At 41.0% G+C, this 126,821-nt stretch overlaps 7 protein-coding genes across 11 annotated transcripts in view; 3 read left to right on the top strand and 4 right to left on the bottom strand.

The window, feature by feature from the left end:
• The window catches only part of braf (B-Raf proto-oncogene, serine/threonine kinase), a 14,000-nt gene extending 10,013 nt beyond the window's left edge, over positions 1-3,987 (bottom strand). Inside the window, exon 1 of one of the 2 annotated variants that reach the window (XM_028432825.1) lies at positions 3,713-3,987. In XM_028432825.1, the coding sequence (XP_028288626.1) occupies positions 3,713-3,868 (156 nt within the window). In that variant the 5' untranslated portion in view covers positions 3,869-3,987. The remainder of the gene's footprint in view (positions 1-3,712) is intronic. The other variant, XM_028432833.1, reaches the window with a different exon arrangement.
• Positions 3,988-5,427: 1,440 nt separating this feature from the next.
• On the bottom strand, positions 5,428-7,909 carry mrps33 (mitochondrial ribosomal protein S33). Its single transcript, XM_028399454.1, has 3 exons — positions 7,590-7,909; positions 6,357-6,573; positions 5,428-5,761 (listed from the first exon to the last, which is right to left on the bottom strand). The coding sequence occupies exons 2-3, from the start codon at positions 6,569-6,571 to the stop codon at positions 5,656-5,658; spliced, it is 321 nt and encodes a 106-aa protein (XP_028255255.1). The 5' UTR covers positions 6,572-6,573; positions 7,590-7,909; the 3' UTR covers positions 5,428-5,655.
• Positions 7,910-13,617: 5,708 nt separating this feature from the next.
• On the top strand, positions 13,618-86,342 carry tmem178bb (transmembrane protein 178Bb). Its single transcript, XM_028400710.1, has 5 exons — positions 13,618-13,695; positions 13,963-14,653; positions 56,403-56,516; positions 82,119-82,256; positions 83,700-86,342. The coding sequence occupies exons 2-5, from the start codon at positions 14,275-14,277 to the stop codon at positions 83,948-83,950; spliced, it is 882 nt and encodes a 293-aa protein (XP_028256511.1). The 5' UTR covers positions 13,618-13,695; positions 13,963-14,274; the 3' UTR covers positions 83,951-86,342.
• Positions 86,343-92,042: 5,700 nt separating this feature from the next.
• Positions 92,043-104,406, bottom strand: cnot4b (CCR4-NOT transcription complex, subunit 4b). Of its 2 annotated transcripts, none has more exons than XM_028399226.1 (13): positions 104,203-104,406; positions 102,387-102,577; positions 102,003-102,200; positions 101,526-101,612; positions 101,343-101,444; positions 101,139-101,264; positions 100,798-100,922; positions 100,360-100,551; positions 100,115-100,172; positions 99,419-99,674; positions 98,836-99,261; positions 94,911-95,141; positions 92,043-94,641 (listed from the first exon to the last, which is right to left on the bottom strand). In XM_028399226.1, the coding sequence occupies exons 2-13, from the start codon at positions 102,558-102,560 to the stop codon at positions 94,364-94,366; spliced, it is 2,253 nt and encodes a 750-aa protein (XP_028255027.1). In that variant the 5' UTR covers positions 102,561-102,577; positions 104,203-104,406; the 3' UTR covers positions 92,043-94,363. The 2 variants fall into 2 exon arrangements, with proteins under 2 accessions (XP_028255027.1, XP_028255026.1); XM_028399225.1 differs by having other exon boundaries at positions 102,387-102,574.
• A 1,871-nt stretch (positions 104,407-106,277) lies between these two features.
• Positions 106,278-110,102, bottom strand: LOC114447634 (toll-like receptor 1). 2 transcript variants are annotated; one of them, XM_028424025.1, is made up of 2 exons: positions 110,039-110,102; positions 106,278-109,401 (listed from the first exon to the last, which is right to left on the bottom strand). In XM_028424025.1, exons 1-2 carry the CDS (start codon positions 110,050-110,052, stop codon positions 106,926-106,928), a joined length of 2,490 nt encoding a protein of 829 aa, XP_028279826.1. In that variant the 5' UTR covers positions 110,053-110,102; the 3' UTR covers positions 106,278-106,925. The 2 variants fall into 2 exon arrangements, with proteins under 2 accessions (XP_028279826.1, XP_028279833.1); XM_028424032.1 differs by lacking the exon at positions 110,039-110,102 and adding an exon at positions 109,870-110,002.
• A 3,438-nt stretch (positions 110,103-113,540) lies between these two features.
• Positions 113,541-124,219, top strand: mkrn1 (makorin, ring finger protein, 1). Of its 2 annotated transcripts, none has more exons than XM_028424049.1 (8): positions 113,541-113,673; positions 114,298-114,429; positions 119,909-120,090; positions 120,285-120,508; positions 120,717-120,931; positions 122,044-122,154; positions 122,857-123,001; positions 123,413-124,219. In XM_028424049.1, the coding sequence occupies exons 1-8, from the start codon at positions 113,600-113,602 to the stop codon at positions 123,623-123,625; spliced, it is 1,296 nt and encodes a 431-aa protein (XP_028279850.1). In that variant the 5' UTR covers positions 113,541-113,599; the 3' UTR covers positions 123,626-124,219. The 2 variants fall into 2 exon arrangements, with proteins under 2 accessions (XP_028279850.1, XP_028279844.1); XM_028424043.1 differs by having other exon boundaries at positions 123,410-124,219.
• Positions 124,220-126,303: 2,084 nt separating this feature from the next.
• tmem121b (transmembrane protein 121B) overlaps positions 126,304-126,821 on the top strand; it is a 1,179-nt gene continuing 661 nt past the window's right edge. The window contains exon 1 of the mRNA XM_028400691.1: positions 126,304-126,821. This exon is cut by the window's right edge and continues 661 nt beyond it. Coding sequence (XP_028256492.1) covers positions 126,304-126,821 — 518 coding nt within the window.

The raw sequence follows: 126,821 nt of genomic DNA, 5'->3' as shown, positions 1-126,821 counted from the left end.
AGGTTTATCCATGCTTTATTATCGCTACAAATACAGGAAACCATAAACTCTATATAAATACTATATATTTAATATATAGGGTCCTAATTTTGCCGTGCTGGCCAAATTCTTTCCTACAAAGGCTAGTATTATTTTTATATTCTTCCAAAATATTCTAAGTGCTTTAAATTTACTTCATACCGTGTGTGTGTGTGTGTGTGTGTTTGTGTGAAATCTCTTCTGTAAATGTTTACTTACTTACATCATGTATGTTGTATGTTTCAAGTCATACTAGAATTAATGCATGATATTTATGCTCATATTTACATGGTTTTAGGCTCTAATACTAACTTTCTGGAAGTAAAATATTCTGACATCAATATAGCAGATATTCTTTATATACAGTGACAGAAACATGATGCTTGTCAGGGAAATGATGCTGTTATTGTAACATGTTGATGAACACTCTTGGCCATCCTCCAAGCAGCTTCATCAGTTCTAACTGTTTGGTTAGGAAACAGGCTTTTATGTGTTATCTGCCAGTTGCTAGAACAGCAGACATGGCTGACAGTACTGTAAACTCTGGGAGCACTTAAACCTAACATGTTACCTAAATTACATCAAGCATCTTTTTCTACATTCTGTTTTCTACAAAAAAAACCTGACATTTCAAATGTGCTGTATGTGTTTTATATGCTCCAGATTACTACTAACCCGGCATGAACTTACTATAGAGCAAGACAGCTCAAATAGGGCTGGGCGATATAACGAATACACACGATATATCGCGGCTCGTCCCCTGTGGGATATAGAAAATGACTATATCGTCAATACTCGAGTATACAGTACATTTAATTTTCACGCAGCTGCGTTTAGTCGCGGCATCGAACCATATGTTTTCCCTCACTCTCTCTCATCTCCCCTCACAGAGAGATAGAACAAGCGCACCTACTTATGTACATCACACACCTGACAGCATGTAGCAGCAGAGAGCTCAGGTAGTGGTAGCTGCAAAACTGTGTGTTTAAGCTGATAAAACTAGCAGACAGCATGCGGTTTTCATACTGTAGTTTAATGTTAATCATCGATGGATGGACTTATGTTAGCAGGCAGCAGCTAGCTAGCTAGCTAACACCGGCATCATGATTGAAGGACATTATAAAAAACTTGTGTGTTGTTTAAAGAACTTGTATTAACGATAAGAGCTCTCACTCCTTCCATTTTTCATGCTACTACATACACACAAACACGCAGTGATGCGGGTGATCAGAAGAGAGTGAGACATCGTTGTTATTAAAGATCTTTGCAGTGCCACGAGGATGATAGAAAGTTTGAAAGGCCACTAGCTTCTGGCTCTGATGCCGCAAAACTGAACAACTTCCAAACTGCCTTTTTTTAGGGGTGAGCTCTTCTCTGCTGGCCATGTTGTTGGATACAGGTGAACTACGGGAGCACGGCGGGGTGTGTCTGCGGTGGAAGTTAAAATCAATGTTCATCAAAACAAGTCAATAGAGCAAACTCAAATGAATCCATAAAATCGGTTTATCACCCAGCCCTAGTTTAAAAATCAGCATATATTAATGCAGTATGAACAATACTGTTTTAATGTAGACATATAGATCATGCTGGCATTATTACATGCATCAAACTGTTAATTTAAGGCTAAGGCAAAATATTGAGATATATATTGTGTAACTGGAGATGGCCTAAAAATATCGGGATATTAGTAAAAGGCCATATCGCCCAGCCCTAAGCTCAAATATCAACTCAGTCTGGTTTTGACTTAACTTCCCTAACACGTTCTATACATGCAAGACTGCAGCTTCAACGCCAAAGAGAACACACCAGGGAGCACACACAGTCACATCACAACACAGTACTCAAACTCTTATTCTTATAGCACCACCAGACAAGCTAGTGATGCTACAAACGCCATCCTGCTGTTTCTTCATTTTAGAAGACACATACAAAAAGAAACTTTAGGTGATGAAGGGTTAAAGTGTCATCTCATTGTGAAATCCCATCCTGTCATCTTCCTTTTGTATGTTTTTGACTGTTTGCTATGTTAGCCTAGTAACTAGCCAGCTGTTGTTGGTCAATTTGTATAATGTATTTTAAAAGAAAAACAAAACAAAAGATGTTCATATCAGCTACCTAAATGCCAGTACAATTACAGTTTGCTGAGCATGAGCACACAGTAAAATCAGTGTCTGACATTAAAAAAAAAAACCTCGACACTGCTGACATATCTGCCCCTTTTTCACACTGACAGATATGATGGGAGCACAGTGAGATTCGGTTGGCGTCCATTTTACTTTAAAAGACAAGCAAATAACCAATGACATGCCGATTGTATAGTATGTAACAATTATCACCCCCCCCCCCCCCCCCAAAAAAAATATAAAGAATCTAATGTTCTTGTTAGCTCTAAAAGAAACTGTGGCAGCGCTACTCAAATGTCACTGGAAATAGCTGTGTTGCTGCTAGCAATGGCATTTCATTTTAATATTGTGGAAACCGGGCCCCCCATTCAATCAAACAGAGGAGGACATAGGCCTTGCAAGTGATTAACACGACAAGATGTATGTCATGTTATATTGTATATAACTTTTTTAAAATCTCCTAGTCTCCTGTGAGCTTCCCGACTAGCTGGTAGTGAAATACTAAAGCAGTGAATTTGCCATGTAAACATTTTAAGCAAATGAGCTCTTGTTGCTCACTCGCACTCTTAGATTACTATTTCTACAAAATACAAATAGGGGGCACAGATGTTTGAGAAGTACAGAGCATAGAGTGACATGCAACATATGCACTACTGGTAAATGCTTATTATTTGTTGTAACATTACAAAGTTTAACAAACATAAATAGTCCCCAGGCTGCTGTTATGGTCCAGCAGTGAGGGCCCTGACCTGCAGACTGGAGGCTAAGCTACATGATCACAGTGCAGTAAACTGACGAGGACACTTGCCTGGCCGATGCGTCCTTCTGTGTGTGTGTGTGTGTGTGTGTGTGTGTGTGTGTGTGTGCGTGTGTGTGTGTGTGTGTGTGTACGTGGAGGTTGCTTGTACTATTAATAAAAGTAGCCTATGTGGCTAAATTAAACCTCCAAAATCGTAAGCACGACTTCCGCTAGCCTCCACCTCCATCACCACCACCACCACCACCACTACCATCATCATCATCATCATTATCATCATCCTGCCTCCCCCTTTGAGGTGAAGAGCCTGAGCTGATTGGTGAAAATGAAACTTTGGACATACTACAATTCACCACAATGCATAAGAAAGGGCTGTAATTGCGTGTCTTTGTTGGGTCAACAGCAGTGTGTGTGTGTGTGTGTGTGTGTCTGTCTGTCTGCTGTTGTCGCACCAGGGCTGCAGCTGCAATGAGCCTGGAAAACGAAGCCAAGAACGAGTGGAATAAAGCAGGCCCGAAATAAACACAGGCTCCGCTGAATAAAAACCTTTCCCTCCTGCTCGCACTCCTGTCGCATTTTACTGCTGAGCAGCAGCCGAGGGCTAAGAGCAGTCCGCACGAAAAGGAATCGTCAACATTTAGTGCATCGTCTTGTCCCCCCCCCCCCACCCCCCTGCACTGCACCCCCCACACCCCCACCCCCACGATTCGTGTTACAGCCGGTGTTTCCTGAACATTTACATCCAATTACCTCCGCTCGGAGCCTGTGTCCCCTGCCCACCTTAGACCTGCTAACCGCCGCCGTAAGCGCTTACCTCCTCATCCTGCGGACCTCCGGGGATCCCCGGCGAGCAGGAGGAGTCCAGCCCGGCCCCGAGTTCTTCCAGGCCCCGCTCCCTGCCCGGCTCCCGCTCCGTGGTGTCTCCGTTAAAGACGGGCGGTGGGGACTCGGCGCTGCTCAACGCCGCCATTTTAAACTGCAAGAAACTGAGTGGAAAATAATAGAGAGAAATGCAGGCTGTTGCTCAGGACAGGAGGGGGAGACAGAGCTGCAGGACGGCACGACGGAGTTCACAAACCTCTGGACCGGATGGTGGCTCACATTTACTACTCATCACCTGCCACTAAATTACTGTTACGGTCAAACTCCCAAAGAAGCGAAGCCGTTTTTTGGACTTTGTAAAAAGGGTTTTGCGACTCACAAATAGCCGTAAATTGTGACTAGCTTGAAACGTCACGTTTGGCTCTGTATGGTGTTCAAGAGCTCACCAAAAAACAAGACCCAAAACAGTCGTAAAGAGGGAAGACCACGCCCCTCACTAAAGCCCCAAATTATGTATATTATTCATACCATGGCCAAATGAGTTAAATAGAATTTTTCCTCAGATTGTTAAAATTATTCGAATTATTATTTGATTAAAATCTATATGTGTTTACATTTGTAAATATATGTACTGGGAGCTATGGTTAAAATGATAGACAGTTTAAAAGTGTCTTAAAAAGACAGTTAAAAAGATTAAAATAATGTAAATAAATGTCAATCAAAATATATTGTTTGCTAAATGTTACATTAGTTAAATATATATATATATATATATATATATGTATATATATATATATATATATATATATATATATATATATATATATACATATATATGTATATACATACATTCTGTCTACTGTATTTTGCATCAAAGAATAAAATGCAAAATTTTGTGAACGTGTTAAACACCTAATAACCTGTTGACTTACATTTTTTTTTAAAGAGAGAAAAAAAGAACCACAAATGCTAAAATGCACCTGCTTTTCTAGGCTTTAGGACTCAAATCTGTTACACTCTGAATTTTCCTGCAGTTCACCTAGAGGGCGGTAATGAGACACTCCTGGTAAAAATATTTATTTTAGTTACCAAATATACAGTACAACTTGTGAGAAGATTTAAAGCCCAGATTAATCTTAATCCAAATGGAGAATGTATGGCTGAACTTGAAAAGAGCTGTACACAAATGATCTCCTGATTTCATACCAAAAATGTTGTTGACCATAATTTCATGTATAAAAGCAACATAAGAGTGAAACATCTGAGGGGTGAACATGTTTAAATGTAACCCCTAACCCTTCATCACCAGCAAAGCAATTGAAGGACTGTAAAGGACTGTAGTGTTGTAGTTTTTCCAAAAATCAAGCTGTATGACATCTTAAGAGGCATGCATTCCTGAGTGAAACTAGTCATTTCACTCGACTCACTTCACTCGCTTTCTCTTCAACACTTTCTGCTATTCAGAACTTAACTGGGGGAAATTCATAGCTCTATCCTTGCAGGTGTATTATTTTTTTTGTAGTGACTGAATTAGAAGATCTGACTGACGTGTGTGATTTTTGGAGGCCTCTGGTGGTCTGGATGTGGACCACTACTAGTCTGTCATCAGGGTATCAGAGTATCATAAAAGTAGGGAGCCACAGGTTTCCACAGATGAGACACGAAGTTCGAAACATACCGTATACTGTGCATAAAAAGGCCATTGAATATGAATAAGAATTTAGTTTTTATTTCAAAAACATGAAAGATTTCTATACATACTTTTTTCCTGCCATTTAATCCACAGCTATGTTTAAATCATGAATCCCAGTTGACATTAGCTATGACAAAAAAGCATGTGGTCTTATTGATTGTAATTTTATGGCTGTGACTCAACAAACAAACAAAACAACAACAATCATGTGTATGAGGTTAGAGGAGGAGGAAAGCGGCACTTCATTTTTTCTTGGTCGCCCTCTTCCCCTCTCCTTTCTTTGGCGTCCCTTTCCCTCGTAGTTTCCTGAGGCGACGCATCTCCTCCTTGAAGTCTTCATGTTCATCTCTGGAAAAGACAAAAAAATTAATAATTACAATAATCCTAACAGCAGATTAAAGATGGCAATCCTACATTTGACAATCAAATTTGCGATTACTCTGTGTTTATCTTCTTATAAATTATTTTGGTTGTTGGCAGTACTCTCATTGCAATTATATTTTACAGCTCTAACCCTTAAAAACTTGCCAGCAAGTTTGGAATGTATGCTTTTATCAGCTGCTGGAAGAAACCTGTAAAAAGACCTGCCAAAGGTTTGAGTACATTAAGTGTGATTACATTGATTGATTACAGTACAGTACAGTACAGTCATAAAATCTAACCTAACCTGTGTTAGCATCAAACCACTTTAGCATGTATCACACTCATCAGCACTATAAGGCCATGATTCAGTAACATGTCATGTAACAAGTATATTGTGAGTATTTGCAGGTCTAGAAGTAAAAAAAAGAATAATTTGTAGAGGCTGCACAAATGTGGAACTCCCATTTTTTTATCTTATGTAAGATAAGTTCTACAATTTTGTTTTTATTGGAGGAGTCTCAATGTGAGTGAGTGACTGTCGAACAAAAAACAAAACATCATCATAGAGTTGTTTCTGTACCTGAACAATCCCATAAACCTAAGCTTCTGGGTCAGGGTGTAGTAAATCTTGTGCTGTGGGTACCATTCATACACCTCCTTCCTCTTGGCCATAGGGGGCTCCTTGAATAGCTGGACCACCTTCATGGATTTGGAATCAGTCGGATGCACGACTTGCCCAAAAATCTGCGAGCTCAGTCTGGCCATGCGCAAAGCGTAGTTTGACAGACCGGCCATGGCTGGTGAGCAGAAGAGACATAAGACTTAATTAAATGTGGCAGGAGTACTCATAGTGTATTATAGAAAGCTAATTACTCAATAAATACATTAAAAAGCGGTACTGGCACTGTGAAAGCTTCAAGGAGCAGTTCAAAACCATATTGGCAACCATATTGCTGCATACATGCATGTATTTCATCAATCCTAAATATGCGATTGATGGGTAAATAATTATAAAATAATGTATTTTTATATTAGAAAATGAGCACAATATGTTATGTTTATGCTAAACACACATTCTTAAATTACTAACAGTCTGTAAACTGTATTCCAAATTACAGTGAACAGACTGGACTGGTCCCCAAACACAGATGCCCGTGCTAGTGCTATCTTCTATGCGGGGGTGTGCTGGGGAGGCAGCGTCAGGAAGAGGGACGCCGCGAAGGCGGACTAAACTGGTGAGGAAGGCCAGACCAGTAGCTGGTGCTGCAAGCAGCAGCAAGATATTGTCCATCCTGGACAATGTCCACCACCCTCTGCACCAGACCATCATCAGGCAGAGGAGCTCCCTCAGACAGACTGTTGACCCTGGCCTGCTCCACACACAGACTGAGGAAATCATTTGTCCCTAAGGCTCTACAGCTCTGCAACTCCTCCTGGGGAAAGGACCTGAGCCATGTGGTAAATCACTTACATAATCTTCTTGATATGCTGTATATTGTATATACTGTATATTGTATATACAGCACTTACTGTATATATACTGTATATTTGCACATCTTAAATTCCTCTGTACATTGCACTTACCTCGTACCTGTTTGTAGTGTATTGTAGTGTATATATTGCATATAGTATTTATCGTACCAGCATCCTGCCTGCACAGCAAACTATTTATTCAACTGCCTCATATGTATTATTCCTAAAACAGTTTTGTGTGATTTGATGTCTTTTGTCATGTCTGACCCATCCTCCTCGTCCTCCTTAAAAAGCCAGACGAACATGAGAAACAACTGCAGTGATAACATGATAACCTTACCTGAGTCTGAAACCTGCGAGGTAAACTGTCGTTTGGTGAACCCTCTGCCACGCTAATAATCCTCCACGAATGTGGCTTAATAATAATTACAGTCCAATAAGTTATAATCACGTTTTAGCAAACGTTAACCTTCATAACACACCACTACTGCTACTACTACTACCATAAGCTGCGCATGTCACATTTTCCATAAATCTGATTGGTTGGTTGTATTTACTTCCTGTGTCATGACAGGGTTGTTTTTTACCCTCACGGTATGTGTTTAATATACGTAGTTAGATAAAAGTATACATAGGTCCTAATTAAACTGCGTGTATGCAAACGCATGTAGACAATTTTAGTCCATCTAAGGCAATGTTGTGTTCAGTCGCTGACCGGAAGTCCGTCACTCTTAAAAGTTCCGTCGGTTCGAAAAAATTTACATTGTGTTCCGCTGCGAGGGGGCTCATCTTCACTACAAGTACAGGTAAGTGGCACCGTAGAAACGATACGACAGTAAGAACAGTTTTATAGTATGTTTATTTTATTTATTTTTAGTATTTTTATATGAGCCTCTGTTTTGAGTGCAGCAGGTGCATTAAATGTCCACATTATTCCAAACTAACAAAGAATCTTGATACATCTAGAGGAGAAAATCAAGAATCTGACAGGAGGAACACTTTCCACTAGCCGTGCTTCACCCACAAGTCCACAGTCAGGAATGGCTGCCACCAGGAATGTAATATAATGCATTCCTATGTAATAACATAATACAGTGACAATGGGGACCACTTTCTGGAAGTTCAAAAGGAATGTATGTACTCAGTATTTTTTTTTAAAACATAAATTTTTGTAAGTTTAGTACTTTGGCACCTGTAATGTTTCTCATGGGTGCTGCTGTTTTTTATTTCACAACTTGACATCTTAGAAAGCTGATGGTTTTTGTGAAAAGAGGAGCCACCGAAGAAGAACAGGATAGAATTCTGTTGTAAAAGAAGCTGTGCTTAAGGTGTGCAGCCTGGACCCATTTTCACTTCACCCTGAAAAAATGGTCTGTGATGAGAGCAGCGATGCCATGGTAACCATCTTTTAAAAGACCTGAAACTATTTCTCCATTTCCCCTTGAAAATGAAAATATTACGATAAAACTCTAAAGAGAACAAACTGTGCCGGCAGTGTAGCAGTTTTGTTTGAAGCAGATGAAGTGAGGAACAGGTGTAAACAAATAGTGAGACTTATGGTGTTATTTTTATATATATGACACATTTTCTGTGTTAAATGTAATGTATGAGTTGCCATAATATAAGGGGAGGGGTTATATAAAAAAATATCAGCAAAATTACTGACAGATAGAGCAATTAAAACTTTTGATTCTTTCATTTATATAATTAATTTTTTCCCGCTATAAAGTTGGACATCTTATCATCTGAACCAAATTTACAAAATGATTTACACAGCAGAAGCACATAACAATTAACAATAATTGTATTGACTCACCCAATAGAAAACCCAAGGTAAAACCCAACAGGAACACTTGAAATTTAATATAACAGATTATTTTGAAAAGTATTGAGCTACAACAAGACATACAGAGAATCGAATGTATATATGACCATTATGAACTGCAATTGGATGCACTTGTAGTAATATTTTTATTTTAATTAGCTTCTTTACTTTTACATTACATTGCTTTTGTACAAACTCATTTACATATCTGAATATAATTGCTAATTTTCTATATATTTGTTCATTTGATTAAAGTGTTGTTAGCTGATCCACTGTATAATGAGACATTTTTAGAACTCTTATGAAGGGTTCCTATCATTACTAAACTAAAATATGATCTGAGTCTTCAGAAATCTGAGTCTTTGAGTCAATTTAAAAAAAAAGCCTTAACTTGGTGCTGGGTTATTTGTACAGTGTCCTTCAATGGTTTGACTGTATTGTTCTAACAATAACCCACTTCCTCATAGCAGACACCAAACCAAACCAAACCATTTCACCAGAAAACAATCCTATGATCCAGCTGCCACATAGCTGCCCATTTTTAACTATAAAAGCTGGAACTCATTATCTGTTGGATGATGTGAATAACTGCATTTTGGTGATAATGGTTACTCATCAGAGCAGCAGTCCATTTGTACTGTTTCATTACCATTTACTAACACAAGAGGGCGCCAGATATGAAGCAACAGAAGGCTACCGACACAGCAAAATGTCAGAGCTTTGCTGGAAACTGGAAATAAATTCAGACTCTGATGTTTTATTATCACTTCCAACATGTATTCCAGGTTCCAACAGTATCAGCTTTTCCATATCTGCTGAAGTGGTGGGTCTTATAGTCAGTGATGGTCTGAAACCTCGGCAAGACTGAGGTGAGTCTGTGTCTGAGTCCAAATCACCCCCGCCCCTCCCTGTCTGAATAATGCTGTCTGAATATGTAATACAAATCATTAAACCAGTGCACTTAATGTATCCCACAATGCATCATAAAAAGCAGTCAATGGTCACTACATCAGTGATATGTATCATCATGCGTCTGTTTAGTTGGCTTAGCTTCTTTCTTCGTATGTGTTGCACTCTTATTTTTATCAAAAATAAAAGGGTCTTTGTTTTTGTCTGGTTTTATGTATCTTACTGTATTTTGAAAGTCTTGGTTAGAATATGTATAATAAATAGTCTGTGGATGGTCCATTTGCTTTTTGCTGATGTTATCATCAACCACTGACATACACTCCATCACATTAACACTAGTGCTATGTAGACAGCTGTTATGAAGACAGACAGCTCTCCCACAGTGTTGGTGTTTCACTCTCATTAGCTGTATAGGCAGAAAGTGGTGGAAGTGGAAACCACCAAATAATTTTGACACCACATAGCTTTAGCTTGCTGGCTAATGAGGCCACCATGTCCATTCTGTGTAGTGTTAGCCCCTCTTGCTGTGATCAGAAATCTCCACAGGCTGCCTCGTCTCCGTGTGCTGTCACACACCACGTCCAATGCATCCTCACTGCTGTTGGGTTGGGCTGTGGATTTCCTAAGGCCTATTGTAGCCACTTGATCCACTTTGAGATGGTAGTGGAGAGGTCCAGGTGGAGCGGGTTTCTCATTAGAATGTATGGTATAATACATACATTACATTTAAATACATTTTCAAGGTGATCCAATGCCACGTAGAGCAATGGCCTTGTTTCTCCCCTATATGCAAAACGATAAGCTTCTCTGCCAGTAAAGTGTCTGGGTTGGAGTTAACAGTAGAGCTGCACTTGTTGCCTAGTATCCTAGTGGTTCTTGATTCTCAAATTATAGGCCCATTTGCATCTTTAATGCCTCTTTTCAGCTCTTGCAGTAATGTACTTCCTTATGTCCTTAAAAGAGGCCAAGATGTGGGAGGGGCACAGTTTTATAGACATGCATAATGGTAGAATACACATGACCAAATGTGTTGTTTCCTCTGCATGGGACAATACACATGTTCAGTAATTTTGATCGTACAATCTTTAAACACAATATGGACTTCATCAGGATATGCATTCTGATGTTTGTTTACAATTTTGTGCATGTGGTCAAGGGAGTGGTGGTTTGTATGACTGCTTCTACCGGTCAAGTAAGTGGGCTTGCTTGGCATCAATACTGTTGCTTCTTCTCCCCATGCTGCTACACTGATGCATATGTTCTGAGCTGCTGCTCTCATGTATAATGCAATCTCTGCTCCTTTCTTATCAATAGGAGGTCTCTTCGGAAATACACACAATACAAGGATGTGATTCATACACTATACGAATCACATCCTTTAGCATGATGTACCATGTATCGCTCCTCTGAAAAAGCTTAATCAGATACCCCCCAGAGGCCAGAATCCTGCATGGGTCCAGATTTGTCAGTTATTACAGCTATATTGGCTCATTAGACCATAACAGCTACACCCAATATAAACAAAGTGTTAATCCAGCCCAGCAAATTAGATGTAACAATAAATATCTACTGTCTACTGTTTTTATCTTAGTTTAGTTTTGTACAAAGTCATGTGAAGGGAACTCGCAAAGTAAGAATTTCATTGCTCAGTGTAACTGTAAAGTGCTGTGCATTTGACAATAAACTTCTTGAATCTTGGAATATCACTGCAGATTAATTTTAATGTCTTTTATACCTATACATTCACATCTGTCAGACACCTTAGGCACCTGACCCAGTTCAAGCTCACAAGACCTGTAGTGCCCAGTGCATCTGTCAGCATGTGTGACCATGTGAATTCTTTGTCACTTCCCATCAAACAGCAGTTTGATGGGAAGTGACAAAAGAAAGGACTAGATGTCATGGTGTGTGCCAGATGTGGTGTTTATGTTTCCTGTCTCTTCTCCCTTCCATAGTTTTCCTGTCTGGTGCCCTCTCTCTCATTGCTCCGACTGGGTCCCTGGACGCGGTGGTATACCTGCACACTGATGTCACACAGCAGCTCACACATGTCTTGTTGGACGTCATTGGTGAGTAACTTGCCGAGCTTCCAGAGAGGCTCAGAAGAGCTCCAGTCAGGCGTTTTGCAAAGGGTGAGAATGCAGCTTCAACAGTCATTATTTTGTGCACACCGGCTCTGATTATCATTGGTGCACTCTAAAAGTGACAGTGTGTTGCTTCTCCTGCTGTGACCCAAGAGCCTTCACAGAATCAGGTTAATTGAATCATCCTCATTTGAATCTTTTTGTTCTGGAAGAGGGATTAACCTGTTTTACATTTGTCACTCTTCTTAGTCCATTTCCCTCTTGACTGGAAGTTTTATAAGTAATCTCTGACAAAGAAAGGGGAAAACTTATTTGAACCTATGATGAACAAAGAAATTATCAGTCTATAATTTCAATGGTAGGTTTATTAGGACAGTGAGAGACAGAACAATAACAGACAAATGTAGAAAATGCATTTAAAAACGTTAATTAATTAATTCTCATTTTCATGAATGAAATAAGTATTTGATCTCTTCTCAAAACGTGCTTTAGTACTTGGTGGTAAAACCTTTGTTTCAGTCACAGAGGTCAGACGTTTCTTGTAGTTGGCCACAAGGTTTGCACACATCTCAGGGGGATTTTGTCCCACTCCTCTTTTCAGATCCTCTCCAAGTCATTAATGTTTCTTGGCTGATCAGAATCAGAATCAGAAATACTTTATTGATCCCAGGGGGAAATTGCTTTCATTCCAGTTGCTCCTGTGTATACTCAAAAAAAGACAGTTTAGAAATATAAATAAAGTAAAGTAGTAAGCGTAAAATAAAAATAAAACCTAATAAATTCTAAACATTAATAAACATTGAAGTCAAATCCTGGCAAGTGAAGACTGAAGTCATTCAGTCTGCTGCCCCAGCACACAACAGCAAACAAAATGGCACTGGCAACCACAGACTCATAAAAAATCCTCAGCATAGTAATGTTGATGATGTTTGGCAACTGGAACCTTCAGCTTCTTCCCCAGATTTTCTATGGTCAGGTCTGGAGACTGACTAGGCCACTCCAAGACCTTAATATGCTTCTTCTTGATCAATCCTTTGTTGCCTTGGCCATGTGTTTTGGATTATTGCCATGCTGGAATATCCACCCACCACCCATTTTCAATGCCCTGGCTGAAGTAAGGAGGTTCTCACCCAAGATTTGACGGTACATGGCACCGCACCGTCCTTCCTTTGATGTGGTGCAGTTGTCCTGACCCCTTGGCATAAAAACACCCTCAAAGCATGATGTCTCCACCTCCATGTTTGATGGTGGGGACGGTGTTCTTAGAGTCATAGGCATGTTTTCATTCTTCTTCTCTTGCTTTCCTGCTGCTGCTACAGCCACTGACTAAGCATGTCCAGGATTTATTTACAATTCTGAACCACATGACAGTATGGCACACAATGGGTTATTATAAATAGTTGCTGTGCCAGTATAGTAACAGAGTGGTAGGCTAGTTGTTCGATCAAATATCATGTAACCCGCGAGCTGCTCCAGACAGCCTACTGTTGATTGGTCCACGGACAGGCCTGCTCCGTAGCAGCTGCCGTCATACCCTTCAGACGTGCTGAGGATGCTGACTCTGCTGGCTCATCCCTCCACACTGTCCTCCTGCTGATGGGCTGCTGCGGTCCGTGTGGAAGCGCCAGGTGAGACAGTCATGTTAATGTTCCCTAAATATAGCCTAAGAGTTCATTAGACTCACTTAATTGCTAATTATTTTTATTTATGTCATTATTATTGTTGTAAATGAGGCTAGATGCAGAATTTCCTTTTTCCCATCCTTTTTTGTACAAGAGGATTATGCTGTGATTGTGTTTTGTGTGTGTGTAAAATGTGTCCATCTGACTGACTGAGTGTGAGGATCTGGATGATGTGCTGATGTGTTTTGTGCATGTTGGTGTCGCCCCGCTCAGACAGATGGATGCTGTGGATCGGAGTTGAGATAAGCGTCCTCTCTTGTCTCCGCCGAGCTGCTGCAGCGCCGCACACGCAGGAAAGACGTGGGTAGCGGAAAATACCGGAATACAGGAATATATCAACATTTGTCAGTGTCATCTGTTGGGCACAACAGAGGTCTGTCATCTGTTTTTGCATTAAACCTGTCGACAACCTCCATAATGGTCCTGATGCTCCTTTCAAGAGGTGATGCGAGCTGAACTAGCGGGGAAGCCGCAGAGGAGCCGTCCGTCTGTCGAGGTGCTGATGCGGCTGTGACAGAAGCGAGCATGGCTGCCGGGAAGTTATTGCTCTACGCTGGGCTCTCTCTTTCTCTCTGCGCCCTGGGCATGTTGGCCGTGGCGATGTGCTCTGACCACTGGTACGAGACTGATGCCAGGAGGTACAAGGAGCGGTGCCGTAGCTTTTCCAGCCGCCGTAAGGACCCGGGATTCATCTACATCCCCAACAACAGCCTGCCGCTGCGGGCCAGCCGGAGCAGCCTACCCCGTTGGGAGGAGAAGCTGTTGGCCCGGAACCGGCGGCAGCTGTTCGCCATGAGCGCCGCGGATGAATGCAGCAGGCAGTATAACTCAACCAATATGGGGCTGTGGAGGAAATGCCATCGGCTGGGCTTCGATCAGGAAATCGAAGATCTTATCCGGAAAGGTAAGGATGAAATCAAATAAACAACCGAGGCGCTGTGACATTAATTAGAATCACTCAGTAATGATTGTTCATTTGACCAAAGGGCGAACAAGGGCATCGAGCCCTTTTTTGGAGGGGGGAAGCAAATGTTGGTCCAAAAGCACGCAGCTATAGCGTGTATGAGTGGGCATGAACGAACAAACGGCCTGTGGGCTGCAGACCGCTTGTTGTCATGCTATTTTACAGAAGAGGGACGCATGTTAATGATGACGCCGAGCAGCAGTGCGTGCCTGCTTTTCACTGTGTGCTCAGGTCTGACTGGAACTCTAGTAATGACATAATCATTTCAGCTCAGCCACTCATCAGGAGGCAGGAAGAGACATGTAGACATGTGCAGGGCTGCAGTGTTGTATATGATGTATACATACAGTACATAGATCATGGAATCATTTAGATATTGATCAGGATATTATTATTATATTGATTGATTGAAATACACCCTTGACTGAATCTGTTTTAGCATAGGCTACTAGAAATATGTACATCCTTATTGATAATACATATTATACAGCACAAATTTTGTTGTCAAATCACATAATTTTGTAAATGCTGTGACATTGCATCCTGGTTTTGGTTTGTTTGGATGCCATGTTTGTATTTCAGTCAATCTCACCAAGGTTCGTATGAAGGTAGACTTAAGAGAGTTGTTTTGGTCTGCTTGTTTGATATGCACCACAGTTCACATTGCAGCTTTCTCAATTATTTAAATGAACTACAGTAACCGTGCAATCACACCACAGTCGGTTTTAAATAAAGGCGAATCTACTATGTGTGAATACACAAGTAAACACCAAAAGCACATGAGGATGCTTTCAAAAATAGTACAGCAGCAGACAGTTAAAGATGAAGGTGTGCAGGTAGGTTATCATCTTGAAGATGATGATGATGATGTCTTTATGTAGACTTCAGAGTTGATGGACTGGCTAAAGTTTGAATTAGGTTTTTCGGCCAGGTGGCTCATTAATGCCACAACACTCTTTAGTATATGATGCTAACTGTAAAAGCTAAAGAAAAAAGAACATCTAACAATTGGCTTAAAGTGTGTGCTGAAGACCAATATTTCAGCAGACTGATATATCTACTGTCACCGAGGTTCACTTCCCCTCTGAGCTGCTTCATATTTGACACAATCAAATAAATAAAAATAATACAAATTTAAAAAAGAATCATATAGTGCTTAATTTCACACGCCTTTAATCATTTTACCAGCACTTACATTCAGCTCTCAGATCAGAAATCACTGAATACAATATGCTACAACGATGTAGATATTAGAGTCATTCATGCATTATCATTTATGAGATGTGGCGGGTTGTTCATGTGAATGTAAAACCTTTCAAATCAGCACCAATGATTTCCAATGTGTGAAGACAGGAAGGAGGAGATTTCTGATGGAGGGTTTGAGTATAAGCTGGAACAGGACAGAGTGTGTGTGTGTGTTTGCTCTGTGTGTGTGTGGGTCTGCAGCTGTGCCTGCCTTTGAGGATGCCTCAATGGCCTTGATGGCCTACCATCTGCAGTAATGGGCAGTCCACAGTCAGTGTGCTCAGTGATCAGATGAATGCCTCCATACACAGCCCTGATCATTCCAGCTCTCAGCTTCCATCGGTGAGGAAAAGTACAGCGTGCTCTGTCATGTGGTGCATCTGACAATAAATACGTGTTGATGGGTCAATTACAGCGCAGCTTTTTTTTTTATCTGTGTGTGTGTGTGTTATCCACATGCACAGCGATGTAGGCCGTTACCATTCGGTGTGTGAATTAAACTGTGACATCCAGCAGGTGATGGCCACACCTGAAAATGTCACTTTAGACAGGACATAGTCAAGATGGGGGGCGTTTTTTGTCCAGGAAGCCGCCCAAACTATAAAGCAACAACACTCAAGTTTTTTTTGTTTCGTTTCCTCAGTTCTGCTGCTGTTGTGATGCATCAGGCCCATGTGCAGGACTAGTTAACAGCCCATTTTTAGGGTTTGAATGGGGGTGAAACCTGCTGGGTAGAGATAAGTGCACGGAGCTGTAGACAGGTGAGAGCTGATGCCTCAGCCCTCCTCTTTAGAGAGTTTTACCAATTTCACATCTTTGACTCCTCTTTCAAACCATCTGTCCTCTCTGTCTAGAGTGTGGACATTCTTGTCCTCAAAGGAGTGTCTTTAAGGTGTAGATGAACCTCTGAATCCAGTCTGATGTGGTGTCTCTTCTGTGCTGCTTGCTCTGTCATTCCCTGGGAGTTTTGTCCTTAGGATGAACCAGTTTTCTGTCTCAGATTGGAGCTGGGTTTAAAGTGTCTCTGTCCATTTGAAGTCCTGTGAGTTGTCAGCTGATTGTACATTTACTGCTACTGTTTCTCTACTGCTGCTACTACCCAACCCTAACACTTAATGCCACATTTTCCAACTGCTGCTACTTCCTTATAATTATAAATTGTCATCTAAATGTTTGGTCAGAGACTGATGACCTGTCCAGGGTGTACCCCACCTCTCACCTGTAGCTGGGATAGGCTCCAGCTTCCTGTGACCCTGCACTGCAGGACAAAGCATCTTCAGATGATGGATGGATGGATGGATGTTTGGTCAGAGTTTGCCCAGCATTTTCATGACCCTTGCTCACAATATAAGGACTGTCTTAGCAGTTAAATAGCACCACTCATTCACTGTACATTTACTATAGCTGGCATTGCAATATTAGTCTCTGAGATCAAACCACAGGCACACTCAATCCAAGGCGACCTAATCCTGCAGATACTGTGTAACATAAAACAAGTAGATAATCCAGGGTTTATTACTGTAGTTGTTTGGGGTCTTGTGCATCCACCCACTCCTCTAAGTAGGTCATAGCAACACTTAATTGTTGGTGTCCATTCACCATAGCTTGTGTTTATTAATCCAAAACAGTTGGCATATGTCAGCTTGCTTTCTGACGGCACAATATGTGACCTCTCGCTGTAGAAGCAGATCACTCTCTCGCTCTCTCTCTCTCGCTCTCTCATTCTGTCTGTCACAAGGAAAACTTCCTGGAGAGAGAAGGGAACTGATAAAACAGCAGCAGGCAGACATCAGTCTACAAAGTCAGTCTGAGACTAAAGGCTGAGAAGACTCAGGAAAAACCAATGATGCTTTGGGAGAGAAGGATTACATCCAGAGGGGGGCTGGGGGTGAGATCTCCTCATCTTGCACCATCTGTTGTCACTGTGTTAGCGGAAAAGACCTTTCAGGTCCTGATCAAGACATTCGCATTCTCCATCCGAGCAGAAAGAGCAGGGAGAGGCCTAGGATTGGATTACCTCGCTCCCCAGGGGCCCAGCATCACATGGAGGGCTAAATTAGACACTACAGGAGGCTAAAGGTGCCTCACAGGTTCCCTGCCAATGAGCCTGCTGGCTAAGCTACTCATCTAATACAAACATGGAAGTGGTGGACTGTGGGGTGGGGTGGGGGGTGTTAGCTTTCACTGCTAGTTTGACTTGCTGTTAGATAAATAAGGAAACACAGGGACTCATCATTTGTCTTGTCCTATGCTATGCGATGCTTTGCTATAGGATAGGATAATGGGTTATTACCTGCTGTCAAACACATCACAGCAGCTGCTCTATCAACATTGCGTGAGGCTTCCATGTGTTGTGTCTGTGTTGTATTTGGTATTTGAATTCATACATCATCGGCATGCAATGAATCTTCCAGTTTCATCATTTATTATCAGGTAAAAGAACAATGTATTGGCTGCAGTTTGAATGTAGGACAGTCTACAAATGGTGTAGACACTGCTGTTGAGTACTTCAGGGAGGGCCATTGTCACTTAACCAGACAGGCTTTGTTACACAGAACCACACAGAAGGGCTGCAAAGAAACAATTGGAAGTGTAGGTGCTTTAAAAAAACATTTATTTTTTTTAAGATTGTACGTAATTGGGTGAAGCACCACAGTGGAAACACTAAACTGCTAAGTACACATGAACACTAACTAGCTGGAAACATGTTGGTTTTTCTGCTTAAGCAGAGGCTGTAGAAATAGAAGTACTATCTATCTATCTATCCTTTCTAGCCTTTGTCAGTGTTGATAGACTTATTACCTATACAGCGGGCAGCCACTAGGGGGCGACTGCCATATTTAGGCTTCATATTTGTGAGGCTGTCAAGCTGTTGCAGGGGAGGCTGCTATATTTTAGCACACCTAAGTCAGTGGGTGACAGCGACATCAAAGAGAACATGAAGACTGGATCATCCGTGACACGTTCACGATCAGACCAGGTGGAGAGAGATACGTTCTCAAAAAATGAACTTTACAAAAACACATGAGAGGAATCCACTGTCTTTGGAGGCATCAGCCTGACAATAGATAAAACATGCATGTGAAACAACAAAAGAAGTGTTAAATAAGACCCACCAGTTTATTGTCAAGGCCCCAGCCTGAAAATGACATGCCCAAAATAAATAGTTAATAAATAGTATATCTCAGCAACCACAAGGTGTATTTGAATAATATTGGCATCATAATAAAGGGAACACCTCTGCTCAGATGCGTAAGTATTAGTTTAAATGCCTCTGGCTCTGTGTTAATTAAGATGGCACACAAACATAAATAACAAACATAAATATAGCAAAACAAACGTGTCAATTGTGAAGGTCTCAGCTTTTCATATGATTTTTTACATGGTTAGTGCAATGTGTTATTGTTGGGTAGCTGCAAAAGCCCTAATTTTCTACTGCACGATTGCCAATTGGTGGTCCGTGGTTCTAGAAGGTGTATATTTTTGTAGAAGATGTAGATTTTTAGCATAATACAGAGTTTATTTTTTAAATCCATCCACTGCATGCTACTTACTATAGTCAGTTTAAATCAGTATCCTCCCAGGGTGCTGGTTAGTCTGCACCATCTGTGTTTTGACAGGAAACACAGAGTTTGTAGAGTGGCAGGATGGATTTGCATGAATTGAGTGAAGTCACAAATCTCTGCTGCACAAGGTAAACTGTCACCATGGTAGCCAAAAAAAGGTTGTTGAAGGTTTGTGTTTGATAGATAGATAGAACTAACATTAGTATGCTTTGTGTTAATCTAAAACAGCTGTCATCTTAATACAGTGTCCCTCCTTTACAGAATGGAGGCTGTATCCATTATTAGGCTGATGTCTAGAAATCAGGTTATTTGTGTGAGATGCAGTTTGTTGTGGCCACAGTAAGCAGACACAGGGGTTCTCTCGTCTTCCTGGAAACAGTTAAATTATTCAGACACACGTGGCAGCACTCTGTGCTCATTAGTGCCCCTGCAGTCTGAAGCTCAGCCCAAGAAACAGTCTGCCGCTGCAGCCATTAAACCTGGAGACTAATGACACAGCCGCAATCCTGAGGGTTCAGTGATGTCATCCAGCTAAGTATTAGAAGGGATTTCAGAATGCACAAGGGCGAGGCAGAGCTATATGTTTGAATGCACTCATTCTTAACGAACTGCTGTGTAGTAGTTCTTCCTATGTGTCAGTCAGTTATTATATTTCTATGTCATCTATCATAATTCATCAGGCATCAAGATAAAGTTTTGCTTCAGAGAAACCAGCTCTCTGCCAAATGGTGTTTTTATGGTGTAAACACAAAGGGAGGCAAAGGCACCACAACACAAGTAGAATAGCATAACATGCACAAATCAAGCTTTAATATGTATTTTGCATCTTTTAAACTGTCAGAGTAGTGTGATAAGTCTGGTGTATTTTTTTTCCATAAATGTGTACCTGCAAGTTCTTGACATTATTTCTGTTGCCACTGATATATATATATATATATATATATATATATATATATATATATATATATATTAATCAATCGACTTATATGATTACTTCCTGGTCAGTGTTGCATATAAATAAATGAATAAATAAATAAATAAATAAATAAATACACAATAGTACGAGATGTAATATCCCTATCCCTATGTGTGTATATGTGTGTGTGCTTGTGTGTATGTATGTATATATATGCATATAAATAGGTATATATGTATGTACTACTACATGTGTGTGTGTTTATGCAGGTGATAAGAGAAGCTAACACTCACTGTGTACCTGCTTAGACTTCACATTAGACTTCACATTCCAGAACCAGAGAGCAGCTCTGCTCCGCTTACTCATCCTCATCGTCAGCCTGACTCCTGTAACCACAGGCAGAGTAGATGGTGAGAGATGAGAAGGAGGAGGAAGAAGAAGAAGCATGATGTGGTTTGTTTCCCCACAGCCATGCAGCCAACATCAGTGTTTGATGACCTCATGCTCTCTCCCACAGAACAGCCACGGACACACACACACACAGAGCTCACTACAGAGCATGTACAGCCTCAGGACAGCCACCATTTATAGCTAATGCATATGGACACTTACACACAACACAAATAATGCCTACTTATATGAACATACCATACACATCACACATAACAAAAGAGTGTGATTTATCTAACATGAATAATAAATGATGCACTTCTCTGATACTGTGTCTGCATACAGATGCATTTTAACATTGGAGTCTATGGGGATTGACTCGCTCTTGGAGCCTGCCCCTAGTGGCTGTTGCTGTGAACTGTAACTCTCGGAGGTTGCGGCTTGGTCAAAACCCAGTGTTGTGCTCGAATGTGTGGCCATTTTTAGTGACAGGTGGAAGCTACATCTCAGCTCTGCTCACGCTCCTCCCTTACCCTTTGTTGTCCTGGGTTACCTTTTAGTTAGGTGGACTCGCCAGGTGTCGCCAAGATGGCGACAACTGCAGCAACATTCACACTGAGCTTCAGAACTGCTCTTCAAAAATGGGTGGAGGGTTATCCATCTTCATTTACAATTTAGACAGTATCCAAGCAACATAACATACCTAACATTAAAACGTCAGTGTACTCAACTCAGTTTTTTTAGAATATGAAATATTGACCAGTTTGATAAGTGAAAATGTCAGAACGAAGTTCAGCTACTCTATGATGACATGAGGAACTTAAAGCTGCAGCCATTTTGTCTGCAGGCAGTTCTTTTTCTTTAAAATATTCATTTCCTGCCTTCCCTTTGACTTGATTGACCCAAGGAGTTTTTCTCCTGCCCTAGGACCAATAATTTAGTGTGTATGACAAGTATAAATCATGCAGATAGTTTTATTGCAAAAAGGACACTGTAAGAATATATATAGATGTAATTTGCTTGATGTGTGTTGGACTCAGACAGAAATGCCATGTGAGCTGTGGGTGGTGGCACACAGCATGTTCTCAGCTTTAGTGATAAAGTATGTTTAACCCACACTGCCTGCAGTGTCGGAAGACCGTGACATCTCCATGGAGACAAGGTGTCGTGTACATGTGATTGGCAGCCGTAGAGTTTTCCGGGAGATGAGTGGGCAAGAGCAGAAGGCACGTAACATGACATGACACCTTAAGGAACTAAAATACAGACTGCACACTCTCTCTGTCCCATCACCTTGACGTCATGTTATAACGTTTAAAGCTCTCCTAATGTGATGACAATATTGTGGTCACAATTACGGTGTGTAAAAACAAGAGAGAGAACAGCTTTAGTTCTAAGATGTTGGTGGGTTCTTCACATGAACCTCTTGCTTCAGGTGCTTCCACAACTTTTCAGTTGAAATAAGGTCAGAACTTTGACTCTGCCATTCCAAAATGTTAACTTCTCCTTTAACCATTCTTGGGGTTGTTGTTGTCTACTATGTGACCCACTTCCTCTCGAGATTTTAGCTCATGGACAGATGTCCTGACATTTTGCTTTTAGCATTCACTGGTATAACTCAGTGTAGCAGTTCCGTGCTACTGGGCTCTTCTTGGGACAGAACAGGCAGGACTCAGGAGTGAGAGTTTAACTGGTCGGCTTTATTTCCCATCACCAACACAAACAGCATACCCACCGGGCAGTTTCAGCAGCATGAGCAAAAAGTCTGCTATGGAAAACTCTGTACTGCCAGCCGAGCCCTTCTGCTCCTATCTCTCTCTGTTGTCCTCCCTTTCTCTTCTTTCCAGCAGCCTACTACTGCGGACAAAGAGGGCAGAGAGTAATCAGCAAACACCTGCAGCAGATCAAACCCTCTCTCCCCTGGTCTGCCTCAAGTGACACACCCACTCTCTCTGTCCTGCTACAGAGCTTCCACAAGCCACTAGGCCACACTCAGTATTTATTCTTCCATCAATAATGAATGCCAAGCTGTGCACACTCTAATGCAGCAAAAACAGCTCCAAACCATGATACCACCACTACCGTGTTTATACTAGAATGCATCATCATACCCTCTCTGAACATAAGGCTTCATGTTTTAAACAAATAGGCTACTCTCATCTGCCCTTCTGGCTTGTTCACATGATCTTTAGCAAACTGCAGAGGCCTTTGGCTGCTTAAAGTTTACCCTCGGTTCCTCATCGTTGTCAGTTGACAGCTCCTGGGTAGCATAATAATGGTTTTGAATATCCTCCATCGTTACATGTGTCTTTTTGAGAATGTGTGGAGGTAAACGTCCTTCCAGCATGAACAACATATTTTTGAGGTCTTGAAAACCCCCTTTGATCACGCCACGAATCCCATGACATACCTGCACAAACACATGTTTTGAAGAACAAACATTGATATATCACTGTTGTTTAAGTAAAACAGGGCACTCAATGTAACCTTCCATTGATTGAAAACACAGATGGACTCTAATTAAATACTGCTCCTAGGTGTAATGTAATATTTTAATATTGGATATATTTTTTTTTCAAATAAGTAAATGACAAAGTTAAATATATTTTTTTCATTTTAGGTTGTATTTATATGCATAATTATATAAAATATTTGGGACCACTATTTTTAATGATATCATACAGATTTATTGGTTTCGATTAAGTGAATACTTAGTTTTCACCACAGCAGAAGTACCAAGAGGGAGTTATCCAAAAACACAAAATCAAAGTCAATACCCAAGTAATCACTAGTAATTTAAGGCTGGAACTCTCGGACAAAAGACACAAGACGATGGGCAGGGAGCACATGGAGACACAGACACTGAATACACGAGGGCAGGGGATTCAATGAGACACAGGTGACACACATTATCAGCTAGGAGGGGAAGGCGAGACACCTAAATTGAGAGGAGAGTCAGGAACTACCAAAATACCAAAACAGGAACTGAAATTAACAAAATAAAAGCACCAGCCAGAGTACCAGACAAACTGTGATGTGTCTCCCAAAAACATATGGGGGTGATCAGCAGGAGACTCTTCTTAAGGACTAAAGAATGGCCAGTTTTGCATTTGTAAAGTGGATTCATGGAGGACTGTGGAAGCAGCATTGAGGATCTTGTGCCATGCTGTCTCACACCTGATGCTAAAATGTGGAGGAATTTTATATGAAGATTACCTAAGCAATAGTGCACATGTTATCTAGTTACAGTATTTTCAAACTCTTCTACTCATCTTTATCTGATCTGACACCCACTCTGTCTCGTGTCTGGTGTAAAGACGCCCTAATACATTGACATTGACTGCAGTGCAACTGACTCAAAAGGTTGCAAGAACAACACAAATCCTGCACGGTTATACAAACAAAATGATAGTGTGTTTCATACAGGAGGCAGCTTGCTCTAAAGCGCTGCTGACACATCCTCACATCTGTAAGTGTTTACAGTGAAAATCATGTTTGATTTCACATCGGTGGACATTTCCATCCTCTAGAAGGCAACTCTCTCTCTCTCTCTTTCTCCTGCGGCGCCTCTCCAGCCTCATCATCTTCCTCTGGTCCATTTAATCAATGGCTTATCAAGTCAAGAGAGTGCTGTGGGCCTGTAGGAAGAGCGCGCATCAATCAGGTCCTTATTCTGCTGCCTGTTTGGAGAGAGAGCAGATGAAAGGAGCTCTGTGGCCACAGCTGCCTCCCTCACAAGAAAAGGCCTTTTTTACTGCTCAGGCCTGCTGGACAATACAAGAATTATGTCCTATAAAGGGGCCATTATTGTGCAAGTAGAGCATCCAGGCTGGGTGTTAAGTGAAAGGCGGTAGTTATCTTAGCTTTGTGCTCCCTCTTTGCTCATAACATTGTCTCACATTAACCACAGACTGCTAATTTGCTACCACTGACTAATGCAGGAGAGGGACTGAATGAGAGCATCATCATTATCTGCCCCCCCCCCCCCCCCCCAAAAAAAAAAACAAAAAAACTACCAAGCTCATCCTCTGGTTTGAGTTGTCATGGCAACATGCTCTGACTGTTTGACAGATGTTATTCAGGCAGATTGAGCTGGCGGATAAGCTGAGACGAGGCCAGAGGAGATCAGGACGGGTGTTTCTCTGAATGTCAGTAGGTTAGACAACAAAGCTTCCTACGTTAGGTGATGACAGACATTGAAACAGAGACTTGCATTTCCACGGTGACAACATCACTGATGTCTTGCTGTAATCGCTGTGTGAAACGATTATTGGTTCTGACCTGATTAATAAATGATCTGCTGCTTTCATCTTTTCAGTATAGAGTACAACTACAGATCCAGCAAACAACACAATCTTACCTGTTGTGGGCCTCATGCCATGGGTACCATTTTTTTTGCATTTTCAGCGAGCCTTTCAGTATCAGAGATGGTCAAAACTTCAAAGCCCTTGCATTTAAGTTTCCCTTTTAAACTGTATTCAGGGATATAGCCTAACATTTTAGTTTGGGGCTCTTAAACACAGTGCTGTCAGTAATATGGTAATGGTTGCTGCTGCAATTACATTATTTTAGCTTTCTGATCATATTGACTATTTGCCTTAGGAAACGTAGTGGTTGCAGCGTGAACTACAAGTTCTGACACTTCAAGTCTGAACCCCAGAGGTTGCCGCTTGGTCTCCATGCAATGCAGTCAAAGTTGGGCCACAAAACATGTGCAAGTTTGAAAAATATCTTGCCGTAGAAGTTGGTCTTGAACAGATTTACCAGAGATCATCATTCTGAGCGATTTTTAGAAGGATGTGTCCTTTCACTGAACTGAGGAGATGAGTGTGAGTTGAAGGCGTTAATGAACAACAGGCCCCCTGTTATTCTATTAGCATGCAGGAAATGATGTGCCATCATCACCATGAAAAGGTTGTTAGAGAGGTTCATTTGGAGAATCTCAGTTTGCCATAGGAGAATAATAGGTGTAACAAATCCTGTTAAAAGAGCTTGTCCACAATGTTACAGTAATACTCCTCTAAAAGGATAACGTGGGGTCTATATAGGAGGGAGGTGAAAAAGTTTTTAAAATATCTGTGCTACAGGGCCCAGAGAAAACAGAATAAAGTGTGGTAGAACTTCAACACCCACAATGCGCCCATTTCCTTGTTAGCTAGTTGCTACTATCCAACCACAGATACAGTATATCAGCTTCATATTCTTAGCATACAGCCTCTATCGTGCATCATTGCTCTTATCATAATCAAGGAGCCAGTGATGCACAGAGACATCAGGGATTTATTCATACAGAAATACCTCTGCTCTCTGTGGTCCTGTTTAAACCTGCATAAGGCTTCACCTCATTCTGCTTAACAGCTCGTCTACTCGCATAATCATCAAGCCCTCAGTAGCTGTCGAGTCTCTTTCATCTGCTTTTACCTATCTAATTTGCGCTGAGTTCATAATTACAACAAGCAGGATGGTGGAAGATGAACGGAGGCTGCGATGATATTCAGGCTGGCAGAGGATGTCATGTGACTGCAGGGTGATGACCTAAGGTGCCACGCTTTTAAAGTGTTCATCAGTTTAAACTAAAAATAATAACTAAAATCATTTTATAATATATATTTTATGATGATTGATTAATTGATTGATTTTTTATTTCTTTGCCATGACATATATAAGAATTGAAGTATTTATATACAGTATTATTAGTGCAACATTAGTTTTTCATGTTGGCCTCCCCTCAAACGAGAGCTGTCTAGATGATTTGCAGTTGATCATGGGTGCCTGTCAAAGTGGACTGACACAACAGCTAATTCCCTGCATGCTTGCAGCGACAATCCTTCCGTCGGTAGAAGACAAAGAGGGAATTTCACACTGTAAGGGCTTTGAGTTTTGAAGATACTGATTTGATTTGACGGATAAAGTCTCATGTGTTGAGTTCTAACACCTCCTCCAAATATGAACAGTCAAGACTTATGCCAGGCTGACCAGGACTTGCTGAAGTAAGGGAAGGGGTTTATGTCCCTATAATTCTTCCCATTATTAATAATATTACATGGTTAGTTTCATGATTAAATAACCCAGAAGTAGCTCACCTGGACAGACTGCAGTTGTTTTTAATATTACATATGCTTACATGTGCTTTCTGTTACAATAAGCCAATATGTCAGCCAAGATCTGTTCTCGATGGGAGTAAAGGGCAAAAAAAAAGTACCAGGTGAACACACCTTAATATCCAGTCTGCATATAGAGTCATTATGGTCCTGCTGTGAGGATGCACAGGCAGGAAGCACAAACACTGTGACATGCTCACCTAGAACAGGCACACATAACAACACACAGCAGGTCTTGATTCACACACACATCCTGTGAGATGTATTTAATTAAAGGCCCTGACATGTGGCTGAGGCACAGCAGGCCACTAGAATTGCTTTGACATTTGAATGACATCCATTTCTCTCTAAATAATTGGCCAAGGGTGTTGAGCTTTAGAAAGCTGCCTCTCCTCACCGGGAATCTCCTCAGCAGATACAGTACTGACAGTTAAAACTCTTCTGGGGGTAGATAGTAAACGCCATTCTTCCCCCAGCTCTGCTTTGTTTCTCTTATCTTTTCCACGTTCTTATATAATTTAATTCTGCAAAGCTTTTCTCCATTTTTATCACTCCATACAGCATGTATGAAGTCACAGGCTTATGGTGTATCATTTTTTAAGCACTGCAACCTGAGGTTTTTATAAAGAGTCCCTAACATACAAACAACACATTAAAGTGATAAAGAAGAATTAAGACATAGCCCAGCTCCATCAACACCCAGTTCACATAATAACCTTTTGGTTACATGCTGCTCCTGGCTAAAGGGATTGGTGAAAATAAAATCTGCATATTTGATGATGTAACCTATATATATATATATATATATATATATATATATATATATATATATATATATATATATATATATATATGTGCATATTTGATGATGTAACCTATATATATATATATATATATAGGTTACATCATCAAATATGCAGATATGCAGATATATATATATATATATGCAGCTCTCTCTCTCTCTATATATATATATATATATATATAGAGAGAGAGAGAGAGAGATATACATATATACATATATATGTATATATATATATATACATACGAGTCTTCTAGAAAACTTTACAAGTCCAGACGCCTTGCTTCAACCTTCTCTACGTATGATGACCTGGATGACTGAGAATCGTCATCAACTTGTGGATTTTTGCTGTTTCATCTTGGATGGTGGCTCTGATGCTCACCAGCCCCCAGCCCCCTTCCTTCCTCTTAGTGTACAGCCTCAGGATGCTGGACTTGGGGTGAAGTCCTCCATGCATTGAAGAGCTTCCTTATCTTCACATCAGTGGCTTCCCTGGCCTCTTTTGGCCAGTTTATTATGCCAGCGGGGTATCTGATTGGTTGTGGCTGCTTTCCTTGCGGCTTCTTCGTGGTTCCCATTTGCCTGTAGGATTCAGGAGCTTCCATGTTGTGCAGAGGCAGGTTATTGGCCAGTAGTTGTTAGATGTGACTGCTCCCTTTTGGGGGTCCTTCAGGATCATGACTGTCCTGCCTTCAGTTATCCACTCTGGGTGAGTCCCATCTACTAGCAACTGGTTCATTTGAGCTGCCAGGTGCTCATGGAGGTCAGTTTGCTTCTTCAGCCAGTAGGTGTGGATCATGTCAGGTCCCCGGTGCTTTCCAGTTCTTCATGTTTGAAACCCTCTCTCAGATATCTGCTGTTGTGATGGTTACTGGTTCCTGTTTAGGGAGGTTGTGGTAGTCTGCTTCCATGTCTGCCAGCCACTGGGCATTGGTGTTATGTGATGCCTCTCTCTCCCATATATTCTTCCAGTATTGTTCAGTCTCCAGCCTTGGTGGTTCCACTGTCATGTTTCCCATTGAGAGTACACTTTGGCGTGCTTCTATCTCTCTGGGGTATGTCTTCAAGCATGTGGCCAGAGCTGAGAGTCGTTGTTTAGCAGTTTCCAGGGCTTCTTTTATGGACAGTCTGCTGTATTTCTTACCTGATTTCATCCCCCTTCTCTGTAGTTCTGATAGTTTGCTAACTTCTCTCCGAGTTGCCCTTATTCAGTGATGGTCACAGTAGGAATTGTTTGTAGTGCTGCATTCACATCCTCTAGTAGACTTTTAGAGAGTACTCCCTTAGTCTTGGTAACCGGCTGCGGAGGTTCCAGGTGTCCATCTTGCCCATGGTCTTCTCTCCCAGGCCAGCTGTTCTTGTGTTGAGCAGGTGGGGGCTTACTATTGGGGCTTGGTAACCAATCTCGGGTAAGGATGATGTTGTTTCCCCCCAGACCTTGTGTCCTGGCTCCCCCTTGCCATAGCATTTGTGTTGTATTTCATCAATCTCTAGTTGTGATAGCAGTTGTCGTTTGCAGATGTTGGAACACTGAGCCACTAGATGTTTTGGCTGTAGTGTAGATGGTGGGTTTCAAAGTTTCTATAGGTCCCACATCCGCTTCATGTAACCCCTAATGCTGGGGTTACTTATGTAATAGCATTCCAACAGTTCCCTGTTGTCATCTCTCATCCAAGAGTGTCTTGTTCTTGTTCCAGTAGCCCATTTTTCATCAGGTTGCCCTGGTCCCCTAAAACCTTGTTGACCCGGTTTTCAAAAGGACCATTGTTAGACTGATCAGGACCTGGTTGCAGCTTTAGATAAGGGTTAAATAGTTCTAAAGCTGGATCCATACTCCACGAGAACAGAGAACTTGCTCCTCACTCCTCGCTGCCGACGTTATGCCCACAAAATGACATCATTTTTCATTGGAGAGCCTGTTCTGCAGCGCTCTCGGACACATGGCCCGGGGAGACGGGATATATTATTGCAGACACTCATCCACACATTCACAGAATTAAATCCACACAGACCAGAGGTCTGCTACAGTCAGCTACACTGATCTTCTATCTATTGTCATGCTATGCACCCTCTTCCCTGAACATTATCAGCTCGTTAGGCCAGGTAACCACGACTGTGCTCACAATTTGCCATACAATTGCATTGTCAACCTTTTGTGTGTGACGTATGCTACGTGGAAGGGCCGTATGAGGAGTTCTGCACACACACTTCTCGCGGAGTATTGTACCTCAGTGCCGAAACAAGTTTTTTTCTTTACTCTTACCACCCGTGGAGCGAGGAGCAAGTTCTCTGTTCTCGTGGAGTATGGATCGGCTTTAGTCTGTATTTCAGTCATTTTTTTACAGAGTTGGAAAATTAGCTAAGTTAAGTTAATGACTCATGGATTCCGCTGACAGCATGCCCATGTTTTATACCCTTTATGATGTAGTGACTTGTAGCACAAACAGTGTGCTCAGTAGCCAAAACGTGCATGCATCTATGGCTGCTTTTGTTGCATGTCACACTGTATTTCTGCTTCATATCTCCACTCTGTCTGCAAAATGAATCCATCCAGAAGTCTGTATATGGCACGGACATGATTTAAAGCAAGAGACATGGAGATGAAAAAAAAGTCATTATTATAAGTAGCATCAAGGCAGCAGCATAGCTCTACATTGGTACTAGTCAACACATTCTCATCAACATCAAAATTTACATCACTCACATATGACACATGATTACATTTTTAAAAGACAAAAATATGTCTGCCTGCTCTGCTGTGGAGTTAATATTTAGTTATTTAGAAGTCTAGTGGTTTTGCTGGCACCATTCCACGAGGGTGAGGGTTCCAGTAGAGATAAATATAGACTGGGAAGAGGAGGAATTCAAGATGGCCAATCCAAAAAAAAAAAAAACACCAGCTGCAGAGTGATTCATGGTAGATATCAGTGTTATATTTACATGTATGGATGATTCAAAATAAGACTGGTCAAGAGGCTGCATGGTCCTGCTAGCTATAAATACCATATGTGCAGCAAACAACTGCTGCTGATGTACTCTCGAGATCCTAAAGTAAAAGACGCCCACCTGGTGTGGTATATATAGTGTCTATAGAGCAGAGCAGGTAAAAAAAATCAGTTATGTCACAAAATGTAGTAACACTTCAATGCTCTTAAAACAGCTGGCATCAGAAAATATGGAAGCACAACCTGTAGGCCTAGCAGCAGCTCTACTGAATTGTTACCTAAAGTCATACCACTGGCCACTTTTCCACCTCTATCTGTGTGGCTTTTATATAGACTATATTGTCAAAAGTATTCACTCATCTATCCAAATAATACAATTATTTACAGACCTCCAAACTTCATGTGGCCTTCAGATTAGCTCAAGAACAGTGAACGTTTTTTGTCACTTATGATGTTAAACATCTGAACACCTTGCTCATTGGTTTTCTGCTGTCACAGCCTCCACTCCTGAGGGATTTGCTACTTTAGCTGCAGGAGTGTTAGTGAGTTCCAAGTGCTGATATTGAATGATAAGACCTGGATCAAAGTTAGAATGCTACAAAGGTACTGGGTGGTGTTACACTCAATGCTTCTTGCTAGTTCAGGGAGCTGAAATGCTTGTTTATGTGGCGTATTGAAAAAGAAAGTGACAAATGCAAAATGCTATTGGACCCTTTTTCAAATGTTGTATGCTTTAAGATTAAGAGTATAATTACTGCCATCTAGACTGTGTGTCTTTGAGAGCTGATAACACTGGCAGGCAAAAAGGAATTCAAGCCTTAGTAAATATACAGAACATTAAATAAAATGACTTAAGAATTGGTATTGTGTTTAGCTTCAGCTTCTGCCTCCCCTTCATCTGCCCCTTCGTCTCTGTAAACTCAGCTCCTTATGGAGCTTCTTTATTGTCAGAATACATTAAGAAAGCCATATCATCAAGGTGCTGAGGAAATTTGGCCATCTCGCCTCAACTGCTCTGCCTTTTATAATCTTTTTATCGCTGCAGATAGCTGCCTGTGGCTGGGAGCAATGCAGTCAGGTGTGTAGGGTGAGATAAAGGAAGAAGCAGAGATTGGTACCCGCACTTTTTTTAAGATATGAATATCAAACATCAACGTGATCCTAGCAAAAAAAAAAAACAGCTAGGGGAATAACAGGGATCAGTGCAATTGTTACATTTAAACAGATGCATACAATTAACAAAATTAGCTTTAACTGTGATGCCATTGTTCTCATTCAAGCTTTTAAACTTTTTAAAAAAAAATTTTTAAACATCTTACTTTCAAACCTTTTTACATCCTGAATTTACACTCAACAAGGTCAGCTGACACACACACACACATATATGTGTGTGTGTGTATATACAGAAAATTTGGTGATGCATTTATTGAATCACTTTATAATATGTCTTGTAGTTGGTTGTTGTGCTCTTGTCTCAGAGCTGCTTCAGAACAGCCATGTAGCTTAATGATAAAAGGAATTGCATCCAGTGCAAACCTCCAGTCTTCTGATAAATGCAGTAAAAAACACAAACTGTACTTTTCCACAAGCATGCATACATACCTAAATAGAAAGGTTAAGGTCAGGCTGGCTGTTTTTCCGAACCATCCAAGCACCCAAGGAGTAATAGTCTTTTCTCAGAGGAAGGAGAAGGCCACCATTACTCGTGTTGGGCTTGATAGAAAATCAACAAGAGGTCAAATGAACTGCTGGAGGTCCTGACTTAGTGCTTTCAAAAGCTATTTGCCTGATGAGATTTCTTTTTAAGAGCACATTCTCTGCTGCACTGATAAACGCAGCCCACATTAACAGTTTGATAGCCGATATTTTCCATCAGTCCACCGGTGCTGCAGGAGCTGTTTCCACCTTTAACCAGTGAGGTGGCACACACTCACACACACACTCACTGAACATATGCGTGTTGGTGCGTCGAAGTGTTCTACAGTGTAAAAGTGTTCAAGAGTCTGTGGGAATTTAACTGGTGCCAAGTGGTGTCAGTGTCAGTGTGTGTCAGGGTGACTCATGGGTTCTTATTGCAAACACCTATCTGCCCTGCAGCTTTCAGGGGCCGTTTCCTCTCTGCGCTCCCATCTTTCACTGCTGTGACAACAACATGAGACAGATGGGAACACACAGTGACCTCCCTGCAATGCTGTGTAGTACAGGCACGCATGTCACCGAATCAATGGAAGATCTGGAGCTGCAGCTTATCGCAGCTGTGACGGAACACAGGTGCAGACTGGGATGATGTGAGTGAAACAAACATGTTACCACATCCGACATCCGTTTTGTTTGCGAATACACACATCACAGCTGATATTTTCAAAGATAAAGAATTAAAGTTGAATTGGTTATCAGTAACAAATCAACAGGTAGCTCTTATTTTTTAACTCATTGTGTAACGTTTACGTGCCACGGTGCTTCACAGTGCTGCAGGGCTTGGACGGTGGTAACATTAACGCAGATGGCTCTGAAGCTGCACAACACCGGTTCAACACTTCGACACAATTCACCCCGAGACTAAGCATGCTTATGTATACAACGTGGTGTTGTCTGTGTTGTATGAGTGAAATTCTCTGCCTTCTTACTGGCGGCACTTGCGGCAGCGCCACCCATTAGTTCTCTTGTCCAGTCCTCTTGTGCCATCTCTGCTATCGATTTTTTTTGTGGTTTCTGTCTACATTGTGGCGTTTTTAAAATTCACTGCAGCTGTGTGCACACAGCGGCCCGATGCACATACACACACGCAAACACATGCAGACACATGTGCGCACAAACAGGTGAACCCACTCCCACCAGCAGGTAGAGAGTGTGTGTTGTTTGGCTCTTTGTTGCTCATGACATGCTAGTTGGTTTGACTGAACTTCATTGACTCATAATAATAATATTAATATCAACATTAATATCATAATCATCATCATCATTAGTTTGGTTGCCCAGCAACCAAACTCTTGTTATTATTATTATTATTATTATTATTATTATTATTATTATTATGAGTAGTGGTAGGCCTATTACCATAGCTTATCTGAGCATACTCAATGCCAAACCAACTAGCATGTCATGAGCAACAGATAATAATAATAATAATAATAATAATAATGTTGATGATTAGGGGCCTTTCCAGTGTTTAATGTTCTTTAGAAATTAAAGTTTATTGATCTTTGAAAGGGTGTACTTGCATTATATGTCGTTATCATTATATTAGTGGAACATGGTCTCAAAACGACATTATCGCTTATCGCAGTAATTTCTCTTGGCAATTAATCGCCCAGCAAAACTTGTTATCGTGACAGGCCTGTTCTCATCATAAATGTCTGGTGGCTGATGTTTGGCAACTGGAACCTTCAGCTGCCTCCACAGATTTTCTATGAGATTAAGGTCTGGAGACTGACTAGGCCACTCCAAGACCTTAATATGCATCTTCTTGATCAATCCTTTGTTGCCTTGGCCGTGTGTTTTGGATCATTGTCATGCTGGAATACCCACCCACCACCCATTGTCAATGCCCTGGCTGAGAGAGGAAGGTTCTCACCCAAAATTTGACGATGCATGGCCCCATCCATCCTCCCTATGATGTGGTGCAGTTGTCCTGTCCCCTTGGCAGAAAAACACCCCCAAAGCATATTGTCTCCACTTGTAGCCCATTCCAGCCTTGTGTAGGTCCACAGTCTTCTCCCTGACACCCTTGGAAAGCTCTTTGGTCTTGGCCATGGTGAAGAGTATAAAATCTGGAATGATTGATAGCTTCTGTGGACAGGTGTCTTTTATACAGGTAAGGAGGTGAGAGGGCTCCCAGTGTCAGCTCCTTACCTGTACCTGGGAGCAGAAATCTGGCTAATTAAAAGGAGACCAAATTTTTATTTCTTTCATGAAAATGAGAGTTAATCATTACAGTTTCCAAGAGTTTAAATCGAGGCAACTGGACTCAAGGATTGTTTTTGAAGACGTTTCGCCACTCCCCCAAGTGGCTTCTTCAGTTCTGCTACTATTCTGGTTGGGAATCTGAGTTTTATGTGTTTAGGACCTCTGTGGGTGGATCTTGCAGAAACTCACATGACTAAGATCCCTATAGCTGGTTAATGGTCAGTTAATGACCAGAAACTGTGTCCGGGCCATGTGCAGGACTAGTTGACAGCCCATCATTAGAGTTTGAATGGGAGTGAAGTCTGCTGGGAAGGGATGAAAGGACAGAGTTGTAAACAGGTGATGCCTCAGCCTGCTGAGTCTTGTCCTTAGGAGGTGGCTCTCCTGTGCTGTGCCATCCTTCTGTGTAGTGGTTGTTTGGTTTCACCAATATAGAGATCAGAGCATTCCTCACTGCACTGAACTGCATAGTTTACGTTGCTCTGTCCCTGGGAGTTTTGTCCTTGGGGTGGACCAGTTTTTGTCTCATTGTAGAGCTGGGTTTAAAGTGTAAGGGGATCTGTTGTGCATTGAAAATCCTTCTGAGTTTCTCAGAAACTCCTGATATATATGGGGTAACAATGTTTTTTCGGCATGACTGGTCCTCTTCTGGTTGGGCTGTCTGCTGTTTTTTTCCTTTTGCCAGCTTTAACCAGGGCCCAGTTTGGGTAGCCACAAGTTCTGAGCACTGTGTTTACTTGTTTTTGCTTCTTAGTTCTACCTTCTGTCTTTGTGGGTATTGTTTGTGCCCGGTGTTGTAGGGTCCTGATGACCCCCAGCTTATGCTCCAGTGGGTGGTGTGAGTCAAAGAGTAGATATTGGTCTGTGTGGGTTGGTTTCCTGTAGACCTCAATGTTTAGGCCCCTGTCTGCTTCAGTGTGAACAAGGCAGTCAAGAAACGCCAGACTGTTGTCTCTGACATCCTCCCGAGTGAATTGGCTGTTTTTGTCCACTGCATTTATGTGTTTGGTGAAGTGCTCCACTTCACTAGTTTGGATCTTCACCCATGTGTCATCCACATATCTGAACCAGTGGGATGGAGCTGTTCCTGGGAAGGAAGCTAGAGCACTAGCCTCCACCACTTCTATGTAAAGGTTGGCCACAATTGGGGATACAGGAGACCCCATGGCACAGCCATGTTTTTTTCTGTAGAATTCTCCATTGTACTTGAAATATGTGGTGTTTAAGCAGATGTCCAGTAGATGATCACATATGTGGTCTGGTGTTAAGAGGGTTCTGTCTGCAAGTGTGTTGTCCCAGGCTAGCTGTTCTCTCACCAGTTCCCTTGCATCTGTAGTGGGGGTGCATGTGAAAAGCGAAGTTACATCATAAGAGACCATGGTGTCGTCTCTGTCCATTTTGATCTGTTAAATTTTATCTGCAAAGTCCTGTGAGTTGTGTACATGGTGTGGCGTGTTGCCAACCAAAGGAGACAGGATTGCTGCAAGATGTTTGGCCACATTATATGTAAATAAATTAGTGCCGCTTACAATGGGTCTAAGAGGAACCCCCTACAGTTTTCAAGTCATTACAATTGTCAAGTCATTGGTGTCTTACAGATAATCCATCATTGTTGTGCAACCCTGGCCAATCTTGGTTTGGACACGTCAGAAAGGTTAAAGCTGACAGGATGCACATTGGAAGCAGTGTAAAAGGCCATGTATCCTCTCAGTTATTCACCTTCTGACAGGTCTTTATTGAGTGAATGGAAATCTTTAAAACTCCGACTCAAAAGGATTTGGTCAACTGGGAAAAACACCTACCGAACCTCTCATTGGATTTTTGTGTTTTTAGTAAAGCTCACTTTCTGTTGCTTTTTGCTACCTTTTTTTTCTTGCGTTTGCATTTGGGTTCTTTCTTTTGAACTTATATCATAAACAGTGGAAGAGAGACGCATGATTTAGGCTAGTGTTATAGAATTAGTTTGAAATCAGAGGAGATAATCGTATGGAGACCGAGAGAGCTTGACACACTGCACAAAAACATGATGTAAATCCACACATGATGAAATACTGAAACACTGCAAGTAGTCCGAACAGTGAAGTAAACCCTGCAGACACAGAAAGTGAGTCAGTCAGAATTCAGACTTCGTCTTCGGCATCATGAGTCATCTATGTATTTACTCGTGGTGTTAGTACTTACAGAACACGTGTTTCATTTTCATTAATTGCACTGATCTCCAAGGGTTCAGATTCAAAATCAAATCTTTGTGACACTGGGATGATTACAATTACGATTAAGATTAAGATTAAGATTAAGAAAACCTTTATTTGTCCCACAATGGGGAAATTGCATATACATTACATCAGGGTACGAACGTGCGCTTAAAACACTCAACACAATAATATTTGCATTATTACTGACCTTTTGTAAAGTTTTATCATTTTTAGCTTACTATTTTAAAACGTATTTGGGGCACATCACCTGCATCTCCAGCGTAAATGTGAGTTGAATTGGAAATACAGGACGTGGAATACATTTCTACAGAATACTAATATGGAAGTACAGACACTAACATTAAGCATATTTCAAAGTAATGAAATGAAATAGTGTTATGGTAAAGTAAACGATATTTACTGGCTGATGTACGTTGTGGTAAATGTAACCATTTTAAAGACTTGCATACAGCAAGGTATTCTGGGAAATGAAGTGCTGTCCAATCATTTTCCACAGTTTGAAAGTTATTACAATTTTAATGATATGTTTCATAGTGTGTTTTTAAAAGTACTGTAAAGCGTTATTATTAAAATACCTTAATTCTGTGTCATGAATGTATGAAATTACTGAATGGATGTATTTAAGAAAACATTGGAGCCTCCACTACTACAGCTGTGTCTGTGGGATCAGGCTGAAAATTTGTTGTGTCGGTTAATGGTTGTGTTGCGATTCTCCCACACAGATCTGATTGCTCATTTGTTATTCCGAAGTGGCACAGAGCTACAGGGTAAATTATAGAGGAGGTGATATGCAGCGGTGCTCCGCCTAGCCTCGTATGTGGATCTCTTTGTCAGCGGCTCTCTGGAACAGGCATGGAAGGGAATATCAAACAGGAGGCGAGGAGAAGCAGGCACATATAAGCACAGCTGCAGTTCACTGACGTCAGACTGAGCCCAGGCAGGTGCACGGGCCTCACTTTCACAAATACGGATCAATATCACAGTCTAGTCTGCTATCAGTCCTGCAGCCAAGTCTAAACAAGATAAACAGGATGTTTATCTACCTTTTGGATTGTACACAGTGACATTTACACCATCTGAAGCTTAAATTCAGTCACATTCAGTATTGATTAGGAATCCCATAGGCTATCTATATATATATATATATATATATATATATATATACTGTATATTTATATATATACTGTTCTGGACTGAGAGTTCTGACATTGTTCCTGGGATCATGGGATCTATTGGAGCCATATATATATATATATATATATATATATATATATATATATATATATATATATATATATATATATATATATATATATATATATATATAAAATATCAAGAAAAAATAAATCTAAATGTCCACATGCAGCTTTGTAATACTTTTATACTTTTTTTTAATATTTTTAATATCAGGTGACTAAAGGACAAAAATGTCCCTATAATATTTAGGTTGTAAAAGTCATTTGCATTGCTTTGTAGGAGGATGACTGAACTAAGTAGACGATCTTAAGCTAAAGGTGCTAATGAACAAAAGGCCCTCTGTCATTCGATTAATATGCAGGAAATGATGCCCTATCATCAACATGCAGAGGCTCTTAGAGAGGACAATTTACAGACTCACAGGTGACAAGAAGTGAATCAGAGGTAGAGCATATGCTTCCTGGAAGCTGGTAAATTATTATATTTCCATGAAGCTAGCAAATTAGTATTTCTACTGACTATAGCTCCTTAATTGCTCACATACATTGTGCGTCTCTTTCCAATATCTAGTGCTCCTGTGACTGTCACTGTGTGCGTGAGTTTTCAGGCATCTATTATTTGTTCACACAATGATCCAGAACAGTGAGTTGTTCTAGTCTTGAATGATTTTCTTGTAATAAACACAAACAGTAAATCACATGACTGCTCTGTCACGTCCTTGAAATATGATAAAGAGGTTCAGCCCATTTACAGTGATGCAATTTATCACAAGCTTCATGCTATCAGTTTGTGGTTTTGTTAGAGCAGTCCACAGGGCCAGACAGCCCTGACTTCCTGTAACGCTGCAGCTGCATGGCAGGTGTGTGTGTGTGTGTGTGTGTGTGTGTGGAATTATCACATCCTCTCCACACAGCACAGAGAGAAATAAAAGGGACAAATTGAGGCCAACGTGAGTTGATTAATGAAAACTGCACGCTCCAGAAGTGTAAGAAAGTATATCATTTAATTAACACCCCCCCCCCCCCACACACACACACACACACGCACACACACACACGCACACACACACACACACTCCATCCTTCCAGAGGGGCTGTACAGATGGAAGTGCAGTAACAGGGTTGGTGGTGTTAATTAAATGCTTGGAGAGCCTGTTTGGGAAAAGTTGGTCAAGAGGAATTGACAAGCCTAGATGATGGATGTGTCTGTGTCTGAGTGTGTGTATGAAACTGAATATCTATTTTTGTGGGAAACAAGTTCAGCTTAACACCTTTGGAGGACATTTTGAAGTGTCGTGGGTGGGTGATGTGGCTTTATATGACCCACAGGCCTTTTAAAGCATTAGAGTTTTGCCAGACTCTCATATATAATTTACATCACCACAATGGGATCAGATAGTGTGTTTCAGAGGAGGAATCTCCTCCACTGTAACTTGGCTCTGGAGCCCTCTGACTAACAGGCTAATGTGACTAATTCAATACGGTCCACCTTTTTCTGTCACACCCACTTCTTCCTGTGTGTCTTCTGCCTCGCAGAGCTGCTGCTTGTCTTTGTGGACCCTGGGGACCACAGACTGCCTGGAGCTCCTCTCTCTCTCTCTCTCTCTCTCTCTCTCGAAGGCCTGCTGTGACAACAAGGGCTCATTTTGAAAGAAATGACATGTCACTAATGTAAATCACATAGGCTGCTGAGTCATCTAAATGCAGACGTGTGATCATTACCTTATTGTAAAAAAAATAGTTAAAAAAGTTCACAATCACAATCATACCCGACTTATGTTAATAACATATAACCCCCTCCAAATCCCACTAATTTCTGCAAATACTGCTGCCCTGCTCTCTCTCTGTACGTTAGTTTCATTGTGGGGGCCCCTCGGCCACTAAAACCGCAAGTATGAGGCTTCTACATTTGGACAAAGCTGATAGCATAGACAGTATGACTATAAGGCAGGCCACCTAAACTCCAAATACAGGCAAAGAGGTGGAGCTTCAGACAGGCAACGGTCATGGAAGCAAGTTGTCCAGCTGTGATTACTTTTAAAGCCAGCCCCTAGAGGCTGCGGGTTAAACTGCAATTTTTTAACACTTGCTACACTTAAGCTTAGCTTTGGAGGTCGCAGCTTGGTTATTAAGTGGAAAACGTTAGTGTGTGTGTATTAGTGGGACAGCAGGCACACGTGCATCCTGTTTCCATCTCGCATCCCGTCTAGAAATGGCCATATGCGTCATCAGCATAATAATATCGTCTCTTCAAACTTTAGAATAGACCGATTCACAGAAGCAGAAAAAGCACCATATCTAATAATATCAGGGTTATGTTTATGATCCTGAAGACAATGTGCATGGTGCCTGATTCTGTGTGGATAATTGGTCTTTAGATCATCCTGTATGAGGAATATCACTGTAAATAGCCATTAGCTTCAGGCCACAGAGGACACACACATATGTTGGCAGGAAGAATACGTAAACATATGCTCATTCAAATGTTTAAAACCACTGTCAGCTCTGTGATAGTGACTATGTGTCAAAAAACTGCCAGCAGCCTTAAGGATATGCTGTATTCAGACGGGCGCATGCTGGGAATACAGGGCTTTATATCAGTGCATGGCTGAGACTCAAGGCTGGTCTAGACCTGTCCCTCATTTTACAAGTCAAATAGACTGGGCACAAAGAGGAGAAGAAAGACAGAGGAGACAGGAGTAAGTGAAACAAGGAAGACAGAAGGACAGGAGAGGGAGACGGGGAGCGCAGCCCGCAGCAGCATGTGGGGGGGGGGGCTGTCATCATTATTCAAATGCAATGCAAATTTCATACTGATTCCACATTTTGCTGGAAATGGGGCTTTGAATCAAGGCAGGGACAATATGAGGGAGGGATATAAGTGGAAAAACATCAAAAGAAGATGAATCCAATCAAAACTGAGCCAAATGACACAGAGCTGGTCTTATCTTAGAAACAGGGCCAAAACCTTTCTCGCTGACAAATTCACTTTTTACTCCAAATTCCCATCTTTCCCTCTCTCATGCGATGTCGATTCCCCGTGCCAAAGGGCACTATAATTGGACTTGCCCATTCAAGCCTGAAAATCAATTCCATCAATATGTGAAATAACCCTGCCATCTTCTCTCTGTGCTCTTCACGCCACTGTTTTAACACAGCTGCTCTGCTCTCTGAAAGCAGGTCTTGGTTTACACAACATGCAGATGCATGGATAGGCTGGGAGGCTACATGTGTGATGTTTTATAGTTGTGACGTAACTATGACAACTACAGTTCATCAAAGGTTTCTCAAACACTTAATCCCGTCACTACAGGCAGTCTTTATTGACAGGAGTCGATGGATTTTGGAGCGACAAAATGCTCATAAGGGGAAACTTTGTGGCTTTTGAAGCACCTATGTATCATTAGATAATGGTTAGTGTTATGTCTCCTCCTTCCATGCAGCCTACTTCAAGGCAAAAGTCCACAGGGTGTTGTAAAACACAGCATCTGGTACACACAATATATTCGACTTAACAAGAGCTTGAGTTGTTCATAATGCTCTGTATTCATTTATTTTCACTGGCTGACATACATTAATACATTATAGTAAGAGAACAGTAGTAAGACTTTTAACAGAGTGGGAGTTGAGATCAGTTTTCCTAAGAACTGTAATGTTACACTTTTTGGGTGTTTACATCACAGAACCATTGTAGGTAATGTGTGAGAAAGCCAGCATCTCAGGCTCTTCACTATCAAAGTGCAAACTGTAAAATGAACTGTAGGCAGTCTGCATGTGGGTCAGCTCTGTGACGTAGGCCCCGTGTCTTAGCCTGGGCGCCAGCTGTCTCACAGTGTGCAGACATGGCATGACACACATTCAGTAGACTGGCTAAGAGAAATGCGTGGAAATGAATTTCGTATATGCAGATTTGACATCTGTGGCTTGCACCGGCACATTTGACTGTTGTGTCATAATACTGTAAGGCAGGGATTATTCATAACTAAATAAAGGGTAAAACTGACTATTATCAGCTGTTACTTATAACTAAATGTCTCAGTCAAGTTGATTCTATATATTGATTCATAAAGAAACACTATGGAGTCTTTCAACTTTCAAACTGTCAGTTCCACAGTCACTCTGATGGTTCATCAACTCACAATAGATTGAATGTCACCTCCGTCTTTGCTCGAGAGCGTCTGTATAGCCTGCACTGGCACTAGGAAGCTTTAGGGTTCAGGTAGTGGTAGGAACCTGTACCTAAAAAGGACTAAAAACTTTCCTACTTTACAGGATACGGCACATCCCTAAATGGAGTTGGCAGCAAAGCTCAAAGTCATGAGTGAAACAAAGCAAATAAACAGAAAATTAAATCCACTCAGTCATTCATTTGGAACTTGTGTTAACCAAACTGAGCACACAGTCAGAGTGAGCGGAGCAATGAACCTGTTACTGCAGGAGACATACAACAGGATGACAGACTACTGAGCATGCTCACATCCTATAGGTATGGTGTCCAAACAGAGCAAACACACACATTCACTCAAATGAGAAAGTAAAGGTGATGTCTGAGGAGACGAAGGAAAGAAAAAGGGAGCGAAAGATGAGAAAGGATGCCCGACTGATAGTGACTTTACCCTGTACTGTTAGATAAGTAAGTAAAGTTGAATGCGAGCTGGAAGCTAACATGCTAGATAATTGACGATAGTTCTGATGACATGTTTGAGCACACAGCTCCAACTTCGAACACGTTTGCAGGTGTCAAATGTATTTTAAAAATAGAACTTTTTTTCACCACAGTTGTAGAAGACAATAGCATTCATCAGACTGTAGGGGGACTCTGCGAGCAATTTCTCCCAAATCCTCCATAGGGTTGCTTTAAGTCAGTGGTCCTTGGTGTTTCTGTTAATTCCTGTCAGAAACCTCTCCATCTCTCCATCCTTCGTCGGCTCTGTATACACAGGTGCGGCTGTGTACTTCTTCTACTCTACTGGGTTGCACAGGCAGCCTGTTGATTAGTTTGAGCACTCCTGCCACCTAGTGACTGGAGGCTTGTTTAACGTTCAATTGCATGAATAAAGACACTAATACTGTGAGTCAGCCCTGCCTCTCACACCTCCCCCGGCACCTCACCACGCAAGCTCCAAAAATCTTCCCATTGTCTTACATACATACGAACCTGTCTCAAGGGGAAAATATCATAAATAGCTTAAAGATTGCTTAAAAATGCTTAAAGAGCACCAACAGCAGCAAGGGTCTTTTGCTTGTGACAGTAAATGGATATCAAATTGTGGACATTAGTGTCCAGTATAGTAAAGGTTAGCAATACCTGAGGGCTACCTCTGACATTTCATCTTGAAATCTTCAAATGAAAAGTACCTCAATGAAATATTCCTCATTTTTTTTGCAAGAAGTTAAAAAGCAGGTTTCCCATCAGATCTTTAACCTCACCAGCATATCTGTTCCTCCAACGTTATTGGAACATGTTGCTTTTAATGAGTAATTTGTTTTTTCCCTGTCAAATCACATTGAGATGAAAAATAAAACACTGTGCAAATTAAACTATGATAATAGCAACTGTGTTAACAATCAGCCTGAGTTGCTTGCAGACTCTGTGGGGAACTTTGCTGACAGTAACAGAGGTGCCAATCACAACAAAGGATTGGACAAATGTCCCTTGAGCCTCAGATATTTTACAAAGGTTTTTTTTAATCTGTCAGCTCCTTAAGGACCACAAATCAAAACATTGAAGCTATTCCAGCTACACCTGGAGAATAATTGACTAAACTTTAAAGCTGAGCTAAGGAAGATTTTTTTTCAGTTAGAATCCTTCCAGCTTCCTGCGGTTGGAACGCTGAAGAGCAAACTGTCCCCACTGACTGTCACACCGTACATTCATTCTATTAATCCAAATTAAATTCTGCTGAGGTACCGCCGCTAGTGCCTAATCTCAGCTACAATAAGGATGTGACAAAGAAGAGCTCACTGCAGTCAGTGCCAGGCTTGCTGCTCTCTGTGGTGATCTGTGGGGCTGTTTAAAGAAAACAACATTGTTACTCATTTGGTAATTTGTGATTATATTTATAATTATTGAAGTTGACATGTGGCATACCCCCTATAGGCCCGTGGAATCCCATGGGCCTATACCCTTAGTAATTTAATATCAAAGATTGAGGACTCCTTTTGACAGATGGCTGGGTTTGCCCAATAATGAGCAATAATGTGACCAATAACCAGAGTTCTATTATTAAAAAATGCACTGTAGGTACACCTGGTAGCTGGCTGAAGTTATGTATTGTTATTTCTCGTAGACCTGGGACAAGTTAAAAAAGTGTATGAGTGTAAAGCAGTTCAGGCAAGGTGCTGAGCATCATTCCTTTTGACAGAGCAGTCTGCTTTCCATCCTGTATTACTAATTCATTGACAAAATAGAAGCACAGTGACAGTCCTTGGCTGCAGTCTGGTTGGTTTTCTTAGTGTATTCAGAAGCTTTGGATTTGAGCTGGAAAAGCAGACCCTGCTGGCTCTGATTAAATCCCACTGAGCTTTGTAGGTTGTTTTCTCTTTAATTGCTTATTACTGAAGTCGTGGGGGCTGACAGGCATGTGTAAGGCAGAACTGGGCCAGCTAAACATTGACAGGATCATGCTGCGATAGATTCACACCTTCAGCTCATTTCAAATACGCTCCGTGGGGTGAGTGTTCTGCAATATGACTGTAATGATAATGAATAATGGCAGCTGTAATGAGGTTTTAGAAGGAAATTCTGTTGGATAGGCCTGGTCAGAAAACATATATCCGATATAATTATATATTATTGACTGATTCATGCGTAGATTAATTAAGCATTACTTAAGTTTATGAATTGTACCCTTAGGTGTTACACAGCACATCCTCACAAATAAATGGTTCATTAGGCTGACTTTCACCTAATCCAGCAACAACAGGTGGTCATGTTTACACTGGATGACCAGTCTGAAACATTTTTGTCTTTCTGATGTACGCTCATATAATATATATAATTTTTATCTGACTAACAGGCTAATTCAATACGGCCCACCTTTTCTATCACACCCACTTCTTCCTGTGTGTCTTCTGCCTCGCAGAGCTGCTGCTTGTCTTTGTGGACCCTGGGGACCACAGACTGCCTGGAGCTCCTCTCTCTCTCTCTCTCTCTCTCTCTCTCTCTCTCTCTCTCGAAGGCCTGCTGTGACAACAAGGGCTCATTTTGAAAGAAATGACATGTCACATGTCACATGTGTAGTGTATCACATAGGCTGCTGAGTCATCTGAATGCAGACAATTGTGTGTCATTATTACCTTACTGTAAAAAAATAGTTTAAAAAAGTGAACACAATCATACCCGACTTAATAACATATAACACCCCCCTCCCAATTCCCACCCATTGGTGCAAATACTGCTGCCCTGCTCTCTCTCGCTCTCTTTCTCTTAACTGTGTTAACTCCAGAATTGTGCATAAATGTACTGTAGTTTCCACCTCTAAAACAACAATTAATGGGCTTCTACGTTTAGATAAAAATATAGCAGTGTCACAGGCCACCTAAGCTCCAAATACGGACAAGGAGGTGGAGCTCCAGGCAGGCAACAGTCACAGAAGCAAGTTGTCCATCTGTGATTTGGCACCTGTTTACGCTCATAATTACGCAAAATTATAAGTAAGTTTATATGGATTGACTTACTTTTGAAGCCAGCCCCTAGAGGCTGAAGATTTGAACTGCAATTTTGATTAATTAAACATTACTTAAGTTTATGAATTGTACCCTTAATTGTTATTAGGTGTTACTCAGCACATCCTCACAAATGAAGGGTTCATTAGGCTGACTTTCACCTAATCCAGCAACAAGGAGCATATATATGTATACATATATATTACCCAGATATTCCCCAATTGATTCTCCAGAGCAGAAACAGGAAATTATATTGTTTTCTGTCATTTGGATGAACTGTTGTCTTAGTTACTGTATACCTCATCAGGCTGGAGACATTAGTTTTGAAAGTGTTATATAGCTATGTGTGTGTGTGATGTACATCACTTTTAACATCTGGCAAAATGTGGTAATTACCCTTTCACATTCACAGCTATGTATAAGTCCAATGTGAAGATTCACAGCAACCCATACACACTCACACCCATGCACCATGAGATCCAAGGTCCCGCTCACATGAGCCATGTTGCAGCAATCGATGAGCTTCATTCATCTTGATAGAGGTGTAAAATAACACACAGCTGGTGTCAGTGAACACAGGAGTGGTTAGGCTACCCCACCGCACCGATTCAGACCGCTAAAGCCTCCACCCCCACCCCCACCCCCCATCGGCCCCCCTCTAGGCATCCTCTCAGCATCAGGATGGCTGTGCTGTTTTCCCCTGTCTGCTCTCCATTCTAATCCCACGAGTATGGGGAAAGGGGGGAGGGGGGGTTGGAGGAGGGAGAGATGAAGTGGGTCATGCAAAAATTAGGCCATGCAAGGCTTGAACTGAAGCAGGACCTCCCATCTGGCAGTGAGCTGTCCAACCTATCTGCCATTGGCACGAAACAAAACAGGTCAAGGCAGCTGGCTGCTGCTTCAGTGGGGTCACTGAAGTTCAAACTCACTTAAATATCAGACCTATAGCAAATCAATGTTTCATTTGGAACAGCTCCATCTGGTGCCTGGGTGTTTACTTATATACCTAATACCCAGTATTAACAAAAACTGTTGTGTCCTGCCTCTAGGTAACTCCCAAAACCATTTTTTTTGCATTTTAGATAGCTGAGTGTGTTGTGTTTTCATCTTAGGAGGCTGATTCATATCTAGTCCTTTAGCTACAGCTGCACCACACACAGGAAATCTTTCCTGCCTGTCGCAATTAAACTACAGAACGCTGTACTTTAGCAGTCACACAGACATGTACATGGGTAATACATACTTGTTCTTGTATGTTCTTGTATACCATGCTCATTACCATGTAAAGATGTATATAGTGATGAATATGTATACAACTCAGGGATTGAGATGTTACTTAGTTATTAGCTTCTTGTCTCACACACACACTGTAAAGGCAGAAGAGAGCTAAAGACACCTTTACAATTAGCCTTTATCTAAAGGTAAGCACTGCTGCTCGAGGAGGAGATAAGACAGTCACTACTGTCCTGTCATTCCGCTGCCTCTGAAATCAACCACCAACCATCCTTTAAAGATAAGATAAGATAAGATAAAACCTTATTAATCCTTAAGGAAATTCTACACTAAGACTAAATGCACTAAAATACACCCACGTGGGCAGATATTGTTTCTATGATACATTTGTATAGAAACGGTCTCAGTCCTTCAGGGCAATTATTTCCAGTCCCAATCAGTAATGGAGAGGAAATAGTGTCTCACTTGAGAGATGTTGTTTGGTTTAAAATGACACGTAGGAGAACAGGAGCAATATGCAACGTAATGTGTCTCCTGCATCCAGTTTGGGATTAGGCATCTTTAGGCCTCGCTGTCGACAGAAATGAGCAGCAGTGAGGTTATCAATGCAGCACTCGCAAGTCAGGAAATCAGATGGTGAAAGCTCTGCAGCTGGCCGAGGAGGAGCAGATGTTGATTGATGCAGAAGGATATTGAATGTATCGCACGGACTGGAATCAGTTTACTCCTTATTTTTGCTCCCTGGTATCACTTCACACACAGAGATTATGCCCTGACAGGTGTGATTCCCCTCATTATTCACGACTCAACCTGAGATAAAAACTCTCTTTTAGTGGGTTTTTTTAGATGGGCATATTTTTTCAAAGCTCTCCTGCGTTTCCTTCACTCTCTACATGTTTTGGTGTGTTAGCCAGGCTCAGGACTGAATCACACACTTGCTGTCGCTGTAGGAACAGCTGTTCATTGCTGCAAAAAATAAAAAATAAAAAGCTGTAGATTCATGTTGGTTCATAGTGACCCTAACAAAATGACTTTGTTTTGGAGTGAATACATAATTGCTCTTCCACAGGTAAATATTTAGAAATGAGAGTATGCTTGTTGATCGTTGCATTTGTTTTTTTTTTCTTTAAAGAGCGTTTTGTGTGTATGCTTTATCCCTGTATAAATAATATACATACATATACATATATATAATATAATAACTTTTGGAGGACTGGATTACCTGAGGCATGAATACATTTGAAGAAACAGGTAAAGTACACCCAATAGATACACAGGATGTGCATTTATTCCTATTTACCGCTGTCAAACTCAAAACTCAGACTCATATGCAGTTAATTGTTATTATGTATTCTCCTTCCGAATTGTTAGGTACACGTCTGGGGCCGTATTACAAAGATTCTTAGCGCTATGTGTTTCCCTTAGTGGTGAAATTCTATTATCAGAATTATGACATTTTCTAAGAAATTCCACTTGTAATAATTAAGACTAAATCCTAGTAAAGATAAAAATGATTCACAAAACATCTTAGCCTCTTAAGATAAAAAACTTTTTAAGAGGTTTTCTTAAACAGAGAGGACAGAGAGAAGAAACCTATGAAAGAACTATGAATGACAGTGAGCTCTAAAAACGCTGCGTTTGACCTCCTCATAGACTGTAAGACACACCATCGCATTCACACTCCTCACCTGTGTGTAAAACAAGGAGGAAGAACGGTTGATCTGCTGCGGATTATTAGGAATGTATCCTTATGTTTTTCCCAATGGGATCAACCATGCCTCCTTACTAAGATCAAACTTTCACTCTGCTCTTTCCTCAGAGTCCCTCAGAAAATGTTCTTAAAACACTTCTAAGCTAGGAGTCCTTACTAAGATTTTTTAAGCTAAGATAAGAGCTCTCTGAGGGGACTCTTAGAATCTTTGTGAATACGGCCCCAGAAGACTTAACAGCTACATGTAGTATAGAAACGATCCAATGTGGGGATCAGGGTTTTAGGTGTTTGCTGATACCAGTTAAAGGAATGTTAGATGTAAGTTGTTGCAAGAAAGTGGACAAATGGTAACTCCATTATTGGCTTGAAACAAACCTGCAGACCCCCGAACTATAAATTGGACTGTTGTAGATGCTGTATGCTAGTTTGGTTTTAGTTAAGGGCACCATTCAGCTCACATATTTAACACAGTGTTAGTTCCTATTGACGTCTTGTCACAAAATGGGTGTTTCAAATGATAGTAATGAATCTACAAATGAGGCTGATTAATGCTGAAATCACTTCTCAGATCTCTACTTTCAGCCCATCAGACATTGTTTCTTGTCAGACAAGCTGCTCCCAGATGTTATTATTATTAAAAAAAAAAACTTTCATCAGGGAATCAACAAGTCACTTTTGGCACATCATCACCTGCTCTGCAGAGAAAATAAAGGTGCACTTGGTTAATTAGTTCTGCGATGGTAAGCTACAGCACTGTCAATTTTCCATAAAGGGAATATACTTGTCAGATGTTGAATTCCCAGCTGAGCTGCAGTGGATACCTTGTAGAAACCGTTTCTAAAAATTCCTAGATAAACAAAATGTCCTTGTGATAGAGAAGTCTGAAGTCCAACGTCAAGCGCAGTGCTTACTCATCCATTGTTACAGCAGCTGAATATGTGAAGGTGACTTCACATCACAAAGTACTCAACTCAACTCAACTCAACTTTATTTATAGAGCACTTTAAAATCAACCAAGTTGGCCAAAGTGCTGTCCACAAATACAAAAGCATATAAAACACATGAAGATAAAAAGAACAATAAAAACATAGTAAAAACATAAAACAGTAAAAGTCAACATCTCAGACTGAGTTAAAAGCCAAAGAGAAAAGGTATGTTTTCAAAGAGGATTTAAAAGCTACAAGAGAGTCAGTCTGCCTAATGTGCAGGGGCAGATTGTTCCATAGTTTGGGGGCAGTGACTGCGAAAGCACGATCCCCTCTAGATTTCCTCTTTGTTTGTGGGACTATTAAAAGAGACTGATCTGCCGACCTAAGAGAGCGTGAGGGAGTGTATGGCTGAAGCAGGTCAGACAGATACTGTGGGGCGAGGCCATTAAGACATTTAAAAACAAATAAAAGAATTTTAAAATCAATCCTAAAATGCACTGGGAGCCAATGAATGGAAGCTAAAACCGGAGTGATGTGCTCAAATTTTTTGGTACCTGTTAAAAGACGGGCTGCAGCGTTTTGAATTAATTGCAGACGAGACAGCAGCGTCTGGCTGAGCCCAACATAAAGTGCATTACAGTAGTCAAGTCTACATGAGATAAAAGCATGGATTAAAATCTCAAAGTGATGTCTTGATAAAAATGGCTTGACTTTGGCTAGTTGTCGTAAATGATAAAAACTGGACTTGACAACTGATTTGATCTGCACATCAAATTTCAGACCACTGTCCATTTTTACCCCTAGATTTGTGGCTGTTTGTGTCACATGTTGACTCAGAGGACCCAGATCCACATGAATTCTGGAAGCATCACAAGGGCCGAACAACATGACTTCAGTTTTTTCGTCATTCAGGCTGAGAAAGTTTAATGACATCCATGCCTTAATCTCTGCAATACACTCTAAAAGTTTCTCTAAACAAGAAGCCTCTCCCTGTTTTAGTGGCAGATAAATTTGACAGTCATCAGCATAACAATGAAATGTGACACCATGCTTTCTGAAAATAGATCCAAGAGGAAGTATATACAGGGAGAAAAGAATAGGGCCAAGTATAGAGCCTTGAGGAACGCCACATGTGAGAGGTGCTGCACGTGACTCCGCTGTTCCAAGTTGTACACAAAAGGTTCTCCCTGTTAGGTAGGACCTGAACCAGTCTAAAGCACCACCTTGGATGCCCACCCAGTTCTCCAGGCGAGACAAGAGGATCTGATGGTCCACTGTATCAAAGGCCGCTGTTAGGTCCAACAGAACCAGAGCAACACAGTGACCCGCGTCTGAAGCTAAAAGAACATCATTAAAAACCCTCAACAGTGCTGACTCCGTACTGTGACGGGTTCTAAACCCAGACTGAAACATCTCAAGAATGTGGTGCCCCTCTAAAAAAGAATTTAGCTGGCAGTAGACAATCTTCTCCAGAATTTTAGAAAGAAATGGGAGTTTAGAAATTGGCCTAAAATTAGAAAGCACAGAAAGATCTAAGCCAGGCTTTTTAACCAGTGGTGTCACCACCGCATGCTTAAAACTCACAGGTACACTCCCACTTGACAAACTGCTGTTTATGATGTTAAGCAAGTGTGGTGCCAGAGTAGAGCAGACCTCTTTAAAAAGACGAGGGGGGACTGGATCACAGGGAGACCCAGCAGGTTTCATATGATCCATTATGTCTCTCAGAAAGGGCAGGCTGACATGCTCAAACTGGTTGAACACAGCCGAGCATGTGACAGAGATGGAAGGATCATAAGAAGGGAGAGTAATCAGGGCCCTAGTGCTCACAACCTTGTCGATAAAAAAGCTCAGGAAGTTCTCACATACTTCAGTGGAATTCTCCAAGCAAAATGACTGTGGAGCATTAAGAACAGAATTTACAGTTTTAAACAAAACATGAGGATCGTGACAATTAGATAAAATAATATCAGAAAGATATTTGGTTTTTGCAGCCTTAACAGTTCTCTGATAAAAACGCCAGCTGTCCCTCAACATCTGGAAAGACACCTGTAGCTTGTCCTTCTTCCACTTTCGCTCTGCTCTCCTGCACTCGCGTCTGGCAGCGCGTGTAGAGTCATTTATCCACGGCTTAGGTCTGGGTTTGGAAGGCCTTGTTTTTAGTGGAGCCACAGCATCGAGCACAGTTTGGCATGTTGAGTTAAAATAAGAGGAGAGAGCCTCAACATCACAATTTGAGCCCAAATCTTCAGTTGGGCTGAACACCGAGTTAAAAGCTGAGGAGAACTGAGCAGCAGTGGAAGAGTTAATAATACGACTGCGCTGCACAGGAGCGCGAGGTTTGACTGTGTGACAGGGCAGAGGTACCTCAAACACAACAGGCATGTGGTCCGAGAACACAGCATCACAAACCTCTAGGCTACAAACAGTAAAACCGTGGGATAAAACAAGATCAAGCGTGTGTCCGTGTTCGTGTGTAGGACCAGACACATGCTGAATGAGATTAAAAGAATCAATGAGATGTAAGAAGTCTTTAGCCAATGGCCTTACAGGACAGCACACATGGATATTAAAATCCCCAGCTATTAAAACTCGATCATATTTAGGCATTATTCCTGACAAGAAGTCAGCAAAGTCATCAACAAAGTCTTTACAGTACTTGGGAGGTCTGTATATGACGGCGCACAACACTGGAGAGACAGAGCCCAGCTCAAATAAATTCAGCTCGAAGCTGGAGTAAGAAGGAGTCTGCATGAGCTGTTTACAAATGTAACTCTCCCTGTAAACAGTCACTATGCCTCCTCCGCGACCTGACGTCCTGGGAGAGTTGAAGTATGAGCAGTCAGGTGGCAAAAGTTCACAAAGAGCACTGGACTCACCGGTAGTCATCCATGTTTCTGTTACGCACAGAAAATCCAACCGGCGCGACGTAAAGAAATCCTTAAGGATAAAAGTTTTGTTGGCTAGTGATCTAGCATTCACCAGGGCCATCCTGACCGGAGCTGGAGCCGGCGCATTAAGCTGGATCCATACTCCGCGAGACAAAGACATTTTCCCCCCCTGCAGACGTTACGCCCACAAAATGACGTCATTTTTTGTCTCTGACCGCCCGCTGATCCGCACTCCTGTGCACAGGGCCCGGGCCGAACTTTGTCTTTCAAGGCTGTGCGGCAACCATGCTGTGATTGGTCGGAATTTATTGTGGGCGTGATGAAAGTGGAGAAGCGCAAGAGCCTCTCCAGGTATATAGGTAGGTGTATAAACAGCACTGATTCAACAGATTTAGATAAGACCATACCGGTTTTGGCATGATGAGCAATAAAATAAAGAAAGAGGCAAGTCAGGGTGATTTGTCACCAATAACTCCAGACAGCCCTTCACACATACCAGATGTTATTACCATTCTATATAGTCCTACATACCCGGGCATAATAGGCTCGTTAACAATGTCTGTATATCTTTGCTATTGTTACTTTTAATGTCGCATCTTCACAGCTCATCACCGGACAGTTTGAAGTATCGCAGGCACATTGGAACACAGTAGATGTGCAAATGTGGTCATAAAGGCACAAACACTGAATCTTTGCTATTGTTACTTTTAATGTCGCATTTTCACAACTCATCGCCGGACATCTCACGCTGTTGCAGGCACCCTCTCTGTATAATGCCCTCTTGCCATGGCACACGTCCTTGTGGTGTGTTAAAAAACTCAGTAAAGTCTTTCCTTATAGTTTAGTGGGCGGGCCGTATGAGGAGTTCTGCACACACGCGTCTCGCGGAGTATGGTACCTCAGTGCGGAAAAGACCTTTTTTTTGTATCTCTTACCACCCGTGGAGCGCGTTCTCCGCTCTTTGTCTCGCGGAGTATGGATCCAGCTTAAGTCGTCTGTGGGATCCGAAGAAGTGGCCGCAAGTTGTGCAGGTTCACCCCGCGCTCATGAAGGTAGCGAAAGGAGGAGTGACAAGTCCCCGGTCCCTCGTCTGTACCAGCCACCGTAACCAGGGAGGAGGCGATCGGATCCAGGGAGCGCCACGAGACGAAGCGGCGATAGTCGGGTCCAAAGTATTCCAAAGCGGCCTCAGGAGAGCACGCCAAGCACGCTTTCAGCTTCACCAGTCTGCCACTGCGTTTTCCCCGGCGTCTACGCCCTCTGCGTGCAGGTAGAGGCGGAACACGGAGAAGGTAAGCCGGTATACCAGAGAGAACCGGGGGGCAGAAAGTTTTCTGTCCATCATGTCCAAACTGCTCCAAATTCTCAAAGGACAGTCGAAGATTCAGAAGCGTTTGGCGATCATACACCAGCAGAGCGTTGATATTTAAAAGGGCAAGCAATAAAAACAGCAGAATTACAACCAAAGTTTGTGGAGACAGAGAGCGGGCCGTACACACTGGCGCCATCTTGGATTCCGCCAACCTGACTGAAAGTAGACATGTAGTCTGATTCAATACTATTTCTGTGGAGTAGAGGAGCGTCTATATGTGTATAGTGTTGTGGTGTAGGAAGCATTAAAAATGTGGGGGGGACACCTTCTGTGGGTGGGTGGTGAAAAAAAGTACATCAGTATATTATGAAATATAATATAATATGAAGTAGTTGCGATTTCCTGTGGATTTTAACAGGTTGTAAACTATTTTACCTACAGAAGTAAACACTTAATGACTATTTGAGAGACAGATTCAACAAAAACTCATTGATTTTAAAACACGGTGACAAACAGAAACTAATTCCAAGTGAAACAACAGTTTTGTCAACCATACTGGTGCTACTACACTAACAGCCTCCATATCTGAGGCCTTCTCTCATTTACAGAGACAAAAAACTGGCAAATCCCATAGAAAAATGAACCAAACTGCTTAATGCAGATAATACTGAAACACTAAAGATACTAACTTACAAAAAGATGCATGTCTTTATCTTTATTTGCTTATAAAACTGCTCAATTCACAACAAACCTTGTGGATGTGTTTATAATGATGCGCTGCCTCATCTGCTACATCAGTGTTTCCCTGTTCATATAATGCCCCACTGTGTCCTGACGGTCCATCACATGTATTTTATTCTTGCTGATAAGAATAGGAGCAGGTGGCTGTGTGCACTGGCTAGGCAAGGCTGAAGCTAGCAGGCTAACAGGGGCTAACCTGGCCTCATTACAATATGGGTTAATGCTGAAAACAACTCTAACTCTCCGTGTCTTTGTTAGGAATCTCCTCATGTCCATTGTGTGTGGGGAGGGAGCAGAAAAGGCAAACAACATGTCATCAGACAAATAATACCGTCTACTGTAACTGAGAGTAAACAGTAGATTCCTCCCAACTTTTCTAAGTTGATTTAACATCAACCTAACGTCACCTGGGGCCATGTGACAAAGCAGTAAGGCCTTAGCATGAGCTGGACTTTGTGGGATGACACTGACGTTACCTCCTCCAGCTTCGACCACTGACGGTTCTCTTTACGGTGTTTTACGCTCGCTCGAAGTAAGCCACTGGCTTTGTTAGGTCCGTTACTATAGTAACGGTATTGCAGCGCTGTGGTAACCAGGAAAACATGGAGTGGATTTCAGTGGTGAGGTTATTCTCTTATGAACCAAGTGGAACGGAGTTTTTCACGAGCAATCGAAACAGCGTTAGGTGGAGTTTCCTACTCACTAAGATAAGCAGGAGTATGTGTTCTAAAGCCAGCAGGATCTCTCGCACAGTCAGTGTTAAGATCTGTTTCAAACACTGCACACATGGGGGCAGCTCTGATGTACCAGTAGTTTGGGCGCTGTAAGGGAAACCTTCACTGTGTACACAGATTACACATCAACACCATTGATTAATCAATGCTGCGTTATGATGGCAGCACAGAGGACAAGGGGTCAAGTTTGAAACATTTAAGTCCTGAAAAGAAGCACATTCACAAACATGTCAATCATTTTTAGTTTCAATCCTGTGATTGTAATTTTTGTACCACTAAAAATAATTTAGTAAAGTGACCTCATACCCCTTAACTCTTGAAGCCCCACATCCTCTGCATGAGCGACGGGGTGCAGTGTGCACTGCAGATAAAGAGATAATCATGAATGGATAATTAAAACTGTCAGCAGCTTTGGTCTCCTGGGTTTTCTCATTTATATCAGTGTATTACTGTGTGTGTGTGTGTCCAGGTACAGTGTACCTCATGCTAACCACCATGGAACCACCAGGAATGTTCTGAAGATTGTGAAAAGAATGTGGATACATGCCCTGAATTGCAGTTGCATTTTTTTAACTGATGGTGCACATGGCCCTATTGAAGACATATTTGAAATGAGAATAGGGTTCGGTTAGGTTTAAGGTTAGGCAAACCGCAATTGTAGTTAAGGAAAAACACAAACACAAATTATTGTTATGTTCCATGAAGTCATGGATACATTGGTTTGTGTGTGTGCAGTTCAAGTCTCCCAGGACTCCAATAATACAATTTACAGTAAGCCATGTAGCCTTGCTAGAGATAATTGCAGCACACAAGGAAGCAGCTCATTCTCCCCCAGCCACACCATAAGAACATACAGCATAACTGCTACTATACTCACATTGTGATAGTCATGTAGAACCAACCAAAGCATAGCCATACTTAACACAATAAAGTGAAGAAAATAACTTGAGGTGGGGGGGTGTTGGCAGTCAGGTTCAGATTATTTTGTTCTGATGATGACTGACTGGCTAGTGTTTTTTTTTCTTTTTTTATGATTGGCCCCAGATGCAGCCTCTACACCTGAATCATGAAACCTTCTGTTCAGTCGTGCTGGGTGTGTCATCACATGGGGATCTTATGTAATTACCTGTGAATCAATGTTGCCTCTGTATTTGAAAAAAAATGATTTGCTTTTCTTTCCTCTGCAGGATCCATTGCAAGATGTTCTTACATCAAGTATCACTACTCCTCAGCTACGATACCCAAAAACCTCTCCTACAACATCACCAAGACAATAAGGCAGGATGAATGGCATTCCCTCCGTAAGTCTGTTATAAGCAAAATTTTCTATATTTTCCTGTCATGATTGTTTTTGCTAAGTACCTATAGCAAAAACAATCATGACATGAACAGTGCCAGCTGTTAATGTATGGCAGAAGGCTAAAAAAACTGTTTTGTTAAAGAACATGTTTTGCCTTTGAATGATGGCCAGTTGTACTAGACTGTAGCTGCAACTTCAGTTCAGTGATACAGATGCTGTACCATGTTATTATGGTAAATGTACTCATTCAGTCTACGCCACTACCCTGTGGACATAAAATATTGGTAGCTACCAAACAACAAGATAGGAAACACATTTCTTCATTGGATAGCTGGGCTTACTCTTCCTGTTCCTCCACACTGAGGGGTCAGTTGAGGTGGTCTGGGCACATGATTAGAAAGGTCCTTGAGTGCTTTCCTTAAGAGACATACGCCAGTGACTGGCATATCTCACCACTGTAGGATAATATTTCTATGCTGGCTCAGGAGGAGCTGGAGAAGGGTGCAGGTGACAGGGAGGTCTGGGTGTCTGTGCTCCTTCTGTTGCTTCGAGGACCTGATGGACTAATTGGTTTGGAGAGTGATGGATGGATTTGCTGTGGAAATGTTGCCTGCCCTGTCCTGTGCCATTTAAGATCTCCATTTCCATTCATCCTTCTGTATACCCATTAAATCAATGGAGTGTTGCACAGGGAGTTTGTTCCATTTAACAGCAGGCATCATTAAGCTTACTGCAGTGCGTGGACAGTTCCTGGGTGATCCCTGAAGAACATATAAACTTCACAAAGGGTCCCAGATGTGTAGTCAGTTCCTGCTGTGTAGTGTTGGAGAGCTTGTCATCACATTTACTAAAGCCCAAGTTACCCAGGGGATAGACAGATTTGATTTAGACTTTTTGAATGTTTTGGACATTCACTTTACAGTCTGCCTATAGGGTAAAACATGCCATCTTAGATTTTAATCATCAGTTCGACCTCTTAGTAAAAACAAAAAATGGATGATACAGAACTATCTTTTTACTTTTGACTTACTTTGACCAGAGCAAATGTTCTAAGGTCAGGATCTAAGAATAACTTTATCAACAGTTTGTTGTTTGTGTCCATCTGTCGGGATTATAGACAGTGGATGCAAGTTTTATTTTTAACTGTATGGGTTTTATTTGTGCCGCACCTGGAGAGAACACACTGAGTAATCTGAGGGCTCCCTCTCCACTGTGCTGTTTTTGCCTGGTGCGGTAGATTGTATCACAGTGTACACAGAGTGTACTGTCAGAGGAACCTTTGGGGAGGTCTGTTTACTTTTAGGACACCTGCCATTCATGAGCACTTCCTCTGGGCTTGTTGCTGTTCACCAGTTGCCTGGCCACTGAGCCAAGTGGAAACATACTCTGACCTCAAACTGTCACTATCTCAGTCTGACTAGTCCTCAGCTGTCAGGTGACAGGATTGGGAAAAGCTCCACTTGCTACAATCCACAGAGGACTTCTCTGCTGTCTGTATTCTTCTGTCTTCTTGCCAGAATGCAGCTTTGTGCTACAAAGCAGAGGAAGGAAAAACTTTCTATTCGGAGGCTATTCTGTAACATATCCAGAGCATGAGATATGTGTTATGTATCACCTTAGATGATGTTTAATTTGGTATCTGCAATGAGAAAGGTAAGCATATTCTCAACTGATAGATACCAAACAGTATAGCATTAATAGCACATATCTAATGGTTTGATGAACAAACTCAACCCAACCAGTTACTGGGCAAATGAAGTATGGTGGCTGTATTGGATTCAACATGGCTGCTGATGACTTCTTTGGGGACATCTAGATAGTACACTTGTTAGTGTGGGCCACTTATAATTATGGGCTACAGCCTCTTTTTCCAGTATGTTGTCCTCTATTTCTGTCCTTAGTGCTTCCTGTCTCTCCTTCGTTACCAATTAAATACTACCAAAAAAATATTCTTTAGAGGGAGTCTTTTCAATACAGAACTTGTATTGATAGTGTCATTCTCTCAAATACTTTCTTCTCCAGTGTCACTCCAGCCTGACAGTCAATAATGCAGTACTTGGTGGTGACTATTTAGAAGAGGTAGAGTGAAAGATTTCAAGATGTTTGAAGAAGCATGCCCATGTGCACCACGCCGTTCTTCTAATGCAGACATGTTCATCAAATACATGCTCTGTCCTAATATAAATCCAGTAGAACTATTGTGTCCCCCCACCCCCTTTGAAGACCACTGACCCAAAGTAATGTCCGGATATACACATTTTGCACTCTAGACAAGGACAAAAAGGCATCACATTTATTGGTCCAAATTAGAGATGCACTGCTACGTATGCAGATTGCTCTTAAAATGTCCTGCTTATTTATTTCCAGGTCGCCGGCTCACATGCAAAAGAAATGGAGATGGATGCGTCTCACCTTCAACATCTTGGTAAAAGCTCAGGAAAAACGCATAGCTCATATTTATGTGGCAGGAAGGTCACCTCTCTCCAGTCAAAGATGTTTAATGTTCTTATTACCAGGGCTATATCCGCACACCAACATCAGCATGAGATAGCTCTAAAAGATGGCCTGTTACTTGAGTGCAAGTATGAAACCAAAAAAAAGGAAAAGCATAAACGAACAAAAGTCCTGTGAGCATCTGTGCTCAACACCAAATCAATAACAGGCCAACAAGTGCCAGCTCTGAATGTTCAAGGCCTACTTGTAATAAGACATTACAAGTAGGCCTTGAACTGAGGAGTCTTCGTTTGGACAATCAGCTTCTAATGAGTCCAGACTGCAGATAGAGTGACCATTGATCAGATCTAAATGCACAGACCTTCTAAACCAGCTTCACACTTTCTTCTTGCTTCTTCTAAGCTCCACACAAGTCGCTATTACATTTTACAATGCAACAAGTGGCATGTGAGACAAACTTAAGCTAATAGTTCAATTAATTACAACTGACACAACACCTCCAGTCACACAGACGTATCTCCGTGCACCCAGCCTCTGGAGGACTAACTAACTGCTCTTTACGGCTGAGTAACTTCAACTTCTTAGCCCTTCTAGGCTTGTTTGGTCAGCAGGCAGAGTTTAATAGTTTGCTGTTCAACTTCAGAGATGTCCTGGACCAAATCCACCCACACTGCCTCCAGGGCTCTTGTACGGATTAAGTAACAATGACAACCTAGTTTTGACTTTCATAAAGTGTGTGAAATTGAGCCCGGGCAGGCCTGACGATTTCTCGCACATAGACTTGAGGAAACTGCTGGGCGCGACTGTGACACCACTTCAAAGACTCAAGAGATGAACATGATACTCATTTGTTTCTGTCAGTCAAAAAAAAAAAAAGCTGCAGCGACCCCCCCCTTTTTCTATTACTGCTGATAATCAAAGCAACAGCAGAGAGTACATATTCCTTCTCCAACCTCCATTGTCTGACACACAGATGCAGACAGCAGCAAGGGTCCATTCATTTTTGACGTTTTGTTTTGTGAGGACAGGATAGAAGGAGGTTTTCTCACTCATACTGCAGCTTAAGGATTTTGTTACTTCAAAAGGGAAGCATAAGTTGCGGTTAAAGCTGTCAATGAGTGACAGTGTTTAATCCAAGGTAGCAGCTAAAAAAGGTTGTGGTGGAGGCTAATTGTTCACCAGTCAGCCACTCCCACTCAATCTCATCACAATGATATGGCAGCTGCAAGTTGGTAGATTATGCAGTGAATATGCCTGCGTAAAGATGACAGGGGTTTAAAATCACTCACTGAGACACATCAGTTTCATTGCTATTTAAAAAAGCTTTGTAGGGTCACAGATTCCATCCTGTTGAGATGAACTTAACTTCTCAGTCTCTTCATATGCTGGTTCTTACTAGTATTGATGCTTGAGGCCATTTAGTGGATTTAAATTTTTTAAAAATACAAAATTCTTTGTCCCATGGGGACATATTTGACACTTGTGTCTCAGTTCTAGAGGTTGCTGCTGCTTGTTTGTACCTCTTCATAGGTTTATCATTACACCATTTACCATAGTAACAGTATGATGACAATGTATAAAATACACCTGAGAGCCAGAAATCTTGCTGATTGATAGGATCAAATACTTACTTCATTCATGTTATACACACACACATGTGTATGTATGTTTTGTTAATCACTTACTTTTACTCATACTACACATGTTTATGACTGAAGCACACATCGAGATCCATCCATATCAAACACTAAGAGAAGAACATGGAAAGGCTGCTTTCTGCCCATACAGTGTGAGCGCTAATGCAGACTATGCAGACTTTTTGGTCAGGTTTAGAGGGGCTTAGAAGTTGTTTGTACAATAAAAAAGCAACACATTGTAATGTTTGGTCTCTTAAAATGACCCGGCGTGTCAATTTGTTATTGGTTTCAGTCTATATATGTGGCCTATAACGTTATTAATAATAACAGTGACAGGAGATTAACTCTCCCTTGAAGTCCTTTCATCTGCTGCACTGTGATGCTGTAAAATAAACTTAGTATATTTTGTGTCAGAGGCTACAATAATAATTCCAGATATGCATAATTATTAATATACGGCTGTATTCTTTGGGATTAGCCATAACCAGAGCAGGCAATGAGCATGCACATCCGTGTTTAGGCAGCTACAAACTTTGAGGAGGGGAAGAAACCCATCTGTTACCACCCACACTGTTTAAAGTATGCTGCTGCACTTAAGCCAATAGTAACATTGTAAAGCTTCTATTTCAGTTTTCAAGGGTTAAACAGCTGTGTTGCTTCTTTGGGATTTGAGTGCTGCTATTACATGCGTCTCTTACATCACTTAAGATAAATCTGTATGTGACATGTACGTGAGATATGAGATTAAAAAAATCCAGCCAACCTTCCAGCTGGATGGCATGGATGTGAGTGCGTGCACGTTCAGACACAATGAGTGAGAAAGGTCAACACGTTCAGTTATTTGTGAGGTTACAAACTCACTGAGTTTGCTTATGTGTGCACTCTAGTCCATAGTCCTCTCTAGATTTGTCGTACGTCATGTCACCAGTCTTCCAGCATGTTCACATACCCTCTGATGATGACTTATGCTGCAATTATGGTGATAATAATTGAAGGAGAAATCAGTTTGTTTCCATATTTAGACATGGTAAAAAAAATAAAAGATATGATTGGTACGACAAGTATTACTCACAAACACACTCCATCTCACCATCTCTCTGACACATGAGCATGAAATGCATGTAGAGGTGTAAGGGTTGAGCAGCAGGCGAATTTGCGATGGATTCTTTCCTTTCCTCTTGTTGTGAATGATTGATGGGAAGCGCAATTAAACATAATTAACAGGGCAGAAATGCATAGCTGGCAGTTCTGGATGCACCTCATTACGTTCTGTGTTCCAGGCATTCTAGATTAGAGGAAATCAGTTGTATCCAGCCACGTGACCACAGCGCCTGCAGGCCAAGTGATTCATCACTGATCGTCCATGTATGTCCAAAGGGAAGAAGCTAGGGACTGTCTCAGTCCGGCAGAGAAAACCACTGTCTGAAAGGACAAGAAAGTGTTACTTACAGCATGTTTTCCTCTTATTATAAAGTGAGATACTGATTATGATAGTCTGTGCTATGAAGTATTTGTGCTGACTGTCTTAAATGGTTGTTAAATCATTGCAGGAACAGAGTAAGGAACCAGTATTTGTCTTCTAGGACACAATGAGCTAAGGATTTAACACCCAGGTCGGACTGTAATTCATTTAAAGTTTTTAGCAGAGCACAGATGTCTCCTCTTCCTTGCACACACTGCAAAAATCAGTGTATTAATGCATCGCTTCTTAGTAGCATTCTGCTTTTGTATTTGCTGCAATGCATCATCATACTTAGAAGTGACTATGATAAAAAAAAATCTGCTTGTCATTGAAAGCTGCTGTGTTGGTGTGTGTGTCTGGGTGTGTAGTGTACGCAGGACATAATATCCTGCCTGCTGATGTAGCTAGAAACAAACAACCTTCTGACCGTAGGTCACATAAACACGCATTGATTTTTTTTCTCAGATATTTGCATGAACAAAAATAACATCCCTGGTGGACATTTGTCTTTCAACCAGTCATGTTTGCCTCCTTAGAACTGCTGCGGTCCTTAGCTTAGCCTGCTCAGCAGCCGTAGACCAGCTCACACACTGACTGCTCACACACTGACTGACTGTGAACAGTGTGAAAGAGAAGAAGTGAAATTACAGAGATTTTTTGTCACATATTAGACAATTGATGTGTGATCTCTCAGCGCTGTGCATATTGCTGATCTATCAATCAATCAACATTTATTTCTAGAGCCCTTTACAACACAAAAGTGCTTTCCAATTGAATCAATCAACAATAAAGCAGTTTACAGACAATATTTAATAAGATACAATAAAATGTAACCATAATTTTGGGCACCTGAAATTTCACTATTAAAACTAATTAAATAAAGACACTACAGCACCTATTATGTTACAAATTGACAGTCAAGTGACATTTTACACTTATTTAAAGCTTAAAATTGAAAGACATCACTTGACCTGTAAGGTTGTGGGCACTGCACTTCCTACACATTGAAATGTTGAGTAGCAGAAACCCATCAGCCACAAACATTCTGCGAGTAAAAGCACAGAGACACATCTGTGGAAATCCTCAGTCGGAATAACATTTGTATTTTCCTCCAAATATTTCATGACTTGCAAAAATGCATCAATACTTAAGTAAGGCTTGTCGTAAACAAACATCACATACAGACTGCGATCAGTGCTGCAGAAGAGGGCGTTTAAGCTGCATGCAGCTGGATTCATTTGGCACTGAGATGTTCGTCTGTAGGTTTCGTCCACCTGACAATGTGAGCGGTCACAAAAAGGGAGAAAAGGTCTGTTTGTTAACCATGCCTGTTTCCCTATAAAGACAGCTGTGGATTATACACTGGCCGTGCAGCCTTAGCTTTCCAAGTTCATTTAGCGCTCCAGTGGGGGATAATAGTTGTCTGGTCTTATAGTGCTGATAGATTAATGTGAAGTAAACAGGAAGTGAAAGAGCCATCTCAAGTACATTAACATTGAGATTTACCATATTTGTCAATCCAATGTCATATACTGTATTACACCTGGCAGAAAAAATTGGATTTACTCATAGGTAAATCTCATGTGGCAATTGCAAATGTATTTGACACACAAATACAGTAAATTGAATATATTTCTCATCATCATCATTTGTGTGAACGCTATAGAATCTACAGCGGTGATCTTCAACTGGCAAATCCACCGGAGCTTTCCATCCAGCCCCTTGAATGTTATGATTTTAGGATTAGCCTAGTTAGGAGGGTAAACCTCCAGGGTGGGATTGAACCACCAACCACGCGGTTTGATCTATTGTCAGGCTTATGCACAAGCAGTGCCCCAAAGACTGCCTTCAGAAGGGTTCCTCTCGTGTTTCTGTACAGTTCATTCTCGAGAACGTAGCTCTCTCCACCTGGTCTGATAGTGAACGCATCACGGATGATCCAGTCCTCATGTTCTCTGTGTCTGAAGTCACTGTTACCCACTGTCTTAGGTGCGCTAAAATATAGCAGCCTCCCCCACAACAGCTTGACAGCCTCACAAATATGAAGCAAAAATATGGCAATCGCCCCCTAGTGGCTGGCCGCTGTAAAGGTAATGAGTCTATCAACACTGACAAGGGCTACAAGATGACATGAATTTATAAGGGAAAGTAATAAATTAATGTAAATGAATACATTATTATATCAAATAATATACTACTACATTCTGTAAATTGTAAATTGAAAAAGTTTTTGAATTATAATGTCATGTTATATTATTGAACTATTTTGATGTCAAGACTTATATTATGTCAATCACATTTATTATACTGGTCAATATTGACTAATGCAGTGTTTATCAAACTGTGGGCCGCTGACCAGTACGGGGCCACAGAAAGGTTACAACCAAGGCCAACTCCTGACCTTTAGACTAGCCAATATTATAATTTTAAGTGTAGAAGCACTTTTGTGACTGCTTAATAGAGGTGTGTCTGTCCGTCATCCGGTGTGATCGCACAACTTATCGAAACACTGCATCATTTTGATTCATCCCTCACCTCAAAATCTCACCCTCACCTCACGGAAAAGCGATGGGTGCGAGATCTGTTCACCAACCCAGATACGAGCGAGCAATGATGCCTTTCCATTTAGCATACTTCTGCGAAGGCATATGCAGGGCCTTGGAGAGGTATAACATCACTGGACCACGGAGCAAAAAAGTTTGAGAAACCCTGCATCTCAATATTCATTCTGGACATAAGTGTTCATATTTTTACTTCAAATTGTAATAGGTTTAGTAAAATTACCTGGAAATGTAAATAAATGTGAATAAGGATGACTGTATTTATGATTGTGTGTGTGTGTGTGTGTGTGTATGTTAATGGTTGCCTTTGCAGCTCTATATTTGTCCATGTAGATAATCCTTTTCTGGATGTGATCTTTTGCCTCAGTCGTTGAAAATAGCTCCTATATCCCCTTCTCCATACTTCCATTCAGAAGGGATGGTAGAGAAACTGTGCCACATTTCCAGCAAGTCAGTGAGTCACTTTTGGCGAGAGGATTTGATAGTAAAAGCCTTTTTTCTTTTGTTAGGATGCTCTGCATGGAGTCCATGTTCTTTTCAGTCTCTGTGCTCTTCACTCCATGTGTTTGGAGCAACTATGTTTTCTTTTCATGATCTTGCTATCTGGGAATTAAACTTATGTTGAGTTGTCAAATCACTCCTCCTTTAAGTCTGCATCTTATCAAGCTAATGTGCAACTGACAGTCAGACCCCGATCGGATTTGGGGGAAAATCAATCCAGCTTGAGTGAGATTGAATCCGAAATATGTTCAGACCAATTTTCAAATCCGGTGAACACATGCTCAATCCGGCATCTTTGCCATCCTCCAAACCACTAGGTGTCGCATCGTTAAGTTGAGACACTGTTCAGACCGAGGTAGGACAGCATGTGTCATGCGGTTTCTTTCGTTTAGTTCATTCTTTCAGTTTCCTCAGTGATCCAGAACACAGTTCATTCCTTTTTAGCCATGTCGAAAATACACTCCAGGCAAAGCTTTTGTAGTTTTACAGATTATTTACACACAGCTTTCATACGCAACCAAGATACTGTCCCCGTGAACCCAGAACCCGGAAGTATGGCGTCGTCGACCCTTAAACATATTGAGCGTATTGAACCCAGTCTGGCTTTAACCAGATGTTTTTGCGCTGTTCAGATTGAGAGAAATTGCACAAATCTGAACGGGGTCACAGATTGTTCGTTCAACCACCTACCAAGTGACATCACCAGATGATTTTGGAAATCAAATTATGTCAAAAATAAATAAATAAATAATTCTTGTAAAAATATCACAGCATGTATTCTGACTATAAAAGATAACACTTAATCCAGCTGGCACCACATTTCTTACCTAGTTCAGCATATAAAATATACAAATGTACATCATTTAATGCTAAGTGTACATATGAGAACATACTGTGCGAAATATTGAGGAGATCATTGTGAAGATTTCATGAATGAATTAATTCATGTTTAATCAAATAAGCATAGACTCAGTTTCAAATGTCCACTGACACACACACACAGAAGGACAGAAGGACAAACTCATGATTTTGCTTGGAATCAAGTTGAAAACAGCTGCCGAAGCCTTTGAAAGACAAAAGCTTCCTTTTGCTGACTCATGATAATGTTTGCTGCAGTCAGCAGCTCGGTGGTATTTTTAGTCCAGACGCGGGGTTGTGTGTGTGGACCTTATCGCAGTCCTGGGGGTCATCACAGGCATATCACAGGGCTGAGAGGCTGAGATGTGTTTGACCGAACAAGCCTCTAAATGCAGTAGAATTTACATGCACCACAAGTCACTCACTCCCAACCTGTCACTACTCTAATAACACTAATAACGTCCAAACATACTATTTAGTAAGACTAATCTAGTGAAGGGAAAATATCTCTCTGTCTCTCTCTCTCTCTCTCTCTCTCTCTCTCATATATAGTATGGTGTAAGTGAGTGTGTGACATTGTGTGCCATTGTATTCAGAAATATTGATTTTAAAAATACTCCTGAGGTGTCTGTTAACATCACAGTTGTAGAGAAGGTCTGGAACACAGCCAGCCTTGGCTCATATGGGTTTTCTCTAAGAGGCAGGATGAGAAGGTACAGTGTATCAACAACTGTTAACACATTATGTTACATCCACTGTAATTTGTACTCTTCACACCGCACAGGATAAAGGACACAGTTGTGGTGATGTTGATGGAGGTCTGGGTGTCACTCAGTTGCAAGCTGTGGGGAAGAATTTGACATTTCTTGTTGTGCTTTGTTAATCTTAACAGTTTATCTGTGGTGCATCATACAGGGACCACAGATAGGGGTGTAAGTCATGTTCACTATAGGACTGTGCAGTCCACATGAAGAGAGTTCAGTGTGCGTGTAAGATGAACACTGTAATCTAACTTTAGTAGTAGCCTGACTGATTATCGATTATGAATAGGCGCTAATGGATATTTTCTTTGTTCAGACTGTTCAGCTGTGGCTGCAGGGAATTTCGGTAATGTTGTTTCAGTCATTTAGCAGTAGCAGGTTTATTTTGTTTTAGCTGTTGACTTTATGGGGGACTTTTTAACCAAGTAAAGGGTCTGATTTTTTCCCCTAGAAGCTCTAGTCCTTACAGGGGGCCAGTTTACCTGGATTATTGTGATTCATGATATCACTCATAAAAAACTCCACCTTGCCAGGCTTTGTTTAACTTTATTTATTCTTGAGTAAGCACTGGTCCTCTCCAAAGGTCAGATCCATTTTTGTCATCTGGTGCATCATGTTATAGAGGCCTGTTGTACCAACTGGTCATAACATGCAGCCATGCAAGTAAGACTACCAACAGAGGACATAACAGACGAAACCATTGCCGTGTTGTCCGTCTCCACAACACAAGCAGAGAAGAAAGAAAGCTTCTGCCTTGGAGAAAGGACACTAAAACATTCATGGCTACAAAAGGCCTAATAAACCACACAGTTAGGTGAGGAGAGGTTCCTGGATTGGTGACTCCTAGGGGCTGGTGTCTTTATAGGGGCTGGTATTGTCACTGTTGGAGGTATACCAAAGGATTTTCCATGTTGGATCAAAATTGCATGCAAAATTTGACATATAACTTGCATGACCCCGTGACCCTGCACTGCAGGACAAAGCAGGTTCGGATGATGGATGGATGGATAGATGTGTTACATGACATGCCATGAAACACGCAAAGAAAAATGTCAACCATGCGGCATAAATCGTCAGATAAATGACTTTAGTTTGCAGAGAACCATGCGTAATTGGAAAACTGAAAGTCCCATCTCATGGTTGTCTGCTGCAGCACTTCAAAAGCAGTGCCAGGCTACACCTCACCAAATCTCTTCACACCAGACACCCTTCCTTAGTCTCCACTCAGCTGTTCCTGTCTGGGACAGTAAACATCCTCCTCCACCACCGACTGCACGGCTAGAAGCTGCATATTTTATTATCAAGCGACAGGCTAAATGTTGCAATCGGACACATCATCTGTCCTCTCTTTTATGCTAAGAGCATTTGCGTGGGTGTGCTAGAGAGTCTCTAGGACAAAAGACCACAGGCTGCAAGCAGAAGAATAAAAAAGAAGCATAAAATTGGTATTAAAGGCCTTGAGGAAATTTTAATAATATACAGTATTTAAAGTAGGACACTGGCGGAGATATCTGCTTAAGATAATTCTAGCACATCCTCTCACATCACCAGCACATTCAGATAATATTCACCTTAACCAGGTGCACAAAGGCTGACACACAAGGAGAGTGGATGAAGTCTAACTTTTCTCCAGACTTTTTTACTCAGACGGGGCTTTGTAAGGTTTTGACATCCAACTAAGTGGCTAGGATATTTAAGCTACTCAAGTCATCTCAGTGGCCTAGAAATATTGACGTCTTTGTGTATTTTACTCATGAGGTTGGTAGACAGATCTGTCAGCTGCACAATGTGACTGTCCTCAAGGTTCACCGTCATCACAGATTTACACGATTTGTGCTAAACATATTAACATGTTTTCTTCAATTTCCAGTAATAATGCAGCACTGATGTGTGTTTTTTTGCCATAGATGGTAAAGCTGTGTGTCATTGTGAGTGCGAGTGTGCTTTTTTTTCAAACGTTTAATGCTGCATGTGGCAGGAGGATGATGAGTCCGCACTGCTTTTTTTTTCTTATGAATTCCTAGCTAACCGTTAATCCGGTTAGTCACATCACAGAGCTTCTGTATCCACCAGCCCAGAAATCCTCAAGTCATTTACCCTGACTGAAAGAATGAAGAAAAAAGAAGAGAGAAGGAGCTTAGCCTACTTTGACCAACTGCCACATAAGATTTCACAGCGCACTGCTATGCTTACTAGTTTACTGTAATTAGCTCAAAGTTAGCCACAGATGCTGCTTCTCATGCAGTATGGACTAAACTTGTTAGATGATGTGTGTAGTGTGAGCCCATGGGCTTCATCCCAACCATTGTCGTGGCTCTGTTTTGACAGTGTGAAACAATATAGAGTCTTTGCTGTGCTCTCTTACAACTTGGCGTGTGATGTTAACATAATCCAGTGCTGCCTCCCCACCTTGTGAAGAGCTATCATATGTAGAGAGCCTGAAGGGCAGATTTTCATAGAGTTTGTCTTCAGTCTCCTGTTAAGAGGATTTATTCAGGCGTGTAGGCTGCTGCTAGTGGGCGAGGCTTTCATGCATCTTTCTAATATTCTTTGTACACATGCAATGAAATGCATGCATACGCAATTAACTGATGCCCGAATCCCATTTGTATGATGATGTGTCTCTGACTTCTTTTACTCAGTTTTACCAGCAGGATGAAAACCCACTTGTCATGTAGTGATGATTACCTCTCACAGGTTGCCAAAGAGACACGGGTGGTCTCACCCGAACTTGTGAACTCATCACATATAGATGCTTGGAATGACATGGAACTCATAACCATGGTAACCACGACCCAATGCGTGACGATCCTGGCTCCCAATTACCCATTTACACTATGTCCATCGCTAAAGGTGTAAGACGTACATTTCCGGATGTCTTCATATACACTGTGTGGCTTAACTAATGAAGCCTAGGCTAAAAAAAAGTGAGTTATCCCCACAGATCTCCAAATATACGGCAAAAATAGATATTTAATAGACAGTTCTGGTATTTATATAGATAATTCCTATGTTCATGGTGGCACCTGCAAATGACAGGTGCCACCTCAGATCCTAAACTAGCTGCACGTTTACTCCATCTCTTACACATGCCTGTATTTGGATTAACCAGGGGTTTGTGGACACTGGGAAACATAATAACAGCATGGAGGCTTGTCCATATTTACTTACAGTCTCTGGCATGAACAAATTATTTGTCTATGCGCAGACAGAGAAACAGAATCTCACCAAACATCCACTGTAAAACAGGTTCTTCCTGATCCTAGTATGTAACATTCTTATGGAGTCCTGGACACACAGCCTATTTGTTCCAATGTCAGCCGGATGAACAAACAATGCGTCGACTGCATTAAATATTTCTAGCGTACATACTGTTGCTACTTCCTCAGAAGCCCCATTAGTCACTAACATCCAAATGTAATTAAAGTCGGCCTAAAATAAGCCAGTTATATAGGGCAGATAGGAAGCGTGTGGGTGTACACATGTTGAATGGAAGCATTACATAAGCCCGCGTTTCTGTGTGAGTGCCAGTGGTGGAGGAAGTACTGAAGCTTGGTACTTAAGTAAAAGTACAAATAACCAGCAAAATATATACTCAAGTAAAAATAGAAGTGCTACATCAACAATCCTACTTAAGTAAAAGTCTTAAGTACTTACTTTTAAATGTACTTAAAGTATTAAAAGTAAAAGTACTCACGCACCAAATATATATTATTATTTTCCATTGCAAAGTATCTGAACAGGTTAAAATGATCAAAGAAATGATCTTAAAATTAAAATGGACAATGTGTAGTTAATTTACATTTTCAGTCCAGAACCAGCGATGGACAGGTCTGTGTGTCATGAGGCAGGCTGTGGGCATCAAGTGAACAGAGAGGCTAATAAAAGGCTAATAAAAGGCTAATAAAAAACAGGCATTCAGCATGCTTACTGTGTAAGTATTCCTGCTGAGATTAATGTTATGATTAATAATGTTAATCAGACATTAATGGATGGACCTGTGTTAGCAGACAGTAGCTAACTAGTTAGCTAACTGAGCAAGAGCACCGGCATCACGATTGTGGCTCATTATAAAAACACAGCTGGCAGCATGACACCATCTCCATGCAGTCTGACCTCACATCAGTCCAGCACTGTGTTCATCAAATGTAACAACTACACACACTGTAGAAATGTAGTGCAGTAGAAAGTACAGATAATAGCTGCAAAATGTAATGAAGTAAAAGTATAAAGTATGCACTATTATTTTTACTTAAGTACAGTAACGAAGTGTAAATACTTTTTTACTTTCCACCACTGGTAAGTGCTGCTTATCCCATTGTTGTGTGTCCAGCTTTAAAGCCGTGTGGCGTTAGGGTTGTGTTGAGTTGGCTTCTCAACGCTGCTGCTTATCTCATCGGTGCACGTGGGCAGTAGGGCTGCTCCACAGTCTGAGGAACCAAGGTCGTCTCCCTATTCTCTCTCTCTGTCTCTCTCTCTCTCTTACTGGTGAGAATTAAAACACTTCTCCCTCAGATGCTGACAAAAGAAAAGCTGCTGGATGCTGAAATATAAAGCGTTAGACAGGTGAAGGCTTGACTTCAGGTTACCTGAATATGCATTTGATTATGATGTATGGAGAGAAATATATATCTTAGCCAGCCTGGAACAGACAGGTTGTCTTGCCAAATACTGTTTCATCCATATTTATATTTCACTCTCCATGTTACCTGACCTACACCTATATTCCTGACATAAGCATTCTCAAAAAGCACAGTGAGCTATAACACATAGCATCAATGCCTCTGTAAACACAAAGCAACATTTTTCAAACATGCACCATGACTGAGCCTAAGCGCATTGTGAATTGCTGCACACAGTTCCTATCAAATCAACTGCTGTTATATATGCTGCTGCTATATATATATATATATATATATATATATATATATATATATATAAAGGATATAAACTCACCACCACTTTTTCTTTTTTTACTGAATCCACAGAGAGCCACTTTACCTGCCCAGCAGCAAAGTTTGAGACAAGCTGTCATCGAAATAAAATCTATAGCCAATGAGAATAGTGCATTCAGAATTCTCTGACTCTGAGCCGCTGAACTGAACACAAGTCCAGCCCTTTCTCAAAGCACTTCTCCACAGTGGCAGGACCCTTCTTTCTGTACATGTATTCTTGATTTTATGGCATCTCATTCAACACTATTATTATAAAGACATTTTAATTTGACTGATTCAGTGTTTCTTAAAACATGCAACTCTGGCACGGATGGTGGGTGGATTGATAACATATGGACTGATGGATCGATAGTGTATGTATGGACACATTATGAGATAAGGGATGAATGGATGGGTGAATTGATGGGTAATAGACAAATGGATGGATAGGTGGAGGAACAGATGGATAGATATGTGTTCATCTCTTACATAAGTATTTTTACACCTAAAAGATTAGCTTGACATCAGGGTGAAGGACACACATTGCTGACTGTAAATTATACCAGTATCCTCTGTCTGTCCAATAGCCTTATGAAACCAGAGAAGCAGGAAGTAAGCTTGTAGAGTAGCACGGCACACGCTCAGAGAAAATTCTTTTCCTAAAGAATTAGCAAATTACGCAATGATCATTAAAAAAATGTGCATCATTCATACTCATGACATTTCACAATTATGACACTGGAACATAGAATCATTTTACTCGGTTTCACCATCTGTAATGTGACGCATTAATCTATTGAAATGAGCGGAGAAATGTGTGAGCTAACCAGAATCAAAATGTCATTCGCCCTTTCTCCCCCCAACCCCCCCCCCCCCCCCCCCATCTCAGCTCTCAAGCTGCACATCCCCTCTAAACGAACAACACTCTCATTTCCATTCTCACGGCATCCAGAACCGCAGATATTAATGGCTGAGAGCTTTTACTATCTCACCCTCAGTGTTCTCATCACCACTCGCCTTCACTCTCTTTGCTTTCCTGTCCTGCTTTTGCATCATTCGGGCAGCTTTTATGGAACCATTGTGGAGTCTCGCTCACTTAACAAGTTGGCACTGGTCCTGGAAAGATTAAGAAAATCTTCTGTCAAAAAAAAAAATACTGAGTCAGTCGAGTCCCGTTTATTATCAGCAGTGCCAGGAGTGGCCTGTCACAGGGACACACAACAGCTATTAAGAGCATCATGCAAAACCAAGGCTTTAATGACGCCGTGCTGTTATTGGCTGCCTCTGCCTTCTACAGCATCCAGACCTCTTTGAGCTCCACGCCCTCTCAGAAAAAAAAGCATCATGTCGTGTATTAGCAGAGAAATATAGAGTCAGTCTTATTGGACAATATTCCCTTTCTCTCTGCCAGCAGCTTTCTTTTTTTACTCATATTTATCAAATGTTTGGACAACACTTCCATACACATACATAAATTCCTTTTTTCTGTCAATATTCATTCACACAAGAAATTACAGATAGTCATGTTATTGCAGGATGGCCATGATGGCACAGAAAGTGGCTGTAAATGCAGCTAGAATGGAGGATGGTGGTTGTTAGTATGCTCCAGACTTCCACCTTAGTAACTGGCTGCTTCTTTTTTTTATTAAGGTGCTTATTGTCATTAAAACTACACTGCGTTTGCAACTACTATGTTTTGGTGAAGATTGTTAATTGGGTCAAAACAGACCCATCTTCTTCCAATATTTTGAGCTACTATGGTGACTAGTCCTGGTCTAACAACAGGCTTACATCTCATTTTTCACCCTGCTGTTGAGGACAGGAAGTGTTAAGATTAAGATTAAGAATAAGAAAACCTTCTACCAAAGGGGGAGTGCGCGACTTAAATACACAAAGGGTTAAAAAGATACCTCCCTACTACCTTAGTCAACACAGTACTGTTATTGTGCAATGACATTGTGGCTAGTTGCTAACCCTAACTTTCCAGTGTGATCAATGGTTATTTATCCATAACCTCTGGGTTTTCTGGGTGACATAAATGCCTTGTCCACATTAGAGGAAGCAGATACCTCACAATGTAGAAGGGAGCTGTTGCCATGGAGATATTTATGGGCAGGCATAAGAGCATGACACTGTACTACAACTCCTATATTTCAGCTATCCTGTCACTATCTATGCTCAGTACAAGGCTCACAGAGAGAGGTGATTGACAGCCGTTGGTCCCACTATGGGCCTCTGTTTGAACCTAAGGAACCAGAGTGTCATCTTGCCTCCCATGGTTCAAGCATCCAACTCTGACCGGCAGCTCCACGGGGACCCATGTGTCCAATGTTCTCCAAGAGACGTCTGTCAGTGATAATTCCCCATCCGTCCTCTATCTACCCCTCCCTCTGTGTGCGTTCCTCCAATTCCCTGGGGCCCCTGACTCAACCTGCCAGGGTACTCATACTGCCTCTGACTGACATACCATGAAATGACCCATATGGCCCCCCACCCCGGAAGAAAAAGCACAAGGCTTCTCTATGATGCCATGAAGCCACAGGGCTAATTGCGAGAGCCTCTTCAGCAAATAGCACATATGTTTAAAGACAAGCACTGTGCTGCCAACTCATCCCCATCACACTCTCGTCTCCCCTCTTCCTGCTATCTTGCATAATTTGATTTTCCCACTCCATTGTTTTCTCCCCAGTGGCAGTTGACATGGGGTAATGAAATTAAGCTCTATTCCTCCTCCCCAATGAGCTGTGGCTGGAGGCAGCCTGTGTGACAGGACCACATGCTTACAGCAGCAAAAACCTCCTCTACTAACAAAAATGTTTAGTCACTCTCTGATCCAAAAAAAAAACACATGAAACTCGGCACTCTGGCTACAAGTGCAGTGATAATGACTCAGATACGACCCCAATGACTTACCCCAGATTTACACTGGCCACGTAACAGAAGCATTAACATAAGTGTAGCTACAGCCACTGTGAAACCCTTTCATTTTAGTCAAGAGAATATTCACACCAGACGCGTAGCAGTGCATATCAGAAGTGTGGCTACACGCTGCTGGTTTTGTTTTGGAGCTGCATCCTCGACGCGTCAATTTGATACATGTAGAGAAGACATTAACCATTAGGTAAACAGGCAGATTACTACGCCCAAATGCAGACTTGCACTAGAAGCCTGGGCAGGAAACACTGGAGAGAATGCGAACTGACCAAGGCTACATTCACACGGAGACGTCTCTTATTTCCATAACGTTTCAATAAATGTGTGTGCCCACATGTATCCACATGAAAATAGGTTGTAGTATATATGCCAGGCCTGTTAGTGGCGCTTTAGCATTACACAGAGACACGCCAAAAAACAGAAAAGAATAAGCTAAGCCTAAGCTCGTCTGTGTAAGGTCAAGTCCCAAGACAAAGGGGAGCACGGGACTTAGGCCTTGTCCACAAGGAGACAAGCTTAGGTGCAGCCATGAAGGTTTTTTTAATTGTATCAGCGGTTCATCCACATGGATCCAGCATTTTGGAAGTCAGAAGATGCCAATTTTTTAAAACCAGGTCCTAGAGTGAAAAGAACCAGTCCCACACCTCCCCTAACCCGCATGCACTCACTCCGACAGACAACAACAATGGTGGGATGGGTTTTGTGCGCATGCTCCGTGTAATTCTTCTTTGCTATTGGCAGAAAGAAAGAACACAGAAAACAAAAGCCTTTGTTTTGTTGTCTCAGGAGAAGAGTCAGTTTAGTGTAGGAGGCAAAGTGTGTGAACAACGCTTAGATTTGTTATGTTTCTCTATCAGTGGCCCTACAGACCTGTTTAGGGTTAATTTATATCACTCCTTTCTATTTCGTAATAAAGACAAGAATTTATAAAGGGAAGAATTACAATGAGGTGACAGCATTAGCCCCTGTACCACCATGCTGCCCTGGACTAAACTTCAATAGCTTAACTGGTTAATTTGATTCATTTTAGCTGAATTAGATAACCCACTAGGTGTATGTGCGAGTACTACAACCTACTCGAGTTGACTGTTTAAGAATTATAGAAAAGTGCGGTCTGATTTGTGGAGGAGTATCCAAGGCTACAGATTAACAGACAATCTTTGGGACGTGTTCCTCTCTGTCTATCTGCCCAAGAAAATAAAATAACATTTCCACACAGGCACTAAAAAGCCATTTCCTTTTCATGAAACAATGTTTCATCGGGCCATTGGTCCTGGAGCAGAGAATGTAATTAAAAGGGAATTGTAGCACAGGGCTGAACAATGGAACTTATTAAGCAGACAGACAGACAGCAGCCTGTCATATGCTGATACAGTAAACAAATGAGCGCGGTTATAAGCCACAGTTATTCACAGTGCCGCATCAGCAATCAGGAGGATTCAAGGAAAGCTTTTGTGTGAATGCTTAAAGATGGTGATTGGTCTGATCAAATGTGCCTTTTATTTTTCACAGTCTTTTATTTTTCCATTCGCCCAGTTAGGATTGGTATTGTTCTCGTAGACTGCTCAAGGTTACTTGAAGCCTCTGGCCAATCTTGCTGTTGACTCTTAGTGTTTGTGGAGGGAGAAGTGGCCATATTTGGACAGGAGTGAGGGGTAAGGGCTGGACCTTACACACCTGTAAATATGGTCACTTTGGTTAAAGCAACATGGATGACAGACTACTGAACATGTGCACATTCTATAGGTACGGTGTCTGTTGCGCTGTTACTGTTAGATCAGTAAGTAAAGTTCATTGCTAGCTGGAAGCTAACATGCTAGTTAATTAACGATAGTTACAGCACACAGCTGCAGCTTCGAAGGAGTTTCATCAGACTGTGGGAGGGCCCTGTGAGTAATTCCTCCACGAACAGCAACAAAAATGTTCAGATGACTAGAGTGCTGGATACACTGCTCATACACAAGATCATCATATGTGCATCAGCGTAAGCCTTGCCACTCATAATTTTCAAACTTCCCGGGAGGATAAATGTAGTTAAAAGTATGGGTAATGTATGACGTCTGACAGCTCCAGCCAGTACACAGGCCTCAGTGCCATGTCTGCTGCTTGTGAGGACAGATACAGGATCCACAGACCAAGACAGACAGACAGGCTGACAGCAGCAGAGACATGCATCAAACTGTGCATCAGCATTTTAACAGTTCTCTCAGTGAAGTATCCACCTCAAACCTGACAATGCTCAGTCACCCAGAAACAGCAGATAACGTGTATGCAGATTCAACAGGTTGGCTGCCGTCAGTTGACAATGGGATGTACTGTGGTGCTGTCAGACTGAACCAGCAGCTTGCTTTACCTCTTTCTCTGTTGTGTTCTCTGACTTTTAGTGGTAGAGTCACTGTTCAGCTGCCGCACTTTGTTTAGAATTGCTGTCCAAGTCAACGGTGCTGTTAGAGCAGACGCTCTGTGAGAGGTTGTTGTTGCTGAGGCATGAATGACAGTCCCTCCTACCCGAGGGACTTCCAAAGGTTGAGTCAAGCCAAAAGGTTCCCTTGGTCTTTGTAGCAGTGGGCAAGTGCTTTAGTTTGAGCCAGCATGCCGCTCTACTTTGTACTTGAAGCGAAAGGTGTGTGTGTGTGTGTGTGTGTGTGTGTGTGCGTCAGAGGCCTTGTAAGCTCTGTGCATCTTACAGTAGAAATAGACTCCTCTTCTGTTTTTCAGTGTTGAACAACTCCCCGTGGAATGAGCCAAGTGTTTCTTCTCTGTCATAGCACGTTCAAGTGCTCTGACTCCTCCACAGGTCCTTCTACCCTCCAAAACCTGTCACCACCGGCAGGTATTCAATGACAAGTGACATAGATTTCTCAGCAGCTCAGTCATATGCAGTAGACCTAATTCTGTGGTTGTATGTGGCCTGAAATTGAGCTAGTCCTGAGAATGATTCTCCTGGTGCATTCCAATGGGTACCTCAGCTTCATTAATCCTGAAACTTAAGGGCCTGTATCCATATCCTGCAGTTTTTGGGTGTATCAAGCCTCATTTTGAGTGTGTTTTTCCCTAAGTGCTTGTTGATACCAGGTTACAATATTACACTATAGCACTATTGCATGGCTTATTCTTTATAGATTACATTAGAAAGGTGATGAAAAGAAAGCAAGGCATCACTGGAGATGACATTGAAAACTAGTGTTAGTGGACAATTTTTCCCCCTTCTGTTGTCCACAGTTTTGACATTGCAAGTCCCAGCTCCTCTTAACTTTGAGTGACAATGTATAGCACAGCAGTATTTTAAAAAATTATATTTTTCTAGTGGATGTAGTGAGAGCGCAGGAGTAAAAGAAGCTGAAAAGTCTTTTTTTTTTAACTAGACCAAAGGGCTTTTATTGTGTAAACTTGCCGGAGAAACCCTGGTCTCTGATGAGAGAAGTGTGTTTTCCACACCAGCCGCCTCCAGTGTGATTCATAACTTCGGTTAACTTCATTCATACAAAAGCACCTCTATGTTGTATTATTGGACACATCAGTAATGAATTCATTAGCAGGCATTTATCTTCAGGGGAGAATGATATATACCACATGTCTGTCTCTGTCGTCTGTCCCAGTTTTACTCACATTCCCTGGCTATGTTCCATGTCTACTACGGTATATAGTTCGTAGTAGGGTCTGGGCAGGGTGCCATTTAACTCTTGTGTTCCAAAATGGAAATGTCGATGTACCAGTTGAGGTCGGTGAGGTTGTTTCAGTATCTAACTGGCTGCTTTTCCCCCTAAAGGCTTGCTCCACACATGGTTGGTGCTCGTTGGAGAGTTTTACTGTTTCTTTTTCTTTTGTGTCCAGAGCCAGAGGTGCAATCCCCTCATTAAAAACAAGGGGATTCAGCACATTTAGCGACTACCAGAAGCATCTGTTTAGATAGCAGTAGAGGAAAATCTTAAAGAGCTTGCACCAACAGAGCATACTTGTATTTCCTCAGGTCTAAATTACTCAGCTGAAGCTGAATGACCTGCATGGTTCCAAGGCAAATCTGTGGTGTTGAGTGTGAGCTAAAGCAACTGACAGAATTACCGTCTTAATCTCCCCCAAAAGTTGGACTGAACGTTTAAACAAGAAATGAGAAAGTGGAATCTGCTGGATTTAGTGTGTAGGATGGTTGTGTTGGAATTGCTGAGTTTTACAGCAGTTAAACAACCTCGTCCTATTACTTTAACTCATCAGAAGCATAGCCTGTGAGCATGAAGTTAACTATCTGATTTGCATGTTGGTTTTTCTTGTCTGGTTGCCAAGAGGAATACTATAATATATGGGATGTACGGCTGTAGAACACCCAGGGGGGTCCTTCTAGGGTCCATCACAAGGGATTTGGTTCTATATTTGTCCTCTTCAATGATTAAATTTGTGGAGTCCCACAGTGACCCTCTGAATGTGATTCTTGACATAGAACATGCTGAGGGCAGATTTTCCAACATTTACATACCTCTCAAACCTCTTCTATGTAGGCCCACAGAAAGAGAACTACAGGATATATGATACATGTCCACCCACACTGCTATATATATTTTTTTTCACTTTTCCTTTTGTCCGCCCACCCTAAAACTCAGTAGGATAGGATACTCATATCTGATTGACTAATGACAAATTGACAAGGTAGCTACCTAATACACGCAGAGTACACAAACACTTGTGTAGTAACACTTACCAAATCAAATATTTCTCCACAATTAATGCAATAAACATTTATTTATATCAGCAATTGTAACCAGCCCATATTCTCAACATATATTATTGCAGAAAAAAAAACAAATTACAAACAAATGTAGGTACTACAATATCAGACCACCAGTTTCATATTCATGCATTACTATAAAGGTCAGAGGACTGTATTTGAGGGGTCTTTGAAAAGGGACAGCCTTGTCATGATATATATATATGATATATATACATGATATATAAGTGTGAACCACTGAAAATATTACTGTACTGAAGACACAGTCAGGTGACAACTTAAGTAAAATCTGAACAAGGGAGGTATAACACAGCAGGATGACATCAGAACCGTGCCTGCTTTCTCAACCGTGCTTAGGGATGAGCATGCCACTGGACAGTGACGATTTTTGATTGACAGACCAGCAACTGTATTGTCTACACTATGAAAGAAACAAGCAGTCATTTCCTGTATCATCATCCACTGGCATACATCTTCATAGGGGGTTTCATAGGATGTTGTGAATATTTAAACTCAGTCAAATAATGTATCTTAAAGACCTTTAGTGAGAAAAGTGAGACAACTTCACCTTTAAGACAAACATTTGATTGCAGTAAAAGGTAAATGTCTCCGAATAACCAAGGCTGCGCTTCTCACTGCAACATTTGAATGTCAAACAGCAGCAGTGGTTCAGTGGTGAGCAGGGTTGTCCAATAACCGGAAGGTCGGCGGTTCGACCCCAGCTCCTCCCTAGTCATTGTTGTGTGTCCTTGGGCAAGGCACTTTACCCGCATTGCCTCCACTGCACTCACTGGTGTATGAATGCGTATGAATGGATCGGCAGTGGTCGGAGAGGCCGTAGGCGCACCTTGGCAGCCACGTCTCCGTCAGTCTCCCCCTGGGGAGCTGTGGCTACCACTGGTAGCTCACCACTGCCACTGTGTGAATGTGGTGTGAAAGAATAATGCATCTCAATGTAAGCGCTTTGAGTGCCTGCCCAACAGAGCAGAAAAGCACAATATAAGACCAATGCATTATTATTATTATTATAAACAGACTTCCCGTCATCCAGTTCTTCCAGTGCTCACAGTGGGATGCATGCATTTTAACACATCAACATCCTTTTGCAGCATTTTCTCATATATTCTCTATACAGTTACAGCCAGTTGTGACTCTTGTTTTATCTATCACTGTCACAGAGCCTCTCAGAACCTGCAGCTTAACCCCTTCACACCTGCTGCACAGTTATCTCACTGTCTTCGTGTTGAGAAATATTTTATACTACCACAAAAGATGTTGCTTTTGCTTCAAGGCCCATCCACCCATTCATGTGTCTTTTTATTTTATTGTCTGGTGACGGATTCCAAGCTGACAGTGTGAGAGTAACTGTACTTCTTCTCTTTTTTAATGGCTCACCTCATGTGTTCATACCAAAACCATGTACATTACCACATCTTTCTTTTTGAGCTGTAGGTGTTGCTGATTACACCATTAAAGTTAGGGCATCACATATATGAAACTGAAGGCAGCATTTTGTCTTCTATAAATATGAACAGTGGATTTTAAAGGTCTGTTTTAAACTTACAGTGGGGACTATGACCTCAGCTTCTAGTGTGCCTGCTTTAGTTGTTTACTGCCTGATGACACATAACATAAGATGCCCTTTGCAGTTTGTGCTGGCTAAGAAGGGGTTACGAACTTGTTGTTACACAGATGAAGGGGCATCCACTGCATGACTGGAGGTTAGCCTTTTGCTGTTCTTCATTTATGCTCTCAGGCCGAATATTTTGACCTTTGTCGCCCCCACGACACCGTGTCCTCTACCTCCTTGCTGGCCCCCACGCTCCTCCTCCCCCACCCCCCCCTCCCCCCAGGCTGAGCAGCTCACCCATGACATTCTAATCTACTTGGGGGCAGTGGAGTCAGGGTCTCGCTAGAAGCTCTTCCTCCATTCTCTGTCCTCCTTTCTGTATTTCCTTCTTTCTCTGCAGCCAGCCATGGTCACTGTCATTACCCTCCTGCAGAGCACACTGCTGTCCTTGTGGCAGAGCCTGCTCTCATGTCTCTTAACTCTGTCTGCACTCACCGTCTTGGCTCTGATATTAAACACTCCGTATTTAATATTTACTGTTAACAGAGGCTACTTTTTCATACAAACTGGACCCAGTTAACAGTTCAGTTCGTGTCACTCAGCGTGTGCAGGTACAAACGTAGACGTACAGCCGACGCTGAGGAGCTGCTACCAATATTTGCTGAAGGGCAGCTGCTGTACAAAGGGCTGCAGTCTTTTTCAGAGCTTATAATAAACACATTATGGAAAACAGTGGAACAGAGCATGGCAATAAACACTGGGCAACACTGGGGACCTTTCAGTTGTGTTTGCATCCGTTGGCCAACAGAGGGGGCTGGCTGCCCACTAGCCTGCAGTCTGATTTGTGCTAGTTTTAAAGAAAACTGCTGTGGAATTTCAAGTGCCAAACTGATTGTATATTATGTATTAAATTAATGTAGACCATATATACCCTTTACAAATGTACACTAAGGAGCTATCATGTGAGATACTTAATGTTGTATCTTACAGGTGTTTGTCCCTCCGTTATTTCATATACCATAATAATAGTTATTTTAATTATGTATTGAGCACTGAAAAATAATTCTTCATCAGGCGGATTTGTTGTAAACACTTAACACATCATCTCTTTATTATCCATTAAAACTGGACCGGTCTGGTCTGCATCAGACCCACAATCCTGAACCATCTGTGCCAACTTCTCTGACTTGTCTTCTTTTGCCTCTCCTCAGACTTGCGGAGAATGACGGCTGGGTTCATGGGCATGGCTGTGGCCATCATCCTGTTCGGCTGGATCATCGGTGTGCTTGGCTGTTGCTGGGACCGAGGTCTCATGCAGTACGTGGCCGGACTGCTCTTCCTCATGGGAGGTGAGTCTCACACACTGACGCACGCACACACACATTCACACAAGGAAAAAAAACTGAATCATCAATCAATTATTTTAGTGACACAATTACATAATCATAATCATTAAAAGGCAAGAAAGTGATAAACAAAAAGTGCAATAATATAAAACCTATACTGCAGCCAACCACCAGGGGGCAATCTAGATGTTTTGGTCTCAGTTGTGGGAAGGTGTCGTCATCCATCTTTATATAAAGTGTGGTATCACACTTTATAGTTTCACTCCACGTTCCGCAGATGTTTATTGGTTAATATTGGACAAAAAAATTAATTGAACAATGAAACATCACCTGCTGTATGAAAAGAAGAAAAGACCACATTATGTTGAGTGAGACCCACATTTTAAAGGTGAAGTATATCTGTACTCCTGCCTCCTCCACCACACACATACAGAAGTGTCCCAGTTTCTGGCAATGGACAATCTGTAGTAAGTCCACACACACTGATGTGCTGCACAGCTCCCACTTGGCAAGAGGAGACTGCACACTCAATTATGATTGTTGTTGGGATTAGCACTGTGCCCTGCGGTTGTATAATGAACAGGCAATTAAAAAGTCAAGTATGATGCTTGGCAATAAAGAGTAGAAAGAAATTGGCTGGGTCTTTTCTGCAACAGCGGTTCACAGGGTCACTGAGCTCCCACAGCCAGGACAAATAATGTGGACGAACATATGTTATTTGCTTGGTGGGCTGTTTTCGTCCATTGTTAGTGTTTAAAATGGAGGGTGGGGTAGATGAGAGCTTTGGAAGTTAGAAGGTACTGAAATAATGGAGCATTTCATCACTTAAAATGGTTAAATAATCAATAGCAATGAGAAACAGAGGTAGAAAAACATAAATTCCATGATTAAACACACACACACATTATTTATTTGTGTTTCCAGTCTACATGTCTGATGTACATCCACTACACTGCACTGGACATCATGCTTCACTGGCTATATTTCAGTCACATTGTACACCATTACTCTAGATGTATTATGATACTACTTGGCTGTAAATGTATTTAAACAGAGGGATTATCCAATGTAGACCAAAGAAAAAGAGACAATTTGCAATGCTATTAAACCAAAAAAAATTAAAATCTATGTACATAATCTGTATATAAGTGTAAATATATAAAAAAAAGACTGTCAGGTAGTAGGAAAATGGGTATGCTAACCAAGCAGTAATGCACTTTACCTAGGCAAAATAGATATACATATAATAGACATAACAAAGTCTCTATTTTCTATCCAATACCATCATGTTTTCATCATTCAAATAATATATACTATACACCCAAAAATAGTATATACCTACCTACCTAGTATATAACCTAAAAATTCACTTAAACATCATTCAAAGCATGTTTTGATCTTGACGGCAAATTCAGCTCCTGCTTCAACATTTTTCTGTCCTTGCAGGAACCTTTTGCATCATCTCTCTCTGTACCTGCGTCGCTGGCATCAATTTTGAGCTTTCCCGTTACCCGAGGTACCTGTACGGCTTGCCCGACGACATCGGCCACGGCTACGGTTGGTCCATGTTCTGCGCATGGGGAGGCCTCGGACTCACCCTCATCGCTGGTTTCTTCTGTACCCTGGCCCCCTCCGTCCAGCCAATAGCTCGATCCACCTGCCCTAAGTCCCGACAGGAGAATGGCACCGTCTGCTAAACCTAGGCAGCTTCAAGCGAAGACCAACTTGAACCCGCAGATACAAACAGAGTAACTGTTCCATGTGTCCATCTGTCTACTCATCTCCACTCTATCCTGGTTCCAGATTTTTTTTCTGTGTGTTTAAAATGAGTGTCTTTGATGACCTGCTGTCTTGAAAATACAAGAAAAAAAACTGAAGGTCTAAAGAAATATTATCAAAAATTCAAAGTTGTGCTTGTTTCGTTGTTGTGGAGCAAAGATGAAGGAGTGGACCAAGAAAAGACTGCAGAGGAGTTACATGGAGTCGGTGACTAGACTAAACTGTGTGTGGTTGTCTAAGGGCAGTTTCTGCTTTCGTGAACTGTGATCGTGATGAACTCATGAAGGTTCTTAATGAACCGGACCTCCGGGAGGATCATACATTGGAATGGACCCGACATGAAACCATGTGAGGTGGTTGGGATTGTGCTCAGTGGCCATGTGTTAACTCTCAGCATTCTAGCTTGTGAGGTTCCTCCAGGCGGGCAGTAAGGAGGAGATCCAGGGACCTCCACAGTTGTATATTATTGTACAGAATAATCAAGAGAAATGACAAACAGAAACTGTCACGTCGGACCATTTCGATTCCAGTTTAGGTGCATTCCATCCCATCTGATAATCCCATATGCCATTCAGCATTTTATACATGCATTCCTTTATTCAAGGTGTGTTTTTCTTTCTACTGAATGTGTGTGATTTTTTTTCATTCTAGTCATAGAGGTAAATGTGTGTGCGTGTGTGAGTGTGTGTATGTCAGGAGGTTGTTTTGCAGTCAAAAAAAGAAAAAAAGTCATGTAGACAGGCCATCCTCCTCAGCTTTGATGAATGAGAGATGGAATGGTTTGACCTAAAGGCATCTGCCTTGTCATCTTTTTCTGGAGGTTCCTGGCAGCACGAGTGACAGATACAGAAGAGGGGGCAGCATGTTCGGCACTGTTACTCGGCTATAACCCTCAGCCACTGTGGAGGACTTAAAGTAATTACATCTAATGAGAACACACTCCTGAAAATACACAGATCCTCTGGAGCTGAGACCTGCAGTGCAGTGACTAAGCACAACTCTGATAGAGAAGGAAAAGTATCTGTAAGACTGTTCAAGGTCTCGGCCTTCAATCATGACTCACACATGCTAACATGGACTTGAATATTCCTATATGCACATCAGGGATGAATACCATTTAACCAGTCACCACTGACACATACACAGCAGCTACAGTGTGCTCTGACAGAGAGTCACCCAGACCTGAGGCTTCAATTCCGGCACCGAACAAGACACTAAAGAGCAGTGAGGCACCGTGTCACGTGACCCTCCACTGAACAAAATCTGATTCTGTTTAAGAATAATTCTGCTTAATTACAGATTAGGTCTCAAATTAATATTCCAGTTATGCATTGATTGATTTTATTATAGTTTTTTGTTTTTTGCACATTGTGTGTGAGAAACCTGGATATGCTACATGGGATACTTTGATTAAAGTGACCATATGATGCAGAAGCTACAATTTACACCAGGGGTCCTTGTTCAACCTCCAAGTATAGTCATGCAAGGGCAAGCCGGCGGCAGTAGCATAGCATTAAAATCATCAAACCAAATAAACAAAATGATGCCTTCTGACAACATTATATATAATCCTTCCACTCTGACCATTGCGTGCTGACCATTCAGTGTAGTGTGTATTGTTTGACACATTGACACACAATGTCATCTGAAGGTCAGCTGCACCTTAGTGATGCTGTGGTTGTATGTCTGTTGATGATGCAGTCAATCTGAGACCGCTTTGACCTCACTGCTGGTATATATGCATCATCACATCTGCTTGTAAGCATCATAATCAGACGGCCTTTGAGACTCGCACCCACTTGGGAGTAGGAACATAAGCAAAGGTTTTACATAATGGGGGCTAACATGTGACCTACATTTCCCATATTTAAGGATTTTCATGTTTTGGCTTTTTCACTTGGTTTAAAAGATGTCCTGCAAAAAAACAACAACAAACAAATACATGAATTTACAGGAAAAAGAAGGCAATGCAGTAGTTATTGCATGTCCTTGGCGGATGGCCTCATAGTCAGCCTGGCTTGGACTGATGCTGCTTTAGTAACTTGATCATTTGTGCGTGTTATACTATCAGCATCACTATGTTCCCAGAAAAAAGAGAAGAAAAAAAAATGAACTTGCTTATTAAAATGTATAGACATTAAATGAAAAGGCCCCTGGATGTAATAAACAAGAGTGAACTGTCAGGTCTGTGTGTGTGTGAGCTGCTCTTATGAGACCCCTCTGTTGTGCTGCTCTGAATGGGCTGCAGCTGCACCTCACAGTGTGTGGGTGTGCTTCACCGTAGAATCGGCTGGATAGAAATCCTTTCAGATGCAGGATAAAGTTAGACATTGTCTGGTTGTAAAATGACTTCAGTGATGTTGTAGATTAAAATAAAGTAGTTTTGTCTCCAAGTTGAGTTTTCAGCAACAATCTTGTGTTTGTGGGTCTACTGAGAGAGAGAGAGGGAGGGGGGGAGAGAGAGAGATTAAATGGGGTCAGCACTGTGTGGGTTAACAGTTTATTCATCTTTTTAACTATAGAAGGACACACATGCAACCAGGCTAACTGGCTAATGAGCTAAGCTGCTAATCATTGTTGTTTACTGCAGTCCACACAAGCTACGGTATCATAATAAATCCAGATTACATAATTACATTAACTGTAACTAGACTTTTAAGTCCTTCCTCAGAAGCACACACAATATGTAAAAAATGTGAGGGGTAGCTCCTGGATATTCATCCACATACAACATATATGCACTCTTTAAACTGTAGTGTAAAGGATCACATGGAGTTCTGACACAAGGTGGGCACACACATGTCATAAGCCACAACAGAGACAGCACTGTGGGAGGAAACCTGACCAACAGGTCCTTAAATACCCCTAATAAAGTTAAAGTCAGCTGAGTTACAGGTTGAATCATGTCTTGCCCCACAACAGCAGGTCTCTCCTCCACCTAAGTCACAGCGCATCGGGGCCACGGCGTCATCAAAGCCAGCTGAGAGCCTCACTATATCCATGCTAACAGTGAAGAATCGGGAGAGAGAAAAACTGCCATCTCCTTTGTGGACAGATGTTAAAAACAGAACTGATCTATCAACCTTTAACATCAATAATGTGTCTATAAACATAAAATAGGAGACAAAAAGAGAAAAATGTTCAACTGTGGAATGTAAAATCACAACAAAATAAAAGTCATCGGTGTGTTTACTAATGCTGGTGTGTTGTCAGTGACTGGGATGTGTAAAAAGCAATTCATTTACAGAAGGCAGCCACAGATTCTGTCAGTGTGTTTAGCCGATTATAGCAAAGTAGCTGAGTCAGTTCAGTTGTGCATGGTGTCACAAGTGAATCTGAATGCACCTTTCTGGAACACAGTATGAATGACAAATGCAGATTAAAAACTAGAAATGTTTTCTTCTGTCTTCACAATTTCTACAGTTGCTGCTGTTTTGCCTATTTTAGTAATTAAAGTATTTATGATAACTAGATTTTATGTCCCCTATGACCAGTGCAGGAGTAAGCACCAGTGTCGGATATGTCAATGTTAGACTAAGGTCTCCAGTACTTATAGTGGATCTTTAGGCCAGTGTGAGGCCATGCTAAAACTCGTCCCGTTGTTCAGGCTGATCTCCATACACATGTGATTGTGTATCACACAATCTATATATTGCCAGATCATTTATGGTTCCCTTTTCTATATAACATGTATATACCTTGTTCTGTAAGCCTATTGTTAGTTATCAGGGCGGCATGTCATTTTGCTCACTGTTCAAAATAGTGGACTATAAAATGCATTATAAAAAGACACTCTCTTTCTGCAGGTCTCTCCAGATCTGCATGTTAACCTGCACTCTGGCACTCTGGCCAACCCAGTGTGTCAAAGAATATTCTCAGTCATCCAGATCATTTTCATTCAAGAGCTTGAACCAAGGTAACTGAGCTTGTAGCGCTTTCGTGAAGACGCTTCGCTGCTTGGATGAGCTTTGAAGTTAATATGAATTTATTATTTAGTCATGTTCTCAAAAAACAAAACAACTCTTTCTTTCTTTGTCTAGTTTCAGAGTATTTAACCAGCCCTCTGGGGTTAATAATAGTGGTTAACTTGCCTTACATCCAAAACTGATAGAGATAATCTGTACAAACTCCAAGCACCACCCTCCATCTTAAACTGAGCACCAAGGATGGGTGGTCCTCTGTATGAAAAGTCATTTTAGTCCTCACTCTATCAATCAATCAATCAATCTTGTAATTATGGCATCTTTATTTAATGCTACATAATTTATTTAATATTATCTTTATTTAATGCTACAAGTATTAATTTAATGCTATATTTATACACTGCTCAAAATATAAAGGGAACACTAAAATGCAGGTTGGGCTGCCCTTTGTCACCAGTTCCGTTCATAATTTTTATGGACAGAATTTCTAGGTGGGGGTCTGCTTTGGGAATCTCTGCTCTTTGAAGATGATGTTGTCCTATTGGCATCATCGAACCAGGACCTCCAGTGTGCACTGGGAGGGTTTTGCAGCTGAGTGTGAAGCGGCTGGGATGCAAATCAGCACCTCCAAGTCTGAGGCCATGGTTCTTGACGGGAAAAAGATGGCTTGTCCTCTTTGGGTGGGGGGAGAGCTCCTGCCCCAAGTGGAGGAGTTTGTGTATGTCAGGGTCTCATTCACGAGTGAGGGAAAAATCGAGCGGGAGATTGAGAGGCGGATTGGTGCAGCTTCTGCAGTAATGCGATCGCTGTACCGGTCCATCGTGGTTAAGAAGGAGCTGAGCCGAAAGACAAAGCTCTCGATTTGCCAGTCAATCTACGTTCCAACCCTCACCTATGCTCACGAGCTTTGGGTAGTGACCCAAAGAATGAGATCGCGAATACAAGCGGCGGAAATGAGCTTTCTTCGAAGGATGGCTGGGTGCTTCCTTAGAGACAGGGTGAGGAGCTCAGTCACCTGAGAGGAGCTCGGAGTAGAGCCGCTGCTCCTTCACATCGAGAGGAGTCAGCTGAGGTGGCTCTGGCATCTGTTCCGGATGCCTCCTGGACGCCTCCCTGGGGAGGTGTTCCGGGCATGTCCCACTGGAAGGAGACTCCCTGGAAGGGATTCCCCTTAGAAAAGCTGGAGGAAGTGTCCGGTGAGAGGGAGGTCTGGGTGTCCCTGCTTAGACTGCTCCCTGCAATCCGGCCCGGATAAGCGATTGGAAGATCGATGGATGGATGACCAATGTAAATCAAAATTATTAACCCATGGAGGTCTGGATTTGGAACCATACTCAAAATTAAAGTGGAAAATCACATTACCTGTGTGCCCTCCCTACAACGCCTGGCAATGCTCCTGATGAGGTGGTGGATGTTGTCCTGAGGGATCTCCTCCCAGACCTGGATTAAAGCATCAGTCAGCTTTTGGACAGTCTGTGCTGCAACGTGGTGTTAGTGGATGGAACAAGACATGATGTCCCAGATGTGCTGGATTGGATTCAGGTCTGGGGAACAGGCAGGCCAGTCAATAGCATCAATGCCTTCATCATGCAGGAACTGCTGACACACTTCAGCCACATGAGGTCTAGCATCGTCATGCATCAGAAGGAACCCAGGGCCCATTTATGCTAACTAGAATTTATGTCCCCTATGAAGAGTGCAGGAGTAAGCACCAGTGTCGGTTAATTCAATGTTAGACTAAGGTCTCCAGTACTTATAGTGGATCTTGAGGCAAGTGTGAGGCCATGCTAAAACTCGTCCTGTTGTTCAGGCTGATCTCCAGGGGCAGGGCTCTGGCAGTGTTCCTCCTGTTAGGTAGCGGCCCTGCTGCTGGGTTGTTGCCCTCCTACGGCCCCCTCCACGTCTCCTGGTGTACTGGCCTGTCTCCTGGTATCTCCTCCATGCTCTGGACACTGTGCTGAAGACATAGCCACAGCTCTCATTGATGTGCCATCCTGGATGAGCTGCACTACCTGAGCAACTTGTGTGGGTTGTAGACACTGCCTCATGCTACCTCTAGGGGTGAGAGTACTAACAAAATGCAAAAGTGAGCAAAACATCAGGCAGAAAGGATGAGAGCAGAGAAATGGTCTGTGGTCAGCGCCTGCAGAACCTCTCCTTTATAGGGGCTGTCTTGATAACTGCCTCTCATTTCCACCTGTTGTCTGTTCCATTTGCACAACAGCAGCTGAAACTGATTCACAATCAGTGTTGATCCTAACTGGACAGGCTGATTTCACAGAAGTGTGATTGACTTGGAGTTACATTGTGTTGTGTTAGTGTTCCCTTTATTTTATTTTATTTTATTTTTGAGCAGTGTATATTTAATGCTAAATGTATTTATTTAATGTCATATTTATAAATGTAATGCTTCATTTATTTATTTATTTAATGCTACGTTGATTCAATGTTATGTATTAATTTAATGCATGTATTTATTTAATGTCATATTTATTAATTTAATGCCACTTTTTAAATGTAATGTCATTTATTAATTTAATGCATGTATATAATGCCATATATATTAAAATTAATGCTGTTTATTTATTGCCCTATGTATTAATGTAATGCTTTATTTTATTTAAAACCTTATTTATTTAATGTCATATTTATTCATTCAATGCATTTGTTTATTTTATTTATTAATTTAATGCCACATTTACTCATGTATTATTTTATTGCTGCATTTGGTTATTGAATGTAATTTATTTATGTATTTATTTAATGCCATATTATTTTATTCAATGTCATAGTTATTAATGTAATGCTTTATTTATTTATTTCATTTGTTTATGTATTTATTGCTAGATTTATTTTTTAGATTTTATTTTAGGTTTATTTTAATTGTTTATTGGCATATTTATTAATTTAATGCCATATATCCCTCACCCTCAGGTTGTCTGCTGGGGCAGCAGTCTAAGGGTGAGGGACATAAACAAACTCAACAGAATCATCAGGAAGGCCAGCCATGTTGTGGGAGAGGAACTGGACTCTCTGACAGAGGTGTGTCAGAGGAGGATGTTGTCCAAAATAAAGACCATACTGGACTGTCCCTCTCACCCGCTCCACGCTGTGCTGACCAGCTACAGGAGCTCGTTCAGCAACAGACTCCGACTCCCACGATGCACCACTGAGAGACACAGGAAGTTCCTGCCTGTCTCAATAAACTACTGAACTCTGAACTGTAACAGTCACTCAGACACTGTACATTCATACTGGTACATTCATGTCATGCTCTTTACTATGTAAAGGTTCATATACAATAGTAAATATGTTCTTTAGATACAACTCGGATTTAAATGCTATCAAGGTATTTAGAGGTATTATTTCAATTTCATATTTCCATGTGTCTATAATTTCTATTGTCTGTAACAAAAAAGAATTTCCCCTCTGGGATAAATAAAGTAATTCTGATTCTGATTCAGATATTTATTGATTAAATAAATGCCACATTATTTATCTAATGTAATATGTATTTATTCTCAATTATGACACCTATACAGATACCAATACCTGGCCAGATCGATATTAGGACAGGCAGTAGTTGATGGAAATTCAGATCATTTTCATTCAGAAGGTTGAAGTGAGGCATCTGGACTTGTAGAGTTTTCTTGAAGAAGTTTCACTGCTCCTCGAGCTGCTTCATCAGTTCTGAATGGTGAGGAAACATGGTTTATACGTGCTGAAGGACCTCAGTGTGTGGATCTGTGAGGGAATCACGTAACTAAAGCTCTGAATGTCTCCATGCTTACCTGTGTGGTTATTCTGACTGTCTGTTGAAGCTCAGATGTGTGTAATGACTGGCTACAGACTATGAGACTGCAGGGAAGCTGTGGTGGCAAGACAGGTTAACGACCCTTTGTTCTTACTGGTGAATTGGAGTGAAACTTCCTGGGAATGGATGGAAGCACTGCATTATATATGGCAGCAAGATGATGTCTGAGTCCACCAGATGTGTACAGAACTGACCTATCAATTTGATTAGCTGATCTGTGTATGAGAGGAATAGGAAATAAAGAGAGACACCATCTCACCTTATGTTTCCTCTTTTATTATATTTCTAGTTTAACGTATGACCCCAGCAGGTCTTCATTTTAGACACATGTAGGCATAAAACCTGTTAAAGGAACTTTACTTTCCCAGCACACATATCCTCTTACTTCAGCTTTATGATCTCAGCTCTGAGTTAAACTTTGATTTGTTAAGGAGCGAAACATTCAACAAATGAATTGGCTTTCTTTGTATACATGTGAATGCAGTTTAGATCTGTGATGTCAGACCACAGTGGAGCTGATTGTACTTTTACCTGTATGCTTCCACCCTCTGATACATCCAGAGACTTTCACACATACACAAAAGCAAAACATGGTGACTCCTTATCTGGTCAAATAACATCAGGCAAGAATCTGGTATTTTTATACTTGTTTTGAAAGTGCAGAACAAAAAGTAGAAACTTTTTCCTCTATCTTCACAATTTGTACTATTGCTGCTATCTTGCCCTTGTAAGGGAGCTCCTGTGTCAGTGCACTGGGCATTATGCAGCAACTTTCTCTTAAATCTCTCACATTTTCTTCTTATTTTTCCATTAAGAGAATCAACCCCCAGATGCATCAACCATTCAAACAAACAACTTTGGGTCCTCAGTTTTAGAGATGCCACCACAAATAGGCAGCAAGAAAAAGAACTTTAGCACCACCGAAATCAAAGTACTTTCAGATCAAACAAAGGAAACACGTCATGAGTGTCAGTACTGATGTTACAGTAAAAACACAGCAGAACTTTAACTTCATGTCATTGTAAATACACTGCTTATAGCTTGTATAATATAACTGCATGTACATCGCTGTAATTTCATCATCATTATTATTATCTGGATTATTATCCCACCCAGTGCTGCTGAAGTATGGAGAGAGGCGACAGGAGAGAGGGAGACGATACGTACAAACCTCATTTTAAATGCATGTATATGTTGTATAGAGATCTGACCTGGATGTTAAAGTAGATGGGGAAAAACATCAGTAGCATATAAAAAAATAACACAGCAAATTATATATATTGCTGGACGTCATGATGTTTCTCTTATCTTGGTAAGAGTGCTCTCAACCACTCTTAAATTTTTGTTAATCCATGGGTGTGAACAAAATAGGAGAATATGTAGGATAAAAACAAAAATTATGAAAACATTTGTTCTTATATGGTTTCTTGCATTAGGCCCATTGTAGTTTACATGCTTGCTTTCTCTTACATCTTCAAAACCTGATGCCTACATTACCCACAATACAACTTCCCCATCAAGAGGCTGAATAAAGATGGTTGTTTGTTGCTAATTTCACAACCAACACTGAATTTAAGTGACATCACTTCCTAAGACCTGGAAACACACAGGTATGTGACATCAGGGGGTTTTTCTTAAGCAGCTCAGAGATAGATATCAGATTATTTATTATTGATTATTTCAGAGTGTTTACCCAAAGTAGCTAAAACACATAGGCCAATGTTTTAAAAGCTCAGTTAGCTCTCAGATTAGATTCTGCTATGTAGTTGTCCTGAACCGGGTTATGTTAGGGTTGTAGTAAAAAGCGGTAAAAACACTAACTTCTTACATAGCATGTGCTGTAGATAGTGTCATCGGTATCTACATTATATACTGCAAAAGTATCAGTCATTATACGCTACCATTTAAAAGTTTGGGGTGACCCAGGCCAGTTTTATAGCTTCTCTGATGAACATAATTGCACAAAGGTTTTTTAATCATCACTAAGCTTTTTAAGCATGATTAGCTAACACAATGTACCATTGCAACACAGGAGTGATGGTTGCTGGAAATGGGCCTCTGTATGCCTTTGTAGATATTCCATTAAAAATCAGCCATTTCCAGCTAGAAGAGTAATTTACCACATTAACAATGTCTAGACTGTATGTCTGATTACATTAATGTTCTTTTTTTCATTTGTTTATCTCCATTGAAAGAATAAGGGCATTTCTAATTGACCCCACACTTTTGAATGGTAGTGTATATGTTCATACTGATATCTCTGTGAAAGGCTGAAATAGGCAAGCAGGCTCACACATTGGGCTCTTAGGTGTGCAGCCATTCAAAGTCTTTAGCTTAAAATCTTAAAATGACTTCCTGCAGTGATATTGAAGAGCTGAGGTGTGTCCTATCATGACACTTGTATTTTAAAGCACTAATTGACATTGATAGTCTATTACTATCTATCAGGGTAAATCTATGATGTCATCTGTCTTAAAACAGGACTTCTTTTCTCATAAAGTGCTCATTGTAAGAGGTTTAGCTGAAATTGCTGCTTAGACTGACACCCAACAACCATTATGAGACCAAGAGAGGAAACGGTATCTTGAGAGTCCCTAGTGATGGTCCATGGTGGCGCTCTGTAGAAAATCTGCTTGGGTCTTTGTTGGTCTGAAGGCCATCTGGAAACCTGGTGGTGGCGAGTGGAACTGGCTGCCGTGGCCTGGGTAATGTACCCGGCCAGGTCTGGGGGGGATTGGTTGGCTTCTGAAGGGGCCATTTTTAGAGGCAGAGCTGAATGAGGTGTCCATGTCTGTGAGTGTCTGCAAGGACTTGAGCCAATGTGGAGGATTGCCATCATGAAGACAGTCCAGATTGCTTGAGGATGGAATCCCTACAGGAAGAAGAACACTCAATGTTCATATTGAATTGCCCACATAATCACATTTCATGTGTAATACAAGGAGAGAAAAATGTCAATATCTTTACAACATATTCTCACTAATCTTCTCAAAAGTCTTTTTAAGAAGGAAGAACAGTATGTTTTTCCTTTTTGTCCTCTGAAGGTTGACACTACCAGACTACAATTACCTGCATGGAATGAGATACATCATTTCAGATTTATGCATTTATTTATGATTTATGGTAGGATGCTTTTCCTACCTGTGATGATGGCCGGGTCCATCCAGCTAGTTGGGCTGTTCCAGCAAAGGCTGTGAGAAACACTCCCAGATCCACCTGGTGGTCCTGTGTGCTTTAACCAGGATGAGGATGATGACTGGGAGGATGAAGAGCTAGGCAATCCTTCAAAGTTGATGTTGATGTTGGGTAACAATGCTCTGAGGCCATCTTGCCAATCCTTCACGTTTACACCCTTTCCACCACTGTTGTTTTCTACATGGATAAAGTAAAGCACAAGCTCTCATTCTTATATCTATATGTATCAGCGTATGAATAATGGTATTAATAGCAAGGCTATATCATTTACACCAAAGGCAAAGATTCACAGGATTTCAAGTTCTTGGTGGCAGATCCTCCAGTGTTGTATCTGTAGTGTGTATTTCTCTGAACAGTGAGCCGGTTTTGAAATTTGTTGTGTCTTGCTTACCAGTGTCCTAGCCCATACTTGGGGTAAACCAGGAATAAGGTGGAGAACTGAGATGGTGATGGCTGGAATCTTACATTCAGTCACTCATCAGTTGCAGTCTATGACTTACACTACGGGCTGGAAACACTCATGGTACAGGCTCTCAAAGTACAGAGGCTTGTCATGTTTTCTGGAGACAGAAGCGACTAGCAGAAAGATGCTATACAGCTAAATGGAACACACCCCAAGAGAACCCAAGTGATCGTGGCGCTGCCATTGCAATCACACCCACAATCCCTAACCCAGACAGACAGTAATTGGTTCCACAAAATTGCTCTTGGTGTATTTTGTGGTTGCGTTACAACAATCTAACAAGAGCCAACCAAAGTATTATAAGTTTTTATAAACTATTTTTTTGACAGAATAATTGAATACCGCATTACTGTGTAATGTCATGCACAGTGCCATGACACAGCAGTAAATAAAAACTGTATGTTTCCCTACATCAGAGTGGAATGTGTACTGGTATTATAAATACTTTAATGGAAAATTTTGCATGTTTTTTTATTCCTAAACAATACTGAACTTTTGCATAATTCACAAAATGTTCTAAGACAATTTAAAGATCACATCAACAACTAATTGTACAGCTCCCCTGTTTCCCCTGCAGGCCAAAAGCAATGTGGAATCTTTTAGAGATACTGTATACGTCAGGCCTCATGAGGAAGACAGCCTTTCCCTTCTCCATGGCTCTGTGCATGACTGATTGGCTCATCATATTTACCAACTAGTTTCCTACAAGAAGAACAGAAGTATTATTTACTAATGTGTTGATGATTTTTTTTTTACCACAAACATTGCTACAAGCAGTAAGCTTTAAACCAATACTGATGAGTGATTCTCCCACAGCATCCCTCTGTGGTCTCAGCTTAGCCCTCACCATTTGAGCCAGTCTGTCAGCCAAGGAAGCATCACCTATGCTGCTATTTGCATTCCCAGATAAACAAGAGCCACTATGTTTAATTCATGAGCCTTAGCATTGCCTACAAAATTATTATCCCACTTATCCCAAGCTTCTGCTTTGAAGAAAGGAGACATTTACCAGAGGAAGGAAGAAAACGTCTTCAACTACCCTCATTTAACCACCGTTATTCTGTCTTTAGGCACCGCATACTGATATGTATATGTATGTGTGGCGGCTTGTAATATTTCTTCTTTAAATTGAGACAGGCCTATGAAAGCAATATTTGGTATTAATCAGTATTAGTTATCAGACAGTGACGTGTGATCTCACTGAAAGCATTAACGGTTAGGCTGTCTATTCCAAAGAATCATCATCACCATGAAAAAGATGTTGGGTCTGTAAAGGTTTACAGAATTTATAAGCATTATTTTGAAGCTGGCAATTATTTATTATATATAACTAATATTTAGACTTTTAGCAAGCACTGATTAGATTCAATGAATTGGTTTATCTCTTCTGCATAGTACAAAGAAAAGAGATCATTCATTCCTGATATTTTAAGGGATCCAACACGTGGTTAGAATAAGTAGATGTATACTCTGTTAATACATGATTTGAAAATGTATATTACATTTTAATTAGTTATATCGTCAAAATAATTACAGAAACTGCAACTTGAGGCTGTGCACAGCACCTAAAGAAGTCTGCTGCTATTATTTTCCCTTTAAATGTTAAATATGTAGAATTTTATAATACCTGGAAGCAGTAGTGAACACAATATATCACTATAATGCCCCTAGTCCAGTCTGTCTTTACTTTTGAAAGCATTTACATGTAGTTTATTCAGTCCTTTAAGATGGGTGACCAGGCATGTGAGACTAATTAGCCACTGTGCTAATCAAACTGCTTTCCTATAATATTGTAATGCCCTATTATACTACAGTTCAGGATGTGCTGCCACCAAGTGGCATGTATAAGAGTATATGTTTACCCAGTCTAATCTGATATAATTATGTCAAATGCAACTTATTTTTGAGGCTCTTTGTTGTTTCACTTTGCAGACTGAACATTTCATTGCAAACACTGAAGTGGGCAGTTTGTTTTCCTTGTGGCTGGGTCAGAGGACATGGTGGTGTGAGAGCACTGTGCATTGATCTATTGATGACCACTTTGTGAATTGTATTGAAAATCTCCATCCTAGACCACTTGTCTCAACAGAATGGTGTGTAAAATGTGACAAAAAGACATCTTCCCCTTTTCTGTGACCGCAACTGGCCTCACTACTTCAGGGCTGATCTTGGCTTTTATCGCAGTTGATATTGGGCAGAAACACATTTCCCAGGGTGATAATGTTTATTAACTGTACTTAGAGAAATGCAATCACTATTTAGACACACTGGTCCCACTGTTACTGTGTGTTCCTCCTCAGACAGATGGCGGAGCAGCATAGACGTAGCTACCATTATATTAGAGGGGGACGTGTTCCCCCCTCATTTTTAATGCTTCCTACGCCAATGCGGAGCAAGGCACTCAGATGAAGATCCCAAATGCAGTTAGCAAAATGGCTAGAATAAATGTTTAACTTTGATCTGATAATGAATAGGACAATTTGGCTAAACCACACTCTTTTAAAATTGTCAATGTAATGAATATATTGTTGACATGTTTATGAAGATTCTCAGTCATTACGGTCATTTTCATTCAACAGCTGGAAGTTGCAGCATATGAAAAAGAGCCTTTTGCCTAACAGGAATGTTAATTAATTTGCACTGTCCCATAAATAAATAAGCTGTTGAACACTATCTACACATGAATAAGTTACAGCTATGCCCTTAAGTCCAAGACTTCTTCGTATTGCTTTGCAAAGATATCCCAGCCTAGCACCCATGTTCAATACCACTTCGTATCATAAGGTGTAGTAGTTTCAGATACCAGCTCAGACACTGGTGTTCATGTGTCATGTAAAAATGACTCGATACCGCTTGCAGCAGGGACCAGGCTTCTATTCCTTTGCAGTAACTGATGTCTAAGGCAAGCAGAGAGGTGTTCAAAGAAGGCCAGTGAGAAATCCATGTATCCGTAATGGGCATGAAAATCCCAACATACCCCAGCAGCCAGTCATATATTGCACGTTTCCTCCATGGAATAAAACACGCTATACTCTGACAGACTGCCCGGTGAGAGTCTTTACATGTTTGTTTTTACTGGGAGATACAGGTAGCTACACAAGCCTCCCTCATATTGTTCTGAGAAAAGTGAGTATTTGTGGAGTGAGGCTCAGCACAGGTTTAAAATACTTCAGCATCTCACTGTTATTTAACAACAGCCCCCCCTCCTTTTCTTGTGAAAGATACTACAACTTGAATACAAAGTTTAAGTGTGCTGTATATACTACACATATTAATTAAAAATGTACAAGCCTACATTGGCATAACCTGGGTTGATTAACATAGTTCTATTACCTGGCTTCACTAAAACAATAAATCTACAAAACAGTTTGACTTTGTCCAGTCTCAGATAAAATTATCCAGTCTTACCTGTGATTGGGAATCCTCCCTGCCCAGCACTGTGATGTCCTGGTAGCACTCGCAGCTCCAAGAAGCTGCAGTGTGATGTGGAAACTCCTCCACTGACTGTGTGATTTAAAGGGAAGTTACTGTGCGAAGAGGTGGAACCATTCCATGACTGACGAAATGGTGAAGAGGTGGAAGTGGCGGAGCAGCAGGTGAGCCCATCTGGGGGACACAGACCTTTGTTTAATAAGGGTCTGTGAGCTCTGTGGGGGAAAGAGTTGGGTGACAAGGAGCTGTCCCCCACACAAAGCTCCTTCTCTATGAGGTCAGCCAAAGCCCTGCGGGTGACATCAAAGGGGTCGAAGCCCAGGTCATCTTCCTGCGGCTGCTTGGATGAGCCAAAGCCAAATGCTGCCTGCCAGTCTGTGGATGACGACACTGGCATCGTATCTGCACACAGGAGAGGAGGCGTTTACCAGCTAAACCATGAAGTGAACTTTTTAATTCACTTCTCTTTGTTCATCCAACTGTGAACAAAGTTATATTTTGTAGCAGAAGCTTGTCAGTCCAGCCTTTTTGCAACATGAAATGCATTACAGTGGCCCACCTGAGGTGAAGAGGCTCTGTGGTTCCAGTGTGGTAGGCCAGCCTGAAGTGCTGTGTGGTAAACTGGGGAAGCTGTTCTGTCCACTGGGGAGTGGGTTTGGATGTCTGAAGTTACTGTTATCAGAGAACAGTGACTGGGACTCTGCTGAAGCTGCTTCAAATGGGGAGCAAGCCATTGGGCCTGAGATGCTGTTTGGAACTGCCATGCTGGGCTTACTGTGGTCAGGTGGGGGCGATGGAGAGTCAGCACTTGGAAGCTAAAGGAACAAAAAACAAAGAGAGTAACTTGAAGAATATAGATCTATCCATCTATATAATTGCAGTGAAAAAATGTATCTTGTGTTGTAGATCTGAATATAACTGTGCCTGGTTCAGAATACAGTCTACTTGGCTCTGTGGAGCGGACCGGGCCTTATTTGTCATTGTGGCATGGCACACTAATCAGCAACATGGGATGATTAACACTATTTGTCACGCTTGGCACCGGAGGGAATAGACACAGTGTATTATAAATATATCCAACTAGCAACACAGCATGACCATGTAATTTGTTTTGGGGTTTTTTTTCTCAGCAAAAGTCCACATCAGAGCATTTAATGTTGACTAAAATGGTGTTAGATATGATGGTCTCTGGTGATTGGCTAACAGAAATCTGCTTTAGTAAAGGCCCTGTACGTTTAAATATAGAAAGTCTTACCAGCCGCGAGGTTTCATTGTTGTCTATACTGACGACATCTGGCACTCTGTTGCTGGGACTGTAAAATAATTGTTAAACAAGATACAAGATAATCAAAATACACAGGAGGAGTCGATATGCATACACATCACACACCATACTACTCATCAAGACAAAAACAACACACACAAAGCAAACTGACACAGCTCCATTATAGTAACTTTGAAACCACTGCAGTTTTCAAGTGGACAATGCTACAAATGTACCTTCGAATGTCACAGTTGGAGGAGAAAGGAGAGAAAGTTGGTTCAGGATTATGGCCGAGGTCAGGTTCGGGCCCCTCGGGGGTCAACTGTTTATAGTCAGAGCCGTCTAATGGTGGACTCTTCCTGTGATCAGATGATAGTTCATTTGTTGTCTTTCCTGGCAGCCATCCATCTTTACTGGAACTGTCTGATCTGAAAGCAGCCAAAAGAGAAAATGGGGACCTCCGGCTGTTCATATTTTTATGCCACTTAAGATGAGGGGGAGTCCTATTATGCAGACAGCCCGTGTAGTTATTGGTGCCCATGAGTATCATTTATTTATTTTTTTAACTGATTATATACATTTTATCAATTAATCATCAATTAAATGATTATATTTTACGTCATGACTATAGTGCGAAGAGGAAAGAGACCACATAGATAAACAAAAACAAATACCTGTGCAGAGAGTTGGCTTTGCTCTTTGGCTTGTCTCCACACACAGCTGTGGTCTGCAGGGAGTTTGGGTTCATTTTGTAGAGGTCTTGTAGGAGTTTCTGTTCATACTCTTGATGCTTTCCTGCCTGAAAACAAAAAAAGAGATCTTAGTTTAAAAAAAACACATATCACTTATTTTAGTTATGACCTAAATGCTTCAGAAATTACTAAAAATGTACATACAATGTATAGTGCCTGTTTTGCAGCATTGTTTTCAATGATGCATGAACTACAACACTTGTAATTCTCGATTGATTTCTTTGACAAGTGCAACTGTTATCAGCCAATATGCTTCAACTTACCTGCATCTCCTCCTTGGTAAAACTGGCAGCCTCATCGCCCAGCTCATGTAGATACATGCAGTCGGGTTTTGGGCATTGCATACTCTTTAAAAAGTGACTGCAGTATTTTGTTGTTCCTAAAGAAGCCTGCAGAACAATAACACAATGTTCAGCTTATAATCAGACGATGTCTGTTATTGAAATGCATGACTGCCACCCTTCTACCTTGAGCGTTCTGCCATCTACCACTACATTGTTGACACACTGGATTGCCCTGAGAGCATCTTCAGACCGAATATATGTGACATAGGCACTGGCACTGGGGCCCTGGGGGAAAAAGGACAAAGTATTACTATTATTCATACAGTATTTTGTCTTTTATGTGATTTCTATCTTCTCTGCAGTCACCTGTGAACCAGCATAAGATGTGCTGCTGTTGATCACAACCTTGTGAATCTTCCCAAACCTTCCAAAATATTCTGACCTCTTTAGAACCTTGTAAACAGAGGGGGAAAATATATTAATACCATCAGCTCACAAGGCTGATAAACAGACCAGCTGGTAGCACTGTAGATTTGGTGTTGGACTAATCATAACCACAGTGATCACGACATCGATGCACATAAAATGAACATGCTATGATTCATACTGTGTTTGAAAGATGAGTAATATGTTCAGGGATAGTTACAGGATGTGACGTCATCACAGCTGGACATGGACATTTGTCCTGGACTGGTGAGTGCGACAGAATGTTGGCAGACAGACAATTATTTATTAACCTGTCCGTTATATAGTACATAATATGTGGGTCAGATATCAAATCACCTACCGTCATCACAGCAACTGTCAATACTTTATTGTGTGTATGTGTGTGTTTCATCTCACCTCAGGGTCAGCCAGCCTCTGAGACAGACCCACTACAAACAGCAGGTTCCTCTGGACTACTCGCACGCTAGACAGATGCTTTCTGTTCTCTGTGGTCTTCTGCTTCTTCTCGTTCTGCTTTTGCTTCTTCTCATTCTTTATCCTCTGCAGCTCCTCCTGTGACAGAGGCGTGTATACTGCTGGGTCTTCTGGATATGACTGCAGAACAAGGAAAATGACAATATGTTAATTGGAAAAAACCGGGCATATTAGTGAGACATTGCCATGACATTTATGTCTCTATAAATTATGCTTATGCTTTAACAGCATATCACTAAATCAGATTTTCTCACCAGGACTCGTACCAGGTTAGGCTGCATGGCTTTTAAGTGAACAGAGTTTTACCTTTCTACAGGCGGGACAAAGACCATTTTCATCTGTCCTGATTCGATGCCAGCAAAAACGGCAGATCTGGTACCCACAGGTGCAGGGAAAGAAGTTAACATCATCTATCTCCAGAGGTTCCATACACAGTGGGCACTCCATCAGGTCGTCCTTCACCTCCGGGCTCTTGGACATTCTATGGTTCCACACTACTAGACAGGACAGATTTCACAGGATAAGGACAGGAGGTCCTGCAGGCACTGGAGCAGTGTTAACAGAGTATAGCTAAAACAAGTCCTCCTGTTTGCACGTGCTAAGCCCAATATCCTTTAGTACCTCCGATTATGACTCACAGCTTATGCTGGAGGTGCCTCAAAAGTGGAGAAACACACAATCATAAAAATCAGACCAAACACCTTGACCGACAAAGGCTCTCTTGATTGAGTGTGTGTGCAGCCAATGACATACACACAACACATGCAGAATAACACCAGGGTAAACAAAGCTCATACAAGGTTGCCTTAAGGCTCACCATGACTTTTGCGCAAAGGCTTCTGGCTTGTTAATGATTAAATAAAAATGCATTGTCTTCATGCTTATAAAGGACATAAACAGCTAGTTCCCCATATTGTAAAAACAGGAAGAGGAAAACGTGCTGCTAAAGCAGAGTTCAAGACCCTGAATCCACACACCTCCTTATTTAAACAAGAAGTGATATCACAAAAGTCTACCAGAGAAGTAACACTAAAAACATTAATGGCACAAATTTGGCATGACAGTGCTTTTTACACCTACACTCAAATTTACTAAACAGAATTCTTGACATTGTGTCTTTTAGCAGCACAGTTCACTGTAAACTCTGCTCCGTCTTAATTGAATAGTGTATACATAGTAGCTCATTTCCTGCTGCACAGCTTGTTCCCTGAGTGCACAATAGTATTGTGTGTAAACTTTTCTGCAGTGTGGTCTGAACTCTTAAGCTATTTCTGTCTCAGAGCTTGGGTCCTTTCTGAGATTGTAAATACCAAACAAAACTATTCTTGGTCAATCAGTAAACTGACAGCAGTCAGTTAATGTGGATGATGATGATTTCTTGTGAGAAAAATGTCACACATAGTGAGAAGTATATACCGACAAATGTTAGTGGTAGTAATGAAGTTTTCACTTTGCAGTTGTGCAGAAGCTATGCCTTTGGTTAATAAGTCCAACCTCTACACAACATTTAGCAAACAACTAGCCCACAGGTGTTTTACTGTGTTTAATCTCAGAGTAAGTTAAAGAAAGCAACAAACAATAAAGTAGGTAAAGTTTGTATCCCTTATGGGATCCCTCTAACTGTAAAAAATATAATTTGAGTGTGTGATTACAAGTTGTGCTTATCTGAAGGAAACGCTAGCTTAGTTGTTAACACAGTCAGCTGACACTTCATAGTTAATAACAGGCTAACCAGCGAAGAAACCAACTATGCTAACCGGCTTGGCTATGAGCCTGGAATGCTGCTGCTAGCTAACTGTCTTGTCTTCTGAGAGCTTCCCCTGTGCTCTCTTCTGTCGTGGAACACAATCCGTGTGATGTTAAGCATGCACGACGCACGTCCTTCCACGTACATTTGTACGCTGTTGATAACATCTAGTGCTTACAAAAGTATCGAAAGAGTAATTTACGTGGCCTGCCCCCATCCGACATAATAACCAAAAATATTATTGCGACTGACTCCAGCGCCTATGACAGGTGACCAGCCTTTGACAGCTATACATGGCTCTGTCTTGGAGAAGGAGGATGCCTTATTTTGACTTTGAGAGCAGCCTCTAACTCGGGTAGTAGTCAGGATACTCACCCCTGTCTCTGTTGGTGGACAGTCCTCCGCGGGATGTTGAGGGAGAAGTACGCCCGAGTTGCACAGAACGCAGCCGTGTGTCAAACTCAGCAGCTGCTGTCTCGTCCGTCAGCTTATAAAGGTGCTGTGCGCCTACTTAGACAACCAACCACCATCTTACAGAGAAAACAAGAGGAGAGCAGCGGCAACTGTACAATTCAGGGAGTCGGCGCAAATCGTTTTGATGCATACAATGGACGATGGGTATTGTAGTCTTCTGCAGAGGCGTTTTCAGAAACGGTGCACCCGCACCAGAAGACACGGAAGTACAGAAGCTTATTGACGGAAGCGTCTTGCATTCACTTGAGTAAAAGAAGAAATCCTGTTTTTACGAGGAAAAACATTGTTTTATGAAAAACAAATATTTTTTACAAGATCAATTATGTTGAACGAGGGAAATAAAAAATCAAATCAATCAATCAAATAAAATAATCCAAGATAATCCATAATTCACAGTGATACAGCAGGACCGTTAGAAGCACCTAAGAAGAAAAAAAGGTAGCAAATTTATACAAAATATAAACAATAGATAAATTAAAGTAAATGCACTGTGAGTGAATGCTTAAAAAATTAACAGAATAAAGTGACCTCAGTACTAAATGTTATTGCACGTTATGACCCGGTGTGGTAAAAAATGAAAAATTGAAACATTTACATTATATACATAGGAGCTGAAAAAAAGTTATTGCACTGTATGACAAGATCCAGACAATTTATTATACAGGGGGTAGTGTGGTAGTAGCTGGGAGTGAATATACTGTATATATACATACATATGTGCACATACATATACACATAATCTACTGCGAGCAGGCCTGATTGTATAGTCTGACAGCAGCAGGTAGGAAGGACCTGCGGTAGCGCTCCTTCACACAGCATGGATGGAGCAGCCTGTCGCTGAAGGAGCTGCTCAGTGATGTGACAGTGCTGTGCATGGGGTGGGTGGTGTTCTCCATCAGGGAGGATAGCTTTGCCAGCATCCTCTGATCTCCCACCTCCTCCACAGGATCAAGTGGGCTCCCCAGCACAGAGCTGGCCTTCTTAATCAGTGTGTTCAGTCTCTTCCTGTCTGCTGCCGAGGTGCTGCTGCTCAGCAGACCACTCCATAAAAGATGGCAAATGCCACCACAGTGTCATAAAAAGTCCTCAGGAGTGGTCCTTGTACTCCAAAGGACCTGAGTCTCCTCAGGAGGTGGAGTCTTATGTGACTTATATGAGTGGATAAGTGGATTTCCCCAAAGCAAAATAAAAGAGGGTTAAACAAACTTTATTTTTGGATTGAACAAAATAATAATAAAGTATTTTTTCCACAAAGAAACAGATTTTTTTCTTGTGAAAACCGAGTTTATTCTTCTGAAAACAGAGTTTATTTCTCGTAAAACAGAATTTATTTTTCTCATAGAATTTATTTTTTGTAAATCAACATTTCATTTTCATGAAAACAATTTATTTTCTTTTAAAAACTGAATTTTTCTCATAAAAACAGAATTGATTTTTTTCTACTCTTACTTAATTTAAGTTACGCTTCGGTAATAAGATGTATTTTATGGGTTTTTTAATAATTCTTTGATTATTTTAAGAGTTTAAGCTTTGAAAAAATATCCATTCACAATTGTTTCATTCAAACCAGCATATAAACATTATAGATGAATACATTCTACCAACATATCTGCCAACATAACAGAACTGTACTTCGTGTATGAAATATTTATAAATTATATATTCTGAGGAAAAGTCTGAATTGTGACTTTAAAAAGTTATAATATAATTAAGTTATATTATTATTTTGAAAATAAAGTCAGAACTTGTGTAAGACGCAAGACCAAGATTTCATCCACCATTAAATACAAGGCACCCAAATATATGTTGGAATGTTACGGTAAATTTTGATGCAAACAGAGTATTCTGCATACAAAACATGCATATAACTAACTATAACTACTGTAATTAAATAAAATGACTAAATCACACAGTTATAATAAATGGTAAGGTATAAAAAAATCTTTCACTTCACACAAAAAACAACAAAACAAAGCTGCAAACAGAGCTTTGTTTTTTAATACCAAAGACAAATGTGGCACCTGGTACAGCATTGGTCTAGTAAGTTTTTCTCGGTGTCTTGTAATGTGTCTTTCCAAACAGTAGGGGGAGACATTTTCCTGAAGGAAAACTTTTGACCCAAGAACACAAACTCGAGACCATACAGCAGAGGAAATGTTACATTTCTCTGGGAATAATAATAAAAATAATAATAATAATAACATAAACCAGGAATAATACATTGGATTACTAAAAATTTTATACCGTGTCTAGTGAAACAATGTTAAAACAATGGCAAGTGGTTTAAAAAAATGTTTGGTTGTTTTACGATATATTGTGCTTTTACAACAACCACCCTCCAAATGTGACAAACTGTGTGGTAGGACAGATGATAAGGGCTCAGAGTAAGCTAGTAAAAGCATGTATAATCACCTGTAACTGAAAGGGAAAAACTTTAAATCTAGAATGAGGGGATGAGGGGAAATGTTTTGACTTTACTTAAAATACAGTATGTAAAAAGACATTTTAAGCAGCACAATAGTACTAACTTAGAATTTGGCTGACATAGATCCTGTATTAGGGGAAAACAGACAAACGCTGCACATTGTTTTCACAGAGAATTAAAAACATGACATCCTGACCACTTACACTTGATCTGTAAGCAAAGGCACAGTATCTGAAATGGCTAATGCCACATCCTTGAGAATGACAGATTTGTCTGCCATGTGCAGCATGGATTTGAGACTCGCCCAGAAAACCTGCTGCTTCCGTTCATCCCTTGGCCACTCGAGATATGTCTGCTCCCTCAGCAGACTTCTGAGTTTTAAGAACTTCTTAGGAAGAGAGTCTGTTGGAATGGGCTCCAACAATATGAAGACTAAAGAGTCCCGCTGCACACTGACAGCTCTGTGCTGGGCGAAGAAGAGCTCGTAGTTACACCATTCACTCTGCACAAAGTGTTTGGAGAGGACAAACAGTGTCTTGTAGCTGGACTCCACACAGTTGATAATGTTGTCTATAATCCACTCACCGGGGACAAAATCTCGCTCGTGAACACAAAGTGAAAATCCAGCACCTTCCAGTGAGAGTACCAGCTGACTGTCCACCCAATCAGAGTCCTGATGACTGTAGGAGATGAAGGCGTGATAGTTAAATGAGACATTTTTCAGCATGTTGGAACGTTTCTTGCCTCTCCTCTTCATCCTGATCCAGACCCATAACATCTTTGTGTACCAGACTCCGTCACATTTAAGGAAAACCAGCCCCATGACTGTACATATAGCTGTCATCACAGGCAAAGCCACCGCAACTTGAAGCCACGCCTCACATAACAGTTCACTGGTTTTGTAATCTGACAGTGGGAGGCCTGCCAGTGATGGTGGTGTGTTACATGTGTAGTCTAACGGCCAGTCCAGGAGCAATGATTTGTTGAAAGTAGTGACGAACCAGTCAGAGTCACATGAACAGACAAAGGGATTGCTTCCAGCTTTAAGGGTCTGAAGCCTAGGCATTCCTGCCATAGCCTCCCTGGATATAGACGTGATGGTGTTCTGATCCACATAGAGACTCTGCAGAGTGGGCACAGTGAGATCCGAGGGGATCACCTGGATGCTGTTGGAAGTGAGTTGCAGGTGTGTTAACTTGGGAAATTGAGACAGATCCTTTTGTGTTACAGCTGTTATTCCTGTTTTTGACAGATCGATCCTTTCAAAGTTTGATGACAGATATTGGAAGACACTGTTTCCCAAGTAGTTGTTTCCGATGTTTAGTTCTTTCAGCTGAGCAGGCCAAGAGCAGTATCCATCTAAAGAGATGGAGTTGAAGCTGAGGTCCAGTGATTCCAGTGTCTTCATCTCATGCATCTTGATTGAGATGAAGGAAAGGCTTTTGAAGCGGTTGTTACTTAAAGACAGCTGACGCAGTTTTGGGAACACTGAGGTGGGCTGGCACTGAAACCACCAAAAGCCTGACTCTGTTAAAAGATTGTCTGTCAGGTCAAGAGTTTCCAGTGACGGCAGGGCAGATATGACTCTGCAGGGTAAAATGTTCATCCCGGTCCCAGAAAACTTTAAATAGGTCAAGTTAGAGATTGCTTCAAAGCTCATGTTAATTTTGGGATATTTGTACTGATAGTGATTGATGCCGTTGAAGGTCATGGAGTTAAGATTGATGGTGTGATTGATGGTGTGAAACTGAAACCCATCCGGAGTGTCTTCATTGTAAGTAATATTGACAAATGCGATGTCGTGGAGCGGGGAGATCCACACATTCTTCAGAAACACCTCCATGAAGGAGCTGTTTATCCAAGTGTTTTCTATGGTCAGGTTCATTATAAAGGGCATTGTTCTCAGGTTCCTAAAGGGGTCACTTCTCACCCGGCAACTGTCCGGAAACACAGTGACAAATCTCAATGATTTGACTTGTGTCGCATTTAAATCCACAAGGAGGTCCTCAAACATTTCAAAAGTTCCACAGAAAGATGCAAGAAGGGACATTTTTTGGAGAGACTTTATTTTTGCCAGAGAACCAGAATCGTAGTTCTTCCAGTGTATTCCTGATCCCAAAACCAGATGCTGCAGAGAAATGTTTGCCAGTGGGTCAAAGTCATTAAATTTAACTGACAGAGCGGATGGGCTTCCTAATAGTAATATATCCAGGTCTGTTAAGTTCTGAAATGATTTTGGTAATTGGTAGCTGGTGTACAGATTGTTAGCCAAATCCAGAATTTTTAGATGCTTTAGTGACAGATCAGGAATGAAAGGCAAGTCATTGTTTGATATATTGAGAACTTTGAGTGCCACTGTGTGACTGAATACAGCTGGTGAAATATCTTGTAGGCCACAGTGAGTTACCTTCAGGAAACAGAGCTGCGACAGGTTGGAAAACGGAGCTGGGTTCAGTCTTCGGATGAAGTTGTAAGAAAGGTCCAGGTACTGTGTGTCGTTGGAGAGGTCTGAGGGAACATTTGTAAGATTCTGATAGGAGAGGTCTTTCATTCCTCGTCTGGATGTAACACACAGTTTCAGTCCATCGGAGTCTACTTTTACAGCTGCACAGTCAAATCTTATCAGGGACGTGACGACAAAAGTTCCAATCAACAAGATCTCACTCATCCTGAAACTGAAGCAGATGGAACTACATTAACTACCCACGATGCACCACTGAGAGACACAGGAAATCATTTCTGCCTGTCTCAATCAAACTACTGAACTCTGAACTTTAACAGTCACTCAGACACTGTACATTCATACTGGTACATTCATGTCATGCTCTTTACAATGTAAATGTTTTTATAAAGTAGCAAATATGTTTCTTCTTCTTTAGAAACAACTCAAGGATTTAAATGCTATCTAGGTATTTAGATATTTATATATTTCTATTTCATATTTCAATTTATCTTTGGCTTCTATTTGTCTGTAACAAACAAGAATTTCCCCTCTGGGATAAATAAAGTAATTCTGATTCTGATTACAGGTACAAGTGAAGCTTGGTACTCAAGTAAAAGTACAACCCAGCAAAATGCATACTTAAGTAAAAGTCTTAACTACTTTTTAAAGTACTTAAAGTATTAAAAGTAAAAGTACTCACACAATGAGTTCTCTCTGAATATCTTAAGTAATATACAATTACTTAAGTACAGTGAAATGAGTACAATGAAATACTTAGTTACGTTCCACCACTGCAGGACAGTAATGCAGTCATTAGTATTCTGAACATTGACATACACATGTATGAATTGCAAAATGGAAAGTGTTACCTTTGTGCAGCCATAGCTTCAGAGGCATTCAGGAGCTGTGTGAACTGTGTGCTCTGTGTGCTGACTTATATCCTCAATGTGATAAACAGCTAGAGATTTCTTCCTCTTTTTACCTCCAGTAAATTCCTCTTTCTATTTTTCACGTGAGGGTAAAATAATAACAAGGATGGTTGGTCAGATCTCATAGACTGAAACTATGAGATGTAATTGCATAAACTGTATTAAAGGAAAAATTAACAGTGCCTCAGTACAGTCCCAGAATGTCATCATGATGTCACTGTATACTCATGTCCAAATATGGGTCTGATAAGGCACAGTCCACTAAACTCTGTGTAGTGTATTATTAATTTTAATAGCAAACTTTTTTTAACATTTTTTTAAAATGTAAAACATTTCACAGCCTCATTGTGTACTTTATCTGCTTATTTGGCAGATTTACCACTCAGCATAACCTTGGTTGTTATTTACAGGCAAGTATCTAACGCAATGACAGTTCCCTATGGATTTGTATATTTTATTTAATGTAACCAGCTCCAGCAGCAAGGCTCTATTTGTCTACTTTCCATTAAACTGTGTTGAAAAAACTAAATCAATCATAGTTTATAGGAACTAGGAAGCTATGATTGACTTCCTGTTGGTGACTGTTTGTGTGGTTGATCTGCAGGCTTTCTACAGCTGATGGGCAAAGAAGCCTCTTTTTAGAGGCTGTAAAATGCAAATAAAATATTTTTTGCATGTGGAATTCTTCTTTCTCCACTATTAGTACTGTGCACATCCTGATCCCACTTTCAAGTAATGTTTTGTCACTGTGTGTGTATTTACACATGTTATAAATATAGTGTGTGATAGTATCAGCGCTCACCGTGTCTGAGTTCAAATCGACCAACTGCCTGACGCGTCTATTTTTCATTTCCTTTTCCTGGTGACTCCTCTAAAATATCTGTTCAGTGTGTCTCCATGCACGGTAGACATTTGTCTCACAGGGTCTTCAGTCTGAGAAACAGGGAGATGCTGTTCCAGTCAGACAGTCACTTCTTTTCAGTATTTCAGTATTGATGACTTAGGGCAACATGTAGGTCATACAGTATGTGTGCATAGAACTGATTTAAGTGTACAAGGCATGGTCTCCCCTTAATTTGCTTTTGGCTCAATATTAACACAGCCTGTTCATAGGAATCCTATAAGGGGATAATGGAATCCCCTGTGATGTCCACAGCTGCACAGTCACAGTTGGACTGAGACCTACTCAAAAATTAAAAAACTTCCTGTCGTATTGATGCTGAAATTCACTCAAGTTGCCTTGGAACACACCTGGAACATGCCTCAACAAACCCTGTAAATTATCCTAAAACTTCCTGCATGGTTATGGAGACCACTTCCTCAATTTAATGGTTTTCAACCTCATGAACAAATATTCTCAACTGTGACTTGGCAAACCCTACAGGATCTGAAACTGTCTAAAATGAAACATTTAGATGCAGTTTTGAACAGTGTGTTTTACAGAAATTGCAACATTTTGGACTATCTGCAGTGGGTGGCAGAGCTGAGAGGGGTTTAGTGCTGGCTCCCAATGAGTAATTCTACCCTCTGAATTATTTATGGAATGAGTTAGAGCTCCAAACACGGACACAGTCAGAGATTAGCTGGTCAAATGTTTCTTTTAGGGTTGATAGAAAATGTAAAAAGAAGCAAGACACAAATAACACACATGCACACACAGTTTTAATTTACTTATTTACTTTAGTAAATGCATAAAATCATTATTTTATAATGATTTGCCTAATGAACACCTCAGCAGGAAACTCAAGACTCAGATTAGCTGCCTTACAAGGAAGAATGATAATGTAGTTTCTGTGTATTCACGCGTAGTCACAGCATCCACTGTGACATAATTAAAACAGTAAGACATAACAATAAGACATAACAATACACAGTAAGTCACAACAGTAAGACCTAACTTATGTGGCTGAGATCAACTTCGACCATATCTGCACGGTTAACGAGTCTAAATAAATATGAAGGACAGTGTTGCGTGATGAATCAAATGGTAATTTTTCACTCTGCACAAAAGTTTCCACTTTATGCAAACACAGGACAACGTGGGTGTCACTTCCTTAAAATAAGATTCTGAATTCCTACAAGCAAACATGTACTGCCTAATTACAGGTGTTTAATCAATCAGATTGTGCCATCTCAGAGATTTCTGTTTTTTTTTTCATTCTCTTTTGGTGATAAGCAGAAATTGCTATTTCAATGGTGCAGTTCCATTGGCAACAAGTCAGCAACAAGCAACAAGAAAGAAGTGTAAAAAGAAAACTGCAGTTCCTCCAGTGTCCACCTGAGGCTGGGGTAATGTCCATAGATACCCCATTGAACGGCAGAAATAAAACATTACAACTACAATTATTCTGCCCTAATTTCACAGGTGAACGGCGACTGAAACAACTATAAACATTACATGGTCACTCTAACCTTATACCGTGGCTACAAGACAGAGAAATCTCAGAAAAGAACATGTTTACAACAAATTTAAGAAAGAGGAAGTATGGAAAAGGGAATTGAATGCCAGAACAGTTTCAGAGTGAAACAAATAGTGCCCGCTATAAGAAGAGGGTACACAGACAACATGCTTAGATAATCACAACTTTGAGTGCTCGTCACTAACAAAGAAGCAAAGCAATGATACATTTTGGAGGACACGTTAGATTCAAGGATTATTTCCCAAGCACAGTTTTTCCTAATATTGCAACATGTTCTCAGTTTGTTAAATGCAATTAAGCATATTTTCTGGCTATTCTCTTAGCCTTGCTGCTTCACTGCCCAGGATATCACCTCATACTGCAATTTAAAATTTAAAATTGAGTCAAATCAAATTATGATGTGACAATTGAATCTGATATTTAGCCCTCATCCCACTTGTAAAAGTCTTCGAAATCATGTAAATACCCCTTTACCTGTGTCTATACTTACTGTAGAATATGTCTTGGCTGCAGACAAGAGAGTGCAGTGGTGGAGAGGAGGACACTGAACAAACTGTTATCCATCATGGATAACCCTGACTAATATTTTTTAGTATGCTTGAGTGCCTGTATTTTGCTGCTGCAATAGCGAAATTTCCCAGCTTGGGAAAGTATTTTCTATTTTATTTTCTATTTCTATTATTAGGTTAAGTAGTGAAATAGTGACCCCTTCTGGTGATAGATCAAATTGCTTAACCGCATTGTTTCATTAAAAAGAAAAAAACAAAAAACAATACAAATTTCTATTTGTGCGCAATAAATTAATAAAATATAATTAGGGGAGGGGTTCAATATTGGCGGCAACAAAGAAAGCGAAATGTCTTTCTTCCTAAATAAAATATTATGTGGCCTCAAAAGTGAGAGACACAGTCAGCATAATCAATATTTTTTAATATTTGCAGTCCATTCCGTGACGTCGTAAATGATAAACACGACAACGTGTTTCGGAAAACTTCGACAAGATTCGTCTATTTGCGAAAGAGGCCGAGCCCGAGCGGAGCTGTCCGGAACATCCGGCTGTACATACTCAACATAAACAGCAATGGCGGAGGCAGCGGCAGCGTCAGCGGCTCTTCCAGCAGTAACGGGAGGTTGGACCAAACACGTAACTTGCAGGTAAGACAAGATCCTCGAGTAATAACATGTCGAAGATGGTTTTATCATCTATCGTTTGACACCAGTATAACGGTGATACGGCGACAAACAATGTCTTCTGAGGCTTGGCTCAGCTGTTGGTTAAGCTAGCTGTAACGATACCAGACTCCTATGTTGTAATGGTCACACCACACTGGTGTGGGAGTTAGCAGCCAGCTTGCTAGCTACGTTTTTTGTTTTTTTGTTGTTTTTTGTTACTTAGTTCACATACACGTCCAACTATAAAACTGTGCTAGCCTGCACAAGAGTCATACATCACAAACATGATAAAAACCTAAATGCTAATAGCAGCTCCGAAGGCGTTCTGTACACTTTCACTTTAAAACTACCTCGTTAACTAGCGTTTAAAAAAAATCATCAGCGTGTTTAAATGTGTCACATGAGTCATAGGAACCGTTTGACTCAGATGTTAGCTAACATTGTGAGACTCATTTGATAAAAAACTGACTTGCTCACGTCGAGGTGAATAAGCTTAACAATATTCATTTTGACGTGCGATGTGATGCGATAATAAATACCCTGTCCTATTGACGACATCCACAATGTCTGGGCTGACTTTGATTTGTTTCATTTTTCTATTTTCAGATACTTCATGCATGGTCTTTGCAAAGAAGGTGATAACTGTCGATATTCCCATGATCTGACCAGCAGTAAACCGGCAGCCATGATTTGCAAGTTCTTTCAGAAGGGAAACTGTGTGTTTGGGGACCGTTGCAGGTAAAGGCAGCAATACAAATCTAAATACAAACTCTCACCTAAGTTAAATGTGGATGTTTAGGGACAGCTGGCATGTTCAAAGCCTGCTGCCACAGCCTAAAAAAGTGCTGTCTGTTGGCAGTAGAGCTGTATTATAACTTCCTTTCTAAAAGTGGCTGTGCTCTCAGTCCAATGACGGCACAGAACAGCAGCTCTGCAGGCAGGGCTTCTCAGAAGTGTTGCAGCCTGCTCCTCAAGTGGATCTGACACCTGAGATTGCCGTTCCCTTGTGTCAACATGTTGTTGGTCTGTGACTGTGGCAGCTCTATATAGGGCTAAGGACAAATGTATGTGTTTCTGTAGCTCTGCTCTGCTAGGCTTCATTTAGATGATCAACAATTATAATAATTAATTAAAGCTGCAAGCAGCATTGCTGGCCCTCGCACACCTTGCAATCCGCGGGGCCATAGCTGTCTCCTCTCCTATGCTCTCCTCTCATTTCCAGAGACGTACAACAAACACATGTTTACAGAAATTTCCTGCTGCTAGTAGGTGGCGCTGTGACGGTATCATCCTATTAGCATATATATCTGTTCAGACTCGGGTCCATAGCAGTACTGTAAGATTTTGTCCAGATTGCATGAAGTATGTTGGTGGTACTGCAGAATATACAGTGTTTCTTTGTAATGGCGAATGGTCAATTTTGAGGCCACTCCCCCGCCACACCGTAACACTTTTGAAAGAGTTTTAGAATGCGTTTTTTGTCTTGTATCCTTTGATGACATCAGTGGACTGTTGACATGGCAACATACAAAGCTAAAAGGGGCTACACATTAGGGGTGCTATAGAGGCATTTTCCCATGTGCATTTCAAAAGTCAGCAAATTTCAAAATTTGAGTTTTGGGGCATGTTAAGGCCTCCAAAAGGTCTAAATACCCCTAGGGTTTTAATAGGGCTCTCGCATGTTTTGTGCTCGGGCCCTAATAAATTATAAGTTATTACTATTATGTCTATAGAAAGCTATTATGCCAGTTGTTTTAGAGCCGTCCCTGTTGAATCCACCAACAGCCAAAACCAAGAGACATTCATATTTTTTGTCATAAAAGATAGAACTTGTATTGTGAATTTGTAGCATTGTGCTTTGCTTTTCTTCAAATTAACATCTGTATTACTTTGTGCATACTATGGTGTTTTTACATTTACTTGTTTTTGTCCTCATTCATGTCCATTTTATTAACATTGAAACTGTATGGATGCTATCAATACTTACAATTTGCCTGCATCATTGTGCAGCAAAGTAAAAGCAGATGTGATATTTTTTCTATGGTAGACTGAACCAAGCATGCTTTAAATGAATAGGGTCACCAGTGTATATGTTAAATGGATTCCAACATGCAGTAGCATGGTCCCTTTTGAGAAGCGGATTAGCATCCCAGTCTGTTGTCAAGCTTGAGTGTACCCAGACAGCAGCAGCCTGCTTGTTCAGACAATGTCTGCTCCATGTCTAGGTTCTGAAGCATCCCCATAGCTACTGAGGCTTTCTCAGGACCACCCTAACGGCAGCAGTGATGTCAAAACCTCTCATATTTTGACTTGAATAATCAGCCCATTGCCTTGAAAAAGCGTTGATACTGAGCTGTTGTTGTTGTTTTGTTTATAAGTCACATTCCTTCATCCTTGTGTTGGAGCTGCTGTAAGGAGGGTGTCCTCATTATTTCTGTGACCGTGTGGGGCTGTGCACCCTGTATTAAGAGTCCAGAGAAAGGCCCTCACTGTGGGGGTTTATTATGGTTGAATTCCCTGGGCTCTATCTATTGTGATAGGCTCTGTCTCGCTCTCTCACTCTGTCTCAGTGTCTCTCTCCCTTTCTCTCTCTCTCTCCCGCAGCCCCCAGGGCCAGACAGAGTGCACTGCAGCCTGCATGGCAATTGCATAACGCTCTCTGTTTCCCTCCTGTTCTCTTTCTCAGAGGTGCCCCCCCACCTCTCCTCCTCTGGTGCTGTTGCTGGGTTCCCCAGGTTCGCTGTGCAGCAGCACCCTCCTTTCTGATTTCTGTATGCACAGCTCCAGCAGCCTCTCTTCTCTACCCCACTTGTCCAGCGCTTTCTGGGAACAGACTGATTATTAGTGTGTTCTGCTGCAGCTTGAAGAGGCTAGAGAAAAGACGACCCAGGTCCTCCTTTTGCATGAATTTGTTCAGTGGCTGGATGTGCTGGCTTTCATGGCCTATTACTCATGCTGTATTGTTTTGTTGTCTGAACTGACTTAAGGGCAGTTGAACATTTTGACAGCTGAAGATCTAAGGTTATCTCTTAATCATATGGTTTTTGCTCATTTATGAGAATATGTTTAATTTCTGCCAGTGCAGTTTTGGTGTTGCTGATAAGTATGTTATTAATGCAGCTGGGAACATATTTGGGGAAGGAAATTTAGAAACATTGTCATATTTTATCTATTGGAGGTAACAATTGACCATTGAAACCACATTGTAGTTACAGTTCTAGAACAGAACGTAATAATTATTGCTGGACGAAGACAATTTTGGCCCTTTAAAGTGTTGATATATCATAAATCGAATGTGAAGAAGTAAAAGCTATGCAAATATTACTCCGACCTCTAGGTGTTACAGATATGTATTAAACTCCTAAAAGTACAAACCAACATTTTGTTTTTGTTGTTTTTTCTGTTATTGTTCCAATAATTGATAGAATTCGGCTGTAACTTTACTCCCACCTGTGAGAGGACATTTATTTGATTTGTACTTTTTAATATCAAATGTCTTTTAATTGAGGTACTGTAATGTTATGTTTAAGCCTTAACAGATTTGATTATATTTTTATATTTTGTTTTCAATTTATTCAAAAATGATTGAGCTGATTCAAATGTGATGAACTGGCAACTCAGATTTCTCCATCTGGTATCCATCAGTAAATTTACATTTAAACTCGGGGTTGTTAAACCTCCTTAACAAAATGGGCCTCTGGTGTCTGTGCGTAGCTAAAAGCTCAAAACAAACCCCAGCTGGGCAGGCAATCCTGGGTTCTAATGGTTCCTTAATGGAATAGATTGCAAACTGTGTGGTCAGACGTTGCATCTTTTTTCACCGAGACAACCATTTGCAGTAATACAGTTACAGTCCTCTGCTCCTACAACATTTTAATGAGCATCTGAGTCAGTAAATGTAAATATGTGATTAGAGCAAGGCACGTTATGATGTAAAATGATCGTTATTTAACCCATACAAATTTGTTTTCAGCATCCTTTGTTGGACAAATCCGTTCAGCCAAACATTGCTTACATTGCAAGTCTACCTAATCTAATGGAGATGCAGGATTGTTGTTGAGAACTATACTGCCTTTCAAATGGTGTCTAGGAGAAATGATTGGATAGGTTATGTTGGAGACGGACATTCAATGATGTGCTAAAGTACTAAACAAACCTGTGTACATAAACAATGAATCTCCCATCCTGACAAGGCTTCATAGAAACAAGAAGATTACAGATTTAAGGGGTAATGTGTCAGGATGACAAATAAATGATTTACATCAGAGCATCAGAGGGAGAACACTTGCTGTGCAGTAGAAATCCTGTTTGCCATCCAAACCCCTGTTGGACCTCTAATCCCTCCCATCCCCCACACCAGCCTCCCTTTCATACTGGCACTTTAGTCCAGACAAAATGACACTTGCGTTAATGCATCATGGGAGGCTGGACCAATGCAAATTGTCAGTTGACTGTTGTAAAGGCTTTCTGAGGACATATTCAAATGTAAAAAGGCATGTAACTACAAAGAATTATGTCTCAATACATTAGAAATAGTATTTTAGCATTTAATGTTTTTTTCCCCCGGGATAATTTACATTTGTGAGTGTAGGTCTAGGGATGCACTGGGCTGATACCATTTCTTTTTGAGACATTCCATGTAGTCGTTGAATTTGCAAGCATTGCCTCCATACTGACTTTTTCTTAGCTTGCTCCATGTGGATGCTGTATGTGCGTATTTTGGGTCAAGTCTACCTGCATGCTGCTTGTGCTGTTGATGCATGCGTGCATTGCAGACATAGAACTGAAGTGAATAGACTGGCCTCATTATTTTATTATATTCTTATCCAGTATAGTTGGAAGAAGATCATTCACAGCTGAATTCTGTAGTCTGTTATTTCTGAATGATAGACCGTTGGTATGAATTTGGTTGGAATCATTCAAATACACTAAATAATTCACATTGCCTATCTGATCCAGGAGATATGGGTGTGTTTTCCTTTTAGCCAGTCACATAGAACTGAAAATACAGCAACCTTTCCCTGAAGTTAGAGAACAAGCGCTATAAGCAAGACTTGTTCTGTTAATTTGAAATACGGTCGATGGCCATCATGCACTCCGCTGTGAACTAGTTTCGGAGGTGGCTTGCTTCAGTCCTAGGGAACACACTCACTTTCTCATTATCATCAGTATTTGATGCCATCTGTTGTTGTGGGTATATTATTGATTGATGAACGTATGAATATAAGCCAACCCAAGTTTGGGCTCAGTCAAGGAAGAACCATGTCACTTGTCAGATTACTTTAATAGCTCTACCTTTAGGTCTTCTGTATCTGTTTTTATCTGTTGAACTCAGTATTTTGTCAATGTCCTTGAAAATACACTTTAGTCCTATCTATAGCTAAAGGCTAGACAACAGAAACACCTTCAAGACAGCCCAGTAGAATAATTTTCATGACATTCCAGTTACATGTTTATTACTTAATAATAAGGAACAATTGGAGACACAATGTCCCTGATCCTGTCATTGGTAAAGGCCTTATCAAAACAAAAGCATAATATCTGTCTGCACAAATTCACTATCATTAAGGCCAAACTCTCTGTTGCATTGAGATAAACATAGTACAGATATTGCAGAGAGGCTATATTTTTTGAAACAGAAATGCAGGCTTGAGTGTTAGGCCTCCAGTTAGCCTTTACAACCAGAAGATTGGTTTTCAAGAAAGCTGGGTGCTAAATGATCATGTGCAAATAATGTGGAATGAAGAAAAGTTCATGTCATTGCTACATATACAATACAATACTTGTGTTATCGGGTGTTATAGCTCTGACAGGTCCTTTAGGTTAAACACACAAAGGTACTGACTGCTGTGATAAACCGCACAATATAGATTTTCAAGAGAAATTTAGCACTGAGGTTGATGTAATAAATCAAGTTTTATCTCAAACAAACACACAGTTTTCTAATGACATTCCTGCTCGTTCTGTCCTTCACACTGCCCAGTAATGGTTAAACTGGATGTTACAGTTGGTGGGCATTATTTGTCCTGCTGTCTGACCCCCGAAAAGGTCTCAGAGAACCTCATTATTACAAAGAATTTAAACTTCTTTTTTTTTTGATAATTCTAGAAGACATTTTTTTCAAGCACCCTTGACAGTCACACAACAAAATGATGTTCTTGCTTTGTTGATTATTAATCAAACTGCTACTAACTCCTAGTCTGATGTGTTCTCTAAGGTTTGAACACTGTAAACCAACAAAAAACGAAGAGCAGCAAACCTCCCAGACGCTGGCGCTGCCCTCTGCCTCGCTGGCCGGTCCATCAGACCCTGAACTCAGCAGGCCTACACCTGGACCAGGGGCACAAGACTGGGTCAACGCTGCTGAGTTTGTTCCAGGCCAGCCATACTGTGGACGGGGTGAGTGATAATTTAGGAGATTTTCATACAACCTGTGGTACATTTATGTTGTTTTTGTCTGTTTATTTAGACAGTCATCCTGAGGGTTCTGAAAATACAGAGCATGCTCATTATCAATTTTAAGTTTTATTTAAGATTTGGTGAAGTTTAGTAAAATGTTTTGTCTTTGTTGTGATGGGGCCGTGTGTCTTCAGCTGAACCGGTGAAGACAGAGTGCTCCGTCCCTCTCATTGAGGAGTTTGACAGTGATGCACCGCTGGACAGCAAAGAGTTAAGGAAGCAGCTCTGTCCATATGCTGCTGTTGGAGAGTGCCGATACGGAATCAACTGTGCCTATCTCCATGGTGATGTGTGCGACATGTGCGGCCTCCAGGTGCTCCACCCCACTGACAACAACCAGCGCTCAGAACACACAAAGGTGAGAGGCATGTAAACAGGGTAAAACACTGAGAACATCAGATATACCTTCATGTGGCTTCATGTGGACAATAACACTGTTTTTTTTTTTTCGTGCCTTAAAATGTCTACTTGCTACTTCCTAATGCTCAGGAAGTCACTTTGTGTAGGGTACTGAAACTGTATTTGGTACGCAAATAATGTTGAGGTTTCACTGTTTGTTTTTCTAGGCATGCATTGAAGCACACGAGAAAGACATGGAGATTTCATTCGCCATCCAACGCAGCAAGGACATGATGTGTGGCGTTTGTATGGAGGTGGTGTTTGAGAAGGCCAATCCAAGCGAACGCCGTTTTGGCATCCTCTCCAACTGCAGCCACTGCTACTGTCTAAAATGCATTCGTAAGTGGAGGAGTGCCAAGCAGTTTGAGAGCAAAATCATCAAGTGAGTCATCAAGATTTATCAAATCTGTAAAAATGTTTTGTCCGCCAAACTTTAAAAAAAAAAAAAGTCTAAAACGTGCAAGGGTTCATCATGTAAGAATGTGTTTACAATGTATACTGCCATTCAAAAGTTTGGGGTCACCAGGCCAGTTCTATAGCTTCTCTGATCAGCATAGCAGTTCAGCTGTGCTAACATAATTTCACAGGAGTTTTCTAATCATCAATTAGCCTTTTTAACACGATTACCTAATGTACCATTAGAACATAGGAGTGATGGTTGCTGGAAAAGGGCCTCTGTATACCTTTGTATATATTCCATTAAAAATCATCTTTTGCTTTTACTAGAATAGTCATTGACCACATTAACAATGTCTAGACTGTATGTCTGATTACTTTAATGCACATAGTAGTGTACATACAGGTTGCTGCTTCTGCAGTTGTGGTTTGAAACAGGGAAATACTTCTTGCCTGACATGCTAATGCAAAATATAAGATTAAGTGGGGAAATTGATAGCGGCATCACTAAGTGAAGATCGGGTCAGGAATACAAACATGAGTCTGCATGTTGAAAGTGAACATCTTTAATCTCAGTTTTTTTTTCTGTTTACACCTGACGTCATATCAAGTGTCTTACATGGCCTGCATTCCTGAAGAAGGATGGTCAATTAAACTATTTTACCTGAACAACTCTAAAATATATATGTTGAGCACAATAATAGAAGAAAATACATTCATGGTTACGTTCTCCTGCAGTTGGAAACTTGGATCAAGGTGCAGTAGCACCACCTGTTGTATTGTGGTGTCAACTAGATACACACTGGCACTGGATTATCTGTGATCTGCATCTCTTCATGTGTTTTTTTTCTATATTGGCTTCATCATTTGAAACTTATAGTCATAATTCCATATTTGATTGAAACAGAAACTAGACATCTAACACTGCAGTGGTTCACAGAGTTTTTCAGCAGACACAAATTGTCACTATTGTTGCCAACAACAGCTGGTACCACTGGACTGATCACCAGGCTGACAGGTTCCCACAGGTTTTTCATTGGGGGACCTTTGCACTAACCTTTAACAGTACAGCCTGACATTTTTTTTAATAACACACAGGTCATGTCCAGAGTGTCGAATCACATCCAACTTTGTCATCCCAAGCGAGTACTGGGTGGAAGATAAGGATGACAAGCAGAAGCTAATCCAGAAGTACAAGGACGGCATGGGGTATACACAGTTTCCTTTGCTCTTGACACATGCTCACTACACACCTAAAACATTAAGAGTGCACAGCTGCAGTGAAACTTGATTTACGATCTTTCTCCATATCAAGTCAGATCTGGGCAAAGTATGGCCTGTGGGCTCCAACCGGATCTCATGCTCTTTAAATGCACCTTTAGTTTTGATATTTGGGAGTATATTTATTTATCGATGTAGCCATGTATAGGTGATCTTGCAGCATTGATCAATGGCACACTATTTTATATATAGAAATGGTTTCAGGAAAATGATACTTGCTGTATAAAAGCACTTTTCTGGCTATTATTAAGCACCATAACCAAGGAAAAGAAGAAAGAGGTTAATGATCCATGTTCTGCATTTATTAGTGTACCCTCAGAATAGGCTTTAGTGGCCAAGTAAATTCAGTCTTGTTTTTTGTTTTTGTTTCTCTAAATGAACTAATAAAGTAGATGTACAACAGAACATAGGAACAGGTCCTACTAAAACGTTTCATTTATATATTCCTATATGACAGATAGGACATCTGCTTTAAGGGGCTTATTAAATTCGTGCCTGGCCTATGGGATTAGACAGACATGGACGGAAACTACAACTTTAACATTTAAAGAGATAATTACACACACACACACCAAAAAAAACAAACAAACAAACATGGATTAATGCAGGTTGTGTGTGTGTCTTCTCCAGGACTAAACCATGTCGGTATTTTGACGAGGGGCGCGGAACATGCCCTTTTGGCTCAAACTGCTTCTACAAACACGCCTTTCCAGATGGACGGCTGGAGGAAGCCCAACCGCAACGAAGACAGACCGGATCCAACAGCAGGAACCGGGTAAAGCTCTCACTTGCTCATAAACAGCTGTCATTTCACCATAAGAATAGGGCAAATGTTGAGTGCCACTGCACAATGTAAGTTTAGATGGTCAGCTTTTACTCTGGCATTAAAATCCCGAGCAGCTGTGTCACTGTAGCACCCTCTGCTGGATGTGGAAATTATAGGCTGAAGAGGAGACAAACACATTTCTTGGTGGATTTAAACAGTAATTTTAGATAGTTTACAAAAGCGCAATGCAGACTGCCAGGCTGACTTATTTTATTATACTTTTATATGTTTGTTACCTCCATTTTTCATCACAGCCATGTTATGTGTGTGTATATACATATATACACTAGCAGAGTTTATACACACTAAGGTTTATGAGGGAAAAATAAGAATTATGATTAAAAACGTACACTTCAGCAGAGCTCAAGGCGGACGCCGCTGTGGGACATCTTTGACGAGCGGGAAAGCACTGACTCCTTCGACAATGAGGACGAGGAGATGGTGACGTTTGAGCTGAGCGAGATGCTCCTCATGCTGCTCGCTGCAGGAACCGACGACGAGGTGACAGATTCGGAGGATGAATGGGACTTGTTTCACGAGGAGCTGGACGATTTCTATGAGATTTACCTATAGCAGCCCCACATCCCACTTTACCCCTACCCAACCCCATGTATACTAGACACTAGAATGGACTGTCTTGTGCGAGTGATGGACAGTAGCTTTCCCCACCCCACCCCTCTACCCCATGTATTGTGGCAGTGCCTTTAAGCAGGCCATTAATAAATGAACTTATAAAAAATAAAACCCAAAAAAAGAAAGAAAAAAAATTCCAACAAGTCAGTGCGCTCGTGCTAAACATTTTCTAGACATCTATCCTTGTGAGTCTTTCTCGTGCGGTTTCATGTTAAAAGGAAAATTATAAACTCAGTAAGAAATTTAACTAAAATTCTAACTTTCTTCAGATATTGCTAATAAACACTGTCAAGTTTATTTGTGGGTGTGGGTTTGACTTGTTGATCATCTACCCAGGTGTTTGTACATACTTCTCAGACACTGAGGATGCACTTGAACTTGGTACCATTTACTGTAATTGTGATGGGCATGTAAGATTTATACATTTACGGTTTTTGAAGGCCGGAACTTCTTTTTTTTGTTTATTAAAGCTGCTGATAGCCAAAATATTGTGCTGATGTTTAATAAAATTACCATAATCATTTTCGTGTTGTAGTGAAAGGTATTAACTATGGCTTATTTTTGTCATGTTTTATTTTTAAAATTTTTTTTTCCCATTTCCTCATGAGACGTTCCAAAAACACCCCTGAGATCAGAATAGCCATCTTTGGTGCTCCCTTAATAAGCAGCCTATAAAGTGTGTACCAGTGTCAACACAGCACGTCTAAAAACTGGGCACAGATGTGTATGTAAACAAGGCAGAGCTTGTAAAATTCTGTTGATAATAAACTCCAAAATGCTCCACAACACACACAAGCTGAAAAACAATTTCAACGTATGATGAGAATATATAGATATATATCTATCTATCTATATATATATATATATATATATATATATATATATATATATATATATATATATATATATATATATATATATATATATATATATATATATATATAAATAAATGTTGGCACAAATCAATACTCAGGTTACAGGCCTGGTTTACAGATGTTTTTCAGACTTGGTGTTACTATTCTTTGTCCTACACAAATTCTTGTATATCATTTACAGCTTAATGCTGTAGTTTCTCACAGAATCTACAGAATTTTTCAACTACAATACTACTGAGCAAAATGATAGCACCTATATGTTTAGACACAGGGACACATTTTATGAGCTATGTTGTATGTGAGATTTCTGCAGTATGGATAGCAATCTTCAAACCTGCTGTCTTTTGAGGGAAGGTTAGAGCCACCTGTAGTTGGTTGTACAAAAAAGAAAAATGCTAATTGGCTGCAAACATCAGCAAAGTGCTACATCAGTAAAAAAATAGACAAAATAAAGATTTTGTTTGTAATCTCGTGTCCCTTCCATAATTCCTGGGAACCATGCAGAGTCAGGGAACTGTGAGTGGGGATTATGTATATTAACAAATCTCACTGAGTAAAGCCCCACTGGTTCCTGACAGCTGTTGCAGACCTGTTGAACTCCATTGGAATGCATATGTTTATACTGAAATGTGTGTTTTCTATGTTCCACAGCCATCCATCTTAACTTGAAATTAAAGTTTATTATCAATCTGTTTACCGTGTCAGCTAAATCTTTTCAAGTGGACTTAATTTATAATCTGTGTATTTTTTATTAATGAATAGTTGATCAGATATGACAAATATAGTATTATTATTGAATGACTTGTATATATGCAAATTTTAAATAACTGTGTGCAGAGTTGATTTGGCACAGAAGAAATATCTTTGTCATATCAGAAAAATAGTAGTGCTTGTTTTAATGAGCCTTCAGCTAACAGTTAGGAGAGTTATTTTTTGCTATAGGTTACATCATAATGGATTTTGTCAAGATGTGTTAATTATTTTATAAATAGCTGCCCTGCCTTACAAAAGAAGGCTTATAAAACCAATGTTTCTATTTTGTAGTGAACACATCACCATTTTTTGTGCTATTGACATGAAATTTGAATGAAATTTCCACAAATGCAAAGATAAATCAAACCATAGATGTTCCAAAATTATGTAATAATAATAATAATAATAATGTGACATGACAAAAAGAAAAAGGTATTGACGCCAAGTATATCAGTAATTAGAAAGCAACCCTGCATCTTATCAGTGCATGTAGCCTATTATTATCAGCTGGTCCAATCCTAATGATGACCCTCTAAAATGGTATAGACAGATTACTGAACTTAAATGTCCCCTTGAAGCACTGTTGGAACCTCCTGGCAAGATTTTTTTGATAGAAGAGTGAAAGAGCTGTCCATAAAAGCAAAAGGACCACTTTGTGGAGAGCTCCAAAAAAGAAATGTTTATTAGGAAACGATTAGTATATGCACCCAAAATTAAAAAGACACGTACTAAGGCACTCTTGATTAAAAACAATAAATAGAAAAATTGATGATGATGACACAGAAAAGAAAAACAATTGATTGAATTTAGACAAAAAATTAATAAATCAATAACTAAACTTACAAATCAGATAATAAAGCAGCCGTATAGTCCAATCCATGATATTCCGTGCCCTTCTTTGCGCATGCTCCATCTCTCCACCTTTATAAGAATCGAGAAGAAAGAAAGGGGCGAGAGAGAGGGAGAAAAAGAGGCGACAGCACAAATACAATGATCTCTGAAACTGGGTACGACAATCCAGAGGCCGATTATCTCCGATCCGACGGCAGCGATTGTCCAGATTCTCCCGTCTCTTCTTCATCGGAAGCCGGGCAGCTGAGCAAGAGGCGGGACACGCAGACCACCAGCGGCAGCATCATCCCGGAGGAAAACGGCAGCATCCAGCCCCTGGTCTCCTCTTCCGTACCCGTCGCCTGCATCATGACATCTGGGGAGTTCATGCAGACCGCTCCCCTACTGGCGCACAAATCCAAAAGAAGCCTGCTGTACAAGGTACTCTGCTTCCTCCTCCTCATCTTTCAGGGTGGCATTCTGGATTTCTACCTCATCATCTTTACCGACCTGTACTGGTGCTCGTGGATAGCCACGGACCTGGTGGTGATTTCGGGATGGGGGATTTTCTTCATGAAGAACGCGCGGAGTAAGAGAGAGCGGGCCTGCGGCTTCCACCAAAAGAGCTCCATTTTCGGCTGCAACCTCGGGGAGTTCACCTACGCCTACCTGGCCTG

The sequence above is a fragment of the Parambassis ranga genome, chromosome 2 (assembly GCF_900634625.1).
Source record: "Parambassis ranga chromosome 2, fParRan2.1, whole genome shotgun sequence".
Lineage (NCBI taxonomy): Eukaryota > Metazoa > Chordata > Actinopteri > Ambassidae > Parambassis > Parambassis ranga.
This window is presented reverse-complemented; position numbering and strand designations above follow the sequence as displayed.

Bases quoted from the DNA above. Each gene is read 5' to 3' on its own strand.
- tmem178bb (XM_028400710.1), top strand. From the start codon at position 14,275: ATGGCTGCCGGGAAGTTATTGCTCTACGCTGGGCTCTCTCTTTCTCTC. The intron at 14,654-56,402 runs GTAAGGATGAAA...TTTCCTCTGCAG, and splicing joins CGAAGATCTTATCCGGAAAG to GATCCATTGCAAGATGTTCT. The intron at 82,257-83,699 runs GTGAGTCTCACA...CTGTCCTTGCAG, and splicing joins ACTGCTCTTCCTCATGGGAG to GAACCTTTTGCATCATCTCT.
- mkrn1 (XM_028424043.1), top strand. From the start codon at position 113,600: ATGGCGGAGGCAGCGGCAGCGTCAGCGGCTCTTCCAGCAGTAACGGGA. The intron at 120,932-122,043 runs GTGAGTCATCAA...AATAACACACAG, and splicing joins TTTGAGAGCAAAATCATCAA to GTCATGTCCAGAGTGTCGAA. The intron at 123,002-123,409 runs GTAAAGCTCTCA...CGTACACTTCAG, and splicing joins GATCCAACAGCAGGAACCGG to CAGAGCTCAAGGCGGACGCC.
- cnot4b (XM_028399226.1), bottom strand. From the start codon at position 102,560: ATGTCCAAGAGCCCGGAGGTGAAGGACGACCTGATGGAGTGCCCACTG. The intron at 99,675-100,114 runs GTAAGACTTTCT...TTGTTCCTTTAG, and splicing joins ACAATGAAACCTCGCGGCTG to CTTCCAAGTGCTGACTCTCC. The intron at 99,262-99,418 runs GTGGGCCACTGT...TCCTGTGTGCAG, and splicing joins ACAGAGCCTCTTCACCTCAG to ATACGATGCCAGTGTCGTCA.
- mrps33 (XM_028399454.1), bottom strand. From the start codon at position 6,571: ATGGCCGGTCTGTCAAACTACGCTTTGCGCATGGCCAGACTGAGCTCG. The intron at 5,762-6,356 runs GTACAGAAACAA...TGTCTTTTCCAG, and splicing joins AGGTTTATGGGATTGTTCAG to AGATGAACATGAAGACTTCA.